Raw genomic sequence first — 110,144 nt, 5'->3', positions numbered from 1 at the left:
AGCACTTACTGTGTGCCAGGTACCATGCTAAGCTTTTTTCAGTTATCTCATTTGATCCTCACAACAACTCTAGAAGGTAGATACTGTTATTCCCATTTTACAGATGAGCAAACCAGGACACATAGAGGTTAAGTGATTTGCCCAAGATTACATAGCTGGTAATGAGGCAGGGTTGAATTTAAATCTTCCTGATGCCAAGTCCCATGCTGTATCCACTGGGCTACCTAACTGTTTAGAATTTGCAGTTTCTTTGATTGTTGTTGTTTTTGTTTTGGTTTTTTTTAGTGAGGCAATTGGGGTTAAGTGACTTGCCCAGGGTTACACAGCTAGTAAGTGTTAAGTGTCTGAGGCCGGATTTGAACTCAGGTACTCCTGACTCCAGGGCCGGTGCTCTATCCACTGCGCCATCTAGCTGCCCCCTTGCAGTTTCTTTGAAAACAGTTCATATCCTTTGACCTATAAGGGAATGACTCTTACTGTTATATATTTGTTTTAATTACCTATATACCTTGTATATCAGAATTTTTATTGGTGATATCTAATGCAAAGATTTTTTTTCCTACTCTGCAGTTTGAAAATGGACCTTTGTTTCAAGGAGAAGCTTTAAAAAGTCTTGAAAAGCTCTACATAGTTTTTTTGTTTGGTTGGTTTTTTTTAGTGAGGCAATTGGGGTTAAGTGACTTGCCCAGGGTCACACAGCCTAGTAAGTGTTAAGTGTCTGAGGCTGGATTTGAACTCAGGTCCTCCTGACTCCAGGGCCAGTGCTCTATCCACTGTGCCATTTAGCTGCCCAAAGCTCTACATAGTTAACAAAGATAATATTTGGACCACTTTGTTTCTCCTGTTTAACTCTGAGCCAAACTCATTTGCCTTTTTAGTATCTGTCTAAAATATATCCACTTGATGGTGCAGTTATATGGGTCTGCATATGTAGTCTGGACAATAGACATTCATCATCCACTTGTTTTTCCTGTGTGGATGGTTAGGACAAACTCACGTTAGTGCTAATGAACAAGGAGTCTCAGCACTGTTCCCATTCTTGATTCATTCAGCACTATACTATCTCCAAGAAAGAAACACCTGGAAAACTGTTTTGAGTCCTTCTTCCATTTTAACCCTATGCTGTATATCCTTCATGATAGAGGCAGACTCTTTTTTACTTTATTATTTGCATAAAGTATTTTGGGTTCTTGTATCTTTCAAGGAATCCTAAATGATTTTGATAAACACACAGGCAACATCTTTAGGAGAACCATTAAGGCTGTGTTTTGCTCTATCAAATCAAATACTTTTTTATAGTCAACAAACTTAAATGAATTACAGGATAATCCTGTATGCTCTACACTTTTCAGACTATAAAGATATAGCCTGGGGGCGAAAGCCCCCACCCCTGCTTCCTTCTTAGATCTTTTTCAAGGATCCCTTCAATGTATGTATAGATTATTCACTTTAAACAGCTTTTTTAAGATGGAAGGATCCACATTTACAAAAAGATTTATAGCAGCTCTCTTTGTTATAACTGAGGTGAATGAACATTCCCCATCAACTGGGGAATGAATGAACAAGTTGTAGCATATGAATGTGATAGAATACAACTGTACCATAAGAAATGATGAAGGGGATGGTTTCAGAAAAACCTTAGAAGACATATAGACTCATACAAAGAGAAGTGAGCAAAACTCTAACAATGTACACAGTAACAGCAACATTGCAATCAATTTAGAAAGATTTGGTAATTCTAATCAATACAATGACTTACCATAATGCCAAAAGACTCATGATGAAACATGCTACCTACTTTCAAATAGACAGGTAATGGACTTGGTGTGCATATCAAAGCATTTTTTTCTCTTTGGAAAATGCATTCTCATATACTCTTCTTTTGAAAAAGATGGAGAGATATGAATTAGACAGTAATACAGTCAGATCAGTAATCATCTGGTATCAGTGTGGCAAAAAGTATCTTGTAGAGTATTCCAGGGATCTGTTCTTGCCCCTATGCTAGTTAAAATTTTATTAGTGATTTGGATAAAGGCATAGATGGTATGCTCATAAAATTTGCAGATATCACAAAGCAGTGGAGGAGGAGGAGTAGGGATCACATTGGATAATATATTGGATGACAAGATTCAAAAGAATCTTAACAGGCAAGTTCCTTGGACTAAATCTAATACAATGAAATTCAGTAGGGATGATTGTACCTGGTTTTTTAAAAATTAACTTTACAGGGGCAGCTAGATGGCGCAGTGGTTAAAGCACAGGCCCTGGATTCAGGAGTACCTGAGTTCAAATCCGGCCTCAGACACTTGACACTTACTAGCTGTGTGACCCTGGGCAAGTCACTTAACCCCCATTGCCTTAAAAAAAAATTAACTTTAAAAGGGATCTGGGGTTTTAATGGATTACAAGGTCAGTGTGAATCAGCAGTGTGACGTGGCAGCCAAAAAGGTTAATTCAATGAGGGACTGAATTAGGAGGAGCACAGTTTCCTGGAAATGGGAAATGATCACCCCACTGTAGTCTGCTCTTGTTAGATCTCATTTTGAATCCTGTGTTCAGTTCTGGTATCATAGTTTATTTATGAAGGACATTGATAAGCTGGAGGAGGGCAACTAGCATGGTAAAAGTACTTGAGCTCATAATATGAGCATCCTTTGAAGGGAGTAAGCATGTTTAGCCGGCAGGGAAAAACAAAAAGGCTTAGCACTTGATAGGTCTGTGAAGGGCTGGCATGTGGAAGAAGGATTAGACATGTCTGTTTGGCCTTAGAGGCTAGAATCAGGAACTGTGGGGAGAAGTTGCAAAGAGGCCAGTCTAAACTTGATGTCAGGAAAAATTTGCTAACAATTAGAATTGTTCAGGGGGCAGCTAGGTAGTGCAGTGGATAAAGCACCGGCCCTGGATTCAGGAGTACCTGAGTTCAAATCCAACCTCAGACATTTGATACTTACTAGCTGTGTGACCCTGGGCAAGTCACTTAACCCTCATTGCCCTACAAAAAAAAATATTAGAATTGTTCAGATGTAGAATAAACCCCCTTCAGAAGAAACAGGTTCTTCCTTCGGAGACCTCTAAGCAGAAGCTGGGCAGCTGCTTGTTGGGCACAGTGTTTGGATAGAAAGTCCTATTGTGTATCAACTGAACTAGATGGTCAGTGAGGTTCCATCCAACTCTCATATTCTGTTATTCTGGCCAGAACCATATTCATAACCCCTTTAGAGTGATTTAAAAAAATTGACAGCCCTTGTGCTGTGGCAGCATCACCTTCAAGAACTTTGTTACCTTCATGTGAAATGGTGAAACTAAGAGAAATTAATTAACTTATTCAAGGTCACACAGGCAGGAAGTAACTAGGAACTAATTACTTGTAACTAGGATTTGAATTCAGGTCATCTGACTGAAACTCATCACTACTCATTAGATCATGCTGCTTTTCTTATTGTCCTTCCTAAAATGTAGTGCCCAAATTTAAAATTAGATATTTATCAGGGGACATGGATATCAATTCAGAAATAATATAAAAGTAATCAAAAGCATATATTGAAGAAATCTATCCAGTACCTACTGGGAAGTACCCAAGGGTTATTACTTTGGCTGATATGTTGGGCTGCTGCACTCTGGCCTCAAATGCCATTTTCCCATTCTTTTCCCACTTCCATTTCCACATTGAACCCCTCCCTTGTAATTAATCTGTTTGGTGGCTCATTAGTGTTTTCATTTCTATTATTGTAATCATTGTATATGCTGTTTTACTGGTTTTCTTTACTTCATTCTACATTAGTTATAGTCACTGTACATCAGTTCTGTGTCAAAACAGTGTATGTGTGTGAGAGACAGAGATAGACTCTGTGTGTGTATGTGTGTGTGTGTGTGTGTGTGTGTGTTTGTGTGTGTGAGTGTGACAGACATGAACTACTGGGGAGGCTGCATCTCTCCCCTTCCCAAGGAGGCTCTTACTAAAATCCAACTTACTAAGTAAGTTTTACCACAAAAATAAAAGGGAGGATATTCAAGAAAATAAAAGCAGGAAACTATAATGTAAAGTCACACTGTTACTACCAAAAGATTCCACCACAGTACTACCCTCCCCCTTTTATAGTGCCATGCTCCAAAATTGTTTCTCATTAGCAATCAGCAGCATTTTCAGTTTTGTAAGATCATAGATTTCGAGCTAGAAGTAGCCTACTACACTCATTGTACTACATGCTAGGTGCTAAGAGGATATAAAAGAAACAGAGCCCCTGCTCTTCTAAGGGCTTCCAGTCTAGTTGGGCAGAGATGGCACAAATACATGAAACAACAGCTTAGGATTTAGTCGCCAAAGGAGTGCTACAAATTGTTTTGCTAACTCCTGGAAGCTGGTGCAAGAAGTCATGGTGTCCCTGGAAAGGACTATAGACATTATCTGATCTAACTACTCCATATTTTAGGGACTGAGGCCAATAGATATTAAGCAGTTTATCCAAAATCACACAGCTACTTAGTGGCAAAGCCAAAACTAAAACCTAGATTCTCTGACATTTGGTCCAATGTTCAATTTCCACTACACCACAATCCCTCCAAGTCAGAGTAGAATACAATTTGAAGAACAATGTATAAGGGAAAGGGAATTCGGGCAAGATAACAACATAAATGAAGACCGAAGTGAACTCAAGACAGTGAGGAGACTTGCTAGGTTGGAAAAAAGAGTTATTTTGATATTGTTGTTAGTAAATGTAGGATTGAAGCACCACATGAACAGGGCTATTTGCATTTGGTTTTGTATCCAACAAAGGATTGCCTTATACACAACACACATTTAATACTTATTGAATTGAATCGTCATTTTGTTTTAACTTTGTATCCTGTCCCTGGTACCCATCAGTACTCCACAGAATAAATAGAATTGGATTGGATAATTTTCATCAGTAGAAATTTATTTACATAAGGATTGCTGTAGACCACAGTGACAATTTTAAAATGTGATATTATCTGTGTTTTATTGTATTTTTATTTGTTTTGTTGCATTTTTCTAAAATAGATTTTAATCTGAGTGTTGCGGGCCACATTCTAGGTGCTATGTGTTTGAGCCCTCTAGAAGAAAAACAGCTTTTAACAGTGCAGAACTCTGATGACCAGTCATGCCATCAGTTGAATGATAATAAAGCATTCCTCCTACCCCTTGGCAGTGTGGTGATGGACTAGAGGTGCAGAGTGAGACATATATTTTCAGACTTGGCCTAATTATTTATTTATTTATTTATTAGTGAGTCAGTTGGGGTTAAGTGACTTTCCCAGGGTCACACAGCTAGTAAGTGTCAAGTGCCTGAGGCTGGATTTGAACTCAGGTACTCCTGACTCCAGGGCTGGTGCTCTATCCACTGTGCCACCTAGCTCCCCCTAGGCCAATTTATTGATTTGTTTGAATTGACTATCCTTATTTGTCATAAGGGAGCTAGGAGAGTGGAATGGAGATGAGTTAGTGGGAAGGCAAAGGAAGGAAGAAACATCAATAAGACATTAAAAATATACATGATAGGGGCAGCTAGGTGGCGCAGTGGATAAGAGCACCGGCCCTGGATTCAAGAGGACCTGAGTTCAAATCTGACCTCAGACACTTAACACTTACTAGCTGTGTGACCCTGGGCAAGTCACTTAACCCCCATTGCCCCACAAAAAAACCAAACCAAACCAAAAATATACATGATAGGGGCAGCTAGGTGGCGCAGTGGATAGAGCACCGGCCCTGGAGTCAGGAGTACCTGGGTTCAGATCTGGCCTCAGACACTTAACACTTGCTGGCTGTGTGACCCTGGGCAAGTCACTTGATCCCAGTTGCCTCACTAAAAAAAAAAGATATATATATATATATATATATATATATATATATATATATATATATATATATATATATATACATGATAGAAAACAAAAAATTCAGAAGGGGACCCAAATAGGGTAATTTTGTTAGTATTGTATTTAATTTATACTTTTTAAAAAATTGCATGTAATAGCAGTTGATGGTTTGCAGTGAGTGTTATGAGGGCTATTTGTTCATAACCATAGCTCAACCATTGGGAAATTGCTTTTGATCTTGTCTATTTGTGTTGGTTCCCTGTGTATCTTACATATCAGAACATGAACTTTAAATGTCAACAGATTTGTATTGTTTGGGACAAACTGCCTCAGTTTATCCAAATAACTCAAGGATACCACCAAGTCAAGCAGAGACAGACTTATTACATCCTCATGAGGACAGGCAAAACCCAATTACATATTGAAGTCTTGCAAAGATATGCCCAATCCTCTAGGTTTTTATAGTAATCTTGAAAAGGACTGTCCCCACGTATACCTAGGGTGGATAAGCTCACAATCTAACATCCAATCCTTTCTCACCCAAGATGCGTACCCAGCTCATGATCCATGTATGGAGACATGTCCAAGAACAAAGGGGAGAAGGGGAAGGGGTACAAGTCTGAGGAATGTCAAAGAAAGAGGGAGGCAGAAATCCCTCCCTTATCTGACTGCAATTTATCATGACAGAGACTGGGATTCTGACATGTGAGAGGGGAGTTTTTTATTACAGGCCATAAACTAAGGTGTAGCTGGCATGTGGGAACTAAGAAGAAGTAAAGTAAATAGTGCTAATTGGTAGAACTGTGACAAGTAATAAAACTTACTGGGGGACTGGATATCTCCCAGACCCCATCCCCAAAGTTTACAGAACTGTCCCAAGTCCATTATCTCAACAATAAAACTTAAAGGAGACAGTGAGAATTTGACAAGCAATTAACTTTGAGGCAAAGCGAGAGGCTAGCTATTCTGGGGGGCTAGATATCTTTCATACTCCATCCTCAGAGTTTAATCTGACTCAAATCCATAATTGTCCCACACATGTATTTAATCATGGAGGCAACAAGAAGTCGCTGAAGAAAGTAGGGCAAATCAGCCCAATCAAACAGGTGTTTAGGATTATCAATTGGGTGCCTATATAGAGTATGTAGAAGGATTGAGATGGGGAAAAAATGAGGAGGGTGGTACAATGGTCCAGGAAGAGGTTATGAAATCAAACAGTGGCTGTTTGAGCATAGAGAAAAGGGTGGATATGAGAGAGATTGTAGAAGTAAAATTGATGAGATTTGGCAACATAAATCAGGTTGTAATATATGAGATATATTAGAATATTAGAAAAAAACCCTGGCATTTGAAAACTCTAGCCAAGAGATTTGGAATCTTTATTAAGAATTCCAGGAAGCTAGAGGCTCTGAAGAGTGTATGAGTCATAGGCAGGAAATTTACCCAGTTGGTGTTTGTTGTTGGGGGGGGGGCGGGTAGGGCAGGGGCACAGTTTTGCTCTTTTACATTATATAAGTCATTTTTCAGTAAATGAAAAAAACCTGAGGGTTTTAACTGGCCTTAAGTTTAAAACAAGCCTACCAAGTTTTAGCTGCTGACAAAGATGTTTTAATCCTAGATGATTACATTGTTACTGTTCTTATAATTGTTGTTGCTCATCAGTAACGTGATGATCCAGCAGAGAGTCAAAAAGATCTAGGTTCAAGTTATCTCTGACACATGCCATCAGTATCCTGGGCAAATCCCTCTCTTAACTTCTCAGTGCCGGAGGCACCTCTCTAAAATTGTAAATTGCTGATCAGCACTGATAGAGTGCTTTAGATGGAGGGAATTTCTTCATCTGGAAATCCTTGCAACAATGAAATTACAGTGGACCCCTTAAAGGTTATCATTATTGACAATTCTCCTACTCTTAACCTCCACAGAAGCCATGCTCTGGTGCCACAGTAGGCATAGGTGACTCTGTATTCCTGAAGGGTGTGCCAGTGGGTCACAAGCTCTACCAGGCCCAACCAAATTGGAAATGTTTCAGATAAAATCCCATTGACAGAATGTCTGCCTATCAGAGACAAGCCTGGCCAAGAATTGAGAGACTCGACCCTCTCAGAGTGTGGTCATTGGTGATGAACCGTTTTTTATGTAATGGCCATTTCAATGAAAGTTTAAAATACAGCGTAACTCTCACCCTGTGCAACCCCCTTCAGTTTATGCAGTGCTTGGGATCATGGTGATAGAAAAGGGAGCAAAAAGGGTGCTAGGAATCACATGCACAATCTCATTTTTCAGGTGCAGTTTTTGTCCAAAGGTCCATAAATTGATATGTTACTGGAAGAAATGAAGCACATTCCTATTGACTCATTATAATTGAAACCAAGAGACAGAAAAGGCCATGACCAAATGGAATGATGGTTCACAGGTTCTCTTTGGAAATGAGAATGAAGTGACATAAAAAAAGTGATTTGGCAAGGTGAGAAAAATCAGGGACTCAAATTAGGATGCAGCTACAATAGCTAGGGTGAGAGCCCTGAATTAAGAGCAGAGGCTGAATGAGTAGGATAAAGGGCAGTTAGTCAACACTTAATTCAGTGCCTACTATGCGATAGCCCTGAGGAACCAAAGAAAGACCCTCCCTCCAACTACCCCTCAAAATGCTCCCTGCCCTGGGCAGCTAGGTGGCACAGTGAATAGAGCACCAACCCTGGATTCAGGAGGACCTGAGTTCAAATTCAGCCTCAGACACTTGACACTTACTAGCTGTGTGACCTGGGCAACTCACTTAACCCTCATTGCCCCATCCCCCCCCCCCCAAAAAAAATTCTCCCTGCCCTCTCAAGGAGATCACAGTCTAATGAGGGAGAAAATGTGCATAAAAACTACGTTCAAAAAAGGTATATACAGAATAAATTGAGCATAGTCTCAGAGGGAACGCATTCAGATATAGGAGAGGTTCTTGCAAAAGGTTGGTGCTTAGCTGAGACTCAAAGGAAGACTAGGAAGTCAAGAAACAAAGATAAGGAGGGAAAGATTTCTAAGCATGGAGGAAGAGTCAGTGAAAATGCCCGGTCAAGAGATGGAAATGGAGTATCATGGGAGAGGAACAGCAAGGAGACCAGCACCACTGTATTTCAGACTGTGTGGGAGGCCTTAAGGAGGGGACATGAGGAGGAGGGTGGTTTATAAGAAGACTGCAAAAAGAGGAGAGATGGGCGGCTAGGTGGCGCAGTGGATAAAGCACCAGCCCTGGATTCAGGAGTACCTGAGTTCAAATCCGGCCTCAGACACTTGACACTAGCTGTGTGACCCCGGGCAAGTCACTTAACCCTCATTGCCCCGCAAAAAAAAAAAAAAAGAGAGAGAGAGAGGAGAGGCTTTAAACACTAGAGTATTTTACATTTGATCCTGGAGATTAAAGGGAGCCAGTGGATTTTATTGAGTAGGGGTGAGGGGAAGAGGTGATGTGGTCAGACCTGAGCTTTTCAGAATTTTTTTTGGTAGGGCAGTGAGGGTTAAGTGACTTGCCCAGGGTCACACAACTAGTAAGTGTCAAGTGTCTGAGGCTGGATTTGAACTCAGGTCCTCTTGAATCCAGAGCCGGTGCTTTATCCACTGCACTACCTAGCTGCCCCCAGATCTGAGTTTAAGGAAGATCAGTTGGACAGCTAAGTGGAAGGTGGACTGGGGAAAAAGACTGGAGTCAGGGAAACCGACCTGGAGACTACTACAGCAGTTCAGGTGTGGGGTGGTGAAGGCCTGAACCATGGAGAGTAGTCTCATATCAGAGGACAGAATTGGGGAGAGAAAGGAGATCAAGTTTGGACTTGGAGTTAGGAGGACATGGACTTATTAGCTGTGGGATTACTTGGAGCCTTTAGTTTCCTACTCTATAAAATGAAGACCTGTAGTTCTTACCTCACAGAATTATTACTGTTAGGCTCATATGAGCTATATGTGTGTGTCTGTATACACATATGTATACATACATAAATATATGTATAGATGTATATGTATATGAAGCACTTTGTAACCTTAATTCATTATACAAATGCTATTAGTAGTAGTGGTAGTAGTAATAGTAGTGTAGATGATATTGTTTCAAATGTAAATACATTGACCAAAACCTACAGTCACATAAGCTAATATTGGAGAGAACCCAGAGTCTAATGTATTCTAGAGCAGTGCTGTCAAACTCAAATAGAAATGGCTCCCTAAGATCCTGCCTAGTAGTTTATGTTGTACCATCTTTTTATTTATTTCATTAAACATTTCCCAATTACTTATTAATCTATTTGATCTCCACTAGGGAGCTTTGGCAAGTGGACTAGGAATTTGACACATCTGTTCTAGAATATTTCCAGGCTCTTGAATAAAAGCCTTTTCTACAAACTCAGAAGTGAAAGGTTACCCTTACTGAGTAATGAACACAATTGAATGGAAATCTCACCCCTAGACTGATCTATTGGTGAGTCCTCAGCAAGATTTGAAAATCCACACATACATCTCCCATGTTTGAAGAAAATTATGCTTCTTATGTACCCCAGAAGTTTTGTACCCCGAATATGACAGTAGTAATTTGACATAACAGACTACATACCTATATGGAAAGTGGAGTTTCCTGGCATTAAAAAATTTTGTTAAAAGTAATGCTAAAGGGGCAGCTAGATGGCGCAGTAGATAGAGCACTGGCCCTGGAGTCAGGAGTACCTGAGTTCAAATCCGGCCTCAGACACTTAACACTTACTAGCTGTGTGACCCTGGGCAAGTCACTTAACCTCAATTGCCTCACTAAAAAAAAAAAAATTTTTTTTTAATGCTAAATTTGCAAGTTTCTTGTTGCAAAATGTCCAAACCAACTGAAAATCCACAATAATATATAGGATTTTCTAGGTCCACTCTAATGTTAACTTATGAAAAACTGATGCTTAACAAACAATCCAAGGGGAAGGGATACTGTATAAAAGGGGCTGTTTTTTTGTTCCAAACCAGCAGCACATAAGAACGTTTTCTATTTCTATATCTGTCTTTCAACTTAATTGTACTTGATTAAAACAGTAAAAATTTGACATTTTAAAAAAAGTAATGCTGGGGCAGCTGAGGTGGCATAGTGGATAAAGCACCGGCCCTGGATTCAGGAGTACCTGAGTTCAAATCCGGTCTCAGACACTTTACACTTACTAGCTGTGTGACCTGGGCAAGTCACTTAACCCCCATGGCCCCACAGAAAAACAAAAAACAGACAAACAAACAAAAAAAGTAATGCCAAAAAATATTCCTGGTTGTACACCTACCCAGTGACAGACAGGTAGAATGCCCCCTAGAAAATTACCTGCCTTCCCTAGTCTTATTCCTGGCTGTATTTAAAATACAGTGGTTGTTGAGAAAAAAACTTTGATAACAAGGTAATATATTTTCTATTTCACTTAGAATTTGATGATCCAAGTGGATTTAAAAATGATTCAGAACTTGGATCTGAATCTCCTTTCTGTTCTGCCTCTTAAAATTCATACTTGTAGTGGCACTTAGCAATATTACAGGGCCTTTTAGAGTCAGTAATAGCATAACTTTCATTAGACATTGCCAGTTCTAGAGTCTGCAAGCCTATTTGGTAGAAAAGCTGCCAAGAAATTCTGTTCTAGTCTTAAGTGAATTAGTATGAATATTGCTGTGCTAGGATTTATTAACCTGCATCATGCAGCAGATTGAAATTTTGCCAAGCAAATAAATGCATACCAAGTTATGTTTGTATCTGCAACTTCAAGAGGTTTAACATTTAACATTTGAGAGATTTTTTTCTTCCACTTAAGATAGGGTAGATTTATCTTCATTTTGCTATATTTTGGCAGGGCGGGGAAATGAGGGTTAAGTTACTTGCCCAAGGTTGCACAGCTAATAAGCGTCAAGTGTCTGAGGCCGAATTTGAACTCCGGTTGTCCTGAATCCAGGGCCAGTGCTCTATCCACTGTGCCACCTAGCTGCCCCCCATTTTGCTATATTTTTAAAGTTCTACAAAGGATTTCACCAATAACAAGACATTGATGTTAGCACTAAATAAATTTTGGTTGATGATGAAACTCCTAGATCTCTGTCTTTCATACAGACAAGAAGGTATAGTATGGGTTACTTTATTTACTTATAGATGAGAAGGTATGAATGGACTATGGACCTGGGTTTGATTTCTGGTTCTGCCACCTCTGTAATCTTGAGCAATCATTTAATCTTTCTTAGCCTTAGTTTCTTCAAATGTAAAATGAAAGGGGTGGACTGCAAAAGTTTGTACCAGCTCTGTTTTAAAAGAAATATACACATCAATGCTACAAGTATGAATTTTGTCACCTGTTTGACTAAAGGATGCTTTAATTTATATAAAAGTGCTGATTCATTTTTCTGACCCCTGCCTTTTCAAGTTAGATTAGTCAGGATTTCAAAAATCCATAAGAGCAAACAATGTCTCCCTCTAGTGTTAGACTAAGTAATAATGTGCTTTTCTAAGTAGTGGCAAAGTCTGTGGTCTAGTTCAAAGCTTAAACTGTTGTGACCCTTTATGGGGTTGCATAACTGAATGTGGAGATCACGAAAAATTTGGCAACAGTAAAAAGTTATGTATACCTATTTTATATACCTATATACCTGGGATCGTATAAAAATTTCTCAGGCGAAAAGGGGTTGTATAGGGAAGAAGTTTAAGAAGCCTTTAGTTAGTTGAAAACTAACTTATCCATCAAATATTTTGTGACTTAAAACAGATCCATAGAGCATAGGTACTAGTCTATAGGCATGGAGAAACCTTTGTGATAAAAACTTCCGAGGTGTCATCTGTTACCTCCATTTTCATATCTTTACTTTGGATATTTGAGCAATATAATTGGTTAAAAGGGCAAAGGAAGGAGAAAGGGAAGTGGCTAGAGAATCTCACTCATCCCATGGCTGTCCTTGGACCTGCTCTCACAGATAGGAGTCTGCTCTGAGAAACTCCTGCAGAGGTATTCATGATCTCATACACAGAAAAAGGTGCCAAAGTTTACTCATGGACCAAATTTCTGATTTAATGTTTAATTCTCATGAACCAGTCAGTTTCCATAGATACCCATTTCTTCACACACATTATATTTTGTGTCTTTGAAATAGTCCAGCAGGAAATTGCCTTGCGTTTCACTAGGCCTTTACCCCCTTGGACTGTTGCAATAGCCGTGTGTGTGTGTGTAAACTGGGGTTAGGTGACTTGCCCAGGGTCACACAGCCAGTAAGTGTTAAGTGTCTGAGGGCGGATTTGAATTCAGGTCCTCCTGACTCCAGGGCTGGTACTCCATCCACTGTGCCACCTAGCTGTCCCAAGTATACATTCTTTTTTGTTTTTGTTTTTGTTTTTGTGGGACAATGAGGATTAAGTGACTTGTCCAGGGTCACACAGCTAGTTCATGTCAAGTGTCTGAGGTCAGATTTGAACTCAGATTCTCCTGAATCCAGGGCCGGTGCTTTATCTACAGCACCACCTAGCTGCCCCACAATAGCCTCTTAATTGGACTCCTAGATTCTAGATATTTTCCCCATGCAATCTAATAAATACTTCCTAAAATATAAGCCTGTCCATATCACTTTTTTTTTTAAGTGAGGCAATTGGGGTTAAGTGACTTGCCCAGGGTCACACAGCTAGTAAGTGTTAAGTGTTTGAGGCCGGATTTGAACTCAGGTACTCCTGAATCCAGGGCTGGTGCTCTATCCACTGCGCCACCTAGCTGCCCCCATATCACTCTTTAATCAAAAACCTCATGGATTCCTCTAAGGTAAAATACAAACCTTCTTGGTTTGCCCTTGAAAGCCCTTCACAGTTTCGCTCTGACTACCTTTCTAAGCTTATTTCCTTTGTACTCTACATTAAGTACATTAAGCATTCCAGCCCAAGTGGCTTACCTGTTCTCCAAACATTCCATGTCTGTTGAGCTTTGGTGTAGGTTAGCTCCCATGTCTGGAATTTATTTACTCCACACCTGTCTTTTAGAGCTAAGCTTCTTAAATTGTGGGTTATGACCCATGCAGCTGAATGGGGGGGGGGGTCACAAAAAATTTGACAGTAAATGTTTGATTTGTATACCTATTTTACATACCTATATTCCTCAGGGTCACATAAAAATTTCTTGGGGGATAAAGGGTCCCAAGTGGAAAAGAAGCCCTATTCTAGAATTCTTGGCTTCCTTCAAGGCTTAACTCATATGCCTCTTCCAATGGGAACCTTTTCTAGTTGTCAGTGCCCAAACCATAATGAGTGTGTGTGTGTGTGTGTATGTTTGTATACATATATAAACATATATATGTGTGTTTATATATCTCATGTTGTATTCCCTCAAGAAAATCATAAGATTTTTGAGGGCAAAGGATGTTTTTACCTTATCTTTTTATCTTGAATGCTGAGCACAGTGCCTTATATATCGTAGGCATTTAAGAAATGTTTGTTAGGTTGGATTGGATTGGAGTAGGCAGTAAAGTAAGAAATTCAGGAGTGACCCCTGGTGCCCCAGGAGCAGACCTCAACTTTAAAAAAATAATCTGCAATATGAGTAAGAAACAAAAAAGAGCTCTTACCATTGAGAACCTTCGTGTCAACAGGGAAGAGCTAAGCACAAACTCAGATGAGGACAATACTCTCAAATTGCCTACATGTGAAGCCTCAAGAGGGAAGATGAATTGGTCTCAAGACCAAAAAGCCTTCTTGGATGAGCTCAAAAAGGATTTTAAAAGTCAGCTGAGAGAAGTGTAGGAGAAAAAATGGGGAGAGAAATGAAAGCAACACAAGAAAATGATGAAAAAAGAATCAGGAGCTTGGAAAAGGAAGCACAAAGATTGAAGAAAACAATTCCTTAAAAAATTCATTTGGCCAAATGGAATAGGAAGTGCATAATCTCACTGAAGAAAACAATGCCTTAACAATTCGAATTTGATGGTTGGAAGCTAAAGACTCCATGAGACACCAGGAATCAGTCAAACAGAATCAAAAGAATTTAAAAATAGAAGAAAATGTGAACTACCTCATCGGAAAGACAATTGACATGGAAATAGATCCAAGAGAGACAATTTGAGAATTATTGGACAGCCTGAAAGCCATGATCAGAAAAAGAGTCTAGACACCATATTCCAGGAAATTATCAAGAAGAACCGCCCTGATATTATAAAATCAGAGGATAAAATCATCATTGAAAGAATCCACTGTTCACCTCCTGAAAGAGACCCCAAAAGGAAAACTCCAAGGAATATTGTAGCCAAATTCCAGAATTATCAAGTGAAGGAGGAAATATTCCAAGCAGCCAGAAAGAAGCAATTTAAATATTATGGAGCCACAGTCAGGATTGCACAGGACCTGGCAGCTTCAACATTAAAGGATCACAAGGCATGGAATATGATATTCCAGAAGGCAAAGGAGCTTGGATTGCAGCCAAGAATCTATTACCCAGCAAAACTGAACATTCTCTTTCAGGGGAAAAGATGGACATTCAGTGAAATAGGGGACTTTCAAGGTTTCCTGATGAAAAGACCAGAACTGAATAGAAACATATAAGACTCAAGAGAAGTTTAAAAAGGTAAACGGGGGAAAAATAATTCAATAGGGTTAAACTGTTTACATCCCTACATGGCAAAATAATACTTATAACTCTTGAGAACTGTACATATATTTGGGCAGACAGAAGGATTATACACAGAGGGTATAAATATAAATTGTCTTTGATGTGATGATATAAAGAAAATTAAGGGGTTAAAAAAAGGAGTTTATGGGGAGAAGAAAGGGTAGGTGGAATGGGGTTAATTACATCATATGAAGAGGCACAAAAAGCCCTATTACAATAGAGGGAAAGAAGGGCGGGGTGAACATTGTTTCAACCTTACTCTCATTAGATTTGATTCAAAGAGGGAATAACATGTTCATTTGGATAAAGAAATTTAGCTTATTCTTTAGGGAAGTAAAAGGGTAAGGGGAAAAGGGGGGACTGATAGAAGGGAGAGCAGAAGCAGGGGAGAAAAGGGTAAAGAAAAGGGAGGGGGTTGATAAAAGGGAGGGCAGACTGGGGAAGGCAGGGGTAAGAAGCAAAACATTGGTGAAGAGGAATAGGGTGAAAGAAGGGAAAAAAGTACAAAGAGGGCAAATAGGATGGAGGGAGATAAACAGTAATAATAACTGTGAATGTTTTATGTGCCATAAAATGGAAGCAAATAGCAGAGTGGATTAAAAACCAGAATTCTACAATATATTGTGTACAAGAAACACATTTGAAGCAGAGAGATACACGCAGAGGAAAGGTTAAAAAAAAAAGTGTAAAAGTTTGGAGCAGAATATATTATGCTTCAGCTGAAGTCAAAAAAGAAGGGGTAGCAACCTTTATCTCAGACAAAGTAAAGGTAAAAATAGATCTAATTAAAAGAGATAAGGAAAGAAACTATATCTTGCTAAAAGGTACAATAGATAATGAAGTAATATCAATACTAAACATGTATGTGGCAAGTGGTATAGCATCCAAATTCTTAGAGGAGAAGTTAAATGAGCTACAAGAGGAAATAGAAAGCAAAACTATACTAGTGGGGGAATCTGAATCTTCCCCTCTCAGAATTAGATAAATCTAGCCACAAAATAAATAAGAAAGAAGTTAAAGAGGTGAATAGAATGTTAGAACATTTAGATATGATAGATGTCTGGAGAAAATTGAATGGGGATAGAAAGCAGTATACCTTTTTCTCAGTGGTAGATGGCACATATTCAAAAATTGACCATGTATTAGGGCACAAAAACCTCATAGTCAAATGTAGAAAGATAGATGTAGTAAATGCATCTTTCTCAGATAATGATGCAATAAAAATTACATGTAATAAAGACCCATGGAAAGGTATACTGAATAATAATTGGAAACTAAATAATCTCATTCTAAAGAATGAGTGGGTCAAACAACAGACCATGAAAACAATCAATAACTTCATCCATGAGAATGACAATAATGAGACAACATACCAAAACTTATGGGATGCAGCTAAAGCAGTGCGTAGGGGAAATTTTATATCTCTAAACGCTTACATGAATAAAAAAGAGAAAGAGGAGATCAGTGAATTGAGCATGCAACTAAAAAAGCTAGAAAAAGAACAAATTAAAACCCCCCAACTAAATACTAAATTGGAAATCCTGAAAATCAAAGGCAAAATTAATAAAATTGAAAGCAAGAAAATTATAGAATTAATCAATAAATCTAAGAGCTGGTTTTATGAAAAAAACACACAATAAAATAGATGAACCTTTGGTTAATTTGATTTTTGGGGTTTTTTTTGCAGGGCAATGAGGGTTAAGTGACTTGCCCAGGGTCACACAGCTAGTAAGTGTCAAGTGTCTGAGGCAGAATTTGAACTCAGGTCCTCCTGACTCCAGGGCCAGTGCTTTATCCACTGCGCTACCTAGCTGCTCTAGTTAATTTGATTTTTAAAAAAGAAAGAAGGAAACCAAATTACCAGTATCAAAAATGAAAGGGGTGATTTCACCACTAATGAAGTGGAAATTAAAGCAGTAATTAGTAACTATTTTGCCCAACTGTATGCCAATAAATTTGACAATCTAAATTAAATGGATAAATATTTACAAAAATACAAATTGCCCAGGTTAACTGAAGAGGAAATAAAATCTTCAAATAAGCCCATATTAGAAAAAGAAATTGAACAAGCCATTAATGAACTGCCTAAGAAAAAATCTCCAGGGCTAGATTAGTTTACAAATGAATTTTACCAAACATTTAAAGAACAATTAATTCCAATATTATACAAATTATGTGGAAAAATAGGTGAAGGAGTCCTACCAAATTCCTTTTATGACACAAATATGGTGGTGATACCAAAACCAGGCAGAGCCAAAACAGAGAAAGAAAATTATAGAACAATTTCCCTGATGAATATTGATGCAAAAATCTTAAATAAGATATTAGCAAGGAGATTACAGCAAGTGATCACCAGGATAATACACTATGACCAGGTGGGATTTATACCAGGAATGCAAAGCTGGTTCAACATTAGGAAAACTATCTACATAATCAACCACATCAATAAGAAAACTAACCAAAATCATATTATTATCTCAATAGATGCAGAGAAAGCTTTTGACAAAATACAGCACCCATTCCTAATAAAAATACTAGAGAGTATAGGAATAGGTGGAGCTTTCCTCAAAATAATAAGCAGTATCTACCTTAAACCATCAGCAAGCATTTTATGTAATGGAGATAAGTTAGAGGCATTCCCAATATGATCAGGGGTGAAACAGGAATGTCCATCATCACCTCTGTTATTTAATGTTGTACTAGAAATGTTAGCTTTAGCAATCAGAGAAGAAAAAGGAATTAAAGGAATTAGAATAGGCAAGGAGGAAACAAAAACTATCACTCTTTGCAGATGATATGATGGTATACTTAGAGAATCCTAGAGAATCAACTCAAAAATTACCTGAAACAATGAACAGCTTTAGCAAAGTAGCAGGATGTAAAATAAATCCACATAAATCATCAGCATTTCTATACATGACCAACAAAGTCCAGCAGCAAGAGAAATTCCATTTAAAGTAATAGCAGACAATCTAAATCACTGTTGATTAGAGAAATGCAAATTAAAACAACTCTGAGGTACCACCTGACACCTATCAGATTGGCTAATATGACAAAAAAGGAAAATAATAAATGTTGGAGAAGCCATGGAAAAATTGGAACACTAATGAATTATTGGTGGAGCTGTGAACTGATCCAAACATTCTGGGGAATAATTTGGAATTATGCCCAAACCTTTGACCCAGCAATACCACTATTAGGTCTTTTCCCCAAAGAGATCATAAAAAAGGGAAAAGGACCCACATGTACAAAAATATTTATAGCCGCTCTTTTTGTGGTGGCAAGGAATTGAAAATTGAGGGGATGCCCATCAACTGGGGAATGGCTGAACAGGTTGTGGTATAGGAATGTAATGGAATACTATTGTGCTGTAAGAAACGATGAGCAGAGGGGCAGCTAGATGGCGCAGTGGATAGAGCACCGGCCCTGGAGTCAGGAGTACCTGAGTTCAAATCTGGCCTCAGACACTTAACACTTACTAGCTGTGTGACCCTGGGCAAGTCACTTAACCCCTATTGCCTCACTAAAAAACAAAACAAAACAAAAAAGAAACGATGAGCAGGCAATTTTTTTTTAAGTGAGGCAGTTGGGGTTAAGTGACTTGCCCAGGGTCACACAGCTAGTAAGTGTTAAGTGTCTGAGGCCGGACTTGAACTCAGGTACTCCTGACTACAGGGCAGGTGCATCCACTGCGCCATCTAGCTGCCCCCAAGCAGGCAAATTTAAGAGAAACCTGGAAGGACTTACATGAGATGATGCTGAGTGAGATGAGCAGAACCAGAACATTGAGCACAGTATCAACAACATTGTGTGTTGATCAACTGTGATGGACTTGACTCTTCTCAGCAATACAATGGTCCAAGATAGTTCCAAGGGACTCATGATGGAAAATGCTCTCCAAATCCAGGGGAAAAAAAAAACTGTGGAATCTAGATGCAGATTGAACCATATTATTTCTATTTTTCTTCTTTTCTGAGGTTGTTCCTTTTTGCTCTGATTCTTCTTTCACAGCATGACTAATGCAGAAATATGTTTAATGTGATTGTACAAATATAGCCTATATCAGATTCCTTGCTGTCTTGGGTAGGGGGGAGGGAGGGAGAAATATTTGAAACTAGAAATCTTATAAAAACAAATGTTGAAAAATATCTCTACATGTAACTGGAAAATAATAAAATACTTTTATGGGAAAAATTAAAGATAAGATCAAAAAAAAAGAAGAAAGAAAAAAAAAAAGAAAACTACCACCTCACCACCTCTTCAAGGTACCCTGAAGAAGCAGACCAGCCACTCAGCCTACCAGTGCCAGTGAGATTAAGAGTAAATCGAGAGCTTAACCTGTTTCTGAAAGCTAATTAAGCCTGGCTTTTAATTGGCATCAGCCATCATCGGTGGGAGCTGTGGCCTTTCTCTGAGGACTATAGACATTTGGGGAGGGAGTCTGTCAGTGAGCATATATTAAAGACCTGCTCTTGTCCAGTCACTGTACTGAGTGCTGGGGATACAGAGAAAGGCCAAAGACAGTCCTCCAAGAGCTCACTTTCTAAATAGGCCAAGGATGTGCAAACAGGTTATAGGCAGGATCAATGGGGAATGCTCCAGAGGAAGGGCACTGGGGATTCAGAAGAACTTCCTGTAGGCAGTGGCGTTTTAGCTCAAAGCCAGGAAAGCCAGGAAGTAAAATTGAGGAAGTAGAGATGTCCCACATTCTGGGCATCAGGGAAATCCAGAGAAAGTGCTTGCAGTCCAGAGGGGAGACCTTTGTCACAAGAATGAGGAGCACATGGAAAAGACTGGAAAAGGGGGCTAGATGGGAAGGGGAAGCCAGGTTTGGAAGGGCTCTGAACTCCACCCAGAATTTGGTCTTCAGCCCTAGAAATGACAGGGTGTTTATTGAGTAGGGGCTTACATGGTCAGACATTCAATAGAGAATAGATTGGAACAGGAAAGACTTGTGGCAGGCAGAGGGTATTGCTATAATGCAGGCATGAGATGAAGGCTTACACCAAGGTGGTGACAATGTCAGAGGAGAGAAAGGGATGTATTTGAGAGATGTTGAAAAGGTGACATCAGGGGTAAGAGTGAGGAATTGTGGATGATGCCTAAATTGTAAGCCTGGGGGACCGGGAGGTACCCTCAACAGTAATAGGGATTTTTGGAAAAGGGGAGGATTTGAGAGGAAAAGGAATAGGTTCAGTTTTGGATATGCTATTATTTATTTATTTGTTTATTTATTTTAGTGAGGCAATTGGGGTTAAGTGACTTGCCCAGGGTCACACAGCTAGTAAGTGTTAAGTGTCTGAGGCCAGATTTGAACTCAGGTACTCCTGACTCCAGGGCCGGTGCTCTATCCACTGTGCCAACTAGCTGCCCCTGGATATGCTATTTTTAAAATACCTCCTGGATGTCCAGTTCAAGATGTCGATTTGGATATGTGAGATTGGGTTTGAGCATGTTTTGCATGACTGTTTATGTATAGCTTGTTTTGAATTGATTGAATTCTTGGAGGAGAGGGAGGAAGAGAATTTGGAACACAAAGTTTTTTTTAATGATGTCAAAATTTGTATTTCACATGTAATTTGGGAAAATTCTAAATATAAATATTGGATTTGAGCAGAGATGTTAGAGCTGGATCAAGTCGATTTGAGAATCATCTGTGTAAGGATAATAATTAAATCCATGAGGAACTGATGAGATTGACCAAGTGAAGAAGTTTAGAGGGAGAAGAGAAAATGGCCCAGGACAGAGCCCTGTGGGATACACATTGGTTAGTAGGTATGACCTGGATGAAGATCTAGAAAGGGAGACTGAGAAGAGCAGTCAGAGAAGTAGAACAACCAGAAGAGAGCAGTGTGAGGAAAACCTAAAGAGAAGAAAGTATCAAGGAGAAGAGGGTGATCAAAGGTTGCAGAGAGGTCAAGGAGAATGAGGACCAAGAAAATGTCATTGCATTTGGCAACTAAGAGATCATTGGTAACTGGAAAGAGCAGTTTCAGTTGTGTAATGAAGCTAAAAGTTAGACTGTAGAGAATTAAGAGAGAAATAGAGACATAAGGAATAGAGCCACCTCTTTTTTGGGGGGTAGGGGTTTCAGGGGAGGAAGAGATCATTGCAGAAGGCCTTTGAGTCATAAGATGAGGAGAGGAGAAGAGGGAGCTCCTAGCAAATAGCCTTTATTTTTTTTTTCAGTTAAAATAAAAGCAAGGTTCTCTGCTGAGAGGGTAGAAACATGGGGAACCATGGAAGATTTGAGGAGGGATGAAAAGTTTTGGGGGCAGCTAGGTGGTGCAGTGGATAAAGCACCGGCCCTGGTTTCAGGAGGACCTGAATTCCCTCAGACACTTGACACTTACTAGCTGTGTGACCCTGGGCAAGTCACTTAACCCTCATTACCCCACAAAAACAAACAAACAAAAAGTTTTTGAAAGTTGCTATAGTAAGTGGCAGAGTGAGTTGTTGAGGGAGGTTTTAGAAGGATTGCTTAGCAGCAGTGAAGACCCAGTTGACATTAGGTAATCAATTTGCAGTGGACCCAGTTACATGATTTTCTCCACCTTTATTCAGCAGCAAGTGTGGAAGTGAAGGCAGTGGCATGGGGGGGGGGCGGCGGGTAATCCAAGGCTGAGGCTTAGCTGGGAACAATACGATAAGAAGGTGGGGGGGAGACACTGGAGGACAGTGTAGAGCTGAACTGGTTCACCAGTAACTTGTGCAGAGTTGATGACATGGGATAGAAAATTGAGAAGTCAAGAGATTGGAGATCATGGCATGGACAAAGAGCAGGGTTTGGTATGGAAAGGGAGAGAGAGGGGTGGTATTTCAGAGTTCTTGAACATGGAAGGTAGAGCATATGCAGGTGATGTCAGGGTCAATGGTGTGACCAGTCTTTGTGTGTGGCTGAGGTGGGTGGAGGTCACGGTCACTTGAACCAGTGAGTCTAGGAAAGTGAGAAGTACAGCCAGCGCTGGAAAGGGTGGCCAGAGAGATTGTGTCATCAGGGGAGAGCTGGGTCTTAATGAGAGCCAGAAGACTGGAGAAGTAGGAAGGAGATTTGAGATGAAAACAGGTTTGCTGCCGGGGTCAGACGTTCCAAAGGGTTGTGTGGAAGGGGTAGGTAAGAGCTTGGTTGGGACTCTGAGGTGGATGGATGGGGGTGCGGGGGAGGGTAGACAATATAGACTGGAGCCTGTATCCACTATACTTTTAACTCCTTTGTATTTATCTTCATTATAGTTATTCCATATGTACATATTTGTGTATTTGTTGTTTCCCCCTGGAAAATGTAAGCTTTTTGTCAATAGGAATTCATTAATTCATTGTATTTTCATCTCCATTGTCTAGGATGATGCCCACCACATAGTGGGTGCTTAATGTTGATTGATTGACCAGATCACTTCCAAGAAGCATCTCATTGAATGTCTGATAGTGTGAAAGCAGAGGGGATGAGAACCACAAGTGTTTTGTTCTTACTTTACACATAAGGAAACTGAAGCTCACAAAGATCAAGTAACTTGTCCATGTAACGAGTAACTCTGAGTGATGGGATTTGAACCCGGGTTTTCTTTACTTCCAGTCTCGCCTGCTCTCCCCAGTTAAACACTAGCTTGATAGGACCATCACTCTGGAGCTGGAAAGGAAGCTAGAGGCCTTCCAGTCTCAACTCCTCCCTTTTACAAATTAGGAAGCTGACGCCCAGAGAGTCTGCGACTTGTAGGAAGCACCAGGGGCACTCATAGTTGTCTTACCCTTTTCCTAGAAACTCCCTCTTTCCCTAAGATTTTGGAAGATCAGGTGGTTTGCTTGTTGCATTGATTGCTAGGAACTCCAAGGCCTGTATTCTATTATCTGGCATTTCACATGTGTTTCCTTTTGTGTTTCTACCAGATAGAGAGATGAACCGCAGCTGGGGTGAAATGATCCACAGTGCTCCAATCAAGGTGGAAAACAGGTTGGTGGTAAATTAAGGCTCTGTCTCTCACTGCTATAAAGGAGACTGCTTAATAGTAACCTGTAGTTGGCAGCCCTTAGCCTAAAGGATAAAAGGATGAAGAGATAGAAATTAATACAACCCTAAGAATTGGTGGTCTTCCAGTTCATAAGTTCCATTTATCCCCTTTTCAAAATCAGGAGATAGGAGAAATCTACTAATGTCTACTAATATTAGCCTTTTATTTCAAAACTGACCTCCAAGAAAATTTCCTTGTGCTGTATATATAAAATGAATAGAGGACTAAGGAGAATAAATAGGGGAGATATTGGCCCATGAAAGTACTTGAGGGGCAGCTAGGTGGCGCAGTGGATAAAGCACCAGCCCTGGAGTCAGGAGGACCTGAGTTCAAATCTGGCCTCAGACACTTGACACTTGCTAGCTGTGTGACCCTGGGCAAGTCACTTAACCCCCATAGCCCCGGAAAAAAAAAAAAGTACTTGAAGGGCTATCAGAAGTGAACGAACTCCTAATATTCCATATGCTGTTTAATAAGGGGTAATTGTCTTCTCTTACCTAGGAAGATTTTCCATAATGCTCTCAAGCTTTGTTTTTGATTATGTTTTCAGTGTGGTACAATAAAAGCTAAACAGAGATGATGATCTTTGCCTTTTTGCAGTTTATGGTCAAAAACAAGAAACTAGGTAGATTTTAGAAATAGTTAAATCAAATCATATTTACACTGCAGCCAATTGACAGTGATCTCCATGAATACTATCTACTTTATGTGGCTGTTGATGGAAATTTTAATCTTAGAAACAGATACAGAATCAGAAGATACTTTAGAACAGCTCTTCTCAAACTTTTTCCACTCATGACCCCTTCTCTCCCAAGAAATTTTTACGTGACCCCAGGTATATATAGATAGGTATATAAAATAGGTGTAGATAACCTTTTACTGTCAAATTTTTTGTGACTCCCACATTCAGTTATTGAACCCTATATGGGCTTTCAACCCAGTTTTAAGAAGCTAGGCCTTAGAGGTCATCTGGTCCATCCCTTTTACAGGTGAAGCAATGGAGACACAGAAGAGGAAGTGTCCTGCCTAAGGTCACACAGTTAGTGCATAGTAGAGCTGAGATCCAAACCCAGGTCACCTGACTCCATGCTGAACACCTTTTCCACAATCTGAGACTACCAGAGTTTTATGAGGTATTTTTCCCCTATATGCTCAGAAAGGCAATTTTATTTTCATATTTGCTCAAAATTGGTTGTTACAATAAATTCATCCATTGAATTCCAGAACCAAATACAGTGTATGTGAATGGTTTGGGAGGTCACACATCAGTTCCATTCACCTCACTGTTTATATCATCAAGAATTGACTATCTATATAAAAAGCATTTTAAGATTTAAATTTTATGTTAACAAATGCAGCTTAAAGTATTTAGCATCACTCCTTTAGTTCCTTTCCTAAATCAAGACTAAGCATTTCTCTCATTGGAGTTAAAAGCAGAACAGTCCAAGGTAAAAAACAGTCCTCCTAAGCAAATGTTTTGGGGATTCCCCTTTTCCCCCCCACAGAAGTATAATCTTACTCAGCAAATTTCCATTTGTTTCAGGTTTTGTGTTTAGAAGTATAGGTGCCCTTCAGTAGCAGAGGAAGCTTATCATGTCCTTGACCTTTTTTTTTTTTTTAATATTCAATTCAAACATTTGTTAAAAACAAAAAAAAAAAACAAAAAAAACAAAAAGGGGCAGCTAGGTGGCGCAGTGGTTAAAGCACCGACCCTGGATTCAGGAGTACCTGAGTTCATATCCGGCCTCAGACACTTAACACTTACTAGCTGTGTGACCCTGGGCAAGTCACTTAACCCCCATTGCCCCGCAAAAAAAAAAAAAAAAAAAAAAATTTGTTAAGAACCTCATCTTGTGAAGAGCCCTGTGCTGGACACTGAAGAAAGATAAGAGAGTTCAAGACAAATGGTATTCTGTTCTTCTGGAGCTTACAGCTTTACTTAGTATAGGTATGACAACACAGATCAATCACTCTGTATATGACAGTAACAGTATTAAGGCTGCCTTGGTATGTATGCCATGGACACTGGTATCAAAGGAGTATTCAGGGAGGAGGTTCTTGAGAAAGGCATTACTGCATTACAACTGTGTCTCCCCTCCCCACACTTCTTCATCCCTATGTGACATTTACAGCTTCAGTCATCAGTTAGCTTTTTCATACATAACCTTTACAGTTATGGCTTGCAGGGGCAGCTAAGTGGCTCAGTGGATAAAGCACGGGCCCTGGATTCAGGAAGACCTGAGTTCAAATCCGACCTCAGACACTTGACACTAGCTGTGTGACCCTTGGCAAGTCACTTAACCCCTGTTGCCCTGCAAAAAACAACAACAAAATACAGTTATGGCTTGCTTGGTTTACTGAAAAGTTTTCACCTCCAAAAACAGCAAATAGGAGAACAAGGAATATAAACATGATAAATTTAACATTTTAATTATTTTATTATGAAAACATTTCTTTAAAAAGATGAAGTTTAGAAATAACTGATTAGCTGGCTCTTTCTCTGCTTCTCTCCTCTTACTTCAAAATGCTTAAATTTCTTCATGTCCCACTCTGCCACTGAAAACATACAAGCCTTAGTATAATTTTCTGTTGTTCTGGCCTTTTTACATTTTTCTCAATATAGGCACTTCTTTTGGTCAAAGCACCTTTTCCCCTGAGTGCAAAATAATAACAATAATGGCAGCTAGCATCTATATAACTTTAAGGTTTGCAGAAAACTTTACAAATATTTCATTTGTTCTCACAACCTTGGCAGTTAATTGCTGTTATTATCCCCATTTTACAGATGAAGAAACTGAGAAAGACTGGAGTTAATTGACCTCCCCAGGGTCACACAGCTAGTAAGTACTTGAGGCTAGATTTGAATTCAGGTTTCTGAGTCCACCTTGAGTCCTATTCACTGCTACTACAAGTATTAAGAACTTTGGAGTTAAGCCCTGCTTTTTTAGTCATTGGGAGCAGTCTCTCCATATAGAAACTGACCACTAAATAATCTTAAGATGCCAGTGTCCACGGACTACAAAGGCAACCTTAATTCCCTGCTTAGGATTTCTTTTTTCTCTTGTCTTTGGTTTTTAACCTCTATATACTTTAAACTAACTCTCCTTTTCACTTTAACTTTTTTTGTATAGTATAATAGGAGAAACATGGGTTTTATTTTTAAAGCAGAATTTTCTTTTTGCTTGCTTTTTAATAGCTTTAAACTGTACTAAGACTCTGGGGGGCATCCCTTATAAATACATTCCTTTTGTGTCCATGATCTTATTTTACAAGGGGCTGTGTTGAGATTTCACTTGTTCTTTCATGCCTTTTAGCTCAAAGCTTGGCTTTGGTGGCCTAATTCTGAGTGTAGTCAGTTATTGCAACATTGGAGTCTTCCTTCCAAAAGCAGAACTCTCGCCTGAGGATCCTCTTTGGGTCCCCAGCAATGATGCAGGCTAATGGAGCCGCTTCTTCTGTATATAGTAATTCTGATCTTAGTGCGACAGAAATTGGTTAGTAGTTGGAAAACTAAGGCTCTTGAAAAGTTTTATATCTCCATCATGTAGATATCTAATAGAACAAACTAAATTAGATCACACTAAATTTCTCCCTTTAGCGTAAGTAAAAGATTAGCTATAGCTGGTTATTATGACCTCATTGTTCCTTACAAAGCTCAAGATTTCTTTGGCATCATCACTCAAGAAGTTAAGACTGTCACTCTCTTGTGAATCACCTGTTTCATGAGAGGAAGTGAGCTAGCTCCTGGGAGGGCAGCACTTTGAAGAGTACCTGTTGCTCAGTGGTTCAGCCCAGATTCTGAGTTATTAAGCCAACACCAATTTTTACAGTGAATCCCCCAGCATTTAAGTGCCTACTTAAATAAAAGGCAGCTGGGTTGAGCAGTGGGTAGAGTCCTGGGCTTGGAATCAGGAAGATCTGAGCTCAAAGCTGGCCTCAGATGCTTGTTAGCAGTGTGATCCTGGATAAGATACTTTACTTTTGTCTGCCTCAGTTTCATCAAGTATAAAATGGGAATAATAATAGTACCTAACCTCCCAGGGTTGTGATGAAGATTAAATGAGATATTTGTAAAGCACTTAGCATAGTGCTTAATAAATGTATGTTTCCTTTCTCCCTCCCTATTGGATAGGTTTAAAAACACACAACCAACACCTGACCTAAGTTGTTTACAGAAAATAGTGCTATTTGCTAGTGAACTGGAACACTATTTGCCTCAAATACTGGTTTTCAGAATCAGTTAAAGGGCTAATATCAGGCTGTGAGTGGGAGAAATGAACCCCCTCAAACCCTGGCTAGTGCTTAGAGCAGTTTATTTGAACCACAGTAGTTGATAATGAAGTATTTAAGGACTTCGGAAAGTTTTAGTTTCCTTGTTAAAAATGCATATTGGTCTTATCAGGGAATCCTCATCTTCCTTGCTACTCTAATAAATGGTAAATTAAGGTATTCATGCCCAGAGTTCTACAGAGTTGCAAATGTGATAAATATTGCATTTCCTTTATTGAGAATGCCCTCCAGTAAATTGAGGCAATAAACTGGAAGCCGTTAATTCAATTCCAGAAACATTTACTGACTAGGTGTGAAGCTGGTTTAATAATCAGTGTAAAGTGGATGTAAAGTCCAGATTAGGGACAGAAAGTACACCTGTGATTTCGGTCTTAGAACTCCCATGGAGGAGATTCCCTCTACTCAATGGGTTGGCCCCTTCTCTGCAGCGTGCAAGGGCGAGCTGCCTGGAGACTGGTTTGTTTTGCCTTTTGCCTTTCCTTGTAAGCCCAGCACTTAGTGTAGACACATAAATAACTGCTTGCCCTCTTGACTAGAAGGTTCAGTGACTTGTTCAGGTCACACAGCCACTATGTATCAAGATGCAGATTTTATTATTATTATTATATATATATTTTTTTGCAGGGCAATGAGGGTTAAGTGACTTGCCCAGGGTCACACAGCTAGTAAGTGTCAAGTGCCTGAAGCCAGATTTGAACTCAGGTCCTCCTGAATTCAGGGCCAGTGCTTTATCCACTGTGCCACTTAGCTGCCCCTAAGATGCAGATTTTAAAACATGCTCCACAGGTTTAAGGTCAGTTCTGTCCACTCCAAGAGACCTGCCTGTAAATTAGGATGTTGTGGGATAGTCTGGTTTACATCCTACCCTCCACCTCTTTCAAGCTTATCATGCTTATTGGAACAGACTTGTTCTGTTGAATTCTGTCTTCTTGTCACTTCACTGCTCCCACCTTGCCTCCCTTGGCTTAGGCCTGTCCTCTGCTCTTCTGACTGGACACACTACAAATGTATACTATCCCATCCCACCTGGACCCTCACTGCTGCAAAGCACTACTTCTCCCTATTGATTCTCCTGGACACTACATTCCACTTCTTCAGGCCTCTTAAACCACCCATCTCTTCCTCTCGCCAAGATTTCACCTCATACTTTACTGAGAAATTAAAACTATTTGCTGGGTTCCCTTCCTCTACATTTCTTTTTTTTTTTTTTTTTGGTGAGGCAATTTGGGTTAAATGACTTGCCCAGGGTCACACAGCTAGTAAGTGTTAGCTCCATCCACTGCACCATCTAGCTGCCCCCGTAGTAAGCTTTTTAATAAATTTCTTACCTTTTGAGATCCTTCCTTTTCCTCCCTAGTTCAATTACTACTTCCTCCTCTAAGCACTCCCTTACCCACTCTTACCCCCATTCAGAGCTTGAAGTGGGATGTTCCTTTTTAAATCTCTAATTGTACCTTGTTTGAACCTTGGTTTACTTTTCATATTCATATACTTCACGTATCTGTATCACTTACCTCCCCAACAAACTGCAATGTTTCAATAATCTTGTCTCTAACACCTGTTCTACGTGGTTTTATATTTGAATTTAACTGTGCACATATTGGTGGCAGCTAGGTGGCACAGTGGATAGAGTGCCAGGCCTGGAGTCAGACTCATCTTCATGAGTGACCCTGAGCAAGTCACTTAACCCCACTTGCCTCAGTTTCCTCATCTGTAAAATGAGCTGGAGAAGGAAATGGCAAACTACTCCAGTATCTTTGTCAGCAACCTCCAAATGGGGTTGAGAAGAGGATAGGACTGAAACAACTGAAATGCATGTATTGCAAATTTGTACTGAAATGCATCTTTCAATCTCACCTTAATGGAGGTAAACATTTAGGGTTATTTAAAACCTTTCCAGATATTTTATTGACTCCAGATAAGCCAGATACTTCCTCCTACCCTTTCCCCCAAGTTTTTGTGTTTAAAAAAACACAATTTACAGAACTGGCCAGAGCCTCCAGATGGACTTTTTATTTTACTATGCTAAAATACAGATAAGTTCACATTTGCATCCCTTGAAATATCTGGTTTTTTTTTAATGGCCTTTTATATTGGTTTCTTTTTTTCCAACTGTTGATGGAAAAATACCAAGAATTGGCAGAAAAAAGAAAAGAATTTCATAGAATTGGACAGAGCAGTCTTACTACTTTTGAGTCAGTTAAGTCTGGGAAAAAAAAAAACCTGACAGTCTCTTGTAACATTGAAAAAATTTATATACAAAATAATTTTATAGTATGATCACAATCATTCATAAATATGACAAATGAATTTGTTGCAGACATTTCAAGTCACAGCTTGCCAGTCTGGCAATTCTCCCCTGCTAACATAAACTAATGCACCACTCCCTCAAATATTGCTTCTGCACCACTCCCATTGAACCCCAAGTTTGCCAAATTCCATTATAATGTGAATAGTACCCATCTTTGATAAGACTATGCTGTCAGTACTTGTTCCTCTGAATATCATGTTCACAAAAATGACAAGCCACAGTTCAAGTCCCACAAGTATATTCCATACCTAGAAGTGTTTATGGTCAGCTTAGTTTGGGAAAGCTGTTTCAAACCAAAAGCTCTCTCTCATGTGCTGAGCAAACCTAGAGATGCCAAGAAATAAATCAAAGCACACACCTTCCTGGGCATTCAGTGGCACCTGGGCTTAACACCTGTCTTCTAGCCACGGGTACACTGATAGTAATGCTGAAAAGCTTATAGCTAATACTTTTAGAAATACATTATCATTTCTCCAAAGCATCATTTTAAAATAGCTCCATTCTATTCCGGTAGAATGCTCTAAGCTAAACTATGTCTTTGTGATGTCTCTCTTAAGACATTTCTCAAGATACCCCCTCCCCCACCCCAATCAACTAATTCTGCTGCCTGTGCCAACAAGTAGTAAAATGGAGACATTTCTTGAATTTACACCTTTGTCAAGATATAGATAATATCAAAGCTAATTTGATTTTTTAATTCATTGTTGCATTTCCTCTCTCAGAAGTAGATTTTCCTTTGTGTATCTTTTCACATGATAAAATAAGCTTGCAGGTCTTAAGCAAACAACTACATACAGCAAAAGGAAGTTACTCAGGAACAAGCCAGTCTGATAATACACATGTGGAGGGAGTCTCAGGGGATTTGGGAGAATCTAGTTCAATCCTCTAATTTTACAGATGAGAAAACCAGGCTTAGAGAAGAGACTTGCTGCTCCACAATTAACAGGGTCACCCAACTACCCAGTGGTGTGGCTAGGACTAGACCCCAGGTCTTCTGACTGCCACTGCAGTGTACTTTCCTACTCTAGTACATCATATCACTTGCACATCAACTATTAATGACACAGAAAATTAAGGATAGCATCATCTATGCAGCCTACAAATTGAAAATGGACATAACTTCAATTTGCATTCAATTCAGAAGTTTAGAATCTTACCTGTTTTAGGTACTGATGAAACACTTGGAAAAATGAGTATAAATTTAACAGTAAGCATTATGGTCAGGCTGTTTATTAAGGAGACAACCACATATACAAGTTAATCTATAGAAATGTCTGCAAATCAAACTTCATGTGATCTAAAAGGACCATGCATAATGTCAAAAATGTACATCTGTACAGTCAATTCGATAAAAAGTGGATTTAAACATACAGTCTAGGATCATACTACAGATACACATATCCAGGGGCCACATACATTTCCAATTAGACTTTTTGAAAACGTTTGTTATAAAAGTGATAAAATCAGTATGGAAACTGGCTGAGATATTAACATTAAAAATCATCTCTGTGACAATTATGAATGGTCCCCATTTTTTTTTTTTTTTACAAAATGTGATTCCAGGGTCTCATAACTGAAGAAAAAGTCGACCCATAAGAGTGTTTTATATTATACAAATAGGTTTTATAGAAAAATGATCCAGCAAATGCTTAAGAGTTAAGAATATTTATATTTTCTAATTTTTACACTTTTTATTAACACACTTACAAAAAATAACATTCAAACACTGAAAAAATTAAATAACTTTGGAAGCAGAGCTCAAAGCTTTCTGCTTACATATAAATGACAATTCAGAGCTGTTGGCACAAAAAAAAAATCCACATTCATAAAACCCTTACTACTATATATCAAACATAAGTTAAGTAAATCATAGGCACTAGTTTTATCAAATCCACATTTCTTCCGTAAGTCTAACCACAGAGAATCCTTAGATTTCCCCAAACAGAAAAATTGGCAGTGCACAAAGGCTTCCTAGTAAAAAAAATCAATTTTTCTCTTCAGGAAACCAGAAGCCAAATGTCTGTGGTAGTAGAACAGCAGGTAAAAAGGTTGCTTTACCAAACTCAAGTTCAGAATACCTTTTTAATAAGTGATGTAGTTGAATTTTAAAAATATATATTTTCAGATGCAGCCATTAAAAAAAAGTTAAATAACCTGAATATTCCTTTTCAAACTCATTTTCAAACTGAAAGATTGTTTTTTCATAATAGATCAATTAAAATTTCTATTAGACTGCAGCATATTTTTTTGCAATGTTGCACTAAAAACAGGCCTGTTTTTATGGCAATAGCTAGTTTTTTCACTTATCTGCTTATATAATTAAGTGATATCACCTGTGTAGATGTTATGCTACAGCTGGCCTATGTTAACAAGGTGCTCTGAGGAAAAGTCATCTGGGTAGTACAGGTTTGTTGAGCTACTGAAAGCCTTGTTGCCATTTGTCCTTGAGTATTCAATACTGAAATATATCTTGTGGCTATGTCCTAGAAAGACAGTTACATCTACCTTAGTATTATAAGTCATTAGTGGGTTACAGGGCAGGACAAACTGCATGAAGTTTGCCAGTGTTTGACTATCATCTGAGCTGGAGTCTGGTACTTTCTAGTTGCCTTATCGTCCTATTTTCTTTGCCTCTGGCACATATTTCATGGCTCCTCATCTTGTGGTATTTCTATGCTACCATGGTACTCTACCCCTATTAAATTCAGTAATTTGCTAGAATTAAAAGGATAAATTTCTCAAGTGATTGAAGATTCCAATTGATGATGTAGGTATTATGTGTGATAAATTATAGCTATTATAACACAAGGATTTTTACTGTGTAAATATTTCGTTCTTTTTTTATTAATCCACAAAACTCAAGGCTTTACCAAAAGATTCCCTTACCTACCAATCCTCCCCCTCCTATTTCACTTACTTTGGCCAGCTTATTTCTTTGCTTAATAGACATTAGAACTTATGTTTGGTTATCTAAATCTTTTTTAGGCTACCAAAGTCCCAGTCTTCTAAATCTACTGGTGGGGGGCAGCTTAAAAAACCAGAAATTTCTTGTAAAGCAAAATTCTGTGGCAACCAGATAGTGAAACCAATGAAAATGTAGACAAAGGTTAATTTGATAGCCATTATATGGGAAGAATTTAACATTTTGTAAACATATGCAGCAGGTTTCAAAATGTTAGCAATAATGCAAAAACAGATATAAGGCAGAATACATCTTCTAAGGGACAACATCTCTAAAAGAGGTTTTAACATAAAAGAACAGGATTCATTCAGCAAGCTATTTTTTATGAAACATAACTATGTCATTTGGTATCAACAGTACAACTACCATGTCCAGAGATTTTGTGTAAGTGCATAGATTTTCCTTTGTTGTTATTGTATACAGTTTTGTTCCAGGCTACAAGCACTGAGGTGTGATAATCAAGAATGAACAGACAGTACAACTTGCTCTTTTTCTATCAAGGAAACCTGCTAATACAACGACCAAAATGACCTCTCAATTCTGTAATAGTGAACATCGTGTTAACAAGCTGGCTTCAATAGCAAAGGTCATCTTTCCTGAGCCAGGAATTATGAAGTTTGGAAAGATTGTACAACTGATACTAAGCCCTTTTGGCAACAAAAACAAAATTCTGATATGTCGAAGCAACATGCAGGATGCAAGCTCATGGTGGTGATTTATATTAGCTACATCCACAACTTAAGATCAGATAATGCCATGTCTACTAGGGTAAACCATTTCTTTAGAAAATCTCCAAAATAATTGCTGCAAGAGTTCTTTTAAATAGAGGTAATACTTTTTAAAACCAAAATGTTTTTTAATTTGAAGTTTGAGTACTAGGGAACACACCACTTTAGACAATTGTAGTCAGAATATTAGTTCTCATTAAAACACATTTATTAGTGGGAAAAATGTATTTTTTTTAATACAGCTAAAGTAGGCTGAATGTTTTGGATAGCTTTAATATACCATACTTGTGCACAGAGATGCACTCTTGGATGTAAATGGGCATTTCTCTTTGGCATCTGTTAAGGTTTTTGCCCAGACATTGGCCTCTGTCAAATACTCAAAATTAACTGGGTTTTCTAGGAAACAAAACTAAAAGTGATTCGATGGAGAATGATTGTATGATTACCAAACATAGCTGATGTTAAATGTCATTAAAGTGCTGCTTGATCATCTCTGTCAGTTTGTGCTAATTAAGACAGAGAGGGCTGGGATTTTACAAATCCCAAAGTCACATCTGAAGAGTCTGCATATAAAGTTGTCTTTTAGTCTGGTGAAGGGATGTCCATAAAGCCGTGGACCCTGCATTCTTCTCTGCTGGTCAATAACAGCCATCTTTCCAACTCTCATCTTTCATGCTACCATATGTTTTGGGAGCTGGCAATGATCTGAAACAAAACAGTTCACGTTATGGAAAGTTGAAAGACTATGTGCTAGACCTTTATTATGTTAACTACTAGCAAAAAGACCATCTCCCAACCCCCAAAGTCAGAAGACTTCCACGTTAAGGCACTGGGCATTATTTTCCTGAGAGCAGTTCTCAAAAGGTTTCAAGGAGGAAGAGACCAGAGCTGCTGTACTCTGAATAGCTGTTCAATGGTGGAGTAAGTGTACTGGATTCCCAACCACCTGTCACAAATTAACTTCCCTATCCATTTGTAGCTTCCCCAATCCAGCTGCTTTATCCACTGCAGCCACCTAGCTGCCTCCTTTTGTGTGTGTATGTGTGTGTGTGTGTGTGTTTTTTAACCATTGTCACACTGTCACACTCTTAGACCAAGGGAAGAGTAAAACAAAAGGCTACATTTTCTAACAGCCTAGAGGTGCTAAGTTAGAGAATCACTAGGTGACAGTGGTTAAAAAAACACACACACACAAAAGGAGGCAGCTAGGTGGCGCAGTGGATAAAGCACCAGCCCTGGATTCAGGAGGACCCGAGTTCAAATTCGGCCTCAGGCACTTGACACTTACTAGCTGTGTGGCCCTGGGCAAGTCACTTAAACAAAAACAAAAAAAAAAACTTCCAAGTAAACATCATGACACATCCTACAAGACTAATTCTTGATAAAATAAATTACCTTGATGTTTTTATAAAATCATGTGAAATGACTGCAAAGCACTTACTATGTGCCAGGCACAAGGATAAGTGCTGGGAATAAATATAAAACCAAGAGAAAAGGCTATAGCCTCTGCTTTCCATTCTAAGGGGAGGGGTTGGGGCTGGGGGAGCCTCATACAAAATATAAACCAGGTAAACTTGGATGTAAAGCACTAACAGCTAGAGATTGGGACCTGTCTCCTACGGAAGGTGAAGCTGGAGTTGTCTAGAAGAAAACCAAGGCTTTGAAGAGAAGAGTTCGGAGCATTATATGCATGGAGAAGAGCCAGCACAAAAACAGGATGACAGAAGTGTAGAGAGGTGAGTGATAAATAACGTGTAAGAGGACTGGAGAGCTTAAAATGCCAAATAGGAGTTTATAGTTGAGGCTGGAGGCTCTTAGGGAGCTACCAGAGTTTGAGGAAGGGGAGTTCCAGGGATGCAGAGTGATGCCATCAGATTTGTACTTAAAGAAAATCACAATTCAAGTGAGGAGAGACTTGAGGCAGAGCTTCAGAAGACTAGAAGAAAGGTCATGAGGGCCTGACTAGGTAGTGGTGTGGTTGTGTGAGTAGAAAAATGGAAATGTAGCGAGAAATCAAAGACCTGATATGGGCAATAGCAGAGTGAGGAGTCAGAAGTGACATTAAGATGGACTGAGTGTGAGATGCCTAGAGAAGATACATATAATATGTATCTACAGAGTCATCTGCATAGGCACAGTACTTAATCCTTGGGAGCCAATTAGATAAAATGAGAAAATATATGGCCAGGACAGACTGAGTCAAGGAGACAAAGAAGAAGACCAAGACAGATTACGAGTATCCCAAAAACCAAAAGGAGAGGAATCCTGTAGAGGGGAAAAACAGGATGAGAATTATTAATAAACTATTATGTAATAAGTACTTAGCATAAGAGATCATTTAACAATCTGAAAGGCTACAAAAAAATTTCAAATAAATAAGCACTTAACTGGGGAAGTAATTAATTGCAGTTCTTCAATTGAAACATCGCAAACAAACTGAAATGTATCATTTATTCTAACTTTTCAAAAAAAAGGAGCTGAGCAGCAGCAGCATTTTTCCAGGTTGATTATATGGATACTCATCATCATCTGGAACATTTTGACAATTTATTCTTAAGGATTCTCAAGAGTCCTTCCCAAAGCAACATAAAAACTTGACTAAAGCTAGACCCAGAGTCACATCGTTTGGCCCACTTACCTGCGAACAGGCTGTGCAAGTTTGCTGCGAGGCACTGGTATTCCCCCGGCAGGAGGGGCACTGGGTCTGGGCAAGCCACTCCTCATGCCTGTGGTCCCTGCAGGTCTGGTGACAGTAGTGCTATTGATGTTGCTGGCAGGGCTTGGGGAGACCGCGTTCTGAACTACAGGGGGTCCAGGTGAGGAATTAGTCTGAGTGAGTTGTGCTGCTTCTTGACCACCGCCACCAGGGCCAGAACCATGATTATTAAAAGCTTTCACTGGCTGTCGGAGAGCCAAAGGAGATGGTGCTGCAGGGGAGCGGAATTTACTTGGAGAAGGTACTATAAAATTAAAAAAAAAATTTCATGTAAATCATTCTAATTCACTATCTTGGAAAATTTTAAATTATTCCTTTTGTTAATGCTAGGAAGCCTTTACTTTATACTAATATAAATAAACTATTTATCATAATAAGTTATTCACTCATAGTCCATAACCTGAAGTATAATGTAGGGAGAGGAGAAAAGGGTATAACAAACATTAAACAGTGCCTTAAGATAAATATCTTTATTATAAGGTAGGTACTACAAGAAATTATCCGCACCATACTTGCCATGGGTCACATAGCCAAAGAGGCAGAGGCAGGATTCAAGCCCACATCCCTCCTCATTCCAGTGTTCATGATAAATACACACACACCCCCTCTTTACTACATACACAACTGGCTCTGGTGGAAAAAAAAAAAAAGAATACCCAGATTGGTTTCAAAGTACCCTAGTATCTGAGTAGTTTCTGAGAGAAACTGTATTCAACATGATGCTGGAAATGCCTGCCAGCACCAGCATTAAGATGGGAGTCTCCATCCCTAAGCCCAAAATGGCCAAAGCTGATAAGGGGCCATGAACCTCGCCCAATGCACATTTCTATTTTGAAAGTCCCTGGAGTGGCCTTGACCACAGCTACCAGAGGGGCAGCTCTGTTTGCATTCCAGCTGGCCTGTTCCTAATCTTTACATAGCAACTATTGCTTAAGTATGAATTACATGAGCATAAAGTCTTTCATAAATTAGCCTGGATTTTATTTATGATACTCAATTCTCTAGTGTAATTGAGCTGCAACCTTCTTTCTATCGCACCTCAGGAAACTTTCTTCTGCAAAGCCAGAAACTCACACTTTGTTAGTCCCCTCTGGCCTCTCCTTCCTTCTAGTTGGAGGGTGGACAGCTCCTCCCAGAAGTTCCATTTAAGGAGGGCACCCATGCAGCTGCCACAGTCCCCCCCCTCCCCCTTTCCCTCATTGGACTGTAAATTCCTTGAGGGCAGGGGACTGTCTTTTGCCTTCTTTACCTGGCACATAGTAAGAACTCAATAAATATTTAACTAAGTGGATCTGCGTTTCTCATCATTTTGGAAGTTTACCTCCAAAACTTCCAAGAATCCAGTAATTCTTGACCGTGGCTTCCCATCCCAAAAGTTTGCAGCAGAGACAGATGTATCTATCTACTCAGCATGCTAGAAGCTTTCCTTACTGTCACCCTTGATAATTCTTGCCATGTGTCCATTTCTGTTCTTCAGAGTTCCTCATTGCTCACCATTTGTCATTTTTTGGAAGAGAGCTACGATCACTCGGAGTATTTTATAGCTTATCCAGCCACAGAAGAAAGACCAAGTGCATGAAGAATGTCTATCACCCAGATTTCAACATGCATCTCAGTGGACACCCTATAGAGCTTACCCAGCAGTGTGTACATCTGGGTCAGACCGTGAGATGGACAATGAGTTGGGCCCAGAGTTGAACAAGAGATGGAGAGTGGGCTGAATTGCTTTCAGAAAATTAAAAGCTCCTTTACTGACCCCGAGCTTCCTGTGAAAGGAAAGGTCCATCTTTTTTAATACTAACATGTTACTATAGGCAAGATATAGAATACAACTGTCTCTAAAGAATTAACAGTATCACACACACCAAGGACCATGGAGAGGCAGATGGTGGGTATGAACAGGCTGCAGCAATATCATGTTCACAGATATATAAGAACAGGAAAATAAATACACAAGAGATTTCCCTATAAAATAATCAGAAAGGAAACTTTGAAATGAATATCTATTCTATATATAGAATAACATTTTTTAATAATATACAACTGATGCTAAAAAAAAAGGGTAATACAGGTAATGTCTGCAATAAATATTCAGTTTACTATTTTACTATTTCAGTTTAGATTAATTTCCTTTTTCTTTCTACCTTCAAATAGGGAAGTAAGCCATTACAGAAATTTATATAGGTAAAGACATACACAACACACCCCTCTAAATCAAGTTTTATCAACCTATGGCACTTGACATGATTTGGGTTAGTATAATTCTAACTCTGAAAGGTTTCCAAACAGAAGTACCTAAAATTCCTTTAACTTGGACAGAGTGCAAACTGGTTAGCAATGTACAATTAAACCCAGAGGATAAAAAGGGTGCTTTTCAAATGAGGTAATATAGCAGATTTGGGTTATAGAAGTCATTACCCGAAGCTACCAGAATTAACTCATTCAACACACTGACCCCTATTCAAAGTAAAACGGTCCATCTCACATCCTTCAGAGTGTCGAAATGACAATCATTAGAGGGGACAGGCAAACTGATGCACTGTTGGTGGAGCTAAAGACTGGTCCACTCTAGGAAGAAATTTGGAAAGATTTGACTTCAAGTCACTACGATTTCCATTCTTTGACACTGTGTCCACTCATCCAGAAATACAGAAAATGAGAGAAAAGGCACCTATGTGTGTAGTGAGGCATTCATATCGACCCAGCAAAGAACTGGAAGACAAGAGGGTGTCCATCAGTTGGGGAATAGCTTAACAAATCACGGTTTAAGAATGTAATCAGAGAAACCTTATATGAAGTCAATCAGTGAGGTCAGAATGACAACATTGTAAAGAATAACTTTCAAACACTTAACTGAACAATATAATGACTATCCACCACTCCAGAGCACAGCATTCCTCCCATCTGTTAACAACAGAAAAGTGATGGAATAAAGAGTACACATGTTTTTAGGACAGGGCCAATATGTGGCTTTGTTTTGCTTAGCTATACTAACTTTACTCCTGGCTCAACTCGCTCTCCTCCCATCTCCCCTGTCCTCTCCCATTTTCAGCTCTGTTTTGTGTTCCTTACTAGAGTACCCTAATCTACCATCTGACCTTTCCCCCCTTGTATTTTTATTTCCAGTACTCTGCAGATTGTTTGGTACATACACTATGTACTTCATAACTTTAATATAATTGTGTAAATTAACTCATCGAGAGAGTTGTGTTTTGGAGGGAGGGGAGATTTCAGAGACAGAGGGGGAATAGTGATAGTTATTGCCGCCGCCGCGCCCGCCTCCCCCCCCCCCCCCAGATAAGAGTCTGTCAGTAAAACACTTGAAGCAAATGGTGTGGAGCCTTCCTATTAATCCTGTTACCCAGGAGGCAGAAGCTGAGCTTGAGAGCTCAGCAGACCTGAACCGCAGTACACTGAGCCAATTGGGTTTCTACACTAAGTCTGGCACCCACACTGAGAGTCCCTGCTGACTGGGAGAAGGGTTAGAGATACATACCAGGCTGCCAAGGAGAGGTGAGCCCCACCCCCTCAAACTGAAAACAGAACAAGTCAAAGCTCTGATGCCACTGTGCTAGTGACTTTCCACTGTCCTAGATTATTAATAGGGAGATCCAGTCTGGAAAAAAGGAGGGAGGTGGGTTAGGGGCCTCAGATGGTATCATTTTGATGATATCATCAAAAGGAGGTTCGGGGGACAACCTAGACAAGTAAGACAACTTTGAAACTAACATGCTGAATTGGCTATATATACTTTCAAATCAAGTTGTTTGGGGGCAGCTAAGTAGTACAGTGCATAAAGCACCAGACACTTGACACTTACTAGCTGTGTGACCCTGGGCAAGCCACTTAACCCTTGTTGCGCCCCCCCCCATCAAGTTGTTTGAAATGAGATGAGAGTTTCATATAAAATCCTCTTTTTTGTTCTTTGTAAAAATTATTTTTAAAATTTTAATTTAATTTAAAATTTTTAATTTTAATACCTCCACACCAACCCCCACCTTTGCATTTTAAAAGCCAATAGTCCCCTTCTTCAGATAAAAAGAACTATTGATTTTTCCTTTCCCTCTCAAGACCAAGCAGTCCAGATTCAAATCACATTTCTCAACAATATCAGGCCTACCCCGACCCTAATGCCAAATCAAATCTCCAAGACCACATTCTACTGTTTTGTTTTAACAACCAGAATATGGGCTTTTTTTGTCAAAAAGGTAGGGGAAATCAGCTTCCCTTGAGCCAGCCACGTGTCTTTGCAGTATCTATTTATTCCACCCAAACAAATCTACTCACCCCATCTCTAGCTGACCACCAAGATTTTTTTTTTCTTACCTTTTCCATTCCTTCCCTAGACACATCCAATTCCCCCACTAGCCCCAAGCCATAGTAATCAGTCCAATATGAGCTCAGACAGCTCTGCCACAGGCGGGACACAAATAGTTCATTTAGGGGGGAAAAATCGTTTTATATTTTTGGAGGGTTCCAAACCCCTGATAGGATCCCCACCTGCCAAGATAAACAGGGCAGGGCTGGTGAAGCAGACATTTTTAGGGCACCCCTTCTAGACCCTTTCCCTGCCCAGAGAAGAGCAACATGACCCTTTACAACCAGGGGGCTGCCCAATCCCACCACTGATTCAGTCTGTTGAGAAGACAGCCTTCTGGCCTGGGCCACCTGTGTACAGGGTTGTGACAAGCTATTATCTAATTCCCCTCCCTCCCATCTCCATGTTTCCATGCTAAGGAATGACACACCAATGAATCACAAAACCTTCTGCTCATAACTTTGGGCAACTCAATCTCTCTGGCCCTTAGCTGTCCTTACCTGGAAAAGGAAAAGGGATAAAGGGACAGAAGTTAGACTAGATGACTTTTGCAGTCCCTTTTAGCTCTGTATACAGGCTAAGGCTCAGAACTTCCTCATGGACTCAGCTAACAAAGCTATCACTGGTTCAAATGAACCAAGAAAATAGTTTCAGCAATACAATGGTCCCAGACAATCCCAAAGGACTTGTGATGAAGCATACTATGCACACCTCCAGAGAAAGAAGTGATACTGATTAAACATAGACTGAAGCATGTTACTATTTCTCACTTTCTTCCATTTTTTTTCCTTTTATTCAAGTCTTCTTAAATAAAATGACTGATAGGGAAAGGTTTTACGTAACTGCACATCTATAACCTCACTGCCTTAGAGAGGGAGAAGGGGACAAACTTTGGAACTCAAAACTTTAAATAAAAATGTTTATTATTTTTTAAAAAAGAACTAAGGGCTAAAATCTGAAAATCTCAGCTACCTAAACTGATATTCAACTAGCAAACACAAATTCTGTTATGGGCTGCTAGGCAGCACAGTAGATAGCGAGCTGAGTGCAGAGTCAGGAATTCCTGAACCGAGTTCAAATCCAGCCACAAACATTTACTAGTTATATAAGTCTGGGAAAATCTCAACTTCTGTCTGCTTCAGATTCCTCAACTGTATAATAGGTTTAATAATAGCACCGACCTCATGGATTGTTGTGAGAGTCAACTTAGCACAGTGCCTGGCAAATGCATATTCCTATTCCTTTCTCCTGTTCATTTATTAAGATAGTATAGAATGGTAGAATAAATTCACACAAGAGCTAAGGAGGGGACTCTCTTAGATTAGGGATATGATGTATCAGACACTTAACTAGATGTGACCCTGGACAAGTCACTTAACCCTGTTTGCCTCCATTCCTCATTTGTAAAATAAGCTTGAAAAGGAAACAGCAAAGATATCAGAGTAGTCTGCTAAGAAAACCTCAAATCAACTCACAAAGAATTGGACATGACTGAGAAATGACTAAATAACAATAACCAGAGCTGCCAGATTTTCATAAAGAACCAAGATGGTAAAAGGCTTGAAGAATATGTAATCATAAAAACTACATAAAGAAAACTGGGGACACTTTGGAAAAGAGGAAAGTGGTGGCTGTTTCCTTGAATTATTTAAAAGGCTGTCCTCCCCATGGAAGAATGGATTCCTGAAGGAAATGTGCTAGATTTGGAGTTAGAAGGCCCAGGTGTGAATACTCTTTCTGCCGTTTTCTGTGTGATGTTAAAACAAGACAATGTGGGGGGAGGAGAAGAGAAGTGTAAGGGGAGAACATAAATTTCTTTCTCAATCTGGGAAGAGATTTCAGAAGATCCATGAACTTGAATGGAAAAAAGTTACATCTTTAATTTAACTAACCTCTAACTGAAATTGAGCATTTGCTTCAAATATTTAAAAACATTCTGACAATCTATAGGCTTCATCAGAATGTCACAACAACAAAAAAAGGTTAAGATAATCTGAACTAAGGTCTTTCCTGACTATTAAATCTACAATCTCTGAGACAGATCCTGGCTGGATAGAAACAAAAACTCCTAATATATTTGCTACTGGGGCTTCCTCAGGAGATATGCCTGTCCTTAGAAGTCTACAAGCAAAGCCAAGTCCACCAAAGCCTAAAAGAATAAAGTCACGATATGCCTGGAAAATAATTTTTCTGTGGAAAAAAACCTACAAGTTAGAAACCTATCCTTCTGTCTGTCCCTCACATTCCTCATATAGTTGCACATCCCACTGAAAAAAAAAGCACTAAAATCCCTGGTCATTGTGATCTTGACCAAAGGCATAAGTTCAAGCAGAATGAAATTAGACTGAGGTTAGGATAGGGATAGCTATTACAGGAGAATCAGGGCAAACAATTATAGGAGATCAAGAGCTATGTGCTTAGATCAGTGGAGAGAATGAAGGGAGAAGAAAGGATAAACCCCAATTCTATCCTATAACCCTCCCCCAACCCTTTCTTCTGAAGCCTTAGTCAGTCTTTCAAATGTTATAATTTCTGACTACGGTTTGGGGAGCAGAGGAGGGGTAGAGATAAGTTTTATGGACAAAGGGGAAAAGGACAAAGGCTAAAAAAGTTTTCTTTCTATACAACACCCACACTTGCTTTTTATTCCACAAACTGACACAAAGTTAAAAGCAGATACTGAACAATGTTTTTCTACTAAATGTTCCTGCACAAAAAGGATCAAAACTAAATTTTAAAATAGCAAAACTACCAGATAATCCCTATGACTTCTTGTGAATTCAAATGTTCCAAATATAATTTTCCTGTTTAAGGAAAAAAAACATATATATGCAAATTTGCTAATACAGTTTAATGATAAACCAAGTTTAAAATTTCCTTGACACCCAATTTGCACTCTAAGAAACATGCCAGGACTTATGACAAAATGAGAACAAGTTTAAGTTACTTTAAGTCCACAGTTCTTGAAGTTTGGGTTCAGGGACCTCAGGAAAGACATCATTATGTTTAATGTAATGTACTGTCTAATGTAATTGAATAATCCCATATATATGTGTAGGGGGGACAAAGATATATAATATCTCTATCTCTATATATATCTTTGTCCCCTACATAATTGCATTGCATATATATTACTCTTTCAGGAAGAAAGATTTCTTGGAATGATGTCAATAGGGTTAAGAAATAAATATGGAAGGGAAATTTGTGGAAGTCAATGCTCTCATAATAATGAGCAAGATTCTATGAAGGAAAAAGATGGGCAGTTACTTGATCTGAGGGAATGGAAGGTAATACAAACACAATGGTAGGGGGAAGACTGGAGTATCTATAAAAAGGCATTTTCAAATATGCATTTACTAATAATCTAATTAAAACATGACTAGGAAAATAAAGTATGGGGAACAAGAGAATGTTTTTCAAAACAAACAAACAATACAGAATTTTGTGAGCATTGGACATAGGGTAAAAGGCAAAAACTTCCTAGAAAATCAAGAGTCCTACACCAAAGGTAGATAAGAGGAAAAAAACTACATTAATCCCATACCCAAAACATTATCTGTAGAATTGGAAATTTGATGTCGAAAGCCACTATCAACAACCAACATAACACTCAAAAAGTTAGGTATATAGCACCTAATCTAGTTATCAATATTATACATTATAAATCTATGACTCATAAATAAATCTCTTTACAGTTTCCTTAATTTTTCTAACTATATGTAAAAGTGGTCTTTAAAAAAAATTAAACTTGTTTTCTTTGAAGTTTCAGTTTTTCACTGGAACTCACTAAAGTTGTTCATCACTCACACACACACACACACACACACACACACACACACACACACACAATTTGTTCCCCCCCCCCCCCCAGACTTATATCTAAATCATTTAAGGATACAATCTCTTTCACCCTCCAGCTTCACCTTTTATTTTGATTCACTGATTCAACAAGTATTTACCAAGTGGCTGCTATGTGCAATGCACTATTGATGCTGCTCCCAAATCATACTTTTTTCACTACACTGCTAGAATATTTTTACGTAGCATATTGCAATAAGAAAATAAATTCATGTCCAAAACTGCTTTTCAATAGCCACCCAATGTTTTTCCAATCAAAATTTGAACCTTTTGCTTGTATAACTCTGCTACTTCTCCTTTGCTTTGAAGTCCTTTTACAATTTCCTATGCTTTTCTTTGCTCCTCTGTCCCTCCTCTTCCATTCAATCCCATTGTCATCTCTCTCATTAAAAGCAGGCCATGGTGCAAGTTTAGTAAGAGGGTTCAGTGGATCTGGAACTTAGTTCAAATAATTTCTCCACTACTTAATGTAACCTTGGCTAAGCTGCTATAACTTTCTGAGTCTTATCTCTACATCTATGGAATGTTTTAGACAATATTACTTCTTAAGTTCCTTTCATCTTAAGACTTTATTTCTTTCTTAGCTGGCCAATACATCTAATCTCCTACCAATCTGGAATGAAATTTCTTGTTTCTAAATCATCAAAACTCAAAGCTTTCAAAAACTTTAGAATAAGGTTTTTCCAAAGATGACTTTGGCTTCCTGTTTTCTACTCACTTCCTCCTTAAACTCATTCTTACTTTTTCCCCCTTTATTTATAAGCCCAATCAGTCCAGACTCTAAGTGTACAAAATATCACATGATATTTATTTTAAAATGTTTATTTGATGGCACATCTATGATCAGGTGAAAATTTAAGTTTTTTCTATGGGAAGGAAAACGCCAAATTCCATAATGTTAAGTGCTACACGTCACAATGAGTAGCAACAATACATACCTGTGTAGAAAAATCCTCCTTCCTCTGGATTTATCCAATTAACTGAGAATGGATCTTGCAATACTCTTTTATTAGACAAAACATTTGTAGTTTGTCATATTTACTGCTGAACTTAGTATGTAAAAAAAGTGTAATATTTAATTACCATGTGTTGAAACTATAACTTAGGAAGAGGCTGTAGTTACCTCTTTTTGTAGATGAAGTTTGAAGCAACTGTTTGGCTTTGAGGGAAGTACGAGGCAAATTTTTCAGCCTTTGGGAAGCTGTTGAAAAATAAGGAACTGTAATATTTGTCTGGAAGGACAAGATAAAAGTGCATAGCTTCTGTAAACTTGAAAATTCAAAAAAAAAAACTTGAAAATTTATCAAGGAACAGAAACTAGAAGCAGCGTATCTGTTAGAATTCTAGAAGCAGAGGGATTTTTAATTGATGCTTGGTGCATTAGGATGCAAAGGAAAGAGGTTGGGAATCTTAGGTGCAAAATGCAGGGTTTTAGCACTACGTTCCTATGGATCAGGAAAAAAACCAATATGCAAAAAAAACCCCATCCCAAAACCAAAACCAAAACCAAAAAAACACCCATGGGAAAACAAACCACCAGCAGACATGCTACAGAATGCAAAGGTACAAACACAAGACTAAGTTTTTAAAGAAGAGCGCATACAGACTTTATAATATAATGTGGCTCAAAACAAATGCTGCGCTTGTTCAATGCAAAACAAAACAAAACAACCACCACCAAAAAAAACCCCACACCCTATCATTTGCAAAGCAAGTATATAGATAAATTTCCTTAAGGGGAAAAAAAGGGAATTCTTGTAATAAAAAACCAAAAACCTCTCAAACAGATGGGCTCAGTCACAGGAAAGGCAAACGTGACATACCAGTTAACTCTACTTCTACAATATTTCTTGCATTCCATTCTACTCTTTTTTTTGACTCATACTACCAGCATTCCTTGTATACCTGGACTTTAAATGTGTGCCTAATTTTTTTCCATGCCCCAAAGTTCTTCCCCCTCTTAACTCCCCTCAAAATAGCTGCCAAAGTGACTGACTGCTTCCTTCCTCAATAGGTTCCACATTATCTCCAAGATAAAAAAATCAGGCTCTTCTGACATCTAAAGCCCTTCATGCTCTGGCTCCAACTTATTTCTTTAGCCTCATTATACATTCTTTTCCATCATGAACCCTCTATCCAACCAAACTCATTGTCTTCATACAGTTTCCCATCTTAGTGCTGTAGTCTGTCCACCACACCTGGAATGTACTTTCTACTCACCTCAGGCTCTTAGAAGCCCTAGGTTTCCTTCAAAGTTCAGCTCCGATACTACTTCTGTACATTAGGCCCTATATACTCAAATGACTAGCTACCATTACCTCCTCCCAAAAATTACCTTCCATTTATTGTGTATATTTCATATGTACTTGTGTAAATGTTGTCTTCCCCAAAACAAAACTCCTTGAGGGCAGGGACTATTTCATTTCCCCGCTAAGCATAGTAGATGCTTTTAAATCCATCATGTCCCTTGTGAAAACCTGTCTGGTTATGGATTAATGCCAATTATGCCTTTAGCTATGCTGGCTCATCTTGACCACGGGTTCCAAATTTCTATACTAGGCAAGGATGTCAAGTGAAGAGTTCAAAACTAAACCAGAGTTCCTCTTTAAGTGATACAGAACACTCGGAACCAAGATACAAGAAATAATCTTAGGGCCCCCAAACTGAAAAATAACTCTGCACCTATTAGGACTCTTCTCTCACCAGCGGGGCTTAGGGCTTGCCGTAACCAATGGTCTGGTAAAGTAAATTAGTAAGGATTCCAAAGTTGTCACGATGTCCATTCAGCAAGGACACTGAAAAGAATACAGGCCTTTACATCAAGCAACCTAGGTTTAAATCCCACTTCATCAGCTTACTAAACTGTGCTGACCATGGGTAAGGTGCTTAACTACTATGATCTTCAGTTTTCTCATGTATAAAAAATGAGGGTGCTGTAAGGAAAGCACTTTGTAAAACTTAATAGAACATATGAATGTATTGTTTTTATGCATTTCAGTAATCCAGTACTGAAGCTTACATTACCTAAGGTTACCAGGAAACTTCCTATTGGCACTTAGCTGCCACAAAAATCTAGCCAGACAACATTAATCAGCACCTATCTGGAATAAGGAAGAAACCAAGGGATAGCAACAAAAAGTAGGATTTACACTCAGCTTGAGTTTTGGTGTTGCTTTAGACAGCCTACTTTAGTCCAACAATTTTCTCAATGGAATAATAATTTAGTAAATCAACCAGATACCGATTCTAAATGTGACAGTCTAACATTTTCAACAGAGAAGACAAGCCTACTTATCTAATTTTAAATTTATTAAATAGCACTAAAAGCATCAGGGGCAGTGGGATGTTACAGAAAAACTACTGGACATGAAACCAGGATAGACCTGCCTCTGGCATTTACTATCTCATAGGGAAATTACCAACTCTCTGACTTGGTTTCCTTATCTGTCAAATGGGGGATAATAATATTTTAAGTAACCACTTTGTGGGTATAATTATGAAGATCAGATAAGATATTGTATGTAAAGGCCTTAAAGTACTATATCAGATGATCAATGGTATTTTTTTAATCTGGACCTGTGATATCACTAGTGTAGGGAACTACAAGTGTGGAAAGTATTACTACTGCTAAGTAAATTTAAGTAGCTGCTCCCAAAAGCTAGTCAAAGTAACTTCGATGTCAGCCAGGTTAGCATATACTTACTTCAAGAATACCCCTGCTACCTCCTGGCTATGCAATCAGTTTCACAATGTGCTCCCCTCCAGCTATCAATATATCACAGAAAACATGGTAATATCTGCGGTAGAGAATAATTTCAGCTACCACTTAAATGCTGAATAGTTCAATGAGTTTTTAATTTCTAAATAGACATAAGAAACCTCTGCTCTACAACCACAAACTGCCTCAACTATCTTCCTGGAAGGGCATGGAGGGCACATAGGTACTAGCCTCCTTAAATTTCCATAAATGAACACGACTTCACAAAGCACATGGAAAAAGACAATACTCCTTAGAATAAATTTTGGGACAACCTATTTAAAGGTGCAGTTTGAGCACTTCAAATCTTTTCAAATGTAAATCAACTAGCTGCATCATTTCTTTCATTTCACTAACTCTATAAAGGGCTCAACAATCAAAAAATCAAGTGTGGTAGCTTACACACAATGCTCATTTGTACTTGAAAAGTTTCTGAGTATCCAATTTCTATCTTGTGCTTTTCCTGATATTGAGGCAAAAGCTTTTTGTGACTAGCCACTATGAAATTATCTTCAGTTTTATAAGAGAAAGCTTGTTACTAAATCCCATATTGTATTGTCTTAAACAAATCTTAATCAACAATTTGAAGTGTCTTGTTCTGGGAATAGCAAAGAAGCCACTGTCACTAAATTTAAGAACATTTGTGAGGTGTAAAAGAGACTGGAAAGGTCAGATAAGGAAAGGCTGGTTTTGAAGGGCTTTGAACACCAAATGGGATTTTATGTTTGATCCTGGAGATAATAGGGAGCCACTAGTTTATTGAAAAGGGAGGTGACCTGATTGGCCCTGAACTTTAGGAAAATCACTTAGCTGCAAAAAATAGTGGCTGGTCTGGAATGGAGAGACTTGTGGCAGGCAAACCCACCAGGAGGGTACTACAGTAGTCCAGGTGTGAGAAGATGAAGGCCTGCACCAAGTTGGTGGCAGTATCAGAGGGAAGAATGGGAGATATTTTGAGAGATATTGCAAATGTGACACAGACAAGCCTTGGCAACAGATTGGATATGATAATGAAGAACTGAAGATAACACCTAGGTTGTAAGCCTAAGGAACTGAGGGGGCAGCTAGGTGGCGCAGTGGATAAGAGCACTGGCCCTGGATTCAGGAGGACCTGAGTTCAAATTCGGCCTCAGACCCTTGACACTTACTAGCTGTGTGACCCTGGGCAAGTCACTTAACCCCAATTGCCTCACAAAAAACAAAAACAAAAACAAAACAATCAAAGATTAACCAGTGTCTTCAGGAGTGTGACTCGAGCTTATCCAAGATAAAGGTATTATATAAATTTATGGTAATTTGGTGGGAGGGGGTGGAAGGAGAGGGGTCTTTTCTGGTTCTGTTATTTGATCACTATAGGTAACTCAGAGATAGAAATGAACTAATGCAAGTGATCAACTCATCTTAACAAAAAGTAGGATTTCTTGAGGGCATTAAAAGATTAAAAATGACTTGCCATGATTACACAACTACTATGTAACAAAGACAGGACCTGAAACAGGTCTTTTGACTACAAGGCCACAGGTAAGATCATTATTATCTGTGCCCCTTATTTACTTTCTAGGCTAAGTCTGAACCCTAGTTGTTATCTATTATCCCTCTGTGACCCTTGGAAGGTCACTTAGCCCCATCAGGAGATTGAACATGACCACTGGTTCTCAAAGTATGGTCTGCAAGCCCCTGGGGACACCCCCCCCCCAAAACCCTTTTAGGGGTCTTGGACCACAAAGTAAAAACTATTTTCATAATAATAAGATGTTTTCTGCCTAGGTCTAATCTCTCTTCTTCTATGAGACTGTAAGTTCCTTATAAGTTCCTTATAAAACTCAGATAAAATCTTGAAGTCCTTCATATTGCCAAAGGAACCTACCATTAGTCTATTTATTTTTCTCCACAAAGATTTAGAGCTGATTTCTTAGAAACAATAGAAACCAATAACTCTAGAAAGAGCAATATGCTTTTTATTTTGCTTTGCTTTTATGCATAAGAGGGGAAGAGAGAACTTGTCATATTGCATTATTCTATTCTATTAAGACAGAGAAGGCAAGAAATCTTGGTTGTAAGAAAAAAATGAAGACAAATAGAAACAGAAAGAAAGGGATTGTTTCTCTGAGCTCTAACAAAACAACCAGAGACTAGGAAGCTAGAAGGGGAATGGAGAGGGTCTGACCTCTTCCAATTACCATACCTTTACAAAATCTCAGAGGCCATCTAATCCTACCCATATATGAATAGTAATTCTTTGTAATACACTCAACAAATAATCATTTAGATATTATTTAAAAGCATCCATCAAGAGAAAGCTACTACTGTTTATTCCACTTGAGCACATCAAGGAACCTGTCTTTTTACAACGCGTGCCCAATGTTTTACTCATCTGCTTGCAACTCAAGCAAAATGAAACTACCCTCTTTCATAAGACCGTATTTCAGGGTAGTTAAATCCATGGCCCTTCTAAGTTTAGTAGTTTCCCAAGATAAAATCTGTAGGTCCTTAAAATGTTCCCCATATAGCATGATCTTGAAGACCTTCATAATGCTGCCTTCATTTATCTATTTGTTTCCCAGCTTTATCAGTGTCCCTAACTAAAATGTGACGCCTAATATCCCAGACATCTTAGCAGGGCAAAGTACAATGGTCCTATCACCCTCCCCCCCAATCCTGGAAACCACCTTTTTCTTAATGCAGCCAGAAAGCAAATCAGTTTTCAAAACTGCCATATCTGTTGATGAGCCGTGATCTTACTGAACACTAAAATAAAACACTTAGATCCTTTTCCAACCAAACTGTGTAATAAAACCTCTGCCATCTTGTATTTCTGTTCCCGAAATCAGTTCTGCAAGTATGAAATTTTATATTCATCCCTATTAAATTCATACTACTGGGGGCAGCTAGGTGGAGCAGTGGATAGAGCAACAGCCCTGGAGTCAGGAGGACCTGAGTTCAAATCCGGCCTCTGACACTTGACACTTAATAACTGTGTGACCCTAGGCAAATCACTTAATCCCAATTGCCTCCCCCCTCCCCCCCCCCAAATCATACTACTGGACTGAGCCCAATGCTTCAGCTAACCCAAACATTCCTTTAGGATTTTGCCATCCACAGTGTGCTAGCTATTCCTCCTAGTTTTGTCATCTGCGAATGTAAGCATATGATCTTGGAAAGCAAGGGAAACTTTGCTGAATACTTCACTAAAATCTAGGTGGGTTGTTTTATCTTTAGCATGCCCAAAGATGCTTGTCTTGAAACCCCATCAAAAGAGGAAATTTTAGTCTGGCATGATCTGTTCCTTTTTGTAATTATGTTAACTCTCTGATTAGTACTATCTTCTTGATGCATGGAGCCCTCTTTACTCCTGACAAATCTTCACACTACTATTCTATTCAAAGCTCTAGTTTATATAGCATAAACCAAAGAAAATCTTGGTGTTTTCTGGGATCAAGGTCCAAGTTATAAATTCTTTTTTGGGGGTGTGTGGGGGCAATGAGGGTTAAGTGACTTGCCCAGGGTCACACAGCTAGTAAATGTCAAGTGTCTGAGGCTGGATTTGAACTCAGGTCCTCCTGAATCCAGGGCCGGTGCTTTATCCACTGTGCCGCCTACCTGTCCGTTATAAATTCTTTTCAACCAAAACAGTTACCATGAGTAAATCATGTTCAATACTGTAATTTATTTTCCATCTACTTGTTCCTATAATCTTGATTGTTGAGAAATAAAAATACTAACCTACATATTACAACTATATCATAAACTTTTGCTTAAGTTTTGTTTAAATAAAAGAAATATTCAATGTTTCTGATGAGTTTTTGCAATATAACAATGATTTGTTAATTACATTATTATTTTAGGTTTTAGTGCAAGCCTACCCATTAACCCTATCATATAGGGATTGGCTCACTAAATTCACAAAGTATTATCTCACCATAAGATTAGCCACCAGATAAGGTTTTTTGACCACAGAAACTCACCAGCCTATCCACACTGACAAAATAAATATTTACAAGTACATGTTTTAAAAATTAGGGCTTGGGGCAGCTAGGTGGTGCAGTGGATAAAGCACCAACCCTGGATTCAGGAGTACCTGAGTTCAAATCCAGCCTCAGACACTTGACACTTACTAGCTGTGTGACCCTGGGCAAGTCACTTAACCCCCATTGCCCTGCAAAAACAAAACAAAAAAAATGAGGGCTCAGAAAATATAGTTACTGCTACCCTGAAACATTATGAGAATCACCTGAGCCCAGCAGAACCCAAGGGGTAAACAGAAATCTCTATTCAGATTGGGCTCCATAATGAGGTCTCTTGACCCAACATTTTTTAAGTTACAGAATCTGAAAGCTCACAGTTCTCTATTTTATGGAACATATTCTACATTGTAAAGAAAGTAGAGCTGCAGAGAAATGGTAAAATGCTATGCTGATGATTTTTGTAAAACTCATACAATATTTCACTAAATAAATTTCATGGTTTGATGGTTTGGTCCCATAGTATAACTCCAATACAAAGTCTACCACACGGGGTGTCTGTCAGGACATCTAGCAGTGTGAGATGGGGAATTTTACAAATAAACTTTATTGTTACACAAACAGCACAGAAACTTTTTTTGTTTGGCCCCTAATCATTTTATCTTTTTTTTTTCCCCTTTGCTTTCTTACTAGAAAAATCCTATATATTTTCTGAAAAGGGATCTTTCTCTAGCCCATTACTAGTAAAGGTTTTTCACTCAAATCTGGCCAGCCTTTTCCCTTTTTTTGTGTGGAGAATTACAACCTATTTCTCTTATAATATGACTAATTAATGAGAAGTTCCAATATTCTTAGCTACATTACTTATGAAGTAGACTTACTACTTTTACTCAGACACTTTCCTTAAACTGAAAGAATTATGGAAAATTATACATATATGAAGCACAGTTTATAATATTCCATGTTTCTCCAACCTATTTTGCTTTCTATAAGCTATTTACTTTTTCCAGTTGTACTTTTGAAGCATTAAAAAATGCCTAAGATTAATAGTTCTAAAAAACTAAATTATCACATTACATTAAAGCTCTTGCTCCATTCAGATTTGAATGCCAGCATCCACAATATTGCAGCCATAGCAAGTTGAGCATATACAATTAGTGGAATGGCATAGCATAGTAACAAGGCAAAGAAGTGGTTCCTTAGATAGAAATGAAAGCATCCTTGCAAAGTCAGGCTCATGCAGCCCAGAAGATAAGAGCCAAAGCTTTACCACTTAAGAGCCAAAAATAAAAATAAAGGAAAACAAAAGCCGCATCTATTATGCTAGCAATTATAGCAGTTTATGCAAAAAAAAAAAAATAGCATTTGATAAAACAATCTGAACCAGCAGCAAACCTTATGAATAAAATAACATTTAAGTCATATAACATCAAAATAGGAAAATCTATATCAAACAATACATTGATAATAAAATTAAAGATTATTTACTTATGTAAAATATATCAGACATGACAAAAATCTTAAATTCTGGGCGGAAAAACTCATTATCCTCTAACATCAATGTGTCGACTTAAACAAGGAACAATATGAACATTTTTAAACAAGTTAAATTTTTATAAAGCATCAATTACTCTTCTAATTAACAAAATTTACCTTTAGCACTAGATTTCTTACTACTCAGACATGTTTTCCCTCAATTTGATTTCTTACTAAAAAACAAAGCAGCTGAGTTGGTTTCTATTTTAGCATAAAGCTGCACAATGTACCAAAAGAAAGGTTCTACTGAAAACAGAAACAATGAGCAGGCTAGTCAAATTCTCTCCTATTCTACCTTTAGGTGAAAGTGAAATCAAATCAAAACTAAAATAACATTTTCCCTAAAATCAGAATCTTGTCCCTTATTGTATTTTCTCTTGGAAAGTCTTTTACATACACATAGATATTAAGAAATTATGGCAAAATAGATAATACAGCCACCATCATACACAGGGCCAAACAACTTAGAAAGCAGAAGATCTGGCTAGTATTTGGTATCATAATATAATGAAATTTCTATGCTCTTAAAATTTTAAAACTTAAGAATCTCTGAACTGCATACTTTTTGCACTAGCTATTTTTCATTTTTCAGAAGTGTAAAAATCACCAGGATGATGGGAAAAATCATTCAAAAGGCCAAAAAAAATTTAAATCAGAAAAATACTGAAGTCATTGATTGAGACAAGTGGTTCATTTAGGCCAGTATTCAATCCCTGATGATGGCTTCTGATCTATCCCAAAATAGCACTAAATAATTTCACAATTAACTCCATTTTTAACGGAGAGTGAAACTCCCAGATTAAAATATGAATTTCCAGATGTGTGTATAATTCAAATAATAGTTAAAATTCCTTCAAAAAATAAAATCACTTATGAAGTTATCCTGATTTTGATTTGAGTTTAGCATGTGCCTTACATACAAAAGTTATTCAATAGATATTTACTAAATAAAGGAATGGAGTAGCATTGTGACTGCTTAAAATACAGCTAATTAAGAGTCGACTCTAACATAGGTAATTCTTACTAATCTTTTATATTATTCAGTTCTCTTTCCTGATGAATAGTGAATTATGATACATGTTCCATAATAAATTAGGTTTAAAAAAACCTATAAAAAAACAAATTATCAGGCATAAATTTGAAATTATGTTTGAAATAACCTTGTGGTTACTGAATACATTGCTAAAGATACATAAACGCAAATGCTCATTCTTCTCTTAATTTAAAAACTTACAATTGTACATCCTTTTTTTCTGTCCTAATTATTTAAATATTATAATATCAATATTTGGTATATGGTTTATAATACAATAAATATCACGAAAAAGAATAGCATACTAATTTGGTGTCCAGTATGTTTTATTTCATAGATTTAACTGAGCAAGTGAATTCAATACAAATATTTGAATTTTGTGTTCTCTAAACCTAGGTGTTTTAAAAATGTTAGAAAGAGATGTATCATGCCTACTGCTCAAAGAATCTCAGAATGAGGACCCTCAAATGCCACAGAAGAATCCATCCTATGATAAACCTGATAAAGTAGTCATTAAGTCTGCATGAAGAGCTCTACTAAAGGGAAAACCCATTAATTCTGGAAATGGCCTATTCCACTTTTACTAGCTATCAAAGTACCAAAACTTGTCACAGAAATAATTTGTATATATAATTCCTTTCCTTCAAAACTTACAAAATCCACATCCAAATTTAGTGTCAATCTCTTTTCCAAACCAAAAACAAATAGAAGAATCTTGATTTTTTCCTAAAGAATGACAAATTAAAACCTGAGAATGAAAATAACTTAAAAAGATAATCTAGCTGCAATATCAGAACATGGATTTACAATAAACTGAAACTCCTTGAAAACCATTAGAATAATAAATAAATGGAATAAGTAACAGTGACTTTGTGACAATTGGTAGGTAAGAGCCTCAGTAAAATAAAAAGGCTGAACATAATCATTTGAGATACCTTTCTGGTCTTAAGATTCTATAACTGACTCCACGTTCATCACAACGTGTCAAATAATCAAAATAAAGGAGCAAGAAGTAATAAAACTGAAAAAATGCCTGCATGGCTAAAATTTGGCAAAAGTATGCTAGTTTTCAAACTATATATTTTATTTTAGAAATAAAAGCAAGAAAGGCTTTCAAAAAGCAATCTTGCCCACTTTGCATTTTTTCCCCCCAGAAAAACAAAACCATTAATTTTCATACTGGAATGGTGGAAGTCTGAACTGTTAATTATTCATTTTGATTACAAAATATTATAAAAAATGACTGATGGCCATTTAAAAAAAAAAACTTTGGAAATCCTCAACTGGAAAATTACTAATGAAAATAGAATTATTTTCTATAATGTGATTTCTGCCTTCTTAGTGGATTTCTGAATCCTTCCACTCATTAGCAAGAAGATATATTTGCTTTTTTCCCAGTCAAAATAATTTTTGAAGGCACTCCTAAATTAACTTAAAGTTTAAACATATTAAATACGTTATTCTCTTTAGCACTAAGTAAACATGCTGAATCAAAACATATCCTCTCTAGTTTAGAACTTTAAAAAAAAAGTTAACATAAACCAATTAGTATACATAAAATTTTCTTACAAATAACATTATCTTTCTAGAGATGCTATACTTACTGGCTGATGCTTGAGACTGAATTCGAGGTATTCCTCCATTTGGCACTTGAAAATTTGAGTCACTTCTGCTGCTTTTCACAGAGTCAACTTGAGTATTAGAGGTCCGGGACAGGTTTGGAAGACTACGTCTTAGTTTTTCTGCGTCAACAAATTAAAAATGAAAATATTCTCTCTGCTGCAGAAAGAATTAAAATATTGACATACTTGAAAATTCATGCTGTTTAAACTTAGAATGCACATAATAGGGGAACTCTGTAGCAAAGAAAATATTTCTTTAATTTCAAATGGTTTTAACTCTTAAGTTTTATTGCATTTCCCCTAAATACAGCCTTCAAAAGCAAAACCTTAAATACCTCCAAATTGTCAAAAGATTAATTTTTTAATTTATTTTTTGGTGAGGCAATTGGGGTTAAGTGACTTGCCCAGGGTCACACAAAAAGATTAATTTTTTAAAATCCCAACATAGCAAAAATCATTCTATTAGTTCTCTCTCTCTCTCTCTCTCTCTCTCTCTCTCTCTCTCTCTCTCTCTCTCTCTCACACACACACACACACACACACACAAAGAAGAGTTTAGGAAATTCGTGCTTTACCTTCATTTTTTTCCCCCCTGCATTAGTAATATTATAAGAGAAGAATCAGAACAAAAAGGAAAAACCTCAAAAAAGAAAAAAACAGCACCAAAACCACAAAAGAAATAGTATGGTTCAATCTTTACCTTCATTTTTAACATTGTTTGTTTGTAAATCTGTAGGATGGCCCTGAAGAGATAGACGAGGTTGCTGTAAACGGCTTATCATAGGCTGTGGGGACACTCTACTGTATTCCATTCCCCGAGCAGGAGATCGTGAACGAGGAGAATTTCTGGGTGACTGTTTGGGAGAAGGCCGTGGTGAGTTGCGTGGTGATGGGGAAAACCTGTTAACAGCAGGGTATACCGCATGATGCATATTGTCATCTTCATCATCTAAACTTTGAGCATCAAGTTCCTGATCACTAAATGTACCCCGTCTTGTAGAATTGCAAGATGAACCAGAACTGCGCCGAGATGTAGTAGCTGCATATTCTTGCCGGAGACCTGGCAACAATGAAAATGTTATTTTCTAAAACAAAATAAATGCCTAACATAAATACCTACAAGAATAAATGCCCAGGGCGCAGCCAGGTGGCACAGTGGCTAAAGCACTGGCCTGGATTCAGGAAGACCTGAGTTCAAATCCAGCCTCAGACACTTGACACTTACTAGCTGTGTGACCCCAGGCAAGTCACTTAATCCTCATTGCCCTGCCCCCCCCAAAGAATAAATGCCCAAATTTCCCACAGTGAAGATTAAAAACAAAAAATTTAAGATTCATATTCTAATGTAGGATCATAAATTAAACCCCTCACTCCAGAAGGGACTAAGTAGCCTCAGTTTGTAATGATAGTACAACAAAAGAATATTGATGGAAAATTCCTATATTAAGTTGTGCAATGAGAAATTCAAGGAACAAAGACTCCAGTTAAACACTTGAGCTTTTTCCTTATAAGACACATATTAAGGTGTATGTCAAAATTTAAACTCCCACACCTTAAGAAAGTATATCTAAAATATTGGGAAGATTCCCAGTGGAGGATTTATGGAAGACCATGGATAAGAATCCTACCAAATGAGAAGGCAAAAATACATAATGATATGCACTAGGGCAGAGGCAATTTAGATGGATTAAATCAAGGATGCATAGAAACATGCTCACAGACTCTTTTCTGAATAATATTTGTCTGTGTATAAGCCATATACCACAGTGAACTTTGAGGAAACCTTTTTTTGTTGTTGTTGTTACAGTACAAGTTTGACAAGTATTTTTTGCTTTAAGTCATATTTAGCCTATCTAGGACTGATTTTCCATCTCCCTCTCAGATTTATTAATAAATTAAGTTCCTATTGAGGGGATGCCCAGCAATTGGGGAATCGCTGAACAAGTTGTGGTATATGAATGTAATGGAATTCTATTGTGCTGTAAGAAACAATGAGCAGGAGGAGTTCAGAGAAACCTGGAAGGACTTGCATGAACTGATGATGAGTGAGATGAACAGAACCAGAAGACCATCATACACAGTATCATCAACATTATGTGTTGATCAACTGTGATAGACCAGATTCTTCTCACCAATCCAAAGGAACAAGAAAGTTCCAAAGGACTCATGATGGGAAAGGCTCTCCAAATCCAGAAGAAAAAAAAAAGGAACTGTGGAATATGGATGCTGATCGGACCATACTATTTCTTTTGTTTTTGGTGCTGTTGGTTTTCTGATTTGAGGTTTTTCCTTCTCGTATAACATGACTAATGCAATATGTTTCATGGTATTATGTATATATAACCTATATCAGATTGCCTGCTGTCTGGGAGAGGGAGGGAGGGAGAAAGATTTTAAATTGGAAATCTTGTATAAACAAATGTTGAAAATTATTTCTGCATGTAACTGGAAAATAAAATGATTTTATTAAAAAACAAAAAACAAAACTTAAGTGTAAGATTTTAAATTTTAAAAAAAATTAAGTTCCTAAATTTATTAGCAATCAGCAAATGCAAAGAGCTTAGGAGAGAATAATACTCAGATCATGGCTCTTAAGCTGCATTTAGGTTTTTCCACATATAATCTGTGAAAATTCAAGATATTACTATATTACACTATGTTGAACAGGGCACAAGAGTCATTAAGTTTAATGAAAACTGCATTTCTAGTTTTAGTCTCCTAACAAATCTCATGAGATACTGATACTGCTTTTTTAAAAAACCCAACCAACCAAACAAAAAAAAACCCAAAACACTAGATCAAGAGAAACTTTCTAGGCCTGGCACTATTAATAGCTATGTGACCTTGGGTCAAGTCATTCAACATCTCTAGCCTGTTTCTTATTTGTAAAATTAGTAAGAAAAGATGTTTTTAAGATCTTTTCCAGTTTTATTTCTCTGACAATCAAGTAGGAAAAAAAAAAAAGAAAATGAGAAAGCAAACTGTCCCTTTGAAGGAAGTACTACTGATATTACTTTGTTCCTTATCCTCCAAGCATTACTATATTTGCATTTATGATTATGATGAATGGTTCAAGAAAAGTTGTTGGGTTGTTTTTTTTAAAATGGAGTTTGAGATAGAGGAAGACCAACTGAAGAATAATTGCTGCTTCTTGGCTGTTTTGAAGCATTATGAATCTTTCTACTCCTGGTACCTTACATGAGTTTGGAATGCAGACAAAATCTAGGCTCATAAAAAATAAAATGGATGAATCTACCCTAAAGTGAAAATTAAAGGTTTCCAAAATACTCGACATGTTATTTCATTAATCCTTCCAACAACTCTTTTGAGATAGCTTTTATTCCTCCCATTTTACTGATGAGAAAAATGAGTCTAAGTGAGATTAAGTGACGTACATCACATAGCCAATAAACGTCTAAGACTGGTCTTTTATCTCCTAACCACTTACACCCATGTTACCTCTTATTTCTTGACTAAAAAGAAATGTAGTAGGTGAACTAGTAATGGACTTTCTATAATCTGAAGAGAGCCTAAGGTATTAAATTTCACTGAAGGTTAAGATATAGTATATGGACCCATAAAAACCATGTTTCCCTTATAACCCCTTCCCTCACTCCAGAAGCATGTACCCTAAAAACAGGCCCACAATGCCATGTGTAAATATTTGCTAAAAGAATGTTTGTGAAAGTCAATTTTAAAACTCTCCTCTAAATACTATTTCTCATGGTGCTTTTTAACTATATTAAGCAGTGCCTACAAAAACAAAAACAAAAACAAAAAAACAAACCAAACTAAACTTTCAAAAAGGAAATACTTACTTTCTTCTTGCATCCGAGCTAGAATCTGCACATCTGTGACATCATTTAGCTTATAATTCGATCCAATTGAGTCTTCATCCAATTCTGAAGCACTTAGCTCACTATCTACAGAAGACTGAGGACTGAGTGGAGGATTTTTATCTGTAGAACTTTTAAAATTACCTAAAAACAATTTTTAAAATTTAAATTAAAAAAAAAATAAAGTTTTGTGAAACAAAAATTTTAAAACACACTTAATTTCCTACTGGATCCATCTTTGATTCAGTTTATGTTTATTCTGCTGATAAAGAGGGAGTTATTTTTGTCCCACATTTAAAATCTTTCAAATTGACTTTATTAAAGCAAAACAAGGGTAAATAATTTTAGAGACCATCGGCCTTTTACTTAATAACAACCAGAATAAGACAATATTGCTTCTTTGTATGTGTATGCCTGTAAGAACAAACACATATCCATTTAGTACCTTCTTTTTTAAAAATGTAGAGGTAATAATTATTATCAATTCCTAATGAATAAGTAATTCATTTTAAGGAAAAACTATAAAAATTTTTTATTGATGTCTTTTTTTGTTTTGTTTTCAACAGCATTTCTCCCCTACCTCTCCCAGGCAACCATACCATATAACAAGTAGTATTTTTAAGAGCCTAAAAAGGAAAAGAAAATGAAGAGGGGAAAAAATATCAGCACAAATGATCAATACATTGGAAAGGTCTGAAAACATGTGCAATGCATATGTAATACCTATGAAACTCCCATTTCCACAAAAGGGCTGGTTTGGGAATGTCCTATCATCTCTGGATTCAAATATTACTTGAACTCTATATTTTTTTTTTACATTTACTCTGTGTGTGTGTGTGTGTGTGTGTGTTCTTTCCACTTACATTGCTGTAGTGACTATGTAATACTGCTTTCTTGGTTCTGTCTTGTAGGTCTTCCCATGCTTCTCTGTACTCACTGTATTAATCATTTCTTACAGTAATATTCTATTCTATTCATGTAGCACAGTTTGTTTAGCTACTCACCAATCAATGGGTATCTACTATTTCCAGTTCTTTGCCATCACCAAAAAAAAAAAAAATGCTGCTATAAAGGGGGGGGGGAATGAATGGCTGAACAAGTTGTGGTATAAAAATATAATGAAATACTACTGTACTATAAGAAATAATGAGCAGGACAGTTTCAGCAAAACCTGGAAAGACTTACATGAACTGACGCAAAGTGAAATGAGCAGAACCAGGACAATATCATACACAGCAACATGATATAATGATCAACTATGAATAACTTAGCTCCTCTTAGGCTATCCACATCCAGAGAAAGAATTCTATCTTAACTTTATTTTTTTTCATGGTTTTTTTTTTCTTTTGGTCTGTTTCTTCTTTCACAACATGACTAACAGAGAAATGTTTTAAATGATCGCACATATATGACCTTTATCAAACTGCTTACCATTTTAGGTAGCAGGAAAGGGAAGGAGAAAAATCTAGAATTCAAATTTTTTAAAAAGCAAATGTTAAAAATGGTTTTTACATGTAATTGGGAAAAAATACCTTTTTAGGTGCTGCTATAAACATTTTGGTATATATGGGTAATTTCTTAGCGATTACTTCCTCAGGGTATAAGCACAGTAGTAGAATCTCTGAGGCAAAGGGTATGGACATTTTAGTCACTTTTCCACTGTATCAATTCACAGTTCCACCAACGACACAACAGTGTTCCTGTAATCAGTTTAACAACCCTTCCAATATTGACTTTTGCTGGTTTTTCCCCCTCATCTTTGCTGATTTGCAGCTATTAAAAGGTACAATTTAAAGAAAAGTATTATGATAAAGATTGAATGTAACAAACAGAACCCAGAATTCCAGTTTTCTACTCCAATATTTTCTCCTCTGTAACATAGTTACCAATGAGTTAGACTGTTTCCCCAGATATATATGTATATATATCATCTCTGACAAAACTCTTACATAGTGTATTCTCAAATTGCCAACTATCCTCATGTTTGTATGGTATTATACTTTATTCCATCTCTCCACATATTTTAGGGATTCTACCAAGGAGATTTCCAGTTTTTTTTCCAATTCTACAGAGAATCAAATAGGAAAACTGTTAGAAAGAGCTTGGCTTATGTCTCACTAACAGTACATAGAAAAGAAATCAACAGCTCCTAAGGGTGATAGCTTTTTCCAAAGAAACAATTTTATTGGTAAGGAACTGGGACTTCTGCAGACATAGAACTGACTTATCTGGTAAGCAGATGATAACGATTGTTCTGATAGTACAGCACATACTTACACATCTGAGCCACCAAGAGTACGGTCAAACTAAAAATAGTTACTTTAATATTATTACTAATACTAGGATTAAAACGAGATTCTCAACAAGAGGTGAGTCATACAGCAAAGCAATTGTTCTTTATATAAATATGCAGGACACTGAAAGATATAAGAATTCTGATCATTGCAATGACCACTTTTGACAGCATGATCTACAGTATTTATCACTTACTACCTCTAAGACTTTAGACAAGTCACATCTCTGTACTTTCTTTTCCTTATCTATAAAATAATGACAGGTTCTAATATGTCTCCTGTTATTCTAAATAAATGGCCCTGTGATCTTATGACTAATTTTCACTCCTTGCAGCACAGATGTAGATGACTATAAATGTAGAATTGAGTCATACACTGTCAGCCATTCATCTCAATTCAACAAAAATTTATTGAGTGCTTACCATGTGTCTAAACACTTTAAATATCCTGCTCTCAAGAAACTTACACCCTATTAAAATTAAATACAAAACATATACAAAGTAATTTCCCAGGAGAGAGTCTTAGCAACTGAGAGAAACATGGCTATGTTCATTTGTTTTACTTTGCTTGTACTTCTTTGTTACAAGTTAAGGCTCTTTTTGAGGGAAAGGGTAATTGTCATTGTGAAGTAACAGCAATATTTTTTAAAGCATTAATAAAAGCTATATTCAAGTAAAGAAGAAATAAGACCAATATAAGCGAGTGGGATGATGATAAATGATAACAGAGAAAAGAGAACTCCTTTACTCAGTTCTTTTTTTTGCTATTTTCTCTACTAGGGAGAATGATCCTTGAACTGGAAAGGAGAGAATAAAAATGAGGGGGTTGATAACCAGATAGGAAAAGAGGTAATAAGATAGCACCTACCTGTCCTTGATGATATCAAATCACCTGGTCCATATAAACTACATCCTAGGGTACTCAAAAAACTAGAAGATATGATGACTGAACCATAGTCAGTGATCTCTGAAAGATAACGGAGATTGGGAAAGGTACTGTAAAGTTGAAGATTGGCAATTGTTGCCTTATTTTCAAAAAAAAGAAAGAGAAAAGAGTCTGTCCAATATAAGCCAGAGAGGGCTTGACTTTGGTTCCTGGCAAAATCCTAAAATGTATTATTGAAGGGATAATTCATGAACATCCAAAAAAGGGAGAAATGATTGCAACATGACTTCAACCCAATCATGAGGGCTACAGAAAGACAGGAATCATCAAAACTGCAACTTGGTCCAAATATTGTGGAAAGCAATTTGGAATTACACTCAGGAAATGACTATAATTGGAAACAAAAGTGAGTGCCCATCAAATGGGGGACAAGCTAAACAGTGTAATGGGGACAGGCTAAATATGGTATGTGATTTTTTTTTGTTTGTTTGTTTTGTGGGGCAATGAAGGTTAAGTGACTTGCCCAGGGTCACATAGCTAGTGTCAAGTGTCTGAGGCTGGATTTGAACTCAGGTCCTTCTGAATGCAGGGCTGGTGCTTTATCCACTGCACCACCTAGCTGCCCCTGATATGTAAATTTAATGGAATACTATTGTACTATAAGATATAACCAAAGGTACAGATTCAGGTAAAACTGAAGACAAACTGATGCAGAGCGATGGGAGGAGACTGAAGAGATTATACAATGACTTATACAACACTGCAAGATTTAAGAACTCTCTGATCAATGCAATTACCAATCTGAAGATGAACCATGTTTCTTAGCAGAAAAGAGATGGATTAGGAGTTCAGAATTAGACATATTTTCAGATACAATCAAGATGTGAATTTTTACAAAGGCTTTTCTTTTGGGGAAAAGAATTGTCGGGGTGGGGTGGGGTATAGTGCAATGAAATATCCAATGAAACTGAAAAACATACATAAAAGAGCAGAAGGAAATTCAAAAGAACATATCTAAGCAGGACAATGTTGATACAACTATATGAATTAACACTGAATTCCAGAATAAGGAAAACTGAGGGACCTAATAATATATTGGGGGGTGGGGCTTGCGGGATTAGGATTAGGAGAATTAAGGCAAAGATGGGAAAAAGGAATGTCTTTCCCAAGAAGATTTAAAAAAAAAAAAAGATACCTGGGGCAGGGCTAAAAGAGTTCTAAATATAGGTCGTTTTAATGATTACTGTATAATAGGATAATCCTTTCATTTTCTTAAAAACTACTCTTCACAAACATATCTTAGAGTTCTAGAAAATTTCCCTTAGTTCATTTGAGGGGTGAAGGAGGGGAAAAGAGTTCCTAGTGTCAGAAAGTTGTTTGTTCAGCACTTTCAGCTTTTAGAAAGGGATTTTCTTTAAGTGGTCTCTAAAATTTTTAATTATGAACCCTTATCAATAAAAACAAAGCAAAAACTTGCAAGTACATAACCTCAATGAATATTATTAGACAGTGAGCTACTAAGAGAAATTGTTTTGTCTCTTTGTATTCCTAGGACGTAGCACAATGTCTAGCACCTAATAGGCAAAAAACAGAAATTAGAAAGGTGTAAGATAAAAAAAGATATCCTTAAAATAATAAAGGGTTTAAAAGACCCTTTTACTCATTCTAAAAATATTGTGTATTAGCAAAAACAATGTGAATTATTTTTTAAAACTTTAGTTAAAAGGCATTTTGAGGCCAAGGTGAGAAGGGAATGCATTCTAGAAACAGGAAGGAATTAGGAGATTATGGGTCAAGAGTGAGAAATTTTTTAGAATTAGCTTCCATTGACCACTGGATAGGTTGTCACTAAAATTCCAGGTTTCTTTCTTAGTCTTCCTGGATTTCTGTAGTAAAAGAAGTTATGGGGACAGCTAGGTAGCACAATGGATAAAGCACCGGTCCTAGATTCAGGAGGACCCGAGTTCAAATCCGGCCTCAGACCCTTGACACTTACTAGCTGTGTGACCCTGGGCAAGTCACTTAACCCCAACTGCCTCCCCCCCCCCCAAAAAAAATCTATGTCCATGAAGAAGCTTCTCCACCTTCCTTTCTCTCTTCAAGCCTTCCGCACTTCCATCCCCCCTCTAAGAAATTCACATCTTACTTTACTAAGAAAAACTGAAGACCCATTCTCTCTTCCTTTCTCCCAATCTCAGACAATAAAGTGGTCCTTCTCCTTAAAGGCAACCCCTCTAAATGTGTCCTTGATCCCATAGCCCACCATGTCTTCTTCAAGCATATATGTGTGTGTGTGTGTGTGTGTGTGTGTGTGTGATCTCTTCCTTATTGCCTTCAAACATACCCAACTCTCCCTTGACCTTAAAAATAACATTTTCTAGACCCTCGCTTCTTAAACTATGGGGTCCCGTAAGATTTGGCAACAGTAAGCAGTCACACATACCTATTTTATATACCTATATACCCGGGGTCATATAAAAATTTCTCAGGTGAAAAGGGGTTGCAAGTGGAAAAAATTTAAGAAGCCCTGCTTTAGACCGTACTATTCCCTCAAACTACTGTGCTGCATGTCCTCTCTCCTTACCTGTCTGTACCAGCTGCCCCTCCTCTCATTCCTCAACTCTGCAATGTGACATTTGACCTTATGGTGAAGACTGAAACTGTTCTTTCCTGTTACCAACTATCTCCAAATTGCCAAATCTGTCTCTTCAGTCCTCATCATTCCCTCTCTGCTGTATTTTCCCCCCTCTCCCTTCTAAGATAGTCCTCTCTCTTCTCTGGGCTTTCATCTCCTATTTCTCCTATTTATCTAACAGTGCCTCTGTTTCCTCTGCATCAACCAGAACACTCCCTTAATTGTGAGTGCTACCCAAAGTTTTGTCCTATCCTAGGCCCCTACTCTTCCCACTTTACATTCTTTCAATGCCCTCAATTCACTCCCATGGGTTTAATTATCATTTTTATGGAAATGACTCCTAGATCTAAATTACTTTGAATTTATGGTTCATTTGTAGGAGTCTTTTTAAGCCACTTTGTGAGGGTGAGGTTAATTAAAATTAAAAAATAAGATCTACAAAGCCATGTAACTGGGCACACAGAGACTGGAATATATCTGAAAGTAAAGTAATGAAGGTGCCACACCCAACCCTTGCACACAGTAGAGCTCCCACTCTTCTTCCTGGTTATATTGTATACTCTATGTGATGTGGACTGATATATGGACCATGAAGATGCCAATGGCATCTTCATTTCTTCCTACACATTAATGAATCTGCTTGTGCACACCCCTATAGTTTGTATACTCCAAAATGGGGACTATTATTCTAATGCTAATGAATAAATGATAAGTCTTAAGGAAGATATATCAGAGAAATAATATTCTTCTAAAAGAAAATACTCTTATTTATTCCTAAGGAGTAGTTTTCATAAAAGGAGAATCTGGGGCAGCTAGGTGGCTCATTGGATAGAGCACTGGCTCTGGATTCAGGAGGACCTAAGTTCAAATCCAGCCTCAAGACACTTGACACTTACTGGCTGTGTGACCCTGGGCAAGTCACTTAACCCCAAATGCCTCACCCCCCCCCCCAAAAAAGGAGAATCTGGTTATAAATCCTCTAACATCTAGTGAGGGGAAAAAACAACACATTTTCACTCTAAGTACCTCTGACATTTGTTAATACTCTAAAGTATTTCAAAATGAGCTTTGATGTCAACATTTTTCGGTGTCATCTCCAATATTGAGAGTACATAAACCAAAAAAGCAGAGTAACTAATCAATTTTATATAGCTGTATGTGTAATAAAGGTAATGCTTAAGTTCAGCCTGAAGAAAATTTATCCCTTTGAGTAAAAGTAGATGATAAGAATTAGTGTGAGCTATGTGATACCTTTATAAAGTAATCATAGGGGGCGGCTAGGTGGCGCAGTGGATAGAGCACCGGCCCTGGAGTCAGGAGTACCTGAGTTCAAATCTGGCCTCAGACACTTAACACTTACTAGCTGTGTGACCCTGAGCAAGTCACTTAACCCCAATTGCCTCACTAAAAAAAAAAAAGTAAACATAAACTATGAATATGAATGAATTAGGCTAACCCATAAAATGGAAGCAAGCAGAAGGATGGATTAGAAATCAGAATCCAATAATATGTTGTTTATAAGAGACACAATGGCAACAGAAAGACACACTGAGTTAAAATTCAAATAGACCTGATTAAAAGAAATAATCAGAGAAACAGCTTGATAAAAGGTACCACAACAAAATATCCAAAAAAAAAAAAAAAAATGGGGCAGCTAGGCAGCACAGTGGATAGAGCACTGGCTTTGGACTCAGGAGGACCCGAGTTCAAATCTGGCCTCAGACACTTAATACTTACTAGCTGTGTGACCCTGGGCAAGTCACTTAACCCCAATTGCCTCACCAAAAAAAAAAAAAAACAATGACAGCAAGTTTCTCTAAGAAAGGCTTCATTTCTCAAATATTTAGGGAAATGAGTCAAATTTATAAAAAAGTCATGCCCCAGTTGATAAATGATAGGGATATGAAATGAGTTTTCATTAGAAAAAATCAGATGGGGGATAGCTAAGTGATGCAGTGGATAAAGCACCATCCCTGGATTCAGGAGGACACGAGTTTAAATCCGTCCTCAGACACTTGACACTTGCTAGCTGAGTAGACCTGGGCAAGTCACTTAACCCTCACTGCCTTGCAAAGAAGGAGGAGGAGGAGGAGGAAGGAGAAAGGGGGAGAAAGGGGGAGGAGGAGAAATCCAATGGTGGAGTTAAGATGGAGGAGTTAAGGCAGGAACTCACCTGAGTTCTCCCAAATTTTCCTTCAAACAACTTTAAAACAATGTCTCAAAACAAATTCTGGAGGGGCAGAATCAACAAAGGGACAGAGTAAAACAACTTTCTAGCCCCAGATAACTTAGAAGATCAACAGAAAAGATCTGTCTCACTGAGGTGAGAGTAGAGTTCAATACAGCACAGACAGCCCAGACAAGCCAGCAGCAGGCCCCATACCCCAACTAACTAGTGCAGGCCTTGGGGGCAACTGAATCAGCAACAGTGACTCCTGGAACTCTCAGCCCACAGAGAGTAAGGTGTATGGACAACTGGCCAGAAGGAGATTACAGTTAACACTTAGCTGGCTCTGGGTGCATTCCCCAGATGGGAATCCGGGTCACAATACCAGGACAAGGAGGAGGACTAGCATACTAATACATGCAGCCATGTAGCCACAGGGGAGCAGGAAAGCTGGTCAAAGGTTCAAGGCAGAAAAACAGTGTTTGTGGTCACTCACAGAGCAGAGCACTGGCTAGAGCAGTTAAAGAGCAGTGACTACACCTCTCCTTAGAACATACCACCTTAGAGAACCAAAAACTTACAGGTTCCCAGATTTAGCTCTGAAAGCACCAGTATAAAAAACCTCAAACTTGGGACAATGCCCCTCTACCATAGAAGCAGAACCCAACATAAAGCTAAAAGTCAAGCAACATGGGGCAGCTAGGTGGCACAGTGGATAAAGCACCAGCCTTGGATTCAGGAGGACCTGAGTTCAAACCCAGCCTCAGACACTTAACACTTATTAGCTGTGTGACCCTGGGCAAGTCACTTAATCCTCAATGCCCTACAAAAAATAAATGAATAAATGAATGAATGAATAAATAATACATGAATAAGTCAAGCAACAGGCTGGGGAAAACAAGCAAAAACAAAACAAAAAAAGAACCTGACAGTAGAAAGTTACTATGGTCACAAGGAAAATCAGAACACATACTCAGATGAAGACAACAATGTCAAAACAGTTACATGTGAAGCCTCCAAAGAAAAATATGAATTGGTGTGTCAGGCCCAAAAAATTACTGAAAGAGCTTAAAAAGCATTTGAAAAATCAAACAGAAGAGGCGGAAGAAAAATTGAGAAAAGAAATTATAGTAGTACAAGAAAATCATGGAAAAAAGAATTAAAAACTTGGTAAAGGAAGCACACAAAAAAAGAAGATATACAAAAATTCACTAAAGAAAACAAAAAGTAGAATTGACTAAATAGAAAATGAGGTACAAAAATTAACTGAAGAAAATAATTCCTTAAAAATTAGAATCAGGCAAGTAGAAGCTAGTGGAAGCTAATAACTCCATGAGATCAAGAAAAAAAAATTTTAAATCAAAAGAATGAAAAATACAAGAAAATGTGAAATACCTCACTGAAAAAACTGATAATAGTTTAAGAATTACTGAACTACCCCAAAATCACAGTTTAAAAAAAAAACCAGCTTAGACATATTGTAAGAAATTATCAAGGAAGACTGTTCTGATATCCTAAAACCAAAGGGTAATATAGAAATTGAAAGAACCTACCAATGACTTCCTGAAATAGATCACAAAATGAAAACTCCCAGGAATATTACAGCCAAATTCCAGAGCCCCCAGGTCAAAAAGAAAATAGTGCAAGCAGCCAGAAAGTAAATTAAAATATCATGGAGCCACAGTCAGGATTGCACAGGATTTAGCAGCTTCTACATTAAAGGATCAGAGGGCTTGGAATAAGATATTCTGAAAGGCAACAGAACTAGGATGATAACCAAGAAACTGCTTACCCAATGAAACTGAGTATAAATCTTTAAGGGGGAAAAAATGGATATTTAATGAAATATAGGACTGTTAAGTATTCCTGATAAAAAGACTAGAGTTGAGCAGAAAATCTGATTTTCAAATACAAGATTCAAAACAAGCACAAAAAGGCAAACTGGTACAAGAAAACATGAGGGATTCAGTATGGTTGGTTGAACTGCTCATATTAGTACACTGGAAGATAATACTTCTAACTCTCAAGAATTTTATCATTATTAGAGTAGTCAGAAAGAGTATATGTAGAGAGAATGGGTGTGATCTGATTATGATAGGATGATTTTTTTTTTAAATTAAGGTACGAGAAAGAGGGATGCACTGGCAGATGGGGAGAGATAGAAAGTGGTAAATTCACATAAAAGAGGCATAAAAAGCTATTACAGTGGAGAGGAAAGGTTGAAGGGGAGGTGGAGGTGGCAGACAATGCTTAAACCTTATTGCTTCTTGTAGCCAATTCTGACAAGAATAACACACACTCAGTTGGGTATAAAAATCTCTATTATCTTACAGGGAATTAATGGGGAAAAAAAACCGTAAAGGAAGATGGCCTAGCCTTGCCAGATCTTAACTGTATTATAACATTATAATCATCAAAAGTCTCTGGTACTGTGGGGCAGCTAGGTGGCGCAGTGGATAGAGCACTGGCCCTGTGGATAGAGCACTGGCCCTGGATTCAGGAGTACCTGAGTTCAAATCTGGCCTCAGACACTAGACACTAGACACTTACTAGCTGTGTGACCCTGGGCAAGTCACTTAACCCCCATTGCCCCTGTGATGTTTAAAATCTAAATTGTGGTTGCCTTAAATCAGAAGCTTCAGCACCAGTCTAGCCTAGAGTTCCAGCCTGGTTGGGTTCTTCCTGAAGTCCTCCTCCACGAGCCTGCTTTAATCAGGAACCCTAGCAAGCTATTTGTGGAAGCTTTTTATAGATCTGGAACAGAGGTGGTCCTTACACACTGCTTCAAGGTGATTGGTTGGCATCATCCAAATCCATTGGCTTTGAAGGTGTTCTCAAGTTGAGTTCACAGTCTAGTTTCTGAGAACTATACCTTCGTAAGGGATAGCCAGGTGTGATTACAATCCAATTAACTTGAAGTAGGCTTAATCAGCAGTCAATCACTCTCACTTGATTCAATCAGTATAGATTAATCTCCAGGTAGGTCTTTGAGTATCTGCTAAATCCCATTATTTCATCACACCCCGCCAAAAAAAAAAAAAAAGTCTCTGGTACTAGCTAAGAAACTGAAGGGTGGATCAGATTAGGTACAAAGTATTAAATGACCATAGCAATCTAGGGCTTGATAAACCCAACAATTCAAGCTTTTGGAACAAGAACTTACTGACAAAAACTGCGAGGAAAACTGGAAAACAGCTTGACAGAAACTAAATATGGACCAACATTTCCCATAGTATACTAAGATAAGGTAAAAATGGATGTTACCATCAGCAAAGTAGGGGAATATGGAATAGTTTACATGTCAGATCTATAGAAAAGGGAATAATTTATGATCAAACAAGAGATAGAAAACAGTAAGAAATGTAAAATGGATAATTTTGATTATATTAAATTAAAAAAATTTTTAAACTAACAAAAGCAATGCAACCAAGATTAGAAGAAAAGCAGAAAACTGGAGGGAAAAAAATGCTTTACATCCAGTTTTTCTCATAAAGGCCTCATTCCCAAATATATAGAGAAATATCTGCTCTGAGGCACAACCATATACCTATCAGATTGGTTAATATAACATAAGGAAAATGATAAATATTGAAAGGGATGTAAAAAAAAATCTATTACATTGATGCACTATTGGTGGAGTTGTGAACTGATCCAACCTTCTAGGGAGCAATTTGGAATGCTATCCAAAGGGCTATCAAACTGTGCATTATCCTTTGATCCAGCAATACCACCACTAGATCTGTGTCCCAAAGAGATTTTTTTAAAATGGCAAAAGGACCTATATGTACAAAAATATTTATAGCAGGTTTTTGTGGTGGCAAAGAATTGGAAATTAAAGGAATATTAATCAACTGGGACATAGATGAACAAGTTATGGTATATGATTGTGATGGAATAATACTATTGTGCTATAAAAAACATAAGGATGGAGGGGCAACTAGGTGGCGCAGTGGATAGAGCACCAGCCCTGGAGTCAGGAGGACCTGAGTTCAAATTCTGCCTCAGACGCTTGACACTAGCTGTGTGACCCTGGGCAAGTCACTTAACCCCAATTGCCTGAGTTCAAATCTAGTCTCAGACACTTGATGCTAGCTGTGTGACCTTGGGCAAGTCACTTAACCCTCACTGCCCCACAAAAACAAAACAAAACAAAAGGATGCTTTCAGAAAAAGGTATAAAGACTTACATAAAGTGATATAAATTAAGATGAATTGGAGATCATTGTACACACAGTAACAGTGTTGTAAATGATGATCAACTATTAAAGATGGTTACTCTGATCAATACAATGACCCAAGACAACTGCAAAGCACTTATGACGAAAAAATGCTATCCACCTCCAGAGACCTGATAAGTGAAAACTGAAACATGATTTCCACACTTCGTTTTCTTTGCTTTGTTTTTTGATATGGCTAATATATAGAAGTATGTTTTGCACGATTTCACATATATAACTGACATATGCCTCCTCAATGGGTAGGAGAGAGGGTGAATAGAGGGAGAGAATTTGAACTCAAAATTTAATTTAAAAGATAATGGTTAAACATTTTTAATGCTTTAAAAAAAAGGAAAAAATAGTGTCCATGACTTCAAGCGATTTTGAATTTCAATTGAAAAATTAAGTAAACAGTTAAATAACCCTAAGACTGGCCTATTATTTGTATCATTACTGATAAGGAAAGAAAGATGACAAAAACTCAGCTGCAGATAAGTGATTAAAACTGTTAATTCAAGTGAGGAGTCATCATGCCAGGTCTTTTATAATTTCAAATGTGCGTGTCATCTAGGAATCTTAGAAAAGAAAAAGGGAGTTGGTTATCTGAGGGACACAGGGAAGAAATGTTTGATTGTGCTCAGAATAGAAATCAGAAAGGAGAATTAAAATAAAAAGGGAGGGGCATACAGGTTGACCTATACTGTAGCCCAATATACTACAAAGGTCCTTTAACTTCGAGAGTTTACAGAAGGGAGCAGCTAGATAGCACAGTAGATAGAGCACCAGCCCTGGAGTCAGGAGTACCTGAGTTCAAATCCAGCCTCAGACATTTAACACTTACTAGCTGTGTGACCCTGGGCAAGTCACTTAATCCCAATTGCCTCACTAAAAAAAAAAAAGAGAGAGTTTACAGGAATAAGTGTCTAAAACACCTGCAGCAAGACCAGCCTATAGTGCATATTCTCCAGGAAAACAGGGAATATGAGAAGAAATAAGAGAAAATACTGAGGGCTTCTTCTGCCCCCAAATATCTCCCTATCTGCTTACTGAAAGCTTTCTATTCTACAATTAGATCACTTAAAATGCAAATTAAGGCTGTGGTAACACTGAAACTTATGAGCACAAAAATTAAATTAGTCAAAATCAAGAAACTGAACAAAGCCACAAATGAACTTCCCATGTACAAAAACTCAGTTTACAAAATTAATTCTAACAACAAATGCTTATATTATACAAACTCCTTGCAAAAGGAGGGGAAAGTGGGGATTCTTCCAAATTCTATACAGGAAATATGATCTTGATACCTAAGAACCATGGAAAGAGAAAGCAAATCGTAGACCAATATCCCTAATAAACATTACCACAAAATTATTTTTTTTAAATAGCAAAGAGACTACAACATATGAAAAAAATTATACACTGATACCAAGTAAAAAAGTTGGTTGGTTTCTATAAGGAAAACTAAGTACATAATGGTCCATATTAATAACAAAAATAAGAGCCAATCATAACAATAGATGGTTAAAAAGGTTTTGACAAAATTCAAAACCCATTTTAATTTTTTTAAAAAAGCATAGGTTTAAAAAAATGGTCCTTTCCTTCTATCTAAAACCAAGAAATAATAGTATATGTAATGGAGATAAGATTGGGTTAAAGTGAGAATGTTCATCATCACAACTATTATTTGATATAATTCTAGAAATGATAGCTATAGAAATAAAATGAGAAAAATAAATCAAGGAACTATAGGCAAAGAAGAAATAAAACTATTGCTTTTTAAAAAGGATATAGGGGGCAGCTAAGTGGTGCAGTGGATAGAGCACCAGCCCTGGATTCAGGAGGACCTGAGTTCAAATCCGGCCTCTGACACTTAACACTTACTAGCTGTGTGACCCTGGGCAAGTCACTTAACTCTCATTGCCCCACCAAAGAAAAAAGAAAAAAAGACCAAAAAAAGGATATAGCCTACTTAGAGATCCTTACAGAGTCCTCTTAAAAGTAAGTGAAGCAGGGGCAGCTAGGTGGCACAGTGGATAGAGCACTGGCCCTGGAGTCAGGAGTACCTGAGTTCAAATCTGGCCTCAGACACTTAACACTTACTAGCTGTGTGACCCTGGGCAAGTCACTTAACCCCAATTGCCTCACTAAAAAAAAAAAAAAAAAGTAAGCGAAGCAATCAACAACTTCATCAAGTTTCAGGATATGATATAAATCATCAGCACTTTTGTATAATTACCAATAAAATCCAACAGGTAAAGATAGAAGAAATATTTCCTTCAAAATAACTACATAATGTGGGAAATATATGAGTCTTTCCAATAAGAAACACATGGGAAATACATGAATATAGCCACAAAATATCACTTGCATAAAGATAATAATGATAAGATAGATAATATGGAAATTATCTATTTTAAGTTTCACAACAACTCTGAGAGGTGGGTGCTATTATTATCCCCATTCTGAAGCAGGCAGAGGTTAAAGACTTGCCCGGGGTCATGAAGCTAAGTTGCTTTGGCAGGATTTGAACTCCAATCTTCCTGACTCCAAGCCCACTGCTTTATTTACCCTGCAACCCAGCTCTTACACATATCAATAATGACAATATTGATTCACTATGTCTCCAGACCTCACTATCAACATCACAGGATCACTGCATTAGAGCTAAAAAGGAACCTTCAAAATTATATCAATCAATCAAAAATATTAACTACAATTATCTTATATAGTAGGCATTTAAATGCTTATCAAACTGAATAAATGAAATATAAATATGCATGAATATGAAAGTTCCAGACATACAAAACTGACCAAAAAACCCCACATCATATTCTTAAGCATAATCCATCACTCAAAGCACAGATATTCTTCTTACCTGAACTTCCAGGAAGTATAAGCTGTTTGACCACAGGTTTCACTGGTGTTGAGGAAGGAGAATTGAAACCACTGCTATAAGGGCTACTAGCATTTGGGCTGTATGAATTTGTATAACTCACAGAGTTGAAAGAATTATTGTACAAACTCTGCCTCTTGATGGCTGCAATGAGAAAAAATTATGAAAATATATTAGCAATAAATTTTTTCAATTAAGTATTTTAACTCATAGTACATATCTCAAAAACAAAAAAATCTCAGGGTTATGTTAAAAAATATTCTAATATTTTGAAAAATGCTATACATCTTGCCTGAGGCAATGAAAACACAATATATTTTTAAAAACAAAACACAACACAATATATACACTATTTTCAGGGCATCTCTGAAACAAATCTTTAGCAACACAATACCTTAAACTCATGTTGGCATAAAGCTAGTATCAAAATATAACAATTTTTTAAATTAAAAAAACACACAAACCTTTACATTTTTTAAGTCTACTGATACCTTGTTTCTAAATCACCTACATTTCCCAATTTAAACTTTCCTGAGTCTTTCTTTTAACAAAAAAAAAAGGGAGGGGCCGGGGGTCAGCAAAACCATACACGTTAACCACAAGTCTGACATGTATTAAGTGTTCCACACCCATAGTAACCCACTACTCCAAGGGGAGGGAGGTACATATCTTCTTTTTTTTTTTTTTAACATATAAGGTATTTTATTTTTTCCGTTACATGTAAATATAGTTCTCAACTTTTGTTTATACAAGCTTTACAATTTCAGATTTTTCTCCCTCCCTCCCCTACCTCCCCCCTCCCCTAGACAGCAGGTAATCTGATATAGGTTATATCTATATATCTATATACATATACATATATATATATATATATATATATATATACACACATACACACACACATATATATATCCATAATAACATTAAACCTATTTCTGCATTAATCCTGTTATAAGAGAAAAAATCAGGGCAGTAATGCAAAACCTCAAAATAGAAAAAAAAAAATAGCACCCAAAACAAAAGAAATAGTATGGTTCAATCAGCATCCATACTCCACAGTTTTTTTTTTTCTTGGATTTGGAGATCCTCTTCCACCATGAGAACACCTGGAACTCTTCTGTACCATTGCATTGGTGAGAAGAATATAGTCCATCACAGTAGGTCAACACTCAATGTTGATGATACTGTGTACAATGTTCTTCTGGTTCTGCTCATCTCACCCATCATCAACTCACTTAAGACCCTCCAGGTTTCTCTGAACTCCTCCTGCTCATCATTTCTTTCAGCACAATAGTATTCCATTGTATTCATATACCACAACTTGTCCAGCCATTCCCCAATTGATGGGCACCCCCTCAACTTCCAATTCCTTGCTACCACGTAAAGAGCAGCTATAAATATTTTTGTACATGTGGGTCCCTTTCCCCTTTCCATGATTTCTTTGGGAAAAAGACCTAAAAGTGGAATTGCTGGGTCAAAGGGTATGCACAGCTTTATCGCCCTTTGGGCATAATTCCAAATTGCTCTCCAGAATGGTTGGATCAGTAAACAGCTCCACCAACAATGAATTAGTGTTCCAATTTTCCCACAGCTTCTCCAACATTTATTATCTTCTTTTTTTGTCATTTTAGCCAATCTGATAGGTGTCAGGTGGTACCTCAGAGTTGTTTTAATTTGCATCTCTCTAATCATTAGAGATTTAGAGCATTTTTTCATATGGGAATAGATAGCTTTGGTTTCTTCATCAGAAAACTGCCTGTTCATATCCTTTGACCATTTCTCAATTGGGGAATGACTTGGATTCTTATAAATTTGATTTAGTTCCCTATATATTTTAGAGATGAGGCCTTTATCAGAAGTACTGGCCTCAAAAATTGTTTCCCAGCTTTCTGCCTCCCCTCTAATTTTGGATGCATTGCTTCTGTTTGTACAAAATTTTTTAACTTAATATAATCAAAATCATCCATTTTGCATTTTATAATATACTCTATCTTTTGTTTGGTCAAAAACTGTTTTCCTTTCCAAAGATCTGATAGGTACACTATTCCTTTCTCTCCTAATTTACCTATGGTATCACCTCTTATGTCTAAATCATGTATCCATTTTGACCTTATTTTAGTATAAGGTGTAAGATGTTGGTCTATGCCTAATTTCTGCCATACTATCTTCCAGTTTTCCCAGCAGTTTTTGTCAAATACTGAGTTCCTATCCCAGAAGCTGGAGTCTTTGGGTTTATCAAACACTACATTACTAGTGTCATTTACTACTGCATTTCCTGAGCCTAGCCTATTCCATTGATCTACCACTCTATTTTTTAGCCAGTACCAGATAGTTTTGATGACTGCCACTTTATAGTAAAGCTCCAGGTTTGGTACTGCTAACCCACCTTCCTGTGAATTTTTTTTCATTATTTCCCTGGATATTCTTGATTTTTTGTTTTTCCAGATGAATTTTGTTATTATTTTTTCTAGCTGTATAAAATAATTTTTAGGTAGTCTGATTGGTATGGCACTGAATAAGTAAATTAATTTAGGCAGTATTGTCATTTTTACTATATTAGCTCTGCCTATCCATGATCAATTGATATCTTTCCAATTATTTAGATCTGATTTGATTTGTGTGAAGAGTGTTTGGTAGTTGTGTTCATAGAGTTCCTGGGTTTGTCTTGGCAAGTAGACTCCCAAGTATTTTATATTATCTACTGTTACTTTAAATGGAATTTCTCTTTCTATCTCTTGCTGCTGGACTTTGTTGGTCATGTATAGAAATGCTGATGATTTATGTGGATTTATTTTATATCCCGCTACTTTGCTAAAGTTGTTAATTGTTTCAAGTAATTTTTGAGTTGATTCTCTAGGATTCTTTAAGTATACCATCATATCATCTGCAAAGAGTGATAGTTTTGTTTCCTCCTTGCCTATTCCAATTCCTTTAATTCCTTTCTCTTCTCTGATTGCTAAAGCTAACATTTCTAGGACAATATTAAATAATAGGGGTGATAATGGACATCCCTGTTTCACCCCTGATCTTATTGGGAAGGCCTCTAATTTATCTCCATTGCATATAATACTTGCTGATGGCTTTAGGTAGATACTGTTTATTATTCTAAGGAAAGCTCCCCCTATTCCTAAACTCTCTAGTGCTTTTATTAGGAATGGGTGTTGTACTTTGTCAAAAGCTTTCTCTGCATCTATTGAGATAATCATATGATTTTGGTTGGTTTTCTTATTGATGTGGTTGATTATGTTAATAGTTTTTCTAATGTTGAACCAGCCCTGCATTCCTGGTATAAATCCCACCTGGTCATAGTGTATTATCCTGGTGATCACTTGCTGTAATCTCCTTGCTAATATCTTATTTAAGATTTTAGCATCAATATTCATTGGGGAAATTGGTCTATAATTTTCTTTCTCTGTTTTTGCTTTGCCTGGTTTTGGTATCACCACCATATTTGTGTCATAAAACGAATTTGGTAGAACTCCTTCTTCACCTGTTTTTCCAAATAATTTGTATAATATTGGAATTAATTGTTCTTTAAATGTTTGGTAAAATTCACCCGTAAACCCATCTGGCCCTGGGGATTTTTTCTTAGGGAGTTCATTAATGGCTTGTTCAATGTCTTTTTCTAATATGGGTTTATTTAAGGATTTTATTTCTTCTTCAGTTAACCTGGGCAGTTTGTATTTTTGTAAATATTCATCCATTTCATTTAGATTGTCAAATTTATTGGCATACAGTTGGGCAAAATAATTCCTAATTATTGCTTTAATTTCCACTTCATTGGTGGTAACATCACCCTTTTCATTTTTGATACTGGTAATTTGGTTTTCTTCTTTCTTTTTTTTAATCAAATTAACCAATATTTTATCTATTTTATTGGTTTTTTCATAAAACCAGCTTTTAGTTTTATTAATTCTATAGTTTTTTTGCTTTCAATCTTATTAATTTCTCCTTTAATTTTCAGGATCTCTAATTTAGTGTCTAATTGGGGATTTCTAATTTGTTTTTTTTCTAGCTTTTTAAGTTGCATGCCCAATTCATTAATCTCCTCTTTCTCTTTTTTATTCATGTAAGCATTTAGAGCTATAAATTTTCCCCTAAGCACTGCTTTGGCTGCATCCCATAGATTTTGGTATGTTGTCTCACTATTGTCATTCTCTTGGATAAAGTTATTGATTGTTTCTATGATTTCTTGTTTGGCCCATTCATTCTTTAGAATGAAATTATTTCGTTTCCAAATGATTTTCATTCTACTTTTCCCTGGCTCTTTCTTACATGTAATTTTTATTGCATCATGATCTGAGAAGGATGCATTTACTATTTCTGCCTTTCTACATTTGACTATGATGTTTTTGTGCCCTAATACATGGTCAATTTTTGAAAATGTGCCATGTACTGCTGAGAAAAAGGTATATTCCTTTCTATCCCCATTCAATTTTCTCCAGACATCTATCATGTCTAACTTTTCTAGTAATCTATTCACCTCTTTCACTTCTTTCTTATTTATTTTTTGGCTAGATTTATCTAATTCTGAGAGGGGGAGATTCAGATCTCCCACTAGTATAGTATTACTGTCTAATTCCTCTTGTAACTCATTTAACTTCTCCTCTAAGAACTTGGATGCTATACCACTTGGCGCATACATATTTAATATTGATATTACTTCATTATCTATAGTACCTTTAAGTAAGATGTAATTTCCTTCCTTATCTCTTTTAATGAGATCTATTTTTGCCTGCACTTTGTCTGAGATAAGGATTGCCACCCCTGCCTTTTTTACTTTAGCTGAGGCATAATATATTCTGCTCCAGCCTTTTACCTTTACTCTGTGTGTATCTCTCTGCTTCAAATGTGTTTCTTGTAAACAGCATATTGTAGGGTTCTGGTTTTTAATCCACTCTGCAATTCGCTTCCGTTTTATAGCAGAGTTCATCCCATTCACATTCACAGTTATTATTACTAACTGTCTATTCCCCTCCATTCTATTTACCCCCTTTGTACTTTTCCCCTCTTCTTTCACCCTATCTGCCCTCCCTTTTTATCACCCCCCTCTCTTTTCTTTACCCTTTTCTCCCTTGCTTTTGTCCTCCCTTCTATCAGTCCCCCCCTTTCCCTTCCCCTTTTGTTTCCCTAAAGAATGAGTTAAGTTTCTTTATCCCAATGAATGTATGTTATTCCCTCTTTGAGTCAAATCTAATGAGAATAGGGTTGAAACAATGTTCCCCCTCCTTTCTTTCCCTCTACTGTAATAGGTTTTTTTCCACCTCTTCATATGATATAATTCATCCCATTCCATCTCCCCTTTCCTCTCCTCCCCATAGACTCCCTTTTTAACCCCTTAATTCTTTTGTATTGTGAGATTTAAAATTGGATATTAGATCATAAATCTCCCCTACTTAACCTTTCTCTTAATTTATCTCCCAAACTAGTAAATGGAAGCAGCTTTTGGTTTTCTAGATAGACCTTTTTATTTATAGTTATGATAGTCACAAGGTGATGTTGATTAGAAGGATAGGAAAGTAGAAACACAATACAAATCGTCTTAAGTCTAAGCTTAGTCTATATTCCTTATAAAAACTCACCAAACCGAAAAAAGCCACCTTTGGAGAGAGAGTCTGTGCCGCGCCGTCAGGAGTCCCGCCAAGCAGGCAAAAGCCTCCTCTCGTTCTCCCCACCCCGGAAGTCAAAAAACCCGGCAGGCAGTCTGACATGCGCAGCAGGCGGACTGTTCATCTCCTCCCCAAAAGGGTGGTCCTTGAAAAACTGGCGTCTTTCAGTTATCCTAACCGACTGTTAAAAACTTTCATATTTTACCACAGTATCATCACATCAAAGACAATTTACATTTATACCCTCTATATAAAGTCCTTCTCTCTGCCCAAATACATTTACAATTCTTAAGAGTTATGAGTATTATCTTCCTGTGTAGGGATATAAACAGTTTAACCTAATAGGGTAACCTTTTTTTTCCCCCTCTGTTTACCTTTTTAAACTTCTCTTGAGTCTTATATGTTGAGATTGAATTTTCTATTCAGTTCTGGTCTTTTCACCAGGAAAGACTGAAAGTCCCCAATGTCATTAAATGTCCATCTTTTCCCCTGAAAGAAAATGCACATTTTTGCTGGGTAATAGATTCTCAGCTGCAATCCAAGCTCCTTTGCCTTCCGGAATATCATATTCCAAGCCTTGTGGTACTTTAATGTTGAAGCTGCCAGGTCCTGAGCAATCCTGACTGTGGCTCCATGATATTTAAATTGCTTCTTTCTGGCTGCTTGGAGTATTTTCTCCTTCACCTGATAATTCTGGAATTTGGCTACAATATTCCTTGGAGTTTTCCTTTTGGGGTCTCTTTCAGTAGGTGATCGGTAGATTCTTTCAATGATGATTTTATCCTCTGATTCTATGATATCAAGGCAGTTCTCCTTAATAATTTCCTGGAATATGGTGTCTAGATTCTTTTTCTGGTCATGGCTTTCAGGCAGTCCAATGATTCTCAAATTGTCTCTCCTCGATCTGTTTTCCAGATCAGTTGTCTTTCCAATGAGGTATTTCACATTTTCTTCTATTTTTTCATTTTTTTTTTTATTCTGCTTGACTGATTCCTGGTATCTCATGGATTCCTTATCTTCCAACTGTCCCACTTTAATTTTTAAGGCATTGTTTTCTTCAGTGAGATTATGCACCTTTTTTTCCATTTGGCCAAGTGAATTTTTTAAGGTATTGTTTTCTTCAGTGAGATTATGCACCTTTTTTTCCATTTGGCCAAATGAATTTTTTAAGGCTTTGTTTTCTTCAGCTTCCTTTTCTAAGCTGCTGATTCTTTTTTCATAGTTTTCTTGTTTTGCTTTCATTTCTTTCCCCATTTTTTCTTCTACCTCTTGCAATTGATTTTTAAAATCCTTTTTGAGCTCTTCCAGGAAGGCTTTTTGTTCTTGTGACCAATTCACCTTCCCTCGTGAGGCTTCAGATGTAGGCAATTTGAGGCTATTGTCCTCATCTGAGTTTGTGTTGACTTCTTCCCTATTGATACAGAAGCTCTCAATGGAGAGGGCTCTTTTTTGCTTCTTACTCATTATTGCAGCTTATTTATTTATTCTTTAAGTTGAGGTCTGCTCTGGGGGCACCAGGGTCCCTGTTTCGGGCTTCTTGTGCAGGGGTATAGGTGCTGTGTGACCGGGTTTTTACTCTGAGGCCTTTATGGTGTGTGGAGATCCCCCGCCCTGCACTTCCTGTCTGATTGTGCTCGGCCAGCCAGGCGCCAGACCCCGGCGTCTGATCCTGCCATTCGTGGCCCTCTCGGCCGGTGCAGGTAGGTTTTTCCACTGTCCTTCTTGGCCACCAGATTTTTGAACCAGGTTCCAGGGGCCTCAGTTGTTTGGCTGTGGCCCGCAGCTCCTGCTGACTTGCCCCGACCCCCTCGGCACTGGGTTGCTGCCCTGCGCTGGGGCTCCCTTTTGCCTGAGTCAGACCGACCTCTTCCTGAAGTCTTCTAAATTATCTCTGGTTGGAGGACTGTGTCTCTCTGTCTCTTTGCAGGTTCTGTAGTTTCAGAATCCGTCCAGAGGCTTGATTTAATGTTCGTTTTGAGGGAACAGAAGGAGAGCTCAGGCAGCTTGCTGCTTCCTCTCCGCCATCTTGGCTCCGCCCCCGGTACATATCTTCTTAAGGGCAAAGCTTAATCATGACAATTTCACAGCATGCTCAATTTTTTTAAATCCTATGTTCAACAGCACGCAAGAAACAACAAATCCTAACGAGTACACAGCTTCTAAGTTACCCCCAAGACAAGGTAAACCTCTACAAATGTTTGATGCAAATTACATTAATATGCACAGAAAGCAGTAATATCACAGGATCATGATTTAGTGCTAGAAAGCAACTCAGAGGTTACAATCCAATCTTCTTATCTTACAGGGTGGGCAAATGAGGCTCAGAAAGGTTAAGTTGACTTGTCTAATGTCATACATGTAGTATGTAGCAGAGCTAGAATGTGAACCCATCTCCTCTAACTCCAAATCCGACATTCTTTTCACCACCCAACTCTGCATGAAGGGAATAAGAACACCTTTTGTATGATCCTATCAACATGGAAAGCTGTTAAATGACGAAAACAAATTATAGTAATATATTTAAAATGTCAGGCTTATGAAACCTCATGGACCAATAAATGAAGCATCTATACAATTTATACATAAACTTAAATGAACTGAATAAACTTTTAAAAATTGCTAAATGATAATAAAAGTTCAGTTAATTTATACACTTACCTGTCATAGTTTGATCAAGTTTGTGGATCAAAGATTTTTTAGCACATTCAACATCAGGACTTGGGTAATCCAAAACCTGCCTGCACCAAACTAAGGGGCTAATTGCTTTCTGCGATGGAGTCAGTTTCTTCTTTGGTGATGAATACAGCCTAGAAGGGAAAAACATATATTTTATATACATATTTATTAAGTACATTATTCTAGAATAGAGTTCCTGGTTGTTGTTTTTCCTTTGCAGAAGAGGTTGTCACCCCCGTCCCCCAAAAAAGGTATTTTAAACATCAGCCACCTTTACTTTTAAATACTCAAATTATAAGACAGTACAATACAATATAAAATAGTATTTAGGAAATTAAATTCTCCACCCTTACGCAACTCCCTAACTACCACTGTTCTTACTACTGTTGTTTTAACTTGATAAAACAACTGACTTGGCCAGTTTAGCAATTTCAGTTTACTAGTAAACTGTCAGCTGCGGGAACAGGAAAGGATTGAGTTTTATCTAAACTTTTTTATTTCTTCCAGGTATTACCAGTGTTCCATACACTAGACACTTTTGTTTTTGTTATTTCCATCAATACTTCTTTTTACTCCCCCAAACTGGTTTATCCAACCATCCATCCGGAACATTATCTAGTAGTAGTAATAGTATTAGTATTAGTAGTACTAGTGGCAGTAAATATCAGTACAATGCCATATTAATCACTGGGGGCAGGGGGGGAGGGGGCCGCAATACAAAATATAGCTAAGTTACGGTCTCTGGTAGAGAGAAATGTACACACAGATTTCACGATAAGCACATTAGAGCACAAAATAAACTGCTTTGTAAGGCTATTACTGATGTTGGAATAAAGGAAAGTTTGCTGGAAAAGGTAATATTTCAACTGGGTTTCAAAGGATGAACAGATATTCAGCAGGAAAAGAGGGACAGTATTCCAGACACAGAAAACAGAATAAATCTATTACAACAGAAAGCCAGTTTGGAATTACACGAAAGAGTAAAATGAAATAAAGCCATAAAGATAAGCTGGTTTAAGGAAGAGAGGAAGAAAAGACCTCAAATACCTCATGCAGCAATGGTCAGAACAAGTCTTAGGATAGAAAGAACAGGCAAAAATACATTTTCTTTTTTTTTTTTTTTTGTGAGGCAATTGGGGTTAAGTGACTTGCCCAGGGTCACACAGCTAGTGTTAAGTGTCTGAGGCTGGATTTGAACTCAGGTACTCCTGACTCCTGGGCCAGTGCTCTATCCACTGCGCCATCTAGCTGCCCCAAAAATACATTTAGTACATTTTCAATGTACTAAACTTTGCTTGCTCATTGTTTTTAAATGCAAATAGTACTAAAAAAAAATTTTAATACCTAACACTTGGGTGAATAAGCTCATCCATCTTCTCTCAAAGGGAAAACTAGAATGGTTCACTGAGAAGAAGCAAATGAAAAAGTAAAGAAACTGTGGAAATCACCTACACTTCATGTTTCCATATAACTAGCCTGTTTTTTATACAAAGTCCTTGGTACTGTTAGTCATATGAGACACATTTCAAAAGCTCTAAAAACATAAATCTCTTTTTTTAACTTTTCCTTTTTGTCAAACAATTATTAAGGAATCAAAATCCATCAATGACCCCATACCCATACCTCCTGAGAATTGCTATGGATATTCCCCTCCAATCCTTCTACAATTTGGTAGATAATCTTGAGTTTCTGAATCCCCCAAATTCATCAATCACTTTTTTTTTTTGGTGGGGCAATGAAGGTTAAGTGACTTGCCCAGGGTCACACAGCTAGTAAGTGTCAAGTGTCTGAGGCCGGATTTGAACTCAGGTCCTCCTGAATCCAGGGCTGGTGCTTTATCCACTGAGTCACCTAGCTGCCCCCTAATCACCTCTAAAAAACCTAGTAATAAAACCCTTCCAACTCAAAAATGTTGGCCTTTGGACAACAGACATTAAAGTTCTTCATTGGGCATCTACAAGTCTTTACTACAGTTTGGTAACACCTTTCACACACTCTGACATAGCCTTTTAGGACCCATAGCCACCAATGATGAGGTATCAGAGGACGACTTTAGTGAAAGAAGTTATTACAATCTATGTATAAAAATGGGGGGGAGACTTTAAATGATCTCTACCCTTAAAAATGTGAGATCTATAAGAAAAGACATTTGATATTTCACGTTAAGACAACAAATTGAAGTCAATAATCCACATCTAGAAGTATGAGTCTAGACTTTCCAGGGTTTGAAAAGCTATGTCTACTTGAAAACTATATGCCTCATCAACTTGGTCGAAAATAGGCAAGGCTAAAAGAACTGTTGATGCATGCTCTCAACCAATGGCTCTCAAATTATGGTCCTAGAGCTCCTTGTGAGAGGCTTTCAAAGTATCAAAAAGATCAAAACTAATTTTATAACAATATTAAAATGTTTTAATTTTTAATACAATAAATGTTGATAGATATAACACATATAAACAAAAGTCTCAGAGGGACCCTTGATAATTTTTAAGACTGAAAAAGTTCTGAGATTTTTAAAAAATTGAGAAAAAAATTTGAGAACTGCTGCTTTAAAGTAATAACCTATTACCGACCATCTCTTAATTGCCAAATCTAACAGCCTTTTCTCAGTCCTCATTCTTCTTTACACCTCTCTATAGTATTGTCATCTTCTCCTCCTGAATATTCTCTCTTCTCTAGGTTTTTCCACCTCCCTGGTCTCAGTGTCTGTCAATTGCTGAATTGTCATTCATGTTAAACTTACTAACTGTGGGTATTCTCTAAGACTCTGTCCTGGACCCTTCTCTTATATTTTCTCTCTATACTTTCTCACTTGGTGACTACTTCAGCTCCCATGGGTTCAACAGTCTGTATTTAGAGGATTCCCAGATCTATATATCTAGTCATAATTTGTCTCCTACCCTCTAATCCATCACAGAACTCCTTACCCTTAATGCCACATTCAACTTTCTTCCAAATTCCCTATTACTGTTGAGGTCACCACTATCTGTCTAGACACCCAAGCTTGCAAGATCTTGTCTCCTCATTCCACATATTCAATTAGTTATCAAATATTGTCTTTTCTTTCTCTTCGATGTCATTCAGACTACCCCTTTGGTCTATTTACGTAGTCTCCACTGTAATTCAGGCCCTCATCACCTTTCATCAGGACTATAACTACAGCCTTCCAAACTCCCTCAAGTCTCTCCCCAATCCGATCCTTCCTCCATATTGCTGCCAAAAATATAGGTCTGACCACATCACCCTTCACTCAAAATCCAATGACCATTACCTCTAGGATCAAATATATACTCCTTTATTTGCATTTAAAGCTTTTAAAGTAGACCCCTATCATACTGGCCTACCTGTTGTTCCTCACACAAAACTCCCACTTCTCATGCCTATGTCTTTGCAATAGCTGTCTCTTCTTCCTCATCTTAGAATTCTCTGGTTTCAAAAATTTTACATTCAAACACAAGACTCAAGAGAAGTATAAAAAAAGGCAAATATGAAAGAGAATCATAAGATTTTTTTAATGATGGTTAAACTGTTTACATAATTATTAAGGCAGTCAGGAGTATACAAAGACAAAAGGTATGAATTTAAGTTGACTATGATGGAATGATCTTAAAAAAAATACAACTAAGGGATGAGTAAGAGAGATATACTGGGAGAAGGGAAAATGGAAAAGAATGGAAAAAAATTATTTCACATAAAAGAATGCAAGGAAGACCTTTTACACTAGAGAAAACAGGGAAAGGGGGAAGCAGACAAAGCTTGAACTTCATTCTCACCAGAATTGGTTCAAAGAAGGAATAACATACAGTCAAGTATAGAAATCTATCCCACCAACAGGAAAGTAGATTGGAAGGAGATAAGAGAAGGGCAGCCAGGTGATAGAAGGGAGGGTAGATTAAAGGAGGCAATAGTCTGAAGTAAAACAGACTTAAGAAGGAATAGGGTAAGAAAGAAAAATAGGGGAAAAAATTGTTTGTTCTTCGTTCTTGAAGAGGACCATGGCTTGCATTGAATTGGACTTAAGCAAGGGAGGGCTGTGCAAGGGCACCAACCAACCTCACTCTCTCCTCCAGAGCCATCTGGGTCCAGTGGCAAGATATACATCAGGACGACTGGAGATGGCTCTGGATGTTTTTTAAGGCAATTGGGGTTAAGTGACTTGCCCACAGTCACAGAGCTAGTAAATGTCTGAGGTGAGATTTCAACTCAGGTCCTCTTTCTTTACTCTAGGGTCAGCGCTTTATCCACTGACCTCACCCATAAAAAAAAAAAGCAGATCGAATGGAATAGAAACTTGAATCAAAAAATGTTTAATTGAAACAGAAAGGAGAGAGAAGGAAATCACTCCAGTATCTTTGCCAAGAAAAACCCAAATGGGGTCATGAAGAGTCGTACATGACTGAAAACTTAAGAACAAAATACTTGTTTCTAATAACACTTTTGAGCATAGGAATAAATGGAGCTTTTCTTTAAATAACTAGTATCTAAAAACCATCAATAAGCATTATCTGTAATGGAGATAAACTAGAAGCCATCCCAATAGGATCAGGGGTGAAGCATTATCACCACTATTATTCAACAATGTGCTAGAAATGCTAGTTATGGCAATGAGACAACAAAAAGAATCAAGGGAATTAAAATAGGCAATAAGAAGACCAAACTATCACTCTTTGCATTTGATATGATACACTTAAGAGAATCCTAGAGAATAATTTTTTTAAATACCTGAAACAATTAACAACTTTAGCAATGTGCCATGATGTAAAATAAACCCACATAACCAACAAAGTCCAGCAGGAAGAAATAGAAAGAGAGGTGCCATGTAAAGTACACTAATGCACTGTTAGTGGAATTGTAAACTGATCCAACCATTCTGGAGAACAATCTGGAACTATGCCCAAAGGGCTATAAAATTGCATACCCTTTGACCCAGCAACACCAATATTACGTCCATATCCCACAGAGATCAAAGAAAAAGGGAAAGGACCTATATCTACAAAAATATGTATAGCGGCTTTTTGTGGCCGCAAAGAATTGGAAATTTAGGAGATGCCCATAAAATGCAGAACGGCTGAACAAGTTGTGGTATATGGTTGCAATGGAATAATATTGTGCTATAAGAAATGATGAGTAGAATCGTTTCAGAAAAACCTGAAAAGACATATAAACTCATGCAAAATGAAGTAAGCAGAACCAGATCACTGTGCACAGCAACAACAATACTGTAATTATGGTCAACTATGAGAAACTTAACTAGTCTGATTACCACAATGAACCAAGACAATTCTGAAGGACTTGTGGTGAAAAATGCTATCCATCTCTAGAGTGAATACAGATAATTTTTTCACTTTATTTTTCTTGCTTTTGTTTTTTTTGTTGTTGTTGTTTTTGTTTTTTTTTGTGGGGCAATGGGGGTTAAGTGACTTGCCCACAGTCACACAGCTAGTAAGTGTCAAGCGTCTGAGGCCGGATTTGAACTCAGGTACTCCGGAATCCAGGGCCGATGCTTTATCCACTGCACCACCTAGCCGCCCCTTGCTTTTGTTTTTTAACAAGGATAATGTGGAAATGTTTTGAATGATTTCACATGTTTAAGTGATACATTTCTTGCCTTCTCAATGGCTATAGGAAGGGCAAGAGGAAAAGAGAGAATTTAGAACTTAAATTTTAAAAAATAAATGCTACAATAAATAAATAATAAAGGGGGAGAAAGAATCCTCAGGTTTCCTTCAACACTCAGCTTAAACTTAGGAAACCTTTCTTTCACAAGACCTTTTCTTGTCTTGCTTGATGCTTAATGCCTTCTCTATACCTGTCTACCCTTCCTATATCCTGAATAGACTTATTGATATAAGTGGTGTCTTCATCATTAGAATACAAGCTCCTTAGGGGCAGCTAGGTGTCGCAGTGGATAGAGCCGGCCCTGGATTCAGGAGTACCTGAGTTCAAATCCGGCCTCAGACACTTAACACTTACTAGCTGTGTGACCCTGGGCAAGTCACCTAACCCCAATTGCCTCACTAAAAAAAAAAAAAAAGAATACAAGCTCCTTGAAGGAAATGACTATTTTGTTTTCAATTTTTCTTTGTATTCCCAAAGTTTAGCAAAGTGTCAGGAACATAGTAAACACCTAACAAATATCTATAAACTAATTCTTCTATGTCAATACAAAACCTATCTACGCAATTTGTAACATTTATTTACTAACAGTTCAAACAGAAAAAAAAATGTTCTGGATATTTCCATTTTTACAACACCAATCACAACAAATCACCTCAGGATCAAATTACAGTAACCCAGAAATTTCACAATGCTTAAATCCAGGAACATTAAATTATCTAATTCATAGTTAGGTATCTTAAGACATATTTTGTCTTGCAACTTAGAATCTAATGTCTTCCCAATGAAAAAGAAACCCTAAATACTTCTTTGTAATCCTTTATGATTTAGCAGTGCTTTGCACACAGTAGGCATTCAAGCACTTGTCATATTTTTGTATGGTGTATCTCTTCCCCAATACACATATACACATATAATTTTATTGAATTTTATTGATTTTAATGTATTTTATTTGTATATATACATAACTGTGTGTGTGAGAGAGAGAGAGAGAGTATGAGAGAGAAATGTTGATGCCAATTGTGTCCACTTCATAAACTCTCATTTCTTCAACCTTTACAATCTGGCTTTCCAACTTATCCTCTCTCTGAAGCTAAAAACGATCACTGGTTTACTGGATTTTGTTGACCAATCTCTCTTTATAGATATTTCCTCCTCCTTGGACTTTTATGATGCTTCTATCTCCTCGATCTTCCCCTACTTGCAAAACCATTCCTCTGCTTCCTTTTGCTGGTTCATCACACTGAGGTCATAGGCTCTGTCCTAAGCCGCCTATCTCTTTAAGAGCCACATTCTAGGGGGGCAGCTAGGTGGCACAGTGGATAGAGCACCGACCCTGGATTCAGGAGTACCAGGGTTCAAATCCGGCCTCAGACACTAGACACTAGCTGTGTGACCCTGGGCAAGTCACTTAACCCCCATTGCCCCGCCAAAAAAAAAAAAAAGAGCCACATTCTACATAAAACCTTTTTCAAATTCCTCAACTGCTAGTGCCCTCCCTCCCAAATTACCTTGTATTTAACTACTTTATATTATTTGTATACTCTCTGGATATTTATTTCAAAGATTTGTTAAGCTGATTTTCCCCCCCTCCTTATTCTGTTATACAGAGTTATTCTCTAGGAAGGAGGGATACATTAGGAAATTTAAGTGATATAAAATCAAGAGATACAGGCAGCTAGGTGGCGCAGAGGATAAAGCACCAGCCCAGGATTCAGGAGGACCTGAGTTCAGATCCAGCCTCAGACACTTGACACTAGCTGTGTGACCCTGGGCAAGTCACTTAACCCTCAATGCCCCCCCCCCAAAGTAAATAATTCAGGGTTAAATCTTCTTAACTGTACACTATTTTTCTCATGACTATTTCTTGTGTGTTACAAATTCTTACCTAAATTCCGTGGAGTCAGTGGTATAAATGTAAACACAATTTCTCTACAACTTTATCCTCAGCAACCAGTTTGTATATAAACTACAATTATTTTCATAAAGTTCTTTGTGCAAATGCTTATCAAAGTACGGCAATATGTGAGAACCAATAATATTTCTCATATCTTTGGGGCAGAAGAAAACCCTCTCTGCCTACAACTTTCTTTGCCTCTCTCCAAGATACAGATCATGCTTCCATTCATAGCTGGCAACTTCCATCTTTCTTCAGGTTTTATTGATTGATATGATTCCAGCTCTCCCAGCAATATAGCTATTTGTTGGTCACTGGATAAAGCTCTAATATTTAGAGGACCAAGAGTCAAATAAAAGTGTGTTGGCAATCTAAAAACAGATTCTTAGCTTCCTTTGCCTCCTTTCCCACCACTTCACCACCACTACTGCAGAAAAAGAAGATCCCTCAGGACTTTGAGTCATTTTTGTTTTTTTCTTTGTTTCATGGGTTGCCATGGCTAAAAGTTTTCATCACCAGGTGGCCTGACTACTGAAAGAATCTGCCAGAGCTGCTGGCACAGCCTTCCAGAACCAGAATTTCCTTTATGACTGAATGAGGTAACAGAATAAATTTTACTAAAGATATCAATTTTTTTTCATCTGAGAAAGTCCTGATATGGCAGATATAGTCATTCCAAAAAAAATCAGATATTCAAAAGTGAACAGTCCTCAAAAGAACTGCAAACTTAATACCAACCATATAAAACATGGCTACAAATGTTTAATTAGTGAAATACAAATTAAATAACTTAAGATGCCATTTCACAACCCAACAAGCTGGTAAAGACAACAAAAGAGTTAAAAAAAATAGAAAGGAAGGCATGCTATATACTCTGCCAGTAGCACTGTGAAGTGGCCTAAACATTTTGTAAAACAACTTTTAAAGATTTTTAAAGTGATCAATGCAGTAACTGGTCACAACTACTAAAAGCTATTTTCAAATGTGAAAAATGTGTGAATTTGTTCTGCTTCACTATACTTGTTACAAGGAGAGGTGCTTTTAGAGAAAGATGGGGGTGGTGATAATGATGCAAAAGGCATCAAGGCACTTTTTAAAAAGTCAGTAAGTAATAGGGGCAGCTAGGTGGTGCAGTGGATAGAGCACTGGCCCTGGAGTCAGGAGTACCTGAGTTCAAATCCGGCCTCAGACACTAAACACTTACTAGCTGTGTGACCCTGGGCAAGTCACAAAAAAAGTTAGTAATAGTTGTCCCTTCCACATTGCAACTTTTCCCCATTACAGTTTTGATATATTATGGGTCACCCCCCCCAAAAAAAAATACTTGGGGATATATTATGGATCAGTATAAGAAATTAAGAGAATTTGGGGGGAGTTTTGCAGACAACACAGAGCCTTATGACTTAAACCAAATTTTACAATAAGGTACTGTAAACAACCCATAAAAGAAAAAGAAAAAAATTCAGACTTCTTCTCTGGTACAAAGGGAGGGCCAAAAAATTTTACATGAATTTTCCGGATCATAGAGATACTGCACCTCTAGCCCCCGTGATATGAAAGGGATAACTATATTTACAAAATAGAATAGGACAGAGACAAACAAGCAAGGAAGTACTGATACTTCTATGTTGTGAGCCAAATGACCTATTTGCCAGATTTACAGCTTCATATAGAAGCATATTTTTTCTACTCTTTACATATGGTAATGTTCATGTTTGTTGGTAAATGTTTTAAAAATTTAACCCCAAGAAGGTCCAAGACAGAAAAGTCATGTATACATTTTTGTTAATAGTAGTATTTTTGAGGTAGTAATGAACAAAGAACAAAATGGGTGCTCATCAAATGGGGGATGGCAAAGTAAATTGTGGTACGTGAAATGAAATATAATTTTGTTTTGAGGAGAATATAAAGAATTTTAAAACAGCTATAAGCATTATTTATATGAGCTGATAGAGGAAAGTATACAGATCCAGAAAAACAATACACAAAATATCTAGAACAACATAAACAGAAAGAATAAAATAAACAGTTGTATAATTGTTATAACCAAGACTGACCGCAGAGAAAAGATAAGAAAAAATGCTTCTTACACCTTTCATTGAAAAAGTAAGGGACTGGGGCAGCTAGATGGCGCAGTGGATAGAGCACCAGCCCTGGAGTCAGTCAGGAGTACCTGAGTTCAAATCCGGCCTCAGATACTTAACACTTACTAGCTGTGTGACCCTGGGCAAGTCACTTAACCCCAACTGCCTCACTTAAAAAAAGAAAAAGAAAAAGAAAAAGAAAAAGAAAAAGTAAGGGACTATGATGTGAAATATTGCATATATTGTCAGTTGGTTTTGCTTGAACGTTTAAAAAATTACTTTTCTGAACTGCTGGATGAGGAAATTCCCTCTACCAATGTCCCTTCTCTGCCACTTCCAGTCTCTGAGAATTGCTTAGAGTACCAAGTAAGTTAAGTGACTGCCCAGGATCACAGTGTTCCTATCTTTGAAATTTGGCAGGGAAAAGAGAACAGCTAAGTCTAGGGAGCATTATGGCTGATTGGGTGGTACAAAGAGAATAATAACCATATTCCTAAAGCTTGTGGGTTGTTTTTTTATTCATTTTAAAGAAACCCAACCATTGAATTTAGCTTTTTGTAAAATAAATAAACTGTTCCTAAAACAGGTGTTTTTAATTCCTCTCAGAAGTCTTGAGGAAGTAGATCGGCAAAGCACAAGGAAAGTAGGAAATGTGTGTGTAACCCTGCACTGGCATTGCTATGAAAGAAAGATGAGAGATGTTTGTGTGGATTCTACCAACATTCATATTGTGGCATTGGGGTTTTTCCCCCTACCCACATAATCCAATGTGTCCTGGGTCCAATTGTAATTAAAGGGTAGCTCCAATCCGGGCCCCCCCCCCATTACTTATTTTTGTTATAAGAGAACTCTTGCACTAAGCAGGGATGGGGTAGATGGGGTATTTGGAAGCTATGGGATCTAAAGCAGAAAGCATCAAACTTTCTTAAGAAAATGAACAATTTTAATTACTTAAAATTAAAAATGTTTTTTATAAAACAAAAATTAATGTGGCTAGAAAAAACAGAAACTATCAAATGGGAAAAAAATATTTGCATCAAATATCTCCAATAAACACATAATTTCCAAGATATCCAGAGAAATAATATACAATTTCCCAATCACTGGTCCAACAATGTGACCAGTTTTCAAAAGAAAATGCAAAGTATGACCATTTGAAAAATTGTTCTATATCACTAATAAGAGAAACGTAAATTAGAACAACTCTGAGGTTTCACCCCACACTGAGTGGCGAGATAATAAAAGACGAAAAACATGAAATGTGGAAGAGGCTATGGAAAGACAAAACACTACTGCAGAACCCCATTGCTGACAGAACTATAAATTGGTCCAACTGAAATTATAAAAGGAAAGTAACTAAACTATTCATACTTTTATGGAGCAATACCAATACTGGGCCAGAGGTCAAAAACGGGTTCTACATGTTCCAAAAATATTCATTGCGGGAGCAGCTAGGTGGCACAGTGGATAGAGTACCAGCCCTGGAGTCAGGAGTACCTGAGTTCAAATCCAGCCTCAGACACTTGACACTTACTAGCTGTGTGACCCTGGGCAAGTCACTTAACCCCCATTGCCTCACTAAAAAAAAAAAAATATTCATTGCTGCAATTTTTTTTTTTGAGAGAGGGAAGGGGGGAGGCGAGGAAAGGGGGCTCTATTGCGGAACAGCTGAACAAAGTAACAGGAATAACAAAAGAAATTCAGAGCACAGGAAGATTAGTTAACTAATTCAACTGTCCACTGATTGAGGAATGGCTAAAAAAGGATACATCAATATAATCAAATATCACTGAGCTATAAAAAATGTGAGAAATATAAAGACTGGAAAGATCTACATGAACTAATGTAAAGTGAATAGGAGCCCAAAGAAAAACTCAACATATTCTATAATTACAATGTAAATTGAAAGAAAAACCATATACCCCCCAAATTAAAAAGTGAATGGAACAAAATTATAAAGATCAAGCATTACTTGAATGCCTCAACCCACCCATTTATGGGCATGAGTGTCGCAGGTGTTAACATATTGCACGTTATCAGTTGAGTCAATTTTCCCCCCCTTTTAAAAAAAATACTATTTGTTATATGGGATGGCTCTCTATGAGGGGGAGAGGGAAAGGTACTAGATATAACCATAATTAAAAAAACAAAAACAAACAGAAGACATCGATAAAAACCTGATTTAAAAAAAAAATAACTATTGCAGACCTTTGGTGTTGGTGATGTAAAATAAGCAGAACTTGAATAATATAGCTCTAATATAAACAAAAAGAACATCAAATTAAGCTCAGCTAAAACTGAAATGGCCGGTCTGGGTGCTAGAGAAGAGATGAAGAAACACAACTCCAACTTGGGTGGTGGGGAGAAGAGAAAGGAGACATACTAGAGGTGCAGAACGTTGCACTGATTATACTGACTGATGAAGTCATTTTATCAATTGGACCAACTGCTTTTTGTTCCAAGGAAGAGCTTACTAGGGAAAGGGGTTATATCTAGAAACTATGATTTAAAAGCAAATGGCTTTTTTGTTTGTTTTTTTGCAAGCAATGGGGGTTAAGTGACTTGCCCAGGGTCACACGGCTAGCAAGTGTCAAGTGTCTGAGGCCACATTTGAACTCAGGTACTCCTGAATCCAGGGCTGGTGACACTGCGCCATCTAGCTGCCCCGAAAGCAAATGGCTTTTAAACTTTAAAGCAAAAAACAAACTAAAATACCTTTCAGCTACTCTCTATTTATTGCTCATGGATTAAGTAAAATACAAATTCCTCAGCCTGGTTCTCTAAAATCTGGCTCCAATTTATCTTTGCCAACTCTCTCACTATTCTTCATCACTTTTACATTCAAAACTTGACTCAGATGTTTCCCAATCTTGCCTTCCATTTTTACCTCAGTACACTCAAAACCCATGTCTACCAACACATTCCTTCCACATCTTCACCTACTGAAATCCTTCTTTTCAGAATCATATCATGTGCCACATCTTCCAGAAAGCTCAGCCTAAGCTACTGATCACCTCATCAAAGAATGCTCCAAAGCACTAATAAGACAAATGCAGTATTTTAAATCCATCAGGTTAGCTTTACAAATTTATTTCATCTGACCCTTATAACAACCCTGCAAGGTAGATACTATTATTACCCTCATTATACAGTTGAGGAAACTGAGGCAAACACACCTGACTCACCTGAGGTCACCTATCTAGCAAGCGTATGAACTCATCTTCCTAACTACAGGGTCAGAGCTCTCTCCACAGAACCACTGAACTGCCTAGACTTTTTTTGTTTTATCCAAGAACTAGAAGGAAATGGACGTCCATTAACTGGGAAATAGCTAAGCAAATTGTGGTACATGAATGTACTGAAATATTTTTGCACAGAAGGTAAAACAAACATAAAGATCAAAAGGTTTTTATGATCGGATGCAAACTGAGGTTAACAAAACCAGAACACTTAAAGGCTTCAGAACTCTGGTCAATTAATATGGTGAACAATTACGACTTCAGAGGTTTAATGATGAAACATGCTGGCAACTTTTCAACTGAAAGGCGATGGATTGTAGAATGAGGAATGTATTTTCAGGCATGGCCACTGTGCTGATTTGTTGTGACTAATTTTACCTCTTTGTTATGAGTAAAGATTCTACTGAAGGTGAAAAGCAGCAAGGGCAGTCATTGGAAAGTTACAGCAATGTGAAAAAGGGCATAAAGTAACAATTTAATAATAATGACATATTATTTATAAATTAAACAAAACACGAATTACACCATTACCACACCCCCAAAGAGGCATAAAGACAACTAAAGCTGCAAACACAATGACTGTTAAAACACTAATGATTTCAGTTCTTACTCCAACTCAAATTCCTTTATCTCCTTTGAACCTAAATCTTTCCTTCTGTAAAAAGTAATCTTACTAGATTCCAGCATTACCATTCATCAGTTATAAAAACCACTTTTGAATGGTATGATTCATTCAAAAGGCAATGACATAGTGAAAACTAATAAAAATTAACATGACATTTAAAACAAATATCCTGGAGTCAGGTTAAGTATTGTCCCTTTAAAAGTAGTTACCTTAAGATGCTATTCCTTCTCTCACAAATGCTAGTAGTTAAATTTTTAAAAAATGCTTATTCTATATCTTGTTTGAATCACCGAAGAAAAGTAATCTCACCTGGCTTTTTACCCAAAATATTCTGCAAACAACAGTCATTCCATACATGTTTGCTGAATTCAGTTATCCAGCTTTAACATTCATCTCATTCACCAGACTTAACTCCAAATGACTTCCATTTATTTCTAAAAATCTAATTCATTTAAAAATTTTCTTTTTTTTCTAATTCATTTCTAATTTAATTTTATTATTTTTTTAAAGTGAGGCAATTGGGGTTAAGTGACTTACTTGCCCAAGGTCACACAGCTAGTGTCAAGTGTCTCAGGCTGAATTTGAACTCAGGTCCTCCTGAATCCAGGACCAGTGCTCTATCCACTGCACCACCTAGCTGCCCCCTAATTTATTTTTTAAAAAAAGGTTTGCCACAACCCCAGATGTCTTTAAAAAAAAATGTAGGATCTAGAGAAGGTCTTTCACCAATACCCCCAAAGCAGAAGTTGTCTCCCTCTCTTCAACTGCTAGCATTTTGAACCTCTCAACATTTATCACACAAGGCTATACATTATAGTATGCAGCCTCCATGAATACAAGCTCTCTGAATGGAGACCTGAACTCCAGGGCTGAAATAGACTTTTAAGGATTATAAAATCCAGCTTATTACACAAAGTAGAATCATTATCATCATCATGTTAGCTGGAAGCTTTAATGCTATCTAGTCCAACCTTTTCCTTTTACAGCTGGGGAAACTGAAGCACGGGGGGGGGGGGGGGGGGGGGGGGGGGGGGGGGGGGGGGGGGGGGGGGGGGGGGGGGGGGGGGGGAAATAAAGGTACTTGACTTTCATACAGGCACTAAGTGGAAGAAATGGGTTTCAAACTTGGGTCAGGGGCAGCTAGGTGGTGCAGTGGATAGAGCACCGGCCCTGGAGTCAGGAGTACCTGAGTTCAAATCCAGCCTCAAACACTTAACACTTACTAGCTGTATGACCCTGGGCAAGTCACTTAACCCCAATTGCCTCACTAAAAAAAAAAAAAAACAACACACAAAAAAACTTGGGTCAGCTGACTCCAAATACCCTTTTTACTAAAACACTGCTCAAACAGCATTTCTTGAGACCAGACTTTAATACTTTACAAAGCATCCCATTACATTTTGACAACTAAGATGCCCCACAGACAAACCTACTAAATTTAGAAAGCTCTTCTACAGCACCCTGATAGAAACCCTGCTTGAAAATTTTCCACATCACAGAAAAGGTTGTTCCACAGCTCTATGGGCTACATTCTTCTTTATACTAAGCCAAGATCTAATGCTTCCATCCACTGGTTCTAGTTTTCATCAAATAACACAGAAGTCTAACGCTTCTTCAGCAAACATTCCGAGCTAAACTTCTAATTCTTTTAACTGGTCCTAATCAAGCAATCAACATTTTATTAAGCATTTACTATGTGCCAGGTATTGTGTTAAGCCCAGGAGATACAAACAAAAAAATATCTATTATTTTCTACCATGAAGAAGTTTACATTCTTTTGAGAAAGGCATATACAAATGTATAAAATAAATACAGGCTAAGTTTGGGGAAATAGGGTCAGAAAAAAGCTTCATCAAGAAGGTGGTACTTCTATTGGTTGAGTTATGAATTGATCCAACCATTCTTGAGGCCAATTTGGAACTATGCCTAAAGGTATAAAACTGTCCATTTGCTTTGATCCAGCAATACCACTGCTAGGTCTGTATCTCAAAGACATCCAAAAAAAGGGAGGACCTCTTTATACAAAAATATTTATAGCAGCTCTCTTTATGGTAGCTAAAAATTAAATTGGAAATCAAAGGGATTCCCATTAATTAGGGAAACACTGAGCTTTGATGAAAGCAAGGGATTCTGATGTAGAGGAAAAGAGAAGTGTATTCCAGACTCAGAATAGCACTTGCAAAGGAACAGAGACAATAGATGGAACCTTAGTTAATGTGAAGAACTGTCAGAAGGTCAGTCTGGGACGACTAACGACTAAAGGAAGAGGAGCTATTACATCTAAGCCTGGTGTCAGATCATAAACAGCTTTCAAAGCCAACTATTAATTTGTGACTGATTCGATAGGCAAGAGGGAACTACTAGAGTTCAATGAGCAGTGAAGCGAGGTGGTCAGATCTATGCTTTAGGAAAACCATTTGAGTAACTATATAGAGAATGGATTGGCAAAGAAGAAATGGAGAGGAGAATCACTAAGGAGGCTATTATAATAATCCAAGCAACCGGTGATTGATTCTTAGCTAGGGTGGTAGTCATGTAAGTAGAGAAAAGGGGAGAGATGTTGCAGAGGTTAAGGCTAAGTAAGTGACTGGACAGACATGGTAAGGGAAAGTGAGAAATAGAGGATTACATCAAGGTTGTAAACCTGAGTGACAAGAAGGATAGTGATACCCTTCACAGTAATAAGGAAAACAGGAAGGAAAACAGGAAGGAGGAAGAGAGGAGAGAGGACAGGGAGAGACAGAGACAGAGGAAAGAAAACTGGATTTATAGATCTTGAAGTAATCTGCATACATAAATAAGCCCAGGAAAGCTGAATAGATCAGAGTAGAAAGCAAATAAGACCTATAGCAGAGCCTATGGGTACCATCGATAGTTAAGGGATGTGATAGGGATGACATTCCAGACAAGATTAGGAAAGAAAGGTCAGACAGGTAAGAGAGCCAAGAGAAAGGTGTGTCATGACAACCCAATGGATAATATATTCAGGAAGAAAGTGGTCAATAATGTCAAATGCTGCAAAGAAAGAAAAGGAAAGGAGCATTTAAGTACCTTCTAGGTGCAATGTACTGTGCTAAACTCCTTTACAAATACCTTATTTGATCCTCCCAATCTCGGAGATAGGTATTATGATCCCTATCTTACAGATGACAGAAACAGAGTCAGAGGTTAAGGGGCTTGCTGAGGGGTCAGTCTATTCCCAGTGCCACCTAGCTACCTCAGGATAAGAAAAGGACATCAGATTTGGTTAAGACAATTTGATAACTGTAAACAGGGCAGTTACAATTGAGTACCACAACTAAAAGCCAGAATCAAAAGGTTAAAGAAGGAATGAGAGAAGACAAGGAGACAACTAGTAGAGAAACTTTTTTTTTTAGAATTTCGGCTGTGAAAGGGAAGAGAGATAAGGATGATAGTTTGAAGGCATAATAAGGTCAAGTGGTTCTTTTTAAGGACAAGAGAGACCTGCACATATTGCAGGTAGCGGGGCTAATCCAGGAGGCTAGGAAAGATCAAAGTTTATGCAAAGAGCCACTATGGGATTTCCCCTACAAAGTTCTCCCAGGAGCCAAAGAGCAGAGAGGACTCTGGCACACCCCTCCTTGTCCAGTTCAGCTCTGTCTTCCAAATGAGACTACAGAGCGGCCAATGTATGGGTATCATACATTTGACTTTAAAGTTTCTCAGAATCAACCAGTAGGAACAAGTGGAAAAACCATGCAGGAAGCTACAGAGCATACTAAAAGTTTACAAAATCTGGTAGATTTACAAATTAAAAACCAAGCAGTGTCTAAAATGATCAGGAATCAAGAAAAAGGATACAAAAAGTGAAACACCAAGAGAAGATGCTATTGAAATAAACCATCTCTTGATTCATTTTTACATATGGACTATGCCTAATTAGCTGTCATGTTGAACATACATATTATTCTGTGGAAGTTTTTTTTTCTGTAAAAGTTTAATAAAAGTCAGAAAAAAAGATTATGAGAAAAAGAAAATACTGGTGGAGGAAATCTACCTGAAAGAGATGAGATCAAAGTTACATGTAGAGAGGTTAACCTTATTGAGAAGGGTCAACTTACCATCAAATATTGGAAAAAAGGAGGAAAGAGAAGGGAGGATATATCCACTCTCAGATTTTTAAAACTGATACCTCTTGTTCATACATAATCATCACTTCTGAATACATCCCTCCCATCCTTTCCTATTCATTAAGCCTTCCTTTTTAGCAAAGATTAAGAAAGTTAAGAAAAAAGTTCATTCAGCAAAACCAACAAATACATCGCATCAACTTTATATGATAGCATATGCAACAGTCCATCACCATTCCAACTTGCAAGCCAAATTTGGTCATTATTTGGTCTTATTCCTTTTATGCTGTTGTCATCAATATGATTTACTTGTTAATATTTATTTTACTGTTTCAGGACATCTACTACATTTACTGTTTTAGGACCAATCTAGCCATGTTTCTGACTTTTTCATTTCTTATGGTAAAAAAAAAATATATTACATTAATGTTCCATAATTCCAATCTCCCAACTTTATAGATGGGTAAGTGAATCAAGACAAAGAGATACCAACATGAGGGAGGGATGGGTCAAAATTTACAAGGTGAAATTTAAGAGGGCTAGCTAAGACCTAAATTAAAATCCACCAAAAAAAGAAAAAGACACAGCTTGACCAAAGTACAAGTTAAAAAAAAATCTAAATTAACTGTAAAAGCTAAATAAACCAGAAGTGTGACATATGTTCTAAAAAAAAATAATTTAATCTTAGACTCAAATAAGTAAAATATAACAAGAGTATCCTGGTCAAGAGAAGTAATAATAATCCAAACTATACTCTCAGACTACTGTAATTTTTGTTGCAATGTACCATTCATTTTAAGGTCACTGAACAATCTGTCCAGTGAACTGGATGGTAAAAAGGATTTGGAAAATATATTTTATGGAGGGGGGGTGGTAGCTGAAGGAACTGAAGATGTTAATTCTGGAAATAAGACAACAGAGCAATTCAGGATAGCATTTACAAATATCTGAAGTGCTGCCATGTACAAGAGGGTTTACATTTGTTTTATGTTGCTCTCTACAGGACAGAACTAGAACCAATCATGGATCCTTAAGTTTAAAGTAAGGCAGATTTTGTTCAATATGACAAAATAAAGAAATGGGCAGTGCGGCATAATGGATAAAGGGCTAGACTTGGGATCTGGAAAACCTACATTCAGATGCTGCTTTACTCATATACTAGCTATGTAATGATGGCTAAATTACTTAACTTCTCAGTACTCTAGGAACTTAACTCCAGAAATCACAGACAACTTGCCAATGAACTACAGAGAAAGGAGTTTACACACTGGGAATTCCCTGAATGTTGCAGAAAGGATTCCTGCACCAAATGGATAAGAGGTTTGACCACAGGATTTCTAAGATCCTTGTACCTAAGAATCTGTAATTCCATTATGTACTATAAATCAAATTTCCCCCAATTCTATTTCTCAAAACAAATAAAACATGTGACTTTACAAAACTTTTAAAGTGCAAGTTGAGGGGGGGTGGGTGAGCAGCTAGGTGGCAAAGTGGATAGAGCACCGCCCCTGGAGTCAGGAGGACCCGAGTTCAAATCTGACCTGACATTTGACACTTACTAGCTGTGTGACCCTGGGCAAGTCACAACCCCAACTGCCTCACCAAAATAAAATAAAAAATAAAATGCAAGTTGAGGATTTACACTTCCTAGAAATGGCAAGGACTAAAGTATGTCCATGCTAATGTATGGCTAGAGCATGTTAGAGGTGGGTGGTCACAGTAATTTGAGGAGGCAGGGACTTGTTTGAACATCAGAGGGGTCATTAACATGAATAGTGAGGTCCCAAAAATGATGGCAAGCAACAGGGAAGAGAAGACTGTTAACTAGATATTCAAGTGATTACAGAAAGTTGGGAGAGTGACCTGGACAATAATAAATCACTATTTAAAAAAAAAAAGAAGAATTGTATCTGTACAATTCTACTTTGAAATAATGATCCAACCAGTCAACTGGCTACCACATGACCAGAACTTTTAGGCATGCTATCATAATAAATGCCATACTAAAAAAACTAAGGCCTAAGCAGCCAAAGTCAGTCACTCAGTCAACATTTAAGTGCCTACTTTGTACCAGGAACTGGTGATACAAAGAAAAGAAAAAACACGCCTCCTGACCTAAAAGAGCTCACATTGTAATGGGGAAGACAATATGCAAGTAAGGTCGAAGGTCTTTGAGTCACTTGAGGGCTAATACCATAATATAAAGTATTATCTTTTCATATATACATGGGAGAATAAAGTCATCAAGCCATAGTGTCTTGCATATTGAAGGAACCAAATATTTTGCCAATGATTTGTGTCTGATCTCACATTTTATACTCCTCATGTGTTCATCATACTATAATTTGTATCATAATTTTGTTCTCCCTACTAAGATTACAGACTAAATTTCTTAAGGGCAATGGCTGTGTCATTTTTCATCTTTGTACTGTCAGCACCTTGCATACAACAGGTGCTTAATAATTTAAAAAACTGAAATCAAGTACTTGATAAGAATTTGTTAAATATATGTGTTATATATGTACTATACATATATAACATGTGTTCTTTTAAAGTTCAATATACACTCAGTTATATATAATACACCCACTATTCCCTTAGACGGGCTTCATTTTAAAATTACACTCAAACCACCCCTCCTCAAAAAAATTAGTATTACTGCTGTCATTAGGAATGTCAATATCACTAACATTTGGTAACATCCAGTGATAAATAAAGACTTGACATTACATATCCAAATGTATCTCTGACATTTAAGTCTTTCTCAATTAGGAGTTCTAGATAGCTCAGCCTTTATTCATACCTGGCCTGAAATACCTTTCTTACTCTTCAGGAGTCCATATCTCACTAAGTCCTGCCTCCAAAATGAAGTCTGCCCTACTGAGCCCACACTGATCTCTCTCCCTACTAAAGTATTCTAGGTCAGAGTTTCTTAACCTTTTTTGTGTCACAGACTCTTCCTTTGGCAGTCTGGTGAAGTTTATCTCAGAGCCCTTCTCACACCCTAAATAGCTAGCACTTATATATAGCACCTAGTATGTGCTAAGCACTTTACAAATATTTGATTTTAATCTTCACAACAACCTTGTGAGGTAGGTTACCATTATTTTTCCCATTTAAGGTTAAGGAAACTGAGGCAAACAGAGGTTAAGTAACTTTTCCAAGGTCAAAGGACTAGTGTCCAAGGCTGGATTGCCTCTCAGGTCCTTCCTAACTCCACACTTGGTACTCTTTATACTGTTATCACCTAGCTGCCTACAGCTAGGAGACCATAAGTTTATGAAAACAAAGATGTCATATTTTCCCCATCCACGGTCAGAGACACCCTGAAATTTTTCCGTGTGTCTTGGGGTCTGTGAATACAGGAGCTCCTGCTTGTAGCGTTTATTATGTTTCATGGATTTTTTTTTCCAATTCAGTTCAACACTTATATTCAGTATGGCACAATGAATAGTGCTGCCCTCAAAACCAGAAAGACCAGAGTTCAAGTTCTACCTCTGTCTGTGTGTCCAGCTGTCAATCTGAACAAGTCACTTAGCCTCAGAATTTTTAGCAAGCTCTTTAGGAACATTAAGTTGCATAGTAGATGCTGGAGTACATTGGTAGAGGGCATTTTCTCAGCTGGAAGGTCCTAAGACCAATGAAATTAAGAGTCTAGTTCCTAACTTGTGTGCAAGGGCACTGGGAAATTAATGGGGTACAAATACGAAAAAGGGGGAGGGCCCGTTTTTAAGGCCCTTAAAATCCGAGGAAGTCTGTTAGTGTGCCACATTCAGCAAAAAGAATGCTAGACTTGCTACTGCATGTATGACTTTGGGCAAGTCCTTTCCTTCTTCATGTGAGTTTTTCTCATCTGTAAAATATAGTAGTAACACTTGTACTACCTACCTCACAGGGTTATCATGAGCAAAGTGTTCTTTGCCACTAACGAACTGCATAACTTGGAGGAAGACACCATACCTTTCTGGGACAAGTTTCCAAATCATTTAACTTCTCTTCCTCAGTTTCTTCATCTGTAAGATCTGGATTCCAAGGTTCCTTCCAACTTTAAAACTATGACCTAGCTCAATAAACAGATGCTCAATACCGAACATCTTCCAACATACTCTGCCTAATTCCGTCAAAGATTGCACTGATTTAGAAACCTCTATTTTAACAAAAAGAGAAAGATTTCATTTTTTAAAAGAGCAAGCTCTGAAGAGATAAATTCACAAATAAAAGTTCCCCTATCTTCCAGAAGAGATCCTTTCAAGCGTTCACAACGGATGGAAATGATTTTTAAGGTGTGGGTCATCATTTTCCTCACGGGACACAGAAACGGACTTTCAACCAGCCTCTTTACATGCCGAAAAATAATATGAAAGTGACCGGTAAGTGTAGTCACTCTCTTGAGAACCCTGAGAAATGCCAAAAATACAATTCTTGAATAAACACTGAAGAGCAAACAAATGAGTATCAAGCAGACACATTCTTCTTCCTACGAGCGAAGGCTCTCTCGGCTCTGCACAAAGCAGCCCCATCCTCTGCCCCCATCACACAAAGCGAATGCTCAGAGTCCCTCAAGAGGAGTCCTGTTTCACACCATCTTCCTCCCCCCTTCTTGCCACCCACACCAGTCACCTCCAACATTAAGACTGTGCCACCCTATCCTCGCGGACTTAGCAACTGGACCCTTGCGCGCTCAAAGAAGAGGGGGGGGGGGGATCGGTTTCTCCCCAAGAGCTAAGTTCAGTGACTTCGCGGCCAGCACACGCCCCTCCCCAAGTTCCTTCGCCGACACCCAAATTCCCAGGCCACCCTCCTCTCGAGCCACACAAAGCGGGGACCCTTCCTACTCCTCCCCGGCATGCAGCGCTACTAGAGGCGAGCGGAACCGGGATCCAACAACCCAATCCAAGTCTACACTCGCGCCCCCTCCCAACACCACACGTGTGCTTTTCTTCTCCTTGTCTTTTCGCTCAGAAAATCTTTACCCCCACTCCCCTCCCACAAAAAAAAAAAAAAGAGGACCACAGGCTCGCGGGAAAATAGCCAGGTCTCCCGATACGAAGCTCGGGCCTGGGCACCGAGGGCAGTTCGTTACCCACTCCCCCCCTGCCCTCCGCTCCCCAGGAGCAGACAGGGGCTCGGGGCGCTCCGGCTCCGGCTCCTCCTCCTCGTCCCCGGCTCACCAGCTCTCCTCCTCCTCCCAGCCCAGGAGGCGCTCCAGCTCGTCAGGCCGCAGCGGCTCCACCTCGTCCAGCACGCTGCCCTCGCCGGCCGCCAGCACCGAGGTGGCCCCGTCCCGCAGCTCCTCGCTGCTCGTCCGCCTCAGGCCCGGCCCGGCCCCGGCCGCGGCCGCCTTGGAGGTCAGGCCCAACGGGAAGCCCCGGGGAGAGGCGGTCCCGGAGGCAGCGGCGGAGCCGCGGCTGGGGCTCCCCTGCGCGGCCGGGGAGGCCGCCTGCACGGCCCCGGAGCGGCTCCTCAGCTGCTCGTTCTGCTTCTCCAGCTTCTTCACCAGCTCCTGCAGCTTCCGCACCTCCTGGTCCGCATTCACGTTGGAGTTAACGTCCTCCATCCCGGCCCCGCGGCCCCCGCCGCCGCCGCCCTCCTCGGACACCACCCGCCAAGAGCAGGAAGGAGGAGGCCCGAGCGTCCGCCGGCACCGGCCCGGCCGCGCCGCCGCTCTTCCGCGCTCTACCCGAGGCACCGGCACATAGCAGGGGCGGGCACCGCCGCCAGGGTCGCCCCAGCTCGGGTTCCGAAGTGCCGCTGGCCCCCGCCGAGCCGCTTCATCTGCGCCGGCTCAAGACCTGGGGGAGGCGGTGCCAACATCCGGCCCCCGCCGCCATCTTCCATCCGTTCCTCCGCCCCCTCGGCCCCGTCGGTGACTTCAGCACGCTCTCGGACGTGGCCCCCGGCCGCCCCCAGCCGTTGTCCAAATACAGCTCCGCTGGGGCTGGGGGCGGGGCTGTCAGACCCGTCGACCCGGATGGAGCTACACACGCCCTCACCGAGTTCCCCTCACAACCCGCCCAGCTGGGGGGAGAGGCAGGCAGCATAGGGGAGGGGGCGGGGGCCTGGAGCCTAAGGTAGGAGAAGCAACCCGGAGGGGGGCGTGGTCCCGGCCGAGGAGCGGTTGAGGCGGATCTGCCTAGAGCTGGGCTGAGCTGAAACACCCACCTGGCGGATGCGCCCCACCAGGTGCGAAAGCGCTGCCAGAGCCGCTTCAACCTGATTTCCCAGATATCATGGGACCGAGCCGGAGCGAGGGGGCACCGCCCATTGTGAGTGAACGGGCGTGGTGGCGTGGAAAAGTCTCCAAACTTCCCAACTCCAAAGGGAGACCTCAGTTTCCCTTCTTTGAAAAAGAGGGGGTTGGGGCAGCTAGGTGGCGCAGTGGATAGAGCACGGGCCCTGGAGTCAGGAGTACCTGAGTTCAAATGCGGCCTCAGACACTTAACACTTACTAGCTGTGTGACCCTGGGCAAGTCACTTAACTCCAATTGCCTCACTAAAAAAAAAAAAAAAAAGAGCGGGTTGCTTTCATACTGCGAGAAATCTTGTAGGGGGATGATTTCAGGGGAAGCCTAGCAACATCCGTATGAACAGATGCAGAGTTGAAGGGGAGCAGAACCAGAACAATCATACAACAGCTAGATTGTAAAGACAAACAACTTTGAAAGACTTAGGAACTCTGTTCAGTGCAATGACCTACCAAGATTCCAGAGGGGTGATAGGGAAGCACGCTCCCCCGACTCCTGACAGGGAGGTGACCGACTCAGGGTGCAGAAAACCACACACACAATTTTTTTTAAAAAGCTAGACAAGTGTTGGAATTTGTTTTGCTTGACTATGCAGATTTGTAATGAGGGTTTTCTTTTCCTTTTTCCTGGGGGGGGCGGGTGAGGGAGAAGAGGAGAGAGAAAAAATAGATTTTTAAGTGAAAAAAGGAATTTTTAATTTAAAAAACCATTTGCAAGTTTAAAAGAGTGGTGAATCAGATGATGATGATTGGCCCTTTCATCCCCAAAATTCCTGTCTAATGTGATTCCTGGAGAGTTTCTAGCATAGAGGAGGAAATGAACAAAGAAAATCCCCTTCAAACCCTACTTTATTTTTCCTAAATATTTGTTGAAATAAGGTCCCTTTTGAAAGAACCTTTTCTTATAAACTGGATTCCACGCCCAACCGCTGTACCCAATGGGGAAACACTCCTGTTTCATTAACACCCCCACTCTCAGCTTTGTTGCTTGCATGCCTGGCACCTCCCAAGCCATGTTTGTCTTACTCATATTGCCTGTTGTACTCACTTCCCCCTCTCTCTAACATAGGGATTCCTTTTGTTTGGACCATTGCTTTGGCTGCACTGGAGGGTTGTTTCTGTAAAAAATATTTGTATGACACAAGTTATTAAGTTGAAAAATATTTTGGAAGTTAGAGTCTCTTATTTCTAAACTGCACTGTAGTTGAGGACTCTTGTTTACTTGTCCAATATGCAAATATAGGTTACTAGCCTAGACTAGTTTCAGAGACAGCTAGGATTTTCTTAAACTTTTAAAATATCTTGATTCTGTCATTCCATTTGGAGATGAAATCTGAAATACCGATAGTGGGTGTTTCCCAGCAATTGAATCAGCTACTCCCCTATCCCCACCCACTTAACTAACCAAGATCAAATTCCATTTCAAATGGAATTTGTGATTTTCTGCTCCAGGCAGGTAAATCTACTTTTCTTCTGCAACCAAGCCTTTGCATGTTATTTCCTCTGTCTCCTTAACTTTTCCATTTAAAACTCTGCTGAAAACTTGCTTATGTTAATAACCTCCACTAACTTCTAGTTACTTTACTTATCCTAATATACCCTGCAGCCCAGAACCCCTTCTCACAAGGGAAATGGGTCAGAATTTATTTAGGGTCTTTACCCCCAACCCCATGTTGAATATGGAGAAATTTCTTAAGACAAAGGTACTGTAGTAATGAGTGAGGGTCCTCTTCTTAGTACATGCACAATATGCCCTACCTGGTTCCATTTAAACACATGGAAACATGCCTAATTGGGGGAAAAAATCTTCACCCTCTTTCCCATCAGCAGCATCACGATGAGGTTTTTTTTTTTTTAATCTTTTAATTGGCTCCTGAACCAGAACTAAATGTGCAAACAAAATGTACCTCTGTTCCCCCACATCTTTGAATGAGAAGTACTTCTAAGACCTACCAGGGAAGATTAGAATGAGCTCCCTCCCAACCTAGCACTATACATCCCTGAATTTTTGAAATGGTCCTTCAGTTTCAAACAGAATTTAACAGGTTGTAACCTTGTGAGCTTTGAAAGGTTGGAAGGTTGGAGCTATCAGATTCCTTGGTGACCCCCCCATCCCTCCCACCCCCAGCACCAACCAAAATAGATAGCAAAGACCCCTCAGGCTGGTAGTAGCTGCAGCTAAGTCCAGTGAGTAGCAGTCTATCAGGCCTGATATATCTCTGCACAAAACAGTGAGTAAAACTGCTGCCTCACCCCAAGAAGATTTGGTAGGGACTCCTTATAAAGAGAAAAGGACTCCCAGGGTTAAGAGTATTGAGATGCCCTTTGGTCCTACATGTTCTCTACACATGTGCCTGTGGGGAAAATATTTTATTATTGTTAACTTTGTTTGAACCTAGCTTTATGTGGCTAGAAAATTGTCTAACCTAGAATTACTGTCAATCTCAGGGCCCCTTTGGGGAAGATGGCTGGCTTGAGGGAATGCTTAGATCCCACCCATGTCTTGTTTTGGGTACACTTAAATCTTGTGTTTTGAATTTCCCAAATTTCAATGCTTGTACCTACCTGCTGATATCCATCTCAAACTGCCCA

The 110,144-nt window shown here is 38.2% G+C and overlaps 1 protein-coding gene across 3 annotated transcripts; it reads right to left on the bottom strand.

Annotated features, from left to right (window-relative positions):
- Positions 1–31,267: 31,267 nt before the first annotated feature.
- On the bottom strand, positions 31,268–107,184 carry SLAIN2 (SLAIN motif family member 2). 3 transcript variants are annotated; one of them, XM_043971251.1, is made up of 9 exons: positions 106,480–107,177; positions 83,739–83,887; positions 75,454–75,615; positions 60,364–60,525; positions 57,246–57,605; positions 56,528–56,665; positions 45,759–45,836; positions 36,382–36,703; positions 31,268–34,448 (listed from the first exon to the last, which is right to left on the bottom strand). In XM_043971251.1, the coding sequence occupies exons 1-9, from the start codon at positions 106,863–106,865 to the stop codon at positions 34,382–34,384; spliced, it is 1,824 nt and encodes a 607-aa protein (XP_043827186.1). In that variant the 5' UTR covers positions 106,866–107,177; the 3' UTR covers positions 31,268–34,381. The 3 variants fall into 3 exon arrangements, 2 of the variants coding, with proteins under 2 accessions (XP_043827186.1, XP_043827187.1); XR_006353586.1 differs by lacking the exon at positions 31,268–34,448 and adding an exon at positions 38,097–38,225 and having other exon boundaries at positions 36,567–36,703; positions 106,480–107,184; XM_043971252.1 differs by lacking the exon at positions 45,759–45,836 and having other exon boundaries at positions 106,480–107,179.
- Positions 107,185–110,144: the final 2,960 nt, after the last annotated feature.

Source organism: Dromiciops gliroides, chromosome 6 (assembly GCF_019393635.1).
Source record: "Dromiciops gliroides isolate mDroGli1 chromosome 6, mDroGli1.pri, whole genome shotgun sequence".
In the NCBI taxonomy this organism is placed as follows: domain Eukaryota; kingdom Metazoa; phylum Chordata; class Mammalia; order Microbiotheria; family Microbiotheriidae; genus Dromiciops; species Dromiciops gliroides.
The sequence above is the reverse complement of the archived record's forward strand: the minus strand, read 5'-3'. Positions and strand labels throughout refer to the sequence as shown.

Coding starts and splice junctions, on each gene's coding strand:
- SLAIN2 (XM_043971251.1), bottom strand. CDS start 106,865: ATGGAGGACGTTAACTCCAACGTGAATGCGGACCAGGAGGTGCGGAAG. Junction 75,616..83,738: donor ACTTGATCAAACTATGACAG/GTAAGTGTATAA, acceptor TTCTCATTGCAG/CCATCAAGAGGCAGAGTTTG. Junction 36,704..45,758: donor AACTTCATCTACAAAAAGAG/GTAACTACAGCC, acceptor TTAATTTTATAG/TACCTTCTCCAAGTAAATTC.